We start from the raw sequence: 144,179 nt of genomic DNA, 5'->3' as shown, positions 1-144,179 counted from the left end.
GTCCGCTGACGAAGCTCATAAGGATCCGATCCGTCTCTCTGCTTCCCTGCGAGCATAAATGTAGTGTCTACAAGAAAGGACGTCAGTACGAACAATGTACATAGTATGTAAGGCATGAAGAATAGCGTAAGATAAAATAACCGTTTATACCTCATAATACCTCTTAAGACATTCATCATACTTAGTTAACCTTTTTCTAGAAGAAACATTTCATATATCCACATACATGCCTATGGAATATCGGTACCCGGCCATAACAAAGCTCAGTAATATTGCTACCCGGCCATAATAGGACTCGGTAATATCGATACCCGGTCATAATAGGACTCGATAATATAAAATAGCTATATACATATATAATATAAATAGCATGCATGAGAGCCTAAATAAGAGCTGCTACTTTAACCTCTGATGTGTCGTTATGGAATCATCATCATTGCTATATCTCACCTTGAAGGAACAAGTAACATAAGGTGAGATCAACAACAATGAATAAAATCAAGAAAATCATGAAATAAGCTCAATAATCTCATAATAGCATCAAATCCATAAGCTTTGGAATCTATAGAATGGGGTCATCATCATCATCATTATCATCATAGAAAACATCTATATTCGGCATCATAAGAACTCTAAGAATCATGAACTTCTAGCTTTTGGGAATAAGGACGTTATGGAAAGCATGTGTGGATTCATAAGAAAAGAATCATGCCTTTAGAAAGAAGGGGGACTGCCTTAACATACCATTTGGTCTCCTTAACTACTTAACGCTTATCCTCCCAAGCTCGTAAATCTACATTCAAGAGAATTCATACTATTGTTAGGCTTTGTTATATCCCGTATTTTGTACATTCGGATATTTTAAGATAATCACGATAAGTTAAGGGCAAGGCTATTTTCCGATTTTGTCTTAATGAACAAGTTGTTTATTAGTGGTATGGAAATATTGAGAAAGGCTAGGGGTAAAAAGGGAAAATTCAAAGAAGGTTCATGACAAGGGCCACAAGTGGCCGTGTGGCTTATATGTGGGTCCCACCCATGGCTTGGCCAATTAACGCAAGCCATAAGTGGGGGCATGTGTCCACCTTGCATTAGTAGGAGCTATATATATATAAGTGGGGAGATCAAAATGTCAGAAAAAGTGAAAAATAAGAAACATGATTGAGCAAAGCCTCCAAAAGAAACGACGGGCAAAGCACGAGACTATTTGGGTAAAAATTCAAAGGCAGGCATGTGAAAGGGATAGAGTATGGTAATATGGAACAAAAGAGGAATGTGTGGGGTTCGAAAACCGATAAGTGGGGCTAAAAGAATAGTGACCACGACAAGGAATGTGAAGTAAGAGAAAGAATGATTAAGCCTCGCAACGATACTAAAACAAAAAAAAAATTCAACTCTTGAATTTTTATTTTTTTTAAAAAAAGGGATAAATGTGTAACCGTATTGATGTAGTAGCTTCGGACATGGAGAAGCTTTCCTAAAAAGATGACTTAGAAATGAAACGGATTTGCGCGTTTAAAGTAATATTTCACGAACTTCAGAACCGATACTACAAATAACAAGAGGAGAAAGGTGCTCGAGGAGGAAGAAACCCAAGGAAGGCTAAGGATGAAAGTAGGAAAGGTGTACCAATGGGCTGGTTGAAGGAAAAGGAGAGTATATAGGAGGAAAGTAATTAAAAATCTCTAATCATGAGAGTAAGAAGGATACTTTATTAAGTTGGCGGCAGAAAACTAATTACTCATCAAGGAAAGAACAAGGATGATGAGTCGGTACGATTGATTAGAAAATTAATGATACGAGGCAAGATCTTCCGCAAAGACCGAGAGGCTCGATTATAAAGGAGATAGAATGAAGTGTAAGGAATGTGCATGGAAGACCACTCGGCCGAAGCATCATAAAGATAGATAAAGGTTCGATGAACGAAGGTAGAGAGAGTGTAAACAGTAAGAATTTTATGCTAAGATCAAAAGTAGTAGGACGCTCGAAACACATGGATGCACAGCTGCAACACAAATGCGTAGTTAAGAAGAATTACGAGTAAGTGAGATAAATGGGTGAAAGGATTAATAGTGGATGGAAAGATATGGGAATATTGACAAGAATGACGATATCGGCGCAAATGAAAGAAAAACTTATGGTAAGAAGTTTTCGATCTGTTATGTGCGGAGTCGGAAAGAAAGACGAGGAGTAAGGTATAATCGAAGACTTCATAAAAGGACATAGTGAATCTCGACGTCCCCATGAACTTGTGAGTTCAGGACACCGTTAGTCATAAAAGACAGAGGTATGGAAAGACGAAAAAGAAGGCATTGGAATTGGATACCCTTATAAGTATTCTAGTTAAATACGAGAGTGTAAGTAGCAAGAAGATAGACAAGTCAGACCATACGATGACGGAACCCCGGCCTTAAGAAGATAGTGAAGGGCGGTAGATAATTATCGAAGACGAGGGTACTCGAAGACTATTGGCGTATAAGGATCTCCTTAATGAGGGGGGGGGGGGGGGGAAGAACATATTATATTAGACTTAAAAGGAATCACGACATTTTCAAGATCCAGAGGAGGAAAATTTATTAGTTCGGGGCCAGAGTTCAAAACATATCGGCATATCAGGAGGATACCTGAAAGAAGTGAAAACGAATTGACAATAAGTTTACCATGAGGCAGATATTCCAAAGACCACATTTAGGACCCGATACTGGCACTACGAGTTTAGGGTGATGTCTTTTGGGTTGACCAACGCCCCAGCAGTGTTTATGGACCTGATGAACCGAGTATTCAAGTCGTTCCTAGATATGTTCATGATTGTATTTATTGATGACCTCCTGGTCTATACACGATCAGAAGAGGAGCATGCAGATCATCTGAGGGCGGTACTTGGGGTACTCCGGCACCAGAAATTGTATGCTAAATTCTCTAAATGTGAATTCTGGTTGACTTCAGTGGCATTTTTGGGGCATATCATTGGAGCTGTTGGCCTTCGGGTGGATACACAGAAAATCAAGGCCGTAATGACTTGGCCGAGACCGACGACACCTACTGAGGTACGTAGTTTTCTGGGATTGGCACGATATTATAGGAGATTTGTGAAGAAGTTTGCTTCGATTGCAGCGCCATTAACGAAGCTGACTCAGAAGGCAGCTAAGTTCCAGTGGACTGATGCTTGTGAATGAAGCTTCCAGTTGCTGAAAGAAAAGTTGACTACAACTCTTGTTCTGACTCTCCCTGAGTGACCAGACGGTTATGCCATTTATTGCGATGCTTCCGGTGTTAGGATAGGTTGTGTATTAATGCAGTATGGCAGGGTTATAGCCTACACCTCCCGGCAGCTCAAAAAGCACGAAAGAAATTATCCTACTCATGATCTGGAGCTAGCAGCGGTAATTCATGCTTTAAAAATACGGAGACTTTTTCTATATGGCGTCCATGTGGATATTTATATGGACCACAAGAGCCTTCAGTACATCTTTAAGCAGAAAGAGCTGAATTTGTGGCAAAGGAGGTGGTTAGACTTGCTGAAAGACTACGATGTCGATATTCTATATCACCCTGGAAAAGCCAACATAGTAGCAGATGCGCTCAACCGTAAGTCCATGGGCAGCCTGACGGACGTGCAGCCCGGAAGGAAAGAAAGGGTTCGTGAGATTTACCAGCTAGCTAGTCTTGGAGTTCGTTTGGCTAATTCTGGAAATCATTTCAAGAAGGATTAGGGACCCAGGTAAGTCTTAGTACCGCGTTCCACCCGCAGTCTGATGGACAGGCCGATCGTACTATTCAGACGCTAGAAGATATGCAGCGGGCCTGTGTTATTGACTTCAATGGTAGCTGAGATGATCATTTGCCACTTATTGAGTTTGCTTATAATAATAGTTACCATTCTAGCATCCAGATGGCGCCGTATGAGGCCCTGTATGGCAGGAAGTATAGCTCACCGATCGGTTGGTTCGATGTTGGAAAAACTAAGTTAATCGGCCCAGATATAATTCAGCAGGCAGTTGATAAACTCATTCAAGAATGGTTACAGGCAGCCAGAGTCGACAGAAATCATATGCCGATAATCGACGTCGACACTTAGAGTTCCAGGTTGGCGATTGGGTATTTCTGAAAGTGTAACCCATGAAGGGTATAATGAGATTCGGCAGGAAGGGAAAGCTCAGTCCGAGGTATATTGGACCTTATCAAATTGTCTGTAGGGTTGGCAAGGTTGCTTATGAATTAGAGTTACCATCTGATTTAGAAGCAGTGCATCCAGTCTTCCACGTGTCCATGTTTCGTAAATACATTGGGGACCCTTCCAGAGTGTTTCCCATAGATGATATCCAGGTGACAGAGGAGCTATCCTATGAGGAACAGCCTATAGCCATACTGGATCGTCAGGTGAGAAGATTATGCACCGAGATGTGGCTTCTGTTAAGGTATTGTGGGAAGCCGAGGAAGAGATGAAGAAGAAGTACCCCTATTTATTTCCTACGCCTATAGGTAATATAATTTCTAAAGCGGATATGTTGATTGATGAATGAACTGTATGTGATAGCTATAAAAGCGATCTCCCCGAAGTACTATAAGACCCCATAAGACTAGTTCAACATTCGAGGACGAATGTTCCAAAGGGGGGGAGAATGTTATATCCCGTATTTTGTACATTTGGATATTTCAAGATAATCGCAATAAGTTAAGGGCAAGGCTATTTTCCGGTTTTGTCTTAATGCACAAGTTGTTTATTAGTGGTATGGAAATATTGAGAAAGGCTAGGGGTAAAAAGGAAAAATTCAAAGAAGGTTCATGACAAGGGCCACAAGTGGCCGTGTGGCTTATGTGTGGGTCCCACCCATGGCTTGGCCAATTAACTCAAGCCATGAGTGGGGGAATGTGTCCACCTTGCATTAGTAGAAGCTATATATATATATATATATATATATATATATATATATATATATATATATATATAGATAAGTGATGACAAACAAGACATATTCATCTTCTTTCACAAATTCAAGAAACTTCAAGAAAAAAAGAAGAACCATATTCGGCCATGGCTAGCCGAATTTGATGCCTTGGAGTTGACAAACAAAATAATTTTCTTCTAGTATTCCAACCAATTGGAAGGCCCTTATTAACGTGGAGTAGTTGTTGGAGCAAGCAAAGCATTCATTTGTGCAACTCATAAACCCTAGCCAAGTTGAGAAGTTAAAGGGTAAAGGTAAGGTTTAATCTCCTTTTCTGTGTGTTAGGGATGATTTGTGAGTGTTGTAGTATGTAGAAATGGATGAAATTCATGAAATATGTGTGTGTGGGTTGTGGCCGTATAGGGGCTGCCTTGGTAAGATGTGATGAATTGATTTTATTTAATATTTTTGGTTGTTGTTGTTGTGGATTCCATGATGAAAATGAAGGTTTGATGGCTTAAAATGAAGTTGTAATAGTTGTGGGCTGTTGTAGGAGTTAATGTGAAGTTAGTATGGTTTCTTATATTTGCATGAATAATGTTGTTAACGTGTGGTTGTTGGTATAATTGATGAACTTGGAAGCGAGGAATGTGTTGTTGGTGTTCTTATTGAGTTTGGAAGATTGTGAGTCGGGTTGTTGTGATTAATTCGAATGTAAGTGAAGTGCCGTCGAATTATGTAGAAAGGGTTGCTAATGTTAGAATGCATTTTGAATTAATTGTTGAAGTTGTTAATCTGGTCGTGGGTATTGTTGTTGATGATTTGGTCGAGTTGAATTCTCGGGGTTTGTTGAATTTACAGGGGAAATGCTACCCGAATTTCTGTAGGTGAATTACTAGCTTAGAATCGGATTCCTAAATACTTATAGCTAATGTTTGCTATCTTCTGACGTTGTTGTAGATCTTGGGAAAGCCGAGACTTAAGTTAGGATTAGCTTAGGAAGCGGACAAGGTATGTAAGGCTTACCCTTTCTTTCTTTTGGCATGTCCTAGAGTTAAGTAAGATATGACACGCACCTTGGGGTAACTCTATTCTTTAGTTCCGAGCTTGTTACGATTCTTATTCACTTCTTGACACTAGCATACTTAGTATGGTCGAGCCTTTTGTATGATTGAATAGCGAGCAAAGCATAAATAGTCCCTATTCCTAAAAGGGTTCTATAAGGATTAATGTTCCTAACTTTCATAGACGGTCTCGGATTGCTTTGAAACGTTCGTAAATGTTTCTGTAGTGAATAATGTCCATAACTTTCTTACGCTAAATCAGATTGACTCGAAACGTGTTTATGATCCTTCAAGTGTCGATTAGTGTACTCATTTATTGAGTCCAAAGATTGATTTATATGCATATGGTTTCTCACTACTCTGCTCGTGCATCTGTCATTACTTCCTTCACTGAGTCCCGGGCCAGGACACGTTCTCGTGCTTACTCCACTGCATTGTTCACCGAGTCCCTCACTAGAGGGCTGTGACACGTTATATGTATATGTATATGATGATATGATGAGATGATGATATGATGATACGGGGATGGCGGCCGGGACGGCATATGATGACTCTATTCACCAAGTCCCTCACTAGAGGGTCGGGACACGTTATATATATATGATATATGATGTTGGCATGCATGACTTCATTCACCGAGTCCCTCACTAGAGGGCCGGGACACGTTATGTATATATATATGATATATGATGTTGATATGCATGAATTTCATTTCACAAGGAAAGTGTATTGATGTTTTTGAAAGTCATACTTGTTTCTGGTAAATCTCTATTCTAGTTATGATCCTCTTTATTGTATTTTATGCCTTACATACTCAGTACATTGCTCGTACTGACGTCCCTTCTTATGGATGATGCGTTTCATGCCACGCAGGTGTATACAGATGAGTGGAGGATATCTTAGTAGATGTTCCAGCTGGATTGGCGAGCTCCATTTCCTTCCGGAGTGTTGCCGAGTCAGAGTATCTACGTTATGGTATATTGATTTATGTTAGAGACTTTGCAGACAGAGTCACGTATATAGCATGTCAGTCTTGTAAGCGGCTCTGCAAGCCGACGTACCATTATGCATTATGTTACAAATCCCATATGATTACAGATTCTATTTGATTTGAGAACGACGAAAAGAATGGTTTTGACAGGTTTTCATTATGCATTATATTTCGTGATTTAAGAGTCCAGTGAGGTTATGAACGTAACGAGAACCAGCGGGTTCGCTCGGCTCTGCGTAAGGGGTCGGGTGCCCATCATACCCTATCAGGATTGGGGTGTGACAAGCTTATCGTTATATGCTTATCGTAAGCCTTCAAATTAAACCCCTTTTAGAATCTGACGAAATTCGGGCAGCATCTCCCCTGTTTATATCCCTAGCCTGAAATCACAATACCAACAACAAACAACAACACTAACATTAACAACATCATCATGAATACCAAAATACTCCATAAAACATCCCACAAGATGTTTATTTTATTTCTCCACCAACTAATAGCCTTTACGAAGCCTTAACAACTAAATCTCCATAATACAATTCATAATATCAAAAATAGAGAGTATCCTTACCTCAAACAAAGTTGGAATAGCTTGAAATCTTTTTATCCTCTATAGATTCCTTCGTCCTGCCAAGATTTGATGTTTAGAATAAGAGCTACAAAATCTTATACACTTCCCGAGCCTAAATCCCGAGATTACACTTGATTTGGGCTAAAATTTATGGGTGGAACTTAGGGGAATGTTCTAGAGGGTTTGGGATAGTTTTAGGGGTGTTTGGATGAAAACATAAGGGGTAAACCCCCTTTTATAGTGTTCTAGGGTCGGTTTGCACCGACCTAGAAGGTTCGCGCACGCTAGCTGGGCGCTTCTGCTCCACCGGCCTAACTTGTAACGTCCATAACTCTCTACTACGATGTCATATCGATGAGCGGTTTGTTTAGTTGGAAACTAGACTCAATGAACTTTATTTTAGGCTTTTACTTTACTTCAAAACTCTTCATATACTAAAAGATATACTTCTCTAAATTTGACCCAAAATTTCTGTCCAAATTTTTTCCAAATTTTCAACAAGCTTATTTTCTTCGATTTGCTTGATCCCAGAACCTTTAGACACTTGTTTAACACTTGTTAATAGTATTCCATAACCTTATAAGGGTTCCACGACCTCTTTGAGCTTACGTTAGTTTACTCACGATGCTAACGATGCGAAAATTTTTGAGGTGTAACATTCTCCCCCCCCCCCCCCCCCCCCAAAAAAAAACGTTCATCCTCGAATGTTAAACTCTCGGAGATCTTATGGAAGTTTCGGTAGAGCTTTCTCTGTAGCTGTAGTACTACCAACCTGAAAGTTATAATGTCTCAATCTAGATCTCCTTTAGTAGTGGAGAAAAATGCGGATACTTGGATCTCATATCTTTCTTAACTTCTCAAGTCATCTCTTCTACATTCCCATTTTTTCATTGTACCATTGCCAAGGCTACATCTCTTGTTTTTAATCCACAATGCTAGAACTTTGGCAATCTGAGAGGGTAGTAGGGACTCCTCATACGATAATTGTTCTGTACACTAAATATCATCAATTGGTACAACTATGGGGAGGGGGGGGGGGGGGATTTCTCGATTTTGAGGGTATATCTAGAAGGTCATACTTACCTTCCCTTATTACTTTTCGTAAATTTCTTCAGGATGAAATTCCAAATTTCAAACAATATGACAATCTCCCATTCTTATAGAGCTTCATATGAGCCATATGGATATTGGAATGATGACTAATACCATATGCAAATTCAATCCATACTAATTGGTCATCCTAATTTTCTTCAACGTTCTAATACACATGCCCATGACATATTCTTGGACATCGGAAAAGTGTGGTCTACTTACCCACTTATCTCAAGGTGGGAAAGAATACTGGATTAATCTATATTCTTTAGGTTTCTAAGTATATACTGATCCTCATATGCTGGTAGAGAACTGAACATCTTAATCGGGTAACCAAAGCTACTAGATAATCGAATAATTCCATGCTGACCATTTCCTAAATATTCTATGCCTGGAATTCTCATATCATCATCATACACATTTGTATCATCAAATAATCACGTTCCTCCAAATGGTTCATTTTCATTTTAGTCCTTCTCTATTGATAACTCCACTTCTTTCCATCGATAAGATGTTACTAGATTTTGGATCGATTATTTTCGCCTTTAAGGCTTCCCTGTACAATGCTTTCCTAACTGTTTTGTGACGCTGGAACTTTGTATCCACACAACTAGCTCACGGTGGCTATTTCACTTAAATTTTATCTTAGTCTACTATCTACTTCGAATAACATTATACTCAATCTTTCTCCGCTTCTTCATTTCTGAACTTCCTATTACACTCTTATCTTGAAATTCTGAATAATTTCCTCCTTGGTGTACTCCCTTTCAATCTTTACTTAGTCATGCACATGAATGACTGGTTATGCTTATAATCAAATCATCCTTTCATCTTATCAGCCCGCTAGTGTATATGCCTTTGAGGTAGTTTCCAATTCCTTTATTATCATATTTCCATCTTTTAACAAGGCCTACTTCTGATCCAATACTTGTTTGTCTCATCTTCCCCCCTTAGGGTGTTAGCCCAGTATTCTATATTTAACATCCCATTAGTTCTCCTTTTTCTTGCAAGTACGTACTTTCAGCGAATCTGCAACTAATCTTAGTTGTGACTATTCATCATCTGATTTTATCTAGTCAGTTGGACATATTTGTAACGAGTCACATATTCCTGTAGACGTACTGGTCCTATATGGGCATAATCTTTCCTCGAAAGGATCTTCATAGTTTCTTTACGTTTCTTCCAAAATCACCTTTCTCCTATTGCTCACTTTCCCATTTTATCATCGTGATGGTATCTAGTGCAAATATTTATTCTTATAATCTGCCCTGATTGTTAATATTCCTCCTTTTCTTCGCTACATAAACCCTCGGTCCTTAGACAAGCCTCTCTTAGACTAAAACTTCATCTTATTAATAACGGTCACATCTTATATCAACTTACGACTTCAAACTCATTCATCTACCTTCATACAAATAATTTTTTCAAAGCATCATTCACATCCTTCATTAGCTGTTCAGCCTTGTATTACTAACTCAATAACCTTGTGACAAGAGATCTTTTGAAAAACAATTCTTCTGTAACTTAGTCCCACCTTTGTCTTATATTCATATCTCCTTATACTCGTACCTCCGTACAACATCCCTACCGATATATTTTATATGATACAAAAGGCCCTTGTCGATATCTGGCTTAGTAACGTACATCGTTCTCTTATCTCTTCTACCCCTTTGTACTCTTAAATCATTAGCATATTTATACACAAGGGTCATATTTAAACATATACTTATCCCCTTCCACTTCTTACTTCGAGAAGAAGTTACAACTCCCATCTAATCATACTGACGTCTCATTAATGAAACACTTTGAAAGGTTTAATCGAGTCAAGTTTCACCCCAATCCGACCAGCAACATAAGGAGTAACATATGACAATGTAGAACCTGGATTAATCAATGCATACATTTCTTAAGAGAATACTGATAACATACCTGTGACAACATCAGGGGAAGACTTAAGAATCTGTCCCCTAGCTAGTTCGTAGGTATGATGCCGAGGACAACTCGAACTGGACGCTCCTCCTCGACCTCTATCACGGCCTGCTAGTGCTTCTAAGCTTTGCGCTAGAGGATGTACAAATGACGAAGAACTAGCTGGTGATCCTGTGGGTTGAATCCTACCTCTACCATGTATCCATGGACAGTCACGCCTGATATGGCCTGGCCGAGCATAGGCATAACAAACATCCAACCCTAAACGGCCTGGTCTAGAATGTGGCTTACCACACTGGGCGCATCATGGTGAAGGTGGTCTCATCTGACTAGAACTACTCCTGATCTGGGAACTGGAAGCTCTGGGACTCTGAACTAGACCAAAACGAGCGGGTCTACCAACCCTGGGTCCAAGAAATTTTAGAGGCGCACTAGTTGCTGAATAAGCTGAGCGTTTAAAGAACTGTTTCCTTGGGCCACCTCTGGACTCACTGTCAAACCATGAAGATCTGACCCTCTTTCTCTGACCCCTATCATCACGGCCCGCACCCTACCGCTAAGCCTGAGTGGTTACTAATCGGGTCAGCAAAAGGATGGCCTATCTTATCTCCTGGCCCGTGGCATCCAGTAGGGGAACTGGGGGTGCTAGAGCTGGAGCTGAGGCCCTTTCATGCTCCTCTGAGACGGGTGGAGTATGAGAGGACCAAGATGGAACCTTATTATGGGACTCACCCGCCTCTATGTCTGCCGGTAGTTCCCGCTCAGTCCTCTCTCCAGCCACTGTCTTGCCCTTCTGGTCCGCTGTTGCTTTTCTCTTTATAAGTATTGCTGAAATCATAGCACACGATTAGGAAAAAGGGAATCCTGATAACATAGCTCTATCACACGATCTAAGACGAGAAAGAAAGGTCAATCATTCCTAAATGCCCTGCAACCTCCTATTTATAAGTGTGGTGCGCTTCACACCCATTGACAAGACTCTACTGGACACGGCTTGTAGACACACCCTAGGACGAACTGCTCTGATACCACTTTTGTCATGACCCAACTAAAGGGCCATGACAAGCACCCGAAGCTAACCTACCGAGCACGTCTGAACAAACATTGCATATCTATTTCTAGGTGGACCACAAAGACAGCTCATGGGTATCCTAATCTGTAAGGGCCTATATCGCAAGATAACGACACATTTCTGTATAATCATCAACAATTAGGCCCATCATCACAAGCCGACAAGGCTGCCAAAATATTATACAACAATATGAACTAATAAGGTTAGGGGACATCTAGCTACATACATCTGTCTACGAGCCTCTATATAGAATACAGGAATCCATGAAGATGGGGCAGGACTCCGCCATGCCCAAGTATATATACAAAAGAGTAATACCAATAGACTGCGGCTCCGAAGAAAATAGAGCGCTCCTGAAACTCTGCTGATGAAGCTCCTAAGGATCATATCCGTCACTCTGCTTCCCTTCGGGCATAAATGCAGCATCCACAAGAAAGGACGTCAGTACGAACAATGTACTTAGTATGTAAGACATTAATAGTAATATGATGAAAGCATGAAGAATAGCGTAAGATAAAAGGACCGTTTATACCTCATAATACCTCTAAAGACATTCATCATGCTTACTTAACCTTTCTTTAGAAGAAACATTTCATACATCCACATACATACCTATACAATATGGGTACCCGGCCATAACAAAGATCGGTAATATCAGTACCCGGCCATATTAGGACTTGGTAATATCGGTACCCGGCTATAATAGGACTCGGTAATATAATATAGCTATATACATTTATAATATAAATAGCATGCATGAGAGCCTAAATAAGAGCTGCTCTTTATCGGAGTGACGTAAGATCGGTAACCTCCGATGTATCATTATGAAATTATCATCATCGCTATATCTCACATCGAAGGAACAAGTAACATAAGGTGAGATCAACAACAATGAATAAAATCAAGAAAATCATGAAATAAGCTCAATAATCTCATAATAGCATCAAATCCATAAGATTTGGAATCTCTAGAATGGGGTCATCATCGTCATCATTATCATCATAGAAAACATCTATCTTCGGCATCAGAAGAACTCTGAGAATCATGAACATCTAGCTTTTGGTAATAAGGATGTCACGACCTGGCTAGGGGGCTATGACGGGTACCCGGAGCTGACTACCGAGCACCGCTTATCCTGCTAGTCATGATACCCGACGGTATTAATCATGATCTCAAGGGAAACATATATATATATATATATATATATATACTCTAATGGCTACAAAAATGATATACAAATATACAACGATGGATTCATGAGATCATACTACCCACACATACATATCTACGAGCCTCTACTAGCGTACTAGACATAAGGACGTGACAGGACCTTGTCATGCCCTAATACATACACAAAACAATATCTCAAAATAGCACCTCCGGAGTAATGGAGTGCTCCTATAAACCTGCTGATAGCCCCTATGAATCTGGATCACCTTCCTGTCTACTTGTGGGCATGAACACAGCGTCCAAAGAAAGGGATGTCAGTACGAACATTGTACTGAGTATGTAAGGCATAAACAATAATGACTTATCAATGAAATAAGGAGATATCAAGTGAAGAACAACCTGTAATTGACTGTCACTTAAGACTAAAATAACGCATGCTAACTTACTTTATAAATATCATCATATCATGTATGCATATATGTATAAGCTGCCCGGACACATAGGTACAGTGTGATCGTCATTAGCCTACGTCCAGGCCTCTCGCATCCGGGGTAAACATCTCATGCCGCCCACTAGTGGTGTCTGCCCATGTCCTCTAGACATGGTGTATACGCTGCCCGCCTTAGCGGTGTCTCCCCGGCCATATAGGCGCAGTGTAATATCATCATCATGTACTCATCATAATGCATGCATGAAAACTCAAAGATAACTATAACTCTATCGGGGTGACGTAAGGTCGTGAACCCCCGATTCCATTATGGAGTTTCACAAGCATTCTGCCTCACCTTGAAGGAAGGAGCATATAAGGTGAGTGTAGCACAAAGAACAAAATCAAAGGATCATTAGCTTTATAGAAACATCATATCATAGGCATTAGAATCTCTATACTTAGACTCATCATCATCATTATCATATTCGTAACGTATCTCTCATCTTATCTCATATGAAGCTCTTTATCAATATTGACTCATAGTTTTCGAGATGTAAGAAAGTCATGAAGGGATAGGGAAAATCATGTCATAAGAATCATGCCTTAGAAAGAAGGGACTAGCCTCACATAACTTTTCATTTAGCTACTCTACCCCTTCAACGTTCCTCTCCAATATTCACGTTTCTTCCTTCAAGAGAGTTCGTACCAATATTAGATAATCGGTAACATAAGCATTATTGAACTAAAGCTAGAGAAAATTGGGCAGCATCTCTGTTGTTTATACAACTTTCTCCATATCATATATCAACTCCCAAACATCAATAATAACATTCATAATATCCTAAGCAATAATCTTCATTCACCTTACATTATCCAAGTCTCCCAATTTCACTTCAAATCATCTATAACCATGGTCATAGTACAAAATTACATTCATTCTTATATAATGTTTCTCCCATGTTCCTAAGATCATTTATAACATAATTATAATCACAACATATCAATTATCATGACGCATTCCAAGCTACTACTAAAAAATGTCACTATTCTTGTATTTGTAACCCATTTTCCATTCCCTTCCATAATCCAAGTTTTTCAACCTCTCAATACTTTAAACAACATGGAATTATCATAAAAATTACCTTTGATAGTATGATAATAATCTTTGGGTGGAGACACTTCACTTGAGCAAAACCCTAGTTCCACTTCCAAAGAGATTCCTTGTCTTGGATGAACCCTAGTGAGCTTCTTACACTTAATTCCCTTGGTTTGATGAAGTTGTTCCTTAATTTTTCTTGGTTTCTTGTAGATGAAGTATAGAGAGTGTTCTAGAGAGTTCTTGAGGTGTGGAGAAAAAATGAGAAAATGAAATATAAATTTGGGGTCCTCTTATTTAAAACATAAAATCTGTCTCCGACCAAGTTAAACGGACACACATACGGTCAGTATAATTTATATGGGCCGTGTGTGTGACCATATGTTTGCTCCAGTGAGGACTCCTATTCTGGGTAGCTTATACGGTCTAATATACGGCCAGTATATTTTATACGGCCCGTATAAAGGACCGTACAATCTACAATTTTTCGAAACTTGTTCTCGTCGACTCGTTTGATCTCCAATCCTTATGGAACCTTCTTAACACTTGTTTAACACTTCATGAACAATCTAAGGGGCATTATAACTCTTATTTAAGACATCGTTAGGTTCACGTTAACTCGGTGCTTTGCAAACCCCTCTTCCAAAACACAACATATGCTTCGCCTCTCTTAAGGGACTTTCTCCTCTTACTTCCAACATCTTTGGAATCTTAATTAGAATCGTTAAGTATCCTTCCTTACTTGTAGGAACGTCGTATACTTCTCACACCACGTTGGTCTATTTACTATGCAATGACATGAACTTTTTCGAGGTGTAACATTCCCCCCCCCCCCCCCCTTTAAAAACATTCATCCCCGAATGTTAAGTTCTCAGGGATTCTACGAAAATTTCGCCAGAGTTTCCCCTGTAATATAGCGCTATCACCCTGTCACAACAGCCCACAATAAACATGCCTCACAGGGCCACAATAAAATAGCAATATATTTATGGCCACACACGACCAAAATGCATAAAAAAAAAGCATACATACCTCATAATGTTGATGTTTCATCTTGAATCTCTTCCGGGGGTTGAAATAAGTGTGGGTACATGGATTTCATATTGTCTTCCGCTTCCCAAATCAATTCTTCTCGGTTGTTGTTTCTCCATAAAACCTTGACTGAAGCCACTTCTTTGTTTCTAAGCTTCCTTACTTGCCTATCTAATATGGCAATAGGTACCTCATCATAAGCTAACTTTTCCGTAACTTGCACATCCGCTACCGGCACAATTCTAGTAGGATATCCAATGCATTTGTGGAGCATTAATACATGGAAAACCAGATGGAGTGATTCAAGTTCTGAGGGTAAGTCCAATTCATAAGCTACTTGACCCACCTTACGGACACCTTGTAAGGTCCAATGTATTGAGGACTCCATTTCCCTTTCTTACCAAATCTCATCACGCCGTTCATTGGTGATACCTTCAGGAATACCTAATCATCCACTTGGAATTTTAAGTCTCATCGACGGTTGTCCGTATAAGATTTTTGGCGACTTTGGGTTGTCAATAATTGATCTCGGATAGGCTTGACCTTTTCCACTGCTTGTTGAATCAACTCACGGCCTATTAGCTGTACCTCTTCTACTTCGAACCACCCAATTGGGGATCTACACTTCCTTTCATATAATGCTTCATACGGGGCCATTTGAATACTGGAATGATAACTGTTGTTGTAAGCCCTCAATAAGAGGTAAGTGGTCATCCCAAGTACCACCAAAGTCTAACACACATGCCCGTAACATATCCTCCAAGGTCTGAATAGTGCGTTCGGCCTGCCCGTCAGTTTGTGGATGAAATGTTGTACTAAGCTTTACCTGAGTACCCAAACCTTCTTGGAAATATTTCCAGAACTTAGCTGTAAATTGGACTCCTCGATCTGTGATAATAGACATCGGGACACCAATAAGTCGTAAAATCTCTTTGAGATACAACCTTGCATAATCTTCTGCTGAATATGTGGTTCTGACTGGAAAAACAATGAGCTGATTTCGTAAGGTTGTCCACGATCACTCATATGGAATCATACTTGCTTCGGGAATGAGGTAACCCTAAAATAAAATCCATATTGATTACTTCCTATTTCCAAGTTGGAATCTCTATAGCTTGCAATAATCCCCATGGCTTTTGATGTTCAATCTTCACTTGTTGGTAATTTGGACATTGAGCTACAAATTCTGCTATGTCTTTCTTCATTCCATCCCACCAATACATTAACTTAAGATCGTGATATATCTTTGTGGCTCCTGGATGAATAGAATATCGAGAATAATGAGCTTCTTCTAGAATTTGATGACGTAATTTCGCAACATTCAGAACATATAGCCTGCCCCGATATCTAAGAACTCCATCCGTAGAGATTTCAAATGGAGACTTATCCTTCTCATAAAATGTATCTCTATAGTGACTTAACTGAGGATCTTCGAGGATCTTCATATTGGCACTCTTTCACTTCCATATCTAAGGATGAAACAGTCGGGTTACTAATATCAATTCCAGCACTGCCTGAGTTAATTAAATGAACTCCAAGGCTGGCTAACTGGCAGAGCTCACGAATTAATTCTTTCTTCTCCGGAGAGACCTCACAAAAACTACCTATTGATTTGCAGCTAAGTGCATCAGCCACTACATTCGCCTTCCTAGGATGGTATAAAATACTCTTATCATAATCTTCCAATAATTCCAATCGCCGTCTCTGTCGAAGATTCAACTCTTTCTGCTTGAAGATATATTGGAGACTCTTGTGGTCTGTATCGATATCAACATGTACACCGTACAAATAGTGTCTCCACATCTTTAAGGCATGAATAACCGCAGCCAATTCATGATCATGAGTGAGATAGTTCTTCTCATGTTTTCGCAACTGTCCTGAAGCATAGGCAATGACTCTACGGTGCTGCATTAGCACACATCCTAACCCAACACCAGAGGCATCACAATATACAACATAACCATTTGGCCATTCTGGGAGTGTCAAGACTAGGGCCGAATTTAATCTGTCCTTCAATTCTTGAAAACTGCTTTCACAAGCATCAGTCGATTGAAATTTAGCTGACTTCTACATTAGCTTCATTAATAGTGCCGAAATAGAGGAAAATCCTTCCATGAATCTTCTATAGGAACCTTCCAATCCCAGAAAACAACGGACTTCTATAGGCATTGTAGGCCTTGGCCAAGTCTTCACAGCTTCAATTTTCTGAGTATCAACTCGAATACCATCAGCTGAAATAACATAGCCCAGAAATGTCACAGAATTTAACCAAAACTCACATTTTGAAACTTAACATACAATTCTCGAATCCGAAGAATGCCAAGGACAATACGCAAGTGGTCTGCATGCTCAGATTCTGTCCGAGAATATACCAGAATACCGTCAATAAACACGATCACGAAAAGGTCTAAGAGAGGCCTGAACACATCATTCATCAAATTCATAAACACTTCCGGAGCATTATTCAACCCAAATGACATTACCCGGAATTCATAGTGACCATATCTCGTTCTGACAGTTATTTTAGGAATATCTTCTTTACTAACTCTCACTTAATGATAACCTGACCTTAGATCTATTTTGGAAAACCACTTGGCATCCTGTAATTGGTCAAACAAATCATCAATCCTCGGGAGAGGATATTTATTCTTTATCGTCACCTTGTTTAGTTGTCAATAATCAATGCACATCCGTAGGGAACCGTCTTTCTTTCTCACAAACAAGACTGGTGCTCCCCACTGTGATGAACTGGGCCTAATAAACTCCTTCTCAAGAAAATCTTTCAATTCTGCCTTTAGCTCTTTCAATTCTGCAGGACCCATGTCATGACCCGACTAGGGGCCGCGACGGGCACCCGGGGCCTAACCACCGAGCACCGCTTATTCTACTACTTATCATGCTCATTAAACGTTTCTTTATCAAATTCATATTCAAATTATAAGGAAATCATCTTTCATTTGAAAACATGAATACTTTTATATACATACGCCTCTCGACTATCAAAATGATAATATACACATATATATATGTACAACAGTGACCTTGTGAGACCATATAACCCATACTGCGTATGTACGAGCCTCTACTAGAGTGCTAGACTTAAGGATGGGACAAGACCCCGTCATGCCCAAAATATACATGTACACAAAAGAATAATCATAAGCACCTCCGAATAATGGAGTGCTCTCAAATCATCTGCTGGCTCCTATGAGTCTGGATCAGGATCACCTCTCTGTCTACCTGTGGGCAGGAACACAGCATCCAAAGAAAACGAACGTCAGTACGAACATTGTACTGAGTATGAGAGGCATAAACAATGAAAATACGTCAATGAGATAAAGGAAGCATCAATAAGGAGCAACTGTATATGACTGTCACTTATAAAAGAAATGACACATGCTGGCTTACTCATAACCATCATCATATCATGTATGCAATAATGTATAAGCTGCCCGTCCATATTGGATCGGTGTGATAATCAATAACATTAGCCTGCGTCCAGGCCTCCCGCGTCCGGGGTATAAGCTGCCCACTATAGTTGTGGGTATGTCTGCCCGTCCATATAGGTACGGTGTAATATCATCATCATATGCTCATTATAATATGCTCATCATAGTATGCTCATCATAGTATTCTTATCATAATATTCTTATCACAATATGCTCATCATAATACATGCATGAAGACTCCAGGACAACTATCTTTATCGGGGTGACGTAAGGTCGTGATCCCCCGATTTTATTATGAAGCATTCACACGCATTCTGCCTCACCTTGAAGGAAGTAGTATATAAGGTGATTGTTTACAATGCATAACATCATCTACTTTTTGGTACTCTGCCTTACCTTGAAGGGACAATACATGAGGTGAGTGTATACAATACGACATCATTAGCGTTATAGGAACGTCATATCATGAAATCTAGAGTCTTTAGACTCAAGCTTATCATCATTATCATTGGACTCCTAACATATCTCGTATCTCATATAGCTATTCATGATCATAGACTCTTGACTTTCCGGTATATATAGAAAATTCATGAAGAGAAAGGAGAATCATGCCATCGGATTCATGCCATAGAAAGAAAGGACTAGCCTCACATACCGTTGTCGCTTAACTATTTTATTGCTTGCTCGTTCTCCTTTAATGCACTCGTTCTACCTTCAAGAGAATTCGTATCGACATTAGCTAAACGGTTACAAGAACATGCTTGCTAAAGCTAGAGAAAATCTGACTGCATTTCCTTCGTTTATACAACTTTTCCCATATTCTATATCAACTCCCAAACATTCATAACAACGTTCACAATATCATAAACGACAAGCATCATTCATTTATATTATCCACATTTCACAATTTCACTTTAATTCATCTATAATCATGACCATAGTTCACTATCGTGTTTTTCACATATAATACTCATTCCATGTTCTACATGTCATTCATAACCTATTTACAATCTCAACATATCCATTTTCATCATTCATTCCAACTACTACTCAACAATGTCACTATTCATACTTTCATGACCCATTTCCTATATCTTTCTACAATCCAAGTGTCTCCACTTCTCCATACGTTAAGTAACATGCAAATACCATAAAAATTACGTTAGATAGTGTAGGAACAAGTCTTGAGTGGTATTAATGTTCTTGCACAAAACCCTAGTTCACCTCTCTTGTAATTTCTTGACTTGGATGAACTTTGATGTGTTTCTCACACTTAGTTTTGTGGATTTGATGAAGTTGATCTTAAATTTTCACTTGGATTCTTGTATTGGAAGAGTTTGGAAAGTTCTAGAGAGCTATTGGGTCGTGGAGACAGAAAATTGAATAAATTAAATGAACTTGGGTCATTATTTTATAAATGCAAAAGCTGTCCCGACGTCATTATACGGACAATTATACGGTCCGTATAATTGACCGTAAAACTGCTCCAGTGAGCGTCTCATTCTGTGTCACTTTGACGGCACATTATACGGGTCGTATAATTTTATACGGTCCGTATAATTTGACTGTGAAATTGACCCTTCAGCAACTTCATTCTGTGACAATCCTACGGTCCATTATACGGGCCGTATAACATTATACGGTCTGTATGATTGACCGTATAACCCATCCTTTCACTGATCTTTTTCTTGCCACTTTATTTGATCTCCAACCCATAGGGAACCTTCTTATCCCTTGTTTATCATTTAATTGACATTCTAAGGGACGTTATAACTCCTCTTCAAGGCACCATTTAGTTATCATTAACTCGGTACTCGTAATTTCTTTCCAATACACATCGTACGCCTTGCCTTCTCTCGATAAACTTTCTTCTCTTATCTCATGCCTTTGAAATCTTAATTAGGGTCGTCAAACGTCATTCCTTTCTTATTAAAATATCATATACTCATATTCTTTATTCGTCTATTCACTGTACGCAAATGGGGAATCATCCAAGGTGTAACAACCCATTCGATAAGGAGGAATGGAAATAGGCTTGGTGTTCGGTAACACATCAATGGCAAAATCAATCTCCATTTCCGGAGGAAGGCCTGGAAGTTCATCTGGAAATACATTCGAAAATTCATTCACTACCGGGACGGATTGAAAAATTGGCGGCTTTGCTTCGGTGTCCTGAACTCGGACTAAGTGATAAATATAGCCTTAAGCTATCATCTTCCGCCTTAATGTAGGAAATAAACCTACCTCTAGGAGACGCTGTATTACCTTTCCATTCAAGCACGGGTTCTCCCAAAAATTGGAATCGAGCAACTTTCATTCGACAATCAACATTGGCATAACAAGAGGCCAACCAATCCATACCCATAATAACATCAAAATCTAACATTTCCAGCTCAATTAAATAAACTTTAGTTTGACGTTCACATACCACAATTACACAATTTTTGTATACTTGTCTAGCTATCACTGGATCTCCAACCGGAGTAGATACCTCAAAAGGTTTAATTGGCTCGGGTTTCACCCCAACACAACCAGCAATATAGGAAGTAATATAAGATAATGTAGAACCTGGATCTATCAACGCATAAACTTCATGGGAGAATATAGTCAATATAACTGTAACCACCTCCGGGGAGGACTCAAGATCCTGTCGTCCAGCTAGAGCATAAATACGGAGCTGAGTGCCACCTGAACTGGACGCTCCCCCTCTGCCTCTACCTCGACCTGCTGGAATCTGGGGAGTCTGCCCTATCGGGCGCATAGAAGAAGAAACGGTCGCTGATCCTGTGGGCTGAACACTAACTCTACCACTCATCGATGGACAATCTCGCATCATATATCCAACCTGGCCACAGGCATAGCAAGCATCTGAACCTCGGCGACATTGACCAGAATGCAACTTACTGCACTGGCTACATCGCGGTACTAGTGGTCTCCGTTGGCTAAAATTACCCCCAAACTGAGAACCTATGACCCTCGAACTCTGACTTTGTCTTGAATGAACGGGGCAATCAAATCTCGTGCCTGCAAACTGAGGCGGTGCACTAGTCGCTGACTGGCCTGAATATCTGGAATATGACTGTCTCGATCCCTTTCTATAGTCACTACCGGCACCTATAGATCTAACCCTCTTACTCTGCCCCCTATCAATATCTGTCACGACCCGACTCAGGGCCGCGACGAGCACCCGGTGCTAACCCACCCGAGCACCCTCTTAGCTTACTCTTATACTTACATCTAGGTGAGCCACATAATTATACATGCATTTCCATTGATTCGTCAACTAGTCCCATATGGACAACCGCACATTTATATCATCATAGGCATTTATGCCACATCAATGTACATGGGCCAAAGTGGCCGACAAAATGATATACAAAACCTGGGACGACAAGGCCAAACACATCTACCCACACACCCATACGTCTACGAGCCTCTAAGAGTATAACATATCACATTAGCGGGACAGGACCCCGCTATGCCCATAATTATATACACAAAATAATGAGTACCCAAAAGATATGGCTCCGAAGGAGATGGAGCTCTCTATGAAATCTCCGAATAGGCAGCTAAGGATCAAATCTGTCTCCCTGCGCACCTGCGGGCATGACGCAGCGTCCACAAACAAAAGGACGTCAGTACGAAGAATGTACTGAATATGTAAAGCATGATCAACATCAATATAGAAGCATAACAGATATCATATGAAGATAGCATAGGAGGGGAGACAGTAATATCATCATCATGTCGCTTACTTGCATACATCGTCGTTCGTATCCCATAGTAATACTCGTACCATTCTTGTGCTCATATTCGTATACATGTCCTTATCCGTATTCCTATACATAGTCTTTTCACATTCATATTCATATTATATACATAGTCATTTCACATTCATAGCATTTACATAGCATACCCGACCTCATGGGATCGGTGTCTTTTACGTACTTGGCCAACCACGGCTCAAGGTCATACATACCTGGCCCTACCAAGGCATCAGGGTTATCCGTACCCTCTGCAGAGGTGTGCGCGCGTTTTGTAATCGTATACATACTTTATACATAGTCATATACATATATTCTTACCCGGCGTCATAAGCTCGGGGTCTTATTATAGCCCTTCATAGGCACACATACACATATATCGTAGCTCGTAAGCATCTCTAGTCTCATTTTACTCTCATCATCATTACTATCCTCATCATTATCGTTACATTTACATTATAGACTTACTCGTCATACGAGGAACGTAGTATAAGCATAGTACATATCAAGGGTCGTGAGCTTATGAGCTCGGAATGTCAACCAAGTGAAGACAATATACTCATATAGAGGAATTTAGGAATTTGGCCAAGAACCATGCCTTATGAAAGAAGGGTTAGCCTTACATACCTTATCGTCGGACTACTCTACACTTGCACGTACTCCTTCGATGCTCACATTTCTACCTTTATTAGGGTCATACTATCATTAGCACCGATAACTAGTACACATGGCTAAAGCTAGAGAAAATCGGACAGCATCTCCTTTATTTATGCAACATTTTTCCATATCGTAATTTAACTCCCAAACGTCAACAATACATACATAATGTCATATCAATGGCCATTAATCATCTACATTATCCACAATCATGATTCAATTCAAACTATTTCTCAAAACGTCACTATTCATCATTCATAACCCATTTTGCTATTCTCTTCTAATGACCAAGCATTTCAACTCTCAAATACCTTAAACAACATATAAATATCATGAATCTTACCTTAGAAGTTGTAGGAACAAGCCTTAGTCGATAATAATCCACTTTGATCAAAACCCTAGTTTTCCTCCATTTGGATTTCTTGACTTTGGATGATCTTTGATGGGTTCTTACTCTTGATTCACTTGTTTATGTTGTTAATCACTACAAACCCTTGAAAACTTATGAAATAGATGTAGAGAGATGTTTTAGAGAGAAGGGGTGTGGAAGGGAAATGAAATGAAATAACCTTGGTCCCATACATTTATTGAGCAAATCTGTCCCGACAAAAATATACGGACCAACATACGGTCCGTATAAATTGTACGGGCCGTATGTCTGGCCGTACTTTTGGTCCAGAAACTTTTGGCCATTCTGGGTTGATTATACGGTCCAGACATACGGACCGTATAAATTATACGGCCAGTATGTTTGGCCGTATAATCCCCAGTGATTCCGAACTTCGATTCGTCGATTCGTTTTGTCTCCAATCCCTATGGAACCTTCTTAACACTTGTTCAACACTTCATTAGTAATCTAAGGGAAGTTATCATATTTTTTCAAAACATCACTAAGTGCCCAATAAGTCGTCACTCGTATTTCCTTCCCGATACTTATCAAATACTTTGCCTTCTCTTGGCAATCCTCTTCCCCCATCTCTAACATCTTTAAAATCTTATCTAGAGTCGTCGAATGCCATCGCTTACCCATGAACATATTGTGTACTCGTACTCCTTACTAGTTCATTCACTTGCATACCAACGGAAGATTTTCCGAGGTGTAACAATATCGCGCTCACCCCTTTGCGGATGTTGCTGCTCTACTAAGTTCTGGGCATGGGCTTGAATACGGGAAATATCTATCCCCTCTTGCAATGAAGATTTCAAGCAATATCTATCCCCTCTTGCAATGAAGATTTCAAGCAATCTTTAAACAAATATATCCCTAAGCCTCTCACAAACCTATGCACTCTATCTCCCATATCGGCCACCATAGTCGGAGCATATCTAGCCAATGAGTTTGTCACGACCCAGCCCCGTGGGCCGCGACTGGCACCCTACCTGGGTGCCCAGACCGAATCACACATTCATTATAAGGTCCAAACTTATTTCCGAATTTTACGAAATCATATCAAACATAATTTATATGAAAATATGTCTTAAGCGGTCGCGCCAAATCAAAATACCATATCAAATACAAACGGAGCGGCGGAATAGGCATCGCCGGTCAAAAGTGTAAACATAAGCATAAGGGCCATTTGGGGCCATCATAGCAAACAGACCGCTTTAAGAACAGAATTGAAATCAAACCAACATACACAGGACCCTTACCCTACATATATGACTACAGGCCTCTACAAATTCAAAACAAAGACATATGGCGAGACAGGGCCCCGCCGTACCCCAATAGTCAAATGTACAGAATATATACAAAGCAAAAGGAGCCTGTACCAAAAGTGGACTCCGGATCAAAGAGGAGTACCCCGGAATAGCAAAGAGTGAAGCCTACTGTGGAGGATCACCAATGTCTGTACCTGCGGGCATAAAACGCAGCCCCAGAAGAAAGGGGGTCAGTACGAAATATGTACTGAGTATGTAAAGCACAGAATACAGAAATATGGATCAAAACTGAAAGCAAATCAGATAACAAAATGGAATACAAATCGGTATGTCAAAATCCGTATCAAAATCATATACGTATATATAATGCAACGAAATCATGCAAACGCTTAGGAACGTGGTCGCCACTCCGACGCTGGCGCCACACACAACATAACACCAGAAGGTTTCAAATCTCCGTACATCCCCGAACACAAACATAATCATAGGTGAGCGTATCGCATCACGAGCCATATCACAGCATAACTCCAAACGGAACCCGGCCCTATGGCGAAGCCTCGGGAACCGTAACACAGCATACGACCGAATTATTATAAGGCGCACGAATCATAACCGGCCCGGGAACCGGTGAACGAAGTCACAATAAGGCACGAGCGGAGTCGAGAGCAGACAAATGCAAATCATACTTCAAAATAGTCTTTCAAAACAGAGTAATCCCATAAGTCATTTCATAATACAAAATAATCGGATACTTAGTCGATATAAGGTTTCGTTTCACAAAACGTTTCCAAAGTAGTACGTATAGTTCAAAACGTAACTTAGCGTATCGTAATATTCAAAACATATCCCGTAGGAGGAAGTTCCGAAATCGAAAGTATCATTTCGAACTTTATTTCAAAGGACAGCCCAATAAGACAAATAGGGCGTCTCGGGGTTAGCGGGCCCACCTCGAGTCAAATTGAGGTGGCGAACACATTTTACGAATATTTATATGCCAAAGGTCATACATAATCATTTCTAAGTTACCCGACCACATTTCGATAGGTTTCGGACGAGTGGTGGCATTCTAGCCAAAATAGAGCCCTTAGGCTTCAATTGAATTGAATGAATAGTAAATTTTCTGTGGATCGGGTTTCGAGGAGCAGGAATGCTCCGGAAGTTCTCATATTCGCCTATCATACTAAGATATGCCAAATGAAGGAGTGGGAAACTTTACATACCTTACAGACGTCGTATGCTCTCCCAAAAGTCAAGTCCCGTTTCGCCCGAAATCTGCAAATGGTCAAAGTTACCAATTGAGATTCTTAGGCTTAAAAATGCCTTTAACTTCATTTTTTTGCCTACCGAAATTTCGGCAGCATTTCCCCTATAAATCTAACATCCCCGGGACTTAGCTCGGCTCAAAATACATCAATACAACAGCCCACACATCATCAAACAACACAAGTAATAATCAAACCACTTTAGCTTCAAAGTTCTACTTTGTTACCTAAGTTGGCAATTTTCATTCAAACTTCCAAAACTCCAACTCTATATCTACATAATTGGATTCATTTCCTCATTCAAACTTATACAATCACATCCCAAATACAATCCAAGCCATACACGAAATTGCCCCAAAATCCATTACTTTCCATAATTCTTCAAAACATCGAAAATTCACGACGAACATTCTAACTTGCGTCGTTTCATTCCGAATTCATTAATATCAACTATAACTCATATTTAAAGTATTTAGCACCCTAAATATACAATGATATACACAATTATACCAAAGGTATACACTTTCCGATAATGTCCGAAATCATTTTCCAACGCCAATTTAATTCATCAATCAATCATTTACGACATAAAGATCACAACAACACATTATACAAACTAAACAAGATCAATTCACACCACTTTCTTCTTCCTAGGCTCACAGCCAACATACAATATACACACACACCCACGACTTTCTATATACACCAAAGTTACGGGATTCTCGTCTATTCTCAATCCTTAACACATTCATATCAATTCTATAACATAAAAGTGTAAGAATTCTCACCTTTTCTTGAAACCCCGACTTGTCGCAAACGTAGTTCTTGTGCCAAACTAATTATACCCCGTTGAAGAGGGTCTTGAGCACTTCACAACTATGGGAAGAACAAGAATTTTTGATCAACAACAAAGCTTGGAAATTTTTCTTTCTCTTTTTTCTTAGCTTCGGCCGAACCCTCTTTTTTTGTGGTGTTCTTGAATTTGATTTTGATCTTGAAAATTCTAAGTGTTGCTCTAGTATATATCCATAATATTGATCATGTGCATAGCACATGATCATTAACAAAGGGGCTTGGGCCATGGATATGGCCGGCCACCCCAAATCCCTTGGGCCTAAATTTTGTGTCATATTTTCCTTGGCCCAATTCTTGAAAAGTCCCATTTTGTAATTCCCGAAACTAATTTCCGAAATTCCAAATTTACCCTCGGCCTTTCCCGATGTCTTAACATTAAAGATTCCATAACCAACATAGTCATTTTCACCAAAATCAAAATATTTCCTTATAATACATAAATCGTAATTATTTCTCGATTTCCAATTATACGAAAACACGGGACATAACAGAGTTAAGGTGAAGGCTATACTCCCGGGCACTCAAATTTTCTTGCTTCAAATTTAAGAATTTATCCGCTCTGGCCCGACGAACCTCGGGTGGCAAATAGTGACGGATGAAGGCATCTACAAATTCTTGCCAACCCGGGGGAGGTGCATTTTCCTTTCTTGAAGATACCCAATTGTTATACCATAAGACCGCTACATCCCGGAGTTTATAAGATGCCAACTCCACAAATTCAGTTTCAGAGGCATGGATAATTTTTAACGATCTCAACATCTCATCAACAAAACCTTGCGGGTCTTCATCCGGCTTTGACCCAAAAAACTCTAGAGGGTTTAAACTCATAAAATCCCGAGCACGAGTGCTAGTCGCCCTGTCACCTGAACTTGTGCTATGCCATTGTGCCTAAGCGGCAACTAACTGTGTCAGTAGATGAATAGCCTCGGTCAATTGTTGACCCGAAGCAGCCGGCGGAGGGACTGGAGGCATAGGAGCTGGAGTTGAAGCCCCCTCTTATTCTTCCAAAACAGGCGGAGTGGGGGAGGTATTAGATGGAGGCTCATTTTGTGATTCACCTTCTTCTACATTAGTTGACGGCTCCCTTTCTATTCGCCTTTCTATCGTAGCCTTGCGCTTCTGGGCGACTGTGGCCTTTCTCTTTACTGGCATAGCTGAAATCATAACACACCATTAGGGAGGAGAAAATCTTATAACATGGCTTTATCGCACGATCTCATAGGAAGAAGAATGGCCATTTTTACTAAATGCCTTGTAGCCTCCTGTTTATAGATGTGGCACGCAACACACCATAAACAAGGCACTACTAGACACGGATCGTAGACACTTCCTAGGACTGAACTGCTCGGATACCACTTTCGTGACGACCCGGCTAGGGGATATGACGGGTACTCGGAGCTGACTACCGAGCACCACTCATCCTGCTAGTCATCATAACCGACTTTATCATTCATGATCTCAAGGGCAACATATATATATATATATATATGAGCTCTCATGGCTACAAAAATGATATACAAATATACAACGATGGATTCATGTTACCATACTACCCACACATACGTATCTATGAGCCTCTACGAGAGTACTAGACATAAGGATGGGACAGGACCCCGGCATGCCCAAAAACGTACACAAAACAATATCTCAAAATAGCACCTCCGGAGTAATGGAGTGCTCCTGTAAACCTGCTGATAACTCCTATGAATCTGGATCACCTCCCTGTCGACCTAGGGGTATGAACACAGTGTCCAAAGAAAGGGATGTCAGTACGAACATTGTACTGAGTATGTAAGGCATAAACAATAATCACATATCAATGAAATAAGGAGATATCAAGTGAAGAAAAACCTGTAACTGACTGTCACTTAAGATTGAAATAATGCATGCTAACTTACTTTATAAACATCATCATATCATGTATGCATATATGTATAAGCTGCCCGACCATATAGGCACGGTGTGATCATCATTAGCCTATGTCTAGGCCTCCCACGTCTGGGGTAAACATCTCATGCCGTCCACTAGTGGTGTCTGCCCATGCCCTCTAGACATGGTGTATACGCTGCCTTCCTTAGCGGTGTCTGCCCGACCATATAGGCGCGGTGTAATACTTCATCATGTACTCATCATAGTGCATGCATAAAAACTCAAAGATAACTATAACTCTATCGGGGTGACGTAAGGTCATGAACCCTTGATTCCATTATAGAGTTTTGTAAGCATTCTGCCTCACCTTGAAGGAATGAGCATATAAGGTCAGTGTAGCACAATGAACAACATCAAAGGACCATAATAAGGATCATTATCTTTATAGAAACATCATATCATATGCCTTAGAATATTTAGACTTAGACTCATCATCATCATTATCATATTCGTAATGTATCTCTCATATGAAGCTCTTTATCAATATCGACTCATAGTTTTCGGGATGTAAGAAAGTCATGAAGGGATAGGGAAAATCAAGTCATAAGAATCATGCCTTAGAAAGAAGGGACTAGCCTCACATACCATTTCATTTAGCTACTCCACCCCTTGAACGTTCCTCTGCAATATTCACGTTTCTTCCTTCAAGAGAGTTCGTACCAATATTAGATAATCGATAACATAAGCATGCTTGAACTAAAGCTAGAGAAAATTGGGCATCATCTCCTTTGTTTATACAACTTTCTCCATCTCATATATCAACTCCCAAACATCAATAATAACATTCATAATATCCTAAGCAATAATCTTCATTCACCTTAGATTGTCCAAGTCTCCCAATTTCACTTCAAATCACCCATAACCATGGTCATAGTACAATATTACATTCATTCTTATATGATGTTTCTACCATGTTCCTAAGATCATTTATAACATAATTATAATCACAACATATCAATAATCATGACTCATTCCAAGCTACTACTCAAAAATGTCACTATTCTTGTATTTGTTAATCATTTTCCATTCCCTTCCATAATCCAAGTCTTTCTACCTCTTAATACTTTAAACAACAGGGAATGATCATAAAACTTACCTTTGATAGTATGAGAATGAGCTTTGGGTGGAGGCACTTCACTTGAGTAAAACCCTAGTTCCACTTCCAAAGAGATTTCTTGTCTTGGATGAACCATAGTGAGCTTCTTACACTTAATTCCCTTGGTTTGATGAAGTTGATCCTTAATTTCTCTTGGTTTCTTATAGATAAAGTGTAGAGAGTGTTCTAGAGACTTCGTGAGGTGTGGAGAGAAAATGAGAAAATGAAATATAAACTTGGGGTCCTCTTATTTAAAACATAAAATTTGTCCCGGCCAAGTTATACGGACACACATACGGTCCGTATATTTTATATGTGCCGTATGTGTGACTGTATGTTTGCTCCAGTGAGGACTCCAATTCTGGGCAGCTTATATGGTCTAATATACGGCCAGTATATTTTATACGGCCCGTGTAAAGGACCGTACAATCTACAATTTTCCGAAACTTGTTCTCGTCGACTCGTTTGATCTTCCATCCTTGTGGAACCTTCTTAACACTTGTTTAACACTTCATTAACAATCTAAGGGGTGTTATAAATATTTTTTAAGACATCATTAGGTTCACGTTAACTCGGTGCTTTGCAAACCCCTCTTTCAAAACACAACATATGTTTCGCCTCTCTTAAGGAACTTTCTCCTCTTACTTCCAACGTCTTTGGAATCTTAATTAGGATCGTTAAGTAGCCTTCCTTACTTGCAGGAACGTCATATACTTCTCACACCGTGTTGGTCTATTTACTATGCAACGACATGAAATTTTCTGAGGTGTAACAAAGGACGTTATTGAAAGCATGTGTGGATTCATAAGAAAAGAATCATGCCTTTAGAAAGAAAGGGGTCAGCCTTAACATACCTTTTGGTCTCCTTAACTAGTTAACGCTTATCCTCCCAAGCTCGTAAATCTAAATTACAGAGAATTAATATTATTGTTACGCTTATCGTCATATGCTTATCTTAAGCCTTCAAATTAAACCCCTTTTAGAATCTGTCGAAATTCGGGCAGCATCTCCCCTGTTTATATCCCTAACCCGAAATCACAATACCAACAACCAACAACCAACAACAACACTAACATCAACAACATCATCATCAATACCAAAATACTCTATAAAACATCCCACATGATGTTTATTTGATTTCTCCACCAACTACTAGCCTTTACGAAGCCTTAAACACTAAATGTCCATAATGTAATCCATAATATCAAAATAGAGAGTATCCTTACCTCAAACAAAGTTAGAAGAGCTTGAAATCTTATTTATCCTCAATAGATTCCTTCATCCCATCAAGATTTGATGTTTAGAATAAGAGCTACAAAATCTTATACACTTCCCGAGCCTAAATCCCGAGATTACACTTGATTTGGGCTAAAATTTATGGCTGGAACTTAGGGGAATGTTCTAGAGGGTTTGGGATAGTTTTAGGGGTGTTTGGATGAAAACATAAGGGGTAAACCCCCTTTTATAGTGTTCTAGGGTCGGTTTGCACCGACCTACCGGCCTAACTTGTAACATCCATAACTCTCTACTCCGATGTTATATCGATGAGTGGTTTGTTGAGTTGGAAACTAGACTCAATGAACTTCATTTTAGGATTTTACTTTACTTCAAAACTCTTCATATACTAAAAGATATACTTCTCTAAATTTGACCCAAAATTTCTGTCTAAAATTCTGCCAAATGTTTTTCAAATTTTCGATAAACTTAATTTCTTTGATTTGCTTGATCCCAGAACCTTTAGACCCTTGCTTAACACTTGTTAATAATATTACTTAACCATATAAGGGTTCCATGACCTCTCCGAGATTACGTTAGTTTACTTACGATGCAAACAACGCGAAATTTTTGTAGGTGTATCATGGACAAACTAGGTGGATGAAACATGTTTGTGAACTTGGCGGTGAAGACTTGGAGGTCAAGATTATAGGATTCCTTGCCATTATTAAAAAAGGTTCTTAATACTCCTACAAGGACAATGACGTTGATCCAAAAGGCAAGAATCCCAATTCAACACAAACCCTATTATATCGCATGGGCTTACTTGAAGAAGGTTTTGTATTTGCCGAGTTGTTATGCACTCAATGCTATATATACCCATGTCTTACCAAGAAGAAGGTTTGCGCACCCACAAAGATAGATTTCAGAATATTGAGCGATCAATGAAACTATCAAGATTATTAAGAATCTAGGCGTGCATCCTTACATGAAAAGGATTGAAGAAGCTGTAAAATAGAGTTTATGTTTTACAGTTCTTGAGTCTAGAAAACTTGTATTTGGTTGTTTATCGAGTAGTATCTTTATCTTCTTTATTAGAAGCATTACAGTTAGATACACAATGTTGTAAATTTAACTTCAAGTTAGAGGTCAACTTGAAGGTTGCTTTCTTGTCAGAGGTTGATTAGTAATATAGGGATTAGAGGTTAGTTCCTAGGTTGCAGAGATTGTAACTTGAATTTGCAGAGGCATACCGTTGTAGTGGAGTTTTGGGGAAACTCCTATAGAGGTGTAGGTCGTTATTTTTATCACCCTTGTGAGCTGGGTGGTTTTAAGTAAAATTAATGTGTTCTTTACTTACCTACTTTTTATATTCTACAAGACGCTAGCATAGAACAGGCAGAGTAACATATTCCATCCTATAGACGAAAATTTGATATTGCTTATGATAGGAAGTAGGTCATGAAAGCCAACAAGTGGTATCAGAGCAAGTTCTCCTCAAAGAGGCTAACACCTTAGGAGAAGATCATGATGAATGCTGCACCACCTACTGGACATAGAGAGGGACACTTACCTCAAAGGCCTCCATTGTTCAATGGACAATACTATCAATAGTGGAAGCGTCTCATGGAGGACCACTTATAGGCAGAAGATTGCGAGTTATGGGACAGGGTCATTGAGGGACCTAAATATCCTACAAATAAGGGAGATGATGGTATAGAGTTGAAGAAATAAAGAAAAGAGTATGATGAAAATAACTACAAGATGCTCGAAAAGAATGCAAAGGCCAAGAAGGCTCTAATCTGCGGGCTTGGACCAAATGAGTACAATAGAATCTCCAGATGCTCAATAGCCAAGAAAATCTGGGATGCCTTAAAGACTGCCCACGAAAGAACAAGTCAAGTAAGGAAATTTAGGAAGGCCATGCTCTCCACTGATTATGAAAATTTTAGGATGAAGCTAGGAGATACAATTATTGAGATGTTCACTCGATACACCTCAATTGTGAATGAGTTAACCTCACATGGAAAGGCCATATCCACTAAGGATTCAGTAGAAAATTTTTTGTGAACCTTGCCAAACTTATTTAAGATGAAAGTTACGACCATCAGGGAAGCAAAAGACATAGAGGAGATGTCTCTAGATGAACTAGTGGGAAATCTAAAGACTTATGAGATGGACATGGAGAATGCTAGAATAGAAAAAGCAAGCACAGAAAGGTCTTTAGCCTTCAAAGCCACATATATAGAGGATGAAAATGCCATGGCCCTGATTACAAGAAACTTTAGAAAGTTCCTAAAACAAGAAAATCAATAGAGAAAAGGCAACACTTCAGAGAGAACTAGAAGTTTTGATAAATCCCAGATAGGTGGATGTTTCAAGTGTGCAAAAACTAATCACATTATCAAAGATTGTCCACTATGGGAAGTTGAATGGAAAAGAGAGAGGGAACAAAAGGAGAACAAAGAGCAGGCCAGCAAGAACAAGGAAACCCTAAAACAGTGGTAGTTTCCTAGGGTTCTAATGATGACTCTGATGAAGAGGTTGACCAAACTACTCTCATGGCTACTGATCCTTCAGAATCGGACACAGAGGAGGACATCAACGTAATCACTTATGGGATGAAAGATAAGTTAGATCAAATCTCAAAAGAAGAACTGATAACCTTGATGAACACTCTAATTGATGAATATCAAGCGATGAACACAAAGAGAGTTGAGCTACAGAGCGTATTTACAAGCTTACCTGATCCGTTGTTGAAATGCGAAGCCTCCAAAGACATAACTTAAAGGAAGAATTCACTATTGAAAGAACAGGTTGCTCAACTTGGTTCATTAGTTCTAGCTCTTCTATCCAAAGTTCATAAGTTGACTATTAAACCAAGCGAATGTGGCTTAAGTAGTGAGCCACGTGAGGTTGAGTTTGAATTGCAAAGGGTAAAAAGGGAGCTACATCTGGAGAAGGAAAAATCCAGAGACCTCAGAGCTGCTTTGAAAAGAGCATCATCTTGAAAGGGAAAATCGTTGGACTCAATCTTCTCAACTGCTCTCAAGTCTCACCAGTCAAATGCATAATATAACTACTAGACTGGGATTTGATAGAACTACCAAATAATAATTATCAGGAGAAGTATTATTCACTCTATGTGGGAAGTTTGGACATTGCAAGATTGACTGTCCAGTGAACACAAGCTACAAGGAAAGATATATGAAGATTACAGCTAGAAACATCAAGCAGATCAAAAAGGTTGCAACACGTGCAGGAAACAAGTTCACATGGGCAATCCTGGAATGACAAAGAAAGATCTAATTCATCCCATTATTAAGGGAAAGGGACCCAAGCTTTTGTGGGTGATTAATCACTGACCCCTCACTGTCGTGAAGAAAAGTGTGACAGAGAGCAAGCTAAAAGGATATATGAAAAGTGCTTGCTCAAATCATAACAGGAGTTCTAAAATAACAATTTGTTCACTCTTAGCATAAGAAGAAAGAAAAAATGCAATAGAGATCTATTGTCATCCTTCCCTACTCAAGAGAGCAATCAGATAGGGGGGTTCTTGGGTGGATTGGGTAGATGAACTTGCTCTATCACTAAAAGGAACATACTGCACACAGATAGGTGGAACATCAAATGCAATCACTACAAGATCAAGCTCAGGGTACCACACTAGATAATGGAAGATCATCAAAATGGTAAGGTACTCATGTGACCTTGAAACAGGTTGAGGAAATTATTCCTCAAAATTAATGAAGACGGTCAACTGGAATAAGTGGTTCAACCTGATCCGATAGCGTGAAAAAATTATTTGATCTCTGCTGAATCGTTTAATAAAGAAGGAGATCAGTGGATTGCAACAGGTATGTCTCTTGAAAAGAGAATACACGAGTAGTTAGACATTTATATTGTGCTTGATGTTTCGGCGAAGATATAAGAGTCGAAAATGAAAGAATTGTGTTAGTATTGAGTGTTATACCCCGTATTTTTATACATCGAGTTATTCGCAAGAGAATCGACTCAAGTTAAAGACGGGATCATTTTCGGATACGAAATAGGAACCTTTAATTTTTAATTTTTAATTTTTAATTAGAACATAAATTGTTTATAAATTTTATTTAGCATAGAAATATTATTAGAGATTAGGGACTAATTAATTTTGATTATATTACTAAGTAAGAATTAGGGATTAATTAAAATTAATTAAGCCTAATTACTATAGTGGGCCCCACCCGAATTAAATTTTTTAAAACAATTCAAGAAGTGGATTAGTGAGTCACAAGGGAGGGGGCACGTGTCCTCCTATAAACTACCATATATATGTGAACAATAGTGAGCAAATTTACACTTGAATTCATTTTCAAGAAAAATTAACTTAAGAAAATCACAAAATCTCCATGGCTGCTCTCGGCCAGCCATGGTGTTGAAGGAAAAATTGCATTCTTGAATATTTTGATCAAGTTTCAAGTGCATTACAAGTTCAAGGAGGTGATAGCAACATTGGATATTAAGCTGGGGAAGAAGAAATTGTAAAATTGGAGCAAATGAGCGTAGAAATTCCTCTAAGAAAAATTAGGTAAAGTTTTCTTATTTTGTGGTGTAATTTTCTTAATAGTGTTGTAATGGAATTATTAAAATTGGATTGGACGAAATTGGAAGTAATAAAATGCATGAAATTGATGTTATATGAAATTGTGGGTTAAAGTGGATTTAGAAAGGTTGTTGGGTTGTTAGAATTGTTATGGGCTGAATTGTAAGAATTTTGTTTGTATATCTCTATTGTTGGTATTTCTATGATAACAGAAGAATAATAAAAAAAATCGGGTTAGGCGAATATATAGGGGAAATGCTGCTCGATTTTCGTTAAGTCCTTAACTAATGAAAAACCCTAATCGAGAAATTATAAGTTAAAGAACGAGTTCTATAAGCGATGGGCTACAGATTTACGAACTAGAAAGTATAGTTACTGACAATAGCGTTACTTTTATATTAAATAGGCTAAAGGGGCGACGAAGCGAACGGGTTTGCGATTAATCGTTAACAGGTATGTAAAGCTGTCCCTTCTTTCTTTTGGCATGTCTTAGATATAAGTGACGAATGACATGAGCTTTGGGGTAATTCCATTCATAAGTTTCGAGTTTGATTCATGATTCCTATTCACTTCTTGATGTTAGAACTCTTAAAATGATTGAGCTTCCCTCTTCAGTTTTCTATACGTTGGATAGTAATCGATATATATAAGCTCCTATTCTTAGAGACTCTATGATAGCTAATGTCCTTGACTTCTATAAGCTATTTCATATTATCTTGATACATGTCTATGATTCCTAAGGCTCTTTTGATATGATCTATAATGACATTCGAGGGATACTTGATATGATTGTCGCTATTGCTACTCCGGTGTTAATCTCTTCTTCTTATTCTGTTGAGTCTTGATAATGATTTAAATTGCATATGGTTTCTCACTACTCTGCTCGTGCATGCCTCAATATGTCTATCACCGAGTCCCGGGCCGGGTATGTTATCGTGCACAGTCTCACTGCATTGTTCACCGAGTCCCTCACTAGAAGGCCGGAATATGATATATATTTACATATGATGGTGTTATGCTGTGTTATGGCGTTATGATGTGTTTATGGAGTAATGTTGTGTTATGGCGTTATGTTGTGTTTATGGAGTTATACTGTGTTATGGCGTTATGATGTGTTTATGGAGTTATGCTGTGTTATGGAGCCAAAGACGGGGTGGCGACCATGTTCACCGAGTCCCATAATGGGCCGGGTATGATATATGATATTGACATTCATGATTTATGTTTCAAAAGGGCAAGTGTTTTGGTATTCTGGACATTGTACTTGTTTTCTGTACTCCTTATTTTAGTTATGATCCTTCTTACTGTATTTCATCCTTTATATACTTTGTACATATTCCGTACTGACCCCCTTTCTTCGGGGGGCTACGTTTCATGCCCGCAGGTACAGACGCTCGATTCGGTGATCCCCCAGCTTAGGATTTCCATCCAGCTGTCTTGGAGAGCTCTGTTGTTCCGGAGCCTAGATTTTGGTACAGACCTTCCGATGTATATATATATATATATATATATGTTTGTCCAGGGGTACGACAGAGCCCTGTCCCATCATATTTCACTGTTGATACTGTTAGAGGTCTGTAGACATATGTGTGGGTTGTATATAGATGTTGTTCGGCTGTGTTAGCATGACTTGCATTTTGGGACGTTCCCATTCGTAGTGGCAGCCTTATCGGCTTGCGTATATATATATATTTTGGGATGTTATATGTAGTGGCAGCCTTGTCGGCTTGCGTATGTATAGTTGGGACGTTCCCATACGTTATGACAGCCTTGTCGGCTTGTGTACTATGTTATCTTTTGATGGTTGTGACTCCTCAGGAGACTGATTGCCTTGATATATGTATGTGATGTCCTGAGATAATTTTATGTTTTCGCAAGCTTCCAGATTATGTTTAGTTTCAATTTGATTATGCCTAACAGATATGTATACGAGTGCCTAGCTTGGGCACTAGTCACGGCCTACGGGGTTGGGTCGTGACAAAAGTGGTATCCGAGCAGTTCATCCTCGGAGTGTCTACAGATCGTGTCTAGTAGAGTCTTGTTTATCGGTGTGTTGTGCACCATATCTATAAACAGGAAGCTACAGGACATTTAGGATATTTTCTTTCCTTCTTATCTTAAAAAGTGCGATAGAGAGTCTAGGAAAGATTGTTTCTGACCTCTTTTCCTATAGGTAGGTGCAGAATTGCGAAAGATGAAGAGGCCAGCTTCAGATAGTGGGGGTGCTAAGAAGGCCCCTAGGGTAAATTCAGGACCCCAGGCTCCAGGACCGAGCAGGAGGAGCCTCAGTTATTCTATCGAGACTGACCCATCGGAGGACCCAGCGACAATTCCTCCAGAGTTGTTGATATCTAGGGATGCGGTCCTCGAGGCCGTACCAGTTGATCCTATGGCAAGACACCACGTTAGATCGGCTACCCCGGGAAGCGTTACAGATTACTCCAGCCCCCTATCCTGGTCGTCGGTAAACCAGGAGTTGCCTGGTTATCTACATTCCCCAGACTCCGATGAGGAAGATGATGAAGGCCAGACGAGTAGATGGCGGGCGGATGATGACAAGGAGCACACTTCGCCTTATAGATCACCAGATCGGACTAGAGACAGATCGACTACAGGTATATGAGACCTTATTGAAATTTCCTATGTATGTGCATTTGCTATAGATTGTTACCTAATTGTGGCGAGCGAAAATCAAAGAGGTCGACAACCAAGTATTTACGAGTAACAGTGACCAAGGTGTTCCCATCACCGTGGGAATTTTAAAATCTAAGATGGAAAATAGTTGTACGTACTGGTGAAAGTTGGATATCAAGGTTACATAATGAGAATTTGTGTATACGGAATGGCAAACTGGCCATCATTACGGTGAGTTATGGTAAGGAAATGTGTTGAAAGTATATATATATTGTAGACAAGTGCAGTTAGAAAGTGTGCACAGAAGAAGCTAAAGGAATCAGTGACTGTAAGCAGAATATATATTAGACATAGTATGAATGCTGCAAGTATGTGTGAAACCTGCAGTTAAGGATTGAAAGGGAAAATAAACAGGAAAGTGTGACAGGTACAGTTTGAGTGGGATACACGAGGTAAGTTCGTCATTTTCATCCTGTGACTGATATGGAAAGCCCTGTGTGGCTACGATACCATATAATATATATGTGTATGTTTGCCCTGTGAGGCATTGTTGGTATTTCCTGCGTGCAGGTTTCGAGATAACAATAAATACAGAGGAAACTCTACCAAAATTTTCTTAGAAATAAAAAGAAAATGACATATAAGTTCGTAATATTTTTGAAAGGTCGTGTCAACAGTAACGATAAGATTTGACTAAGTCGTAAGTACATCTGACCTCGAGAAATAAAGTTAAATGTTAAATTGATAATAATAGTAAATATGAGGTCGACATTGATATGGTAAATTTATCATGTTGAAGTAAGGCTTTAAGAGATATCCTCCATGTCAACCGTAAGGGGCATCATTCCTATTTGGAAAATTTGATTTCGAAGAAGCAAATATGAGCAGCAAAGTTTGGAATTCATTTGAACGGACCAGATACTTTCCAGCCGCATTTTACCTCAGAAAAAGCTCGTGTTGAAAAACAAAAACGTCTAGCATTTAAGTTTCACTTTTATTCGAAGAGTATGAAGCATACAGTAAGTAATTTATGAACTAAATGGTTCGCTCATGACCCAAGAACAACTCTAGAGGTAAACTGTGTAAATCAAGCATTAGGAGCCCCGTGATGCTAGTCAGATTCTAGTTCCCCTTCTTATGGTGGTTTGGAGGATTGTTATAAGAATGAGTAAAGCCCGGTGAGGAAGTGACTAAAAGATATGACGTGATCTATGTGACTAAGGTATAAAGGCAAATATGAAATGGAAAGGCAGGGTTTAGAACGAATAAGAAAGACCTACAAGTCCTATAGGAAAAGTTCAGAATAGAGATCAAGTGGTAACGAAAGTGAAAGCGAGCACAGGAAGAGAAGGAGTTAATAGAAGAAAGAAGATAAGAAGAAAGCGAGTGGGATTATAGTGTAGCGATGTGTTATGACGTGTATAGCCGAGAAAATGAGCAATATAAGAAACAGAATTGTGAAAGACCGAACTAAGGGAAGATGAACAACGAGACAGAATGAATGCCAGAAATGACTGGTATGATAAGAACAAATAGAGATGAACAGAATATGTTTTGAAAATAAGAAAGGGGTTATGTAGAAGTAATGTTTTCCGAAGGATACAGGAGTAGCATGAGATTCCTCGTGCACAAAATAAAAGATGGACATAGACTGGAGAAATGAAAGGAATACTAAAGGAAGCACCCAAGACAGACGTAATTAATTGAGTACGAGTATAAAATAAAAGGGAAAAATATAGCTACGAACTTAAAGGTGTAATGCGAAGACAAGGTGATAAGACAAGACCACTATTAAGACGAACTCGATATGATTTTAAGTAAGTTAGAAGTCAGTGTTAGGTACACAACAAAAGTAAAGAGCATAAGGCATAAAGGAGTGTTGCATATATATAACTTTACCTCGGAAATAGTGAAATCCGTAAAGGACAAGGACTGTAGGCCGGAGGAACAAATAATGCAAGGTAAATTTATTACAGGAGACAGACGATACAGGTTGGGATATAAATAATTTTATAAGAGAGCCTTGGATACTTATCATCAGAATATAAATGCTACCTAATTGAGAATTTGGAATGACTACAAGTACTAGTTAATTATGGATTGAAGTAAGTGGAATGTGGCCTTGGGTGAACTGCTACATTGATTACATTACTCAAGTACAAATTATCAAATAAGATTTTGTACTATACATCGAAAGGTTCTCGTCGCTTCCTGACTTTGATTAAGGTTTCGTACGTGGATAATCAAGTTATAAGTTATAGAGAAAGACGTGAGTATGGTACAGTATACCAAGTGAATATAAAAAAGGATCGAGTGAATTTGAGATTAGAGATAGGGACATAGAGCGGAATATAAACGGATACTGGTATAGGTACACCCTTAAGGGGGGAAGCGGACAAAAAGAAATGCAAGTATAAGATGGGAACAATTGAGACTACAATATATTTGATATGGATACTTAAATTTCAGGTGAGATCTCTTGCCGAAACAAGTTAATAAGATCTGAAAGCCAACAATCAATGGATAGAATTCAGAATGGTATTTGAGACAGTGCTGGGAATTATTGGTAAAGATTTGGGAGAATACGACATTAGAAAGTGGATGCTTATAAAAAGGAAGAATACGACAAGAAAATGATAACGAGTAACTTAAGAGATATTATAAAGGGTAGCAATGAAATACTGGATTAGAGGTTAAGACGTTGGCAATAGGGTTACTTGCTAATGATACTGTAACTTATAAGTAGCAAAGGAGAAAGGATAGGAAATCTCCTATAGTAGGATATGAGAAAATCAAATGGTGAATAAAGGAATGGAAAGGAGCATGACAAGATAGACCGCAACTGAACTTTAGTACAATAAGATATGTAGAGCAGAATAAGCTAGGAGAAGGAAAGACTATGACTAAGATTGGATGCACTTTGTACGAATTGTACAAGAATAGTTATGCAACCTACGAATATTTGTATGCTAAGGATGAGACCAAGTAATTACTTGATAAGAAGGGTAAGAATTCAGTAACAACAATGCAGTTGCAATATTTTGGGTACACCAAAGAAAGGTGTAAGATGGTTTGAGGCAAAACTACAGAGGTATAATAAGTACTGAGGGCAAAAGCCATAGTTGAGCCTTGATATCAATTGAAAGAGATAAGAGAAGAATATAGGGTCTGCATAAAGACTAGCGTGGCGACGCAAAGGTATTTTCTGGGCTGATTTGAGCACCTACACATACCTGTGTAAAGATTCCAATAAGATGCGTGATAGGAGGATTAAGAGCAAATTTGAGTAAAGGGGCAATAGAAGAGTTTGAGTCAAAAATAGAGAAACGACACGAGGTAATATGCCTAAAGTATTGCCAGTTAGGGTAAAGGAAATTACGAAATGATTTAACCGAGACAATCAGAACAGGCGGGTTACTGGTTACTGGATGACAGTGAAGTTATAATATGAGGGAACCCTAGCGCTATTTGATAGACAACCCTATAGAGCGAGATCAAGAATTAAAATCAAGTGATAGTTAAAAACCTTTAAAGGAAAGTCAGAAAGTGACAAGTGATGCTGAGGATTCTAGAATACGGACTGTAACAGTGGAGTAAAGCAAGGATATTGGAGTACAAAAATGTTACCCTCTGGGAAATTTCGTTTTACTCGTAGAACCTGCAAAGGGGCTACAGGTTACCAGGGGCATGCAATACTCCAGGGATATTAAAGTCTAATGAATCGATGGAGGATGCCTGCGCGTTATAAAAATCTTATTTAAAGATTGAGAGGTAAGATAAAGGAAACGATATCTTAAGGGAGTAACTATAGAAAAAGAAGGAGTCAAGTTAGGACTAAGCGCACAAGCGAGAGACTAAGATTTCAGCGGAAGAGCCCGCAATACAACTGACAACCGACTGCGAAGTAAAGAGGAGAGTAAAGGCGATAACGTGGAATAATTACCTTGAGAAGCAACAGAAAGAGGAAATATTACAGGAATGACTATGTAGAGATCTGGAATGCGTTATAGTGAATTATAGTGAATCGACAAATGGAAGAGGTATGTAAAGGGCATAATTAAATAAGAGAACACTTGAGAAAGTATTGGGAGTTCAGGACCAGTTTAACATTCGAGGAAGAATGTTCTAAAGGGGGGAAGGATGTTATACCCCGTATTTTTATACGTCGAGTTATTCGCAAGAGAATCGAATCAAGTTAAAGACGGGATCATTTTCGGATACGAAATAGGAACCTTTAATTTTTAAGTTTTAATTAGAACATAAATTGTTTATAAATTTTATTTATCATAGAAATATTATTAGAGATTAGGGACTAATTAATTGTGATTATATTACTAAGTAATAATTAGGGATTAATTAAAATTAATTAATCCTAATTACTATAGTGGGACCCACCCAAATCAAATTTTAAAAAAAATCAAGAAGTTGATTAGTGAGTCACAAGGGAGGGGGCACGTGTCCTCCTATAAACTACCATATATATATGAATAATAGTGAGCAAATTTACACTTTGAATTCATTTTCAAGAAAAATTAACTTAAGAAAATCACAAAATCTCCACGGCTGCTCTCGGCCAGCCATGGTGTTGAAGGAAAAATTGCATTCTTGAATATTTTGATCAAGTTTCAAGTGCATTACAAGTTCAACGAGGTGATAGAAACATTGAATATTAAGTTGGGGAAGAAGAAATTGTAAAATTGGAGCAATTGAGCGTAGAAATTCCTCTGAGAAAAAGTAGGTAATTTTTTCTTATTTTGTGGCGTAATTGTGTTAATAGTGTTGTAATGGAATTATTAAAATTGGATTGGACGAAATTGGATGTAAGAAAATGCATGAAATTGATGTTATATGAAATTGTGGGTTAAAATGGATTCAGAAAGGTTGTTGGGTTGTTAGAATTGTTATGGGCTGAATTGTAAGAATTTAGTATGTATATCTCTATTGTTGGTATTTCTGTGATAACAGAAGAATAATAAAAAATTCTGGTTAGGCGAATATATAGGGGAAATGCTGCCCGATTTTCGTTAAGTCCTTAACTAATGAAAAACCCTAATCGAGAAATTATAAGTTAAAGAACGAGTTCTATAAGAGATGGGCTACAGATTTACGAACTAGAAAGTATATTTACTGACAATAGCGTTACTTTTATATTAAATAGGCTAAAGGGGTGACGAAGCGAACGGGTTTGCGATTAATCATTAACAGGTATGTAAAGCTGTCCCTTCTTTCTTTTGGCATGTCTTAGATATAAGTGACGAATTACATGAGCTTTGGGGTAATTCCATTCATAAGTTTCGAGTGTGATTCATGATTCCTATTCACTTCTTGATGTTAGAACTCTTAAAATGATTGAGCTTCCCTCTTCAGTTTTCTATACGTTGGATAGTAATCGATATATATATATAAGCTCCTATTCTTAGAGACTCTATGATAGCTAATGTCCTTGACTTCTATAAGCTATTTCATATTATCTTGATACATGTCTATGATTCCTAAGGCTCTTTTGATATGATCTATAATGACATTCGAGGGATACTTGATATGATTGTCGCTATTGCTACTCCGGTGTAAATCTCTTCTTCTTATTCTGTTGAGTCTTGATAATGATTTAAATTGCATATGGTTTCTCACTACTCTGCTCGTGCATGCCTCAATATGTCTTTCACCGAGTCCCGGGCCGAGTATGTTATCGTGCATAGTCTCACTGCATTGTTCACCGAGTCCCTCACTAGAGGGCCGGAATATGATATATATATACATATGATGGTGTTATGCTGTGTTATGGTGTTATGATGTGTTTATGGAGTTATGCTGTGTTATGGCGTTATGTTGTGTTTATGGAGTTATGCTGTGTTATGGCGTTATGATGTGTTTATGGAGTTATGCTGTGTTATGGCGCCAAAGACGGGGTGGCGACCATGTTCACCGAGTCCCATAATGGGCCGGGTATGATATATGATATTGACATGCATGATTTATGTTTCAAAAGGGCAAGTGTTTTGGTATTCTGGATATTGTACTTGTTTTCTTTACTCCTTATTACATTTATGATCCTTCTTACTGTATTTCATGCTTTATATACTCAGTACATATTCCGTACTGACCCCCTTTCTTCGGAGGGCTGCGTTTCATGCCCGCAGGTACAGACGCTAGATTCGGTGATCCCCCAGCTTAGGATTTACATCCAGCTGTCTTGGAGAGCTCCGTTGTTCCGGAGCCTAGATTTTTGTACAGACCTTCCGATGTATATATATATATATGTTTTCCTAGGGGTATGACGGGGCCCTGTCCCATCATATTTCACTGTTGATATTGTTAGAGGTCTGTAGACATATGTGTGGCTTGTATATAGATGTTGTTCGGCTGTGTTAGCATGACTTGCATTTTGGGACGTTCCTATTCGTAGTGGCAGCCTTGTCGGCTTGCGTATATATATATATATATATATATATATATTGGGATGTTGTGTGTAGTGGCAGCATTGTCGTCTTGCGTATGTATAGTTGGGACGTTCCCATACGTTATGATAGCCTTGTCGGCTTGTGTACTATGTTATCTTTTGATGGTTGTGACTCCTCAGGAGACAGGTTGCCTTGATATATGTATGTGATGTCCTGAGATAATGTTATGTTTTCGCAAGCTTCCAGATTATGTTTAGTTTCAATTTGATTATGTCTAATAGATATGTATACGAGTGCCCAGCTCGAGAACTAGTCACGGCCTACGGGGTTGGGTCGTGACATTAAGGATGCTTAAAGTTGCACATATAATTCCTTAAAATTAGATAGAAAGTTTGACTCAGATTGTGTGGTTTATTAAGTAATTAAAATAACTTAGTCATGTATATTTAATTGTTTGTGCTATGCTATAACAGTTTCGTGATCTCTTAAAGGTATACATAGTATGTGTTACACCCAGTACTTTTGTACGTTAAGCATCTTCATGAAGAGCGGAATTCTCTTCGAGTTTATATAAGATTAGACGTGTTCATCTTAAGTATACGAGGTTTAAGTTCATGTTTGGCATGTGTTGGAAGGATTAGAGGATAAACGAATCAATGAGAATATGCATCGTCGAAATTTTATTTTTGAAGTGGACTATACGGACCATATATTAGATTATACGGAACATACTTTGGAATACAGTCCCTACTTATCTAAACAGAGAGGGCAATTTTGCATTGGATATATATGGCCCATAAATACAGACCGTATATATATGGCCAGTAACTTAGACCGTGTATATATATATATATATATATATATATATATATGGCCAGTATATTTTGGCCGTATATTATGTTGGTGGAAACTCATTTTTTTATATATATATTTTGTACACTCCTCATTTTATCTCATTTTCCTCATTTCCCCTGACCTCTAACACTTACAAAAACTCTCTCCAACATATCTAATCAATCCCTATGTGAAATCAAGGAATAAAAGAGAAGATCAAGTGCGTAAAGCTTCCAAAGTGTTGTTGAAGCTTGTTTCTCCTCTTTGTAGTAGCTTTGGAGGATACTTCAAGGTGAAGTAATATTGGAATTGAAGTGTACTTAAATTCTAGAGGTAAGATTCAATCTTATTTCCATGTTTATGAGTTTATATGATGGCTATACTAGGTTTGGAGGGGAAGGAGATCAACGGAAGGTTCAAATATGAACTTGAGTTTATGTCGAGTTGTAATCTGCTATGAGCCATGTTGTTTATGTGTTTTTGAGAAAAAGTCTTGTCGTATGGATAATAGTTGATATTGAGATTGTGTTGAGGTGTTTATGCTTGGTGTATTTGGAAGGAGGATTTGTATATGTCGTGTACGCGAAGCGAATATCAGGCTATTTTATTGTATATCTCTAAATGTTGTGGATATGAGGTTAAAGAGGATCATATCAGGTTGTTGTGTTGATTGTTGATTGTTGGCTGTTGGATATGTTGTGATGATTAAGAAATAGGGGAAATGCGGCCTGTTTTATTTTAGAATCTATTTATCGTTTGATATACAAGTACAATCTAAGGTTTAAAATGCTTTCCTTTGTTAGAGGACTGGAGTACTAATTTGACGGATTTTTTTGGGGATTGGGTTGATGACTTGAGGTATGGTAAGGCTAACTTTCCTTCTTTTAGCATGATCCATATGAACGAAACGTAGACGTAACGCTACTCCATAATGATTCCATTCTTAGCAGCTAGAGATGTGCTGTGTTGATTCATGTTTTAGCAATATTGCTCTTAGCAAGTCCTTCTGAAGATCCAGTGTGCTTAATAGAGCCATATGTAGATTAAAATTCTATCTCATAACGATTTTCGTAGGTGTAACGACCTTACATCACTCTGATAGATTCACGATGTACCCTTATCATATTCATGCAAAATATATATATATATATATATACACACATACACACACACAAAATGACCCAAAGGCATTAGAGTCACGTATACTTATATTAATTATATCTATTTGGATTATGGGGAAGGTTATGACATTATATATGCACTACCACCTGATCAGCTGGTCATATGATGATGATGATTATGCCCACAGAGGCCGATATGATACGATGGGATGTAAACAGAGGCTGGAAAGGCGTTATATACGCATAGATACCATACTTATGCATATCATTGGCCCTCAGAAGCAGTTCAGATATACAGGTTGCTTTCATATTATTCGATGTACTTTCATGTCTTCTTTATGTTACTTTCATGCCTTACATACTCAATACTTTATTCGTACTGATGCGCCTTTCTCTTGGGGGACATTGTGTTTCATGCCTGCAGGTTCAGGTAGACAGGATGACGATCCGCCTCAGAAGGCTATCGTTCAGCTGATATTGGAGCACTCCACTTGTCCCAGAGTGGCTGCCATATTTTGGTACATTATATTTTTATTGTACATATGGGTATAGCGGGGCCCTGTCTCGGCCTTATCTTATCATGCATTCTAGTAAAGCCTTATAGATAGTTGTGGTACACTTAGACATTTTATGCCCCCTTCGTCTCATATTTGTTTTGTAGTTGTCACGATGGCCTTGTAGGCTTGTACAATTTTGTCCAGCATGGTTATATACGTTTGTCCTTTTAGGCTCATCCCTTTTCAGTATAGTTCTTTTATGATCAAGCAAGTTTCCATTTGATGAACCTCGTGCTGCACCCATGTGTACGATTACGATATGAAAGCATGTTTTAGTGGCGCTTGACACGTAGGGCCTGAGTTCCCGTCCTGGCCCATCGTTTTGGGTCGTGAAAAACTTGGTATCTGAGTGGTTCTGTTCTAGGGTTGTCTATAAGCCATGTTTAACAGAGTCTTTTTTATGGTGTGTTGTGCACCACACTTATAAATAGGAGGTTGTAGGGCATTTAGGATGGTTGTGTTTCTTTGTTATCTTAGATCATTCGTTAGAGTCGTATCATCAGGATCCCTTTTCTAATAACATGTTCTGATTTCAACGATGCCTGTGACGAAGAGAGCTTCATTTGGCCAAAGAGGCAAGGTCGTGCTAGATGATGGTACCACTCGGGTGCCAGCAGTGGATTTGGGCCATGATGAGTCCCAAAGTAAGGCCTGATCTCAGTCTTCTCAGAATCCTTCTGTTCCAGAGGAGCTCAGAGAGGCTGCAGCTACAACACCCCAAGTTCCTCCACATGATACACCCAGCTAGAAGATACGAGATGTCATTCGGTTATTGACTCAGTTAGTGGATGCTCAAGCCTAAAGTCAGGGTACGGGTACTGGTTATGCTGACAGGGCTGTCAATCCAACGGTTCGAGACTTCATCAATTTGGACCCTTCAGTATTTACAGGATCAAAACCAGATGAGGACACGCATAATAATATAGATCTAATGTAGAGGACATTGAGGGTAATGCATGCTTCTGACACAAAGTTAGTAGAGTTATCTTCTTGCCCTTTGCGGGATATTTCCGTCCAGTGGTAGGAGACTTGGGAGTTGTTCAGAGGGACTAATACACCTCCAGCGGCATGGCAGGAGTTCACTGAGGCCTTTTTTCGACACTATTTGCCAGCGGATACCCGACGGGCTCAAGTTGATATATTTCTTTATCTACACCAGGGGAATATGAGTGTTCGGGAGTATAGTCTTTGTTTTAATTCACTAGCCAGATATGCTCCCACGATTGTAGCTGAGATAGAAGATCGGGTACACCGGTTTGTGATTAGATTTGGGCCACATTTGGTTAATGATTCCATGACGGCCGCACTTCAGGAGGGTATGGATATCTCTCATATTCAGGCATATGCTCAGGGCCTAGAGGAGCGGAAGCAGCAGCAGCGGGCTAATCGAGAGTGTGATAGAGGCTAAAGCAAGAGAGCTAGATCTGATGGTTCCTTTGGTGAGTTTCAGGGTTGTCATAGACATCCGTTTCCTAGGCGTCCAGATTACTCCGGGTATAGTGCGCCTTCACTATTTCCAGTATCGAGGTTTGATCAGCCCACTTATTCTGGGTCAGGCTAGAGTTCTAGGGCTTCCGGTTCTCAGTTCAGGGGAATATGAGTGTGGTAAGTTGCACGCCGGATAGTGTCGTTTGGTTTCAGATGTGTGTTATACCTGCGGTTATCCAAACCATATTATGCGATATTTTCTATCGAGAGGTGGTGGAGGTGTAGTTTAGCCGACAGGATTTGAAGCTGGTTCTTCGTCATCGATATATTATCCTGGGAAGGGTTCTCAGACATCAACTGGACATGGTACAGGAAAAGGTGGAGCGTCTAGCTCGAGTGGTCAATAGAACCGCATCTATGCATTGGTTGGTCGGCAGGATCTTGAGTCATCACCCGATGTTGTTACAGGTATATTATCAGTCTTCTCCCATGACGTGTATGCATTGATAGACCTAGATTCTACTTTATCATACATCACAGCTTTTATTGTTAGTATGTTTGGGATAAAACATAAGATGATTAGTCCTTTTGCGGTGTGTCTACACCTACTGGGGACCCGGTGATAGCTAGATGAGTATACAGGAATTGTGCAGTTATAATCTATAATCGTCATACTGTAGCTGACTTGATAAGTTGGATATGGTAGACTTTAGTGTTATTATGGGTATAGAGTGGTTGGCTTCTTGTTATGCTAATGTTGATTCCAGAACAAAGATAGTTCGGTTTCAGTTTCTTGGAGAGTAAGTCCTAGAATGGAAAGTTAATATAGCTTCGCCGAGAGGTAGGTTTATTTCCTATCTCAAGAAAAGGAAGTTGATCGCAAAGGAATGTATTTATCACATTGTTTGAGTCCACAATGCAAAAGCAAAACCACCTACCCCTCAGTCTGTTCCAGTGGTTAATGAATTCACAGATGTAGTTCCAAACGAACTCCCAGGCATTCTGCCTGAACGGGATATTGACTTTGCTATTGATGTAGTACCAGATACCCAGCAGACATCCATTCCTCTTTATAGGATGGCCCCTACTGAGTTGACGAAATTGAAAGAGCAGTTAAAAGATTTGCCCGAGAAGGGCTTTATTAGGCCTAGTTCGTCGCCATGGGGAGCACCAGTGTTATTCGTAAGGAAGAAAGATGGCTCGTTGCGGATGTGTATAGATTATAGATAGGTGAATAAGGTGATGATGAAGAACAAGTATCCACTCCCGATGATTGATGATTTATTTTATCAGTTCCAGGGTGCCAGATGCTTTTAAAAGATAGACTTGAGTTCAGGTTATCATCAGGTCAGGGTCAGAGAGAAAGATATTCCAAAGACAGCATTCAGGACCAAATAGTCACTTCGAGCTTCTTGTGATGTCTTTTGGGTTACCTAATGTGCCAGCAGTATTTATGAATTTGATGAACAACGTATTTTGACCATTCTTAGATTAGTTCTTGATTGTGTTTATCGATGATATTCTACTCTACTTTCAATCAGAGGCTGAGCATGCGGATCATTTGTGTGTTGTACTTAGAACTCTTCAGGACCAGAAGCTATACTCAATGTTCTCTAAATGTGAGTTCTAATTGAATTTCGTGGCATTCCTCGGACATATTGTAACAGATGAAGGCATCAAGGTTGACATTTGTACGGCGTCCACGTTGATGTTTACACAGATCATAAGAAAGAGTTGAATTTACGTCAGAGGTGATGGTTGGAGCTATTAAAGGATTACGATATTGATATTCTATACCATCAGAGGAAGGCAAATATAGTAGCCACTGCCCTTAATCGCAGATCTATGGGTAGTTTTTCATACTTGCGAACAGAGAGGAGTTAGCTCATGAGCTTCATTAGTTAGCCAGCCTAGGAGTTCAATTATTAGACTTGAGTGATACAAGAGTTACAATTTAGGATACAGGACATCATCCTTAGTAGTTGTGGTAAACGAACACCAGTATGAGGATCTTTCTTTTATTCAGTACAAGGAAACAGCCCCAAAAAAAAAAAGACCTTCGATTTTTTCGGAGATAGAGTTATGAGGTATCGAGGCAGATTATGCGTTTCGGATGTTGCAGGGTTACGTTAGTAGATTATGGCAGAAGCTCATTATTCCCGCTACTCTATTCATCCAGGGTCGACGAAGATATACCATGATATGAGAGAGATTTACATGTTAAATGGTATGAAGAAGGATATAGCAGAGTTTGTGGCCCAATGCCCTAATTGTCAGTAGGTAAAGATTGAGCATCAGAAGCCTAGTGGGTTGTTGCAGAATATAGAGATTCCAACTTAGGAATGGGAGGCGATTAATATGGATTTCATTATAGGCTTACCTAGTTCGATGTGCAGGTTTGTTTCGATATAGGTGATTGTTGATAAACTTACAACGTCAGCACATTTTCTACCTGTCAAGATTACTTATTTCGCTGAGGATTACACGAAGTTATATTAAGGAGATAGTATGACTTCATGGTGTTTCGGTATCTATTATTTCAGACATAGGTGCACAGTTTACAGCTAACTTCAGGAGATCTTTCCAAAAGGAATTGGGAACACAGGTGAATCTTAGTACAACATTTCATCCTCAGGCAGACGGGCAGGCTAAGCATACTATTCAGATGCTTGAGGATATGCTACAAGCATATGTGATAGACTTTGAAGGTAGCAGGGATGATCATTTATATCTTATTGAGTTCATGTATAATAATAGCTACCATTCCAATATCCAGATGGCCCCGTATGAGGCCCTATATGGGCGGAAGTGCAGATCTCCTATCGGATGGTTCGACGTCAGAGAATCAAGGCTGATAGGGCTTGAATTGGTCCAACAGGTGGTGGAGAAGGTTAAGCTCATTTAGGAAAGGTTACTAGCAGCTCAGAGTCGCTATAAATCTTATGAAGATAATGGACGACGAGACTTGGAGTTCCAGGTAGATGACTGGGTGTTCTTGAAGGTGTCAACAATAAAGGGCGTCATGAGGTTTGGAAAAAAGGGCAAGTGTTACATCCCATTCTTTTGTACGTTGCATTTGTCATAAGTTAATCAACACAAGTTCAAGGACAAGATTATTTTTTTTTGGTTATAAGTATTTATGCTATGTTTAACAACTGATAAGTAAGTGTCGTGAAATTTAGAGATTAAGCGGATCGGAGAGTATAAGTTTCATTGATGTAATACCCCGGGCTTTCGGGCTATGGTTTAAACTGCTCAACGTATATAAGTAGACCCAAGCCCTGGAGAAATTCTATCATATTCAAGTATGCGAATAAAAAGGTCGGCATATAAAAACATAAAGTTTCGAAATGATTTAAGACATAAAAGTGTGACGATGGTGGTTGGGAATAATATTTGGTGTGTATATAAAGAGGCTATGGACTAAAGTTATACCACATGATTATGATTATGAGTATATAAAGGGTGTTAAAAATGATTACTACTTAAGTGGATTGAGATCATGGAATTAATTATGTGGCTAATTGGTTAACACTGGATTTTTAGTGGGAGATCAGATACTAATTAGTGGATAATTGTTGGTCTGGACATCAATCCACATGTAGCAGCAAAGAATGACTAAGTATCATAAGTTAAAGGTGGCCTCTTGGGAGTTTTAAGTGCTTTATTAGGTGAAATCATGTTAGGGGGCCCACATTCCATTATGTGGAGTCCAAGTTCCTTATCTAACTAAAGTAGTTATATTATTTTAAAAAGGAGTAGGATGCTTTAGCAGCAATACATACTTATGAACGGTGTATTCCATTTTGGGTAGGAAATTTATTCTTAAATTCACATAAGGTCTTGGATGGAGGTAAATGGAGATAGCAACGTGACTTTCTTATGTGTAGCGTAGCACCCATGATTTATTTGCTTAAGCAACAAAGTCACTCCTCCATTTGTAAGGCGATAAATTGTATTCCTTCTCAACAAAAAGGTACTAAGTTCTACAATTTAGGCAAAGGTGAAAAACGATATAAAGGTTATGCCCACGTTGATTTCCTCCGGATGATAGCAAATCAGAGATTTCTTCGAAGTAAAGTAAGATGGAAAAAAGAGTACTTCTTAGCACATAAGGTAAGAATCCTCCTCTCCTAGGTATATTTAAATTCATCCAGGTCATAGCTAAATTGTGGGATGAGAACTATGGAATTAATGGCGGAAAATCATATAAGTTGTTGTTGTTATTGTTATATGGACTGATTTTACGTGTATTCTTGAGTTGTTGTGGATGGAATTCTTGGAACATAGCTTGAGTATGTTATTGTTGATGTTGTGGTTCTTGGTGTTGAGTTGAGGAAGTGATAAAAATAGGGGAGATATTGCCCGATTCTTTATAGAAACGAGTTACCATTTGATATGCACCGTATACTAGTGTTCTCTAAGTTGATGGGCATATTATTATTGTCATAGGTTGAAGTGCAAAATTGAGGCGATTCGTTATTCATCACATATTGATGACAAGAGGTATGTTAAGATTGTCCATTTCTTTCATTTTGGTATGATCTTTATGATACGAACGAAAGAAATAAACGATCAAGTTCCAAAGAATTCTATTCCTAAATGCTTTAGAGATACTCGTACCTTTAGCTTCGTATGTACATTCAGGCATAGTTCATGTCTATAGTTCCAGAGTTCAAAGTGGTATTTCACGAGTCTTTCATGCATCTATATATATGTATAGCTATTTTTTCACAACAAGCCGCGCTATAGTCGGCCAGTACAACACGTAGATGTGCACACCACAGCAGTGGGTACGTTAAGATGTTACCCCGGACGCGGGATGATATGATTTATGGATTGGCTGCACGTTCCGCAGCACTAACATTTATGGATCGGGTTGTGCATTCCACAATACTAAAAGTTATATTATGATATATGTCTATGATTTTTGAAAGAAAGCATGCATATTATACGCCCTCAGAGGCACTTTCAGTTATACTGAGTTATACAGACACTTCTAGATATACCGTCACACAGATACGTTCAGATATATAGACTAACTCTTATGTCTCAGATTCCTTTTATCATTCTTAGGTATATGCTGTTTTCATGCCTTACATGCTCGGTACATTATTCATACCGACTCCTCTATTGTTTAGGGGTCCACGTTTCATACCCGCAGGTTATGAGATACAGGGTGGTGATCTATATATTAGCATGTCAGCTCAGCGGATGAGGCTAATGCACTCCATTTGTTCCGGAGATGCCAGGAGTCAGCATGGTCTGATGTATATATATGTCTATGTATGCACATGTGTATGGGTATGGCGGGGCCCTATCCTGGCCACGTTGTGTTATCTTTTCCAGTAGAGGCTTGTAAACAGTTATGTATTGTCAGATGATGTCCTGACGTATGGTCTGATGTATATATATTTCTATCGTCTTATGAAGTATGTTCACCACATTCATACAGATGAGTCTTTCAGATTAGTTGATAAACCCATGTTTCTTATGAGTTCATCGAGGGTCATATGATGGCCCTATCGGCCCACCTATGTTTCTGTTGACGTTACAGATGTATGTCAGGAGGTACTTGGCTAGTACGGTTAGGTGCCCGTCATGGACCTCTAGTTTGGGTCGTGACAAAAGTGGTATCAGAGCAGTTTTGTCCTAGGGTTGTCTGTAAGTCGTGTCTAGTAGGGTCTTGTTTATGGGTGTGTTGCGTGCCACACTTATGAACAGGAGGCTGCAAGACATTTAGGATAGTTACCTTTTTTTCTATTCTAGATCGTGCGATTGAGCTAAGTTATAGGATATAATATTTCCAATCCTAACCCTGATTGTTTTGTAGTTGTGAGATGGCTTCTATTGAGAAGGAGGTTTATGCTCCAGGGCTACCAAAGTCAGTCATTCTTATGATACAGACCTATCAGAGAATGTTCCCTCTATCAAGACAGATCCATTGGAAGTTATGTCCTCCATAGATACAGATCTATCTGAGATCCAGGGGGAACCCGCTGGACAGGTAAGGGATAGACAAGTATTGGGAAATAATCATTTGTGTAATCCCATAGTGACGGTATCTGCAGAACGAGGGTCAAACGAGAATAGTGTTTAGTCTGGGAGAGTCAGTATCATTGGTACAATTGTAGAAGGTGTGGGTGCCCCAGAACAGCCTACGGAAGAACCACCAGAAGAAGAACTTCCCCAGCTACCGTTGAACCGATTTGTACCGGATCAGAGTTTTCGAGTAGGGCGAAGGTAAGGGTTTCTGCTGTGGAACTTCAAAATATGAGTAATTATATAGGGAAGTAAAGTTTATGGTTAGGCACTTTTGGAATGCTATAGGTAAGTCAGGTAATGTGAGTATTAATTGTAGTTGTAAATACAGATTTACTTATAAAGTGTTAAAGACCAGAAAAGTAAGAGGAATATATGATTTGCGAGTATGTAAACCTCTTTGAAGGGAGTCGATTGATGAAGAGATTTAGAAGGGAAAGATAGAATTTTAGGAAGGATTTTCAGACACGAATTATGAGACGAGCTTTATTATTTTATATTCATTTGTAGTAATCAGCCCTGTGTGGTTGAGTTATATATCATATGTGTTTCTATATGTGGCTTTCTAAGGCATGAGATGTGTTTTCTGGGTTGTTTACTTGTTTAGGATTATTATAATTATAGAGGAAACTCTACCAAAATTTCCCAAGTACTTAAGAGAAATTGTGGAAAGTTTTAGGTGGGGTTATTATGAAAAGAAAGAAAGGGTACAACAGTGAAGTAATTAGAGGTGAAATTGATAGTCAGTTATGGGACAGGTTTAACAGATAAACATTAGATCAGAAATGGGAATAATGAGATATTATGACAAATGAGAGAGGATAGGATATAAGAATATGAAGGAAAGTGTGTGCTTGGGGTAGAAAGAATGTTTATGTATCAAAAGAGAACTAAAGAGATAAGCACCCCAAACGACGTTCACAAATCGGAAAAGGTTAACCAACCCTTATATGTCTTCGAAAGATTAAGCTATGGGAGGAGCTTGATGTGTACACGTATATGTATACGCATGTAATACCATTATAGATTGGCAAGTTAGACCTCACTCGATGATTAAAGCGGGAAAACATTTAAGTCACTATGTGCTATTCACCTTAGCAATGCCTCGAAATAATAGATGGAAAGGAATATGTTTACTAAAGCTCCCTGCTTGGTAATTTGTTGAACTTACGACTATAGCTACATTCTGTGTCATAGCTCAGGTTATCTATCCTGAAGTTTACGAGAATGGTAATACAATAAGAGTTTATCATTAGTGATATGAAGGGAAGTGAGAGATACAAAAAGGAAGAGAACAAAGATGAGATAAGATTGAGTAGCAAAATAAAAAGACGAAAAGTGACGAATGTCCAGTATGTGTGATGTGTATGATTAGAAAAAGAAGAGCATGTTAATGGTACAGGAGAAATGGTAGAAGTGAGGTGAATAAAAAAAAACGTCCCCTAGTAGTAGTAACCCAATGAGCAAAGTACGAGAGAGAATCATATTTTGTGAATATCCCAGTACTAGGCGAGAATGTTAATGAATTTTATGAGATGATTGAGGGTTCGGATTGTATCATAAGTAATGTGTGATTAATTAGATTATGACGAGAAATATGGGATTATTTGATGAGTAAAATATCTTATGCACAAAGAAGAAAAGTGACTCTACGCCTATACTATACAACATCTCCACAATGGATTCCAAAAGGACCACATATTACCATGTTACTAATACATTGGAGTAGCAGAGAAGAATGCGCCTATGACAGTGTGAGTTGATCGAAGGAGATTATGGAATAATTAATTTTAAGTTTTAAGTCACAGTTTTACTAAAGGAAAATCAAAGGCATTCTTGATAATGCTTAGGGTTATTGCACTACTAACGAAATTACTTGAGCAAAAGAATGAGAAACGAGACAAGAAAACGAAGAAGGTATGATCTTTAATGACTAGTGGAATAATATTATGTTCGTATACGGACGGTAACAAATAGAATCACATCCCCAGTAAGCCATGCGGCAATGTCCCAAGAAAATATTGTTGAAAAACGGCAGGGCAAGGAAACATGCATTAGTCATGAGTTATGTTGATGAAAATGACTAATGCGTAAGGCAATCTATGGGTCTTAATGAAATCGTGGAAAGAAATATTATGATAGAGACATCTACCCTATGGGTTAATGGTTGTAGAAATCAGACGACGATAAAGGAACTAACCTTATATAGTATGAGGCAATGTGACAGACGGAGACGTAAGGACGAAATGTGTAATGACCCGTTTGGCCGTTATAGTTCTTTTGGAATTTTTGCCCATTCTCGAGCAATTATTAGCTCGCTTTTGACCCAAGGGGACCGCTGATATGCTTCCCGGGGTGCCTAAACCGAATTCGGACAACTTTGGTGAAATTATAGGCTTAAAGTGAAAAATGGTTGACCCAAAGTTGACTTTTGGGCAAACAGACCTTTTTAGGAATTCCGTCGATTTTGAGAGGTCCGACTGGTTGTTTAGAACCTGTTTGGGTATTTGGTTCAGTTCACAATGCATTCGGATGCATTTCGGGACTTAGGATAGGAAATTGGAATTAAGGCATTGGGTTGACTCGGTTAACGAGGCCACCGTTTGAAATTTTGAGACCACGAGCACATTCGCAGACTAATTTTGTGTGGGTCTGTGTGTTCTGTTTGTGAGCAGATGGCCTCAGGAATAATCCGGGATTTCAATTAAAGACTTAGAAAATACGGGAATTTCTGGTGTCTGCTACTCGCAAAGGCGGCACCAAAGCCGCCCCAGCGGTACCGCTGTGGCGGTCTCATGACCGCTGTGGCAGCCATGTGTAATGTTGGCCCTACCCCTATGGCGCCATCCTAGATGCTGTAGCAGCGCCGCCGCAGCGGCATCTCTACCGTTGTAGCGGTGACGGGCAGTCAATTTTCATTAAATGTGTCTTAAATAAGTCATAGACCCTCATTATTTCTCATCTCGATATTTGAGCTTGGAGAAATTTTTCTTGTAGATAATTTGAAGAAATTCTTGGAGGTAAAACTTTCCTAATCCTTCGCCCTTCCTTAAATCACAATCATCTTGGACTTCCCCTTTCCCTTTAACAATCCCTTAGAGATGGAATTTGAGAGAGGGTTTTTGAAGAATCATTTCCCTAGATTATTAATGATAAATTGATGATTGTTATGCTAAAACTTGAAGAATCTAAGCTTATTAATCATGTATCTTCCACTTTTAACATTGAATTTTGGATTTGGAGATTTAGGGTTTATACCCAATTTGGGGATTTTTACTTGAAATCAGATTTAGGCCAATTCTTGAGTTAAATCAACAATTAGTGGTTGGGTTATGATCCCCTACTACTTAATTTGGTATTTTGCCCGCGAATTTTTTGTTTTCACCTTTTGGACCCGTTTCCCCCAATTTTTAGGGTTAAAATGGACCTAGTATATATCATAGCAATATTAGTATCATTTTTCATGATTTCTAAAAGCGAATTCGATTATGCTTAGACTACTTTGGTTCCGAGCTTCAGAGGAAGGGCTAGGCAAAAGAGTGACTTGTTGGTGTTACGGTTCGGCAGTCCAGGTAGGTTATGGCTTACCTTTAGTGAGATATTGTATAGTGAATCACATATTTAGATTACAATGTTGGAGACAGCATGTGAACCTTGGAGAATGAAGTTGGGATGGATATTGCCTTAGGTTGGGCCCTGATATGTGTTGGGACTAGCCACCCCGTTATGTGAGCTTGATTGTTCCATTTTGATGGTTTATGCCATGTGTAGTTGGTAGATATCGAGTTCTGTCTTGTCGTCTTGATTTGGATAGAATTGACATACTCGTGGTTGGTATTTGTACTTGGATATATTATTGGCATACCCACTGTTAGTACTTGACTTATTGATATATGTTGGCATACACACTATTGGTGTTATGATGTGATACTTGTTGGCGTGCCCAGTTGTGGTACTTGTGATATTGAACTTGATTGATTTACATATGCATTGCACGTATTCTCTCATATTCATGCATGGCCGATACCCAGTGATGATCCGGTATCGTTGGTTGAACGAAACTGATATTTGATAAACTCTTTTTCCTAAGTGATTGTAAAAAAGGCCGATGTCCGAAGATCCATTCCGGAATCGGTGATTATATGAAACTGATATTTTGATGAACTCTTTTACTTGAGTGATTGTGAGAAAGTCGATGTCCGAGGTTCAATTCCGGAATCGTTGATATGTGTGAAACTGCTATTTGACAGACTCTTTTATTTGAGTGACTGTGAGATGGCTGATGTCCGATGAGCTATTCCGACATCGTTGTTGCATGGCCGATTCCGATGTTATTCCGGAATCGTTGTTAGTGCATGGGCTCCGCGGGTCCCGTGTGTCTGTTAGGCAAAGATCCGGGACGGGTGGCCCTTAGACTTCACGAGTCACGCTAAGTTGTGCGATCGAGGCGTCGATATTTTCATCTAGAGTACATGTGTACACCTCATTTGCATGGAATAGCATCACATTCATATCATTATTGCACTGCATTGCATCATGACGTGATTGAGATGCTGATGATTTGATCCTGATGATTGGGCTGTGACGATTGAATTATGGTGATCGAAATGTGATGATTTGATTGGATCGGATATACTCAGACTTGACATATTCTGGTTTAGATGCTTTACATGGGTGACGACGGATACTCGGTTGTCAAATTCACAGAAGCAATCTTCCATTGACTTGAGATCAAAGGAGATTGCTTCTGTGAAGGTGCAATGGAAGCACTGCCCTGTGGAAGAGGCTCTTGGGAGACTGAGTCTGATATGCGTAGCTGATATCCCCAGTTGTTCACTGATTCAGGTATTTCCCTACTTCCTTCTTTTCTTCGCTCGAGGATGAAGAACAGTTCAATTGGTATCTGATGTAACGACCCGTTTGGTCATTATAGCTCTTTCGGTGTTTTCGCCCGTTACCGAGCATTGATTAGCTCGCTTTTGACTTGAGGGGACCGCTGATATGCTTCCCGAGGTGCCTAGACCGAATTCAGGCAACTTTGGTGAAAATATAGGCTTAAAAGGAAAAATGGTTGACCCAAAGTTGACTTTTGGGCAAACGGACCTTTTCTAGAATTCTGTCTATTCTGAGAGGTCCGGATGGTTGTTTAGAACCTGTATGGGTATTTGGTTAGGTTCCCAATGCATTCGGATGCATTTCGGGACTTAGGATGGGAAATTGAAATTAAGGCATCGGGGGTTGACTCGGTCAATGAGGCCTCCGTTTGAAATTTCGAGACCACGAGCGCGTTCAAAGCATAATTTTGTGTGGTTCTATGTGTTTGGTTTGTGAGCAGATGGCCTCGGGAATAACCCGGAATTTCGATTAAAGACTTAGAAAATTCGGTAATTTCTGGTGTCTGGTGCCAGCAAAGGCGGCACTAGAGCCGCCCCAACGGTACTGCTGTGGCGGTGTCGTGACTGCTGAGGCGGCCATATGTAATGTTGGCCCTACCGCTGTGGCGGCATCTCTACCGCCGTGGCAGTGATGGGCAGTCAATTTTCGTTAAATGTGTCTTATTTAAGTCCTAGACATTCACAGACTGAAATCCATACGCCTGGTGAGAGCTTTGAGATGTGAATAATAGAGGAAAGTCAAGTATCAAGGATTTTCTAGTTGATTAACTTGGTTTGGTTGTTATTTCTTCATGTTTTGATCTTTTTTATTTTTTCCTTTCTTTTTGATTTTGTACAGACTCTTTTGTTTTGAATAAAATGCCACCTTTGAAGGTTTTCATTAAAAAAAAAAAGTCCTAGACCCTCATTATTTCTCATATCGATATTTAAGCTTGGAGAAACTGTTCTTGGAGATAATTTGAAGAAATTCTTGGAGGTAAAACTTTCCTAATGCTTTGCCCTTCCTTAAATCACAATCATCTTAGATTTTTCCCTTCCCTCTAACAATCCCTTAGAGATGGAATTTGAGAGAGGGTTATTGAAGAGCATTTCCCTAGATTATTAATGATAAATTGATGATGGTTATGCTAAAACTTGAGGAATCTAAGCTTATTAATCACGTATCATCCACTTTTAACATTGAATTTTGGATTTGGAGACTTAGGGCTCGTTTGGTTGGGAAAAAACTTATCCCGGGATAACTAATCCCGGAATTAGTTATTCCACCCTCAAGGTGGAATAAAATAAGGCTACAATTCCGGGATAACTAATCCCAGGATTAGTTATCTCGAATTTTTATTCCAACCAAACATGGGATAAGGAGGCACTAAAATTTTATCCCCGGACTATTTTTGCTTATCCTTCACACCGAACGACCCCTTAGGGTTTATACCCAGTTTGGGGGTTTTACTTGAAATCAGATTTAGGCCAATTTTTGACTTAAATTAACAATTAGTGGTTGGGTTATGATCACCTAGTACTTAATTTGGTATTTTGCCTGCAAATTTCCCGTTTTGCCCTTGTGGGCCCGTTTCCCTCAATTTTTAGGGTTAAAATGGACCTAGTATATATCATAGCAATATTAGTATCATTTTTCATGATTTCTAAAAGAGAATTCGATTATTCTTAGACTACTTTGGTTCCGAGCTTCAGATGAAGGGCTAGGCAAAAGAGTGACTTGTTGGTGTTGCGATTCGGCAGTCCAGGTAGGTTATGGCTTACCTTTAGTGAGATATTGTATAGTGAATCACATATTTAGATTATAATGTTGGAGACAACATGTGAACCTTCGAGAATGAAGTTGGGATGGATATTGCCTTAGGTTGGGCCCTGATGTGTGTTGGGACTAGCCACCCCGTTATGTGTGCTTGATTGTTCCATTTTGATGGTTAATGCCATCTGTAGTTGGTAGATATAGAGTTCTGTCTTATCGTCTTGATTTGGATAGAGTTGACATAACCGCGATTGGTATTTGTACTTGGATATATTGTGTGCGTACCCACTGATGGTGATTGACTTATTGATATATTTTGGCATACCCACTGTTGGTATTGTGATGTGATACTTGTTGGCGTACCCCGTTATGGTACTTGTGATATTGAACTTGATCGATTTACATATGAATTGCACATATTCTCTCATATTCATGCATGGCCGATACCCGGTGATGATCCGGTATCGTTGATTGAGCGAAACTAATATTTGGTAAACTCTTTTTTCTTAGTGATTGTAAAAAGACCGGTGTCCTAAGATCCATTCCGGAATTGTTGATTATATGAAACAAATATTTTAATGAACTCTTTTACTTGAGTGATTGTGAGAAGGCCGATGTCCGAGGTTCAATTTCGGAATCGTTGATATGTGTGAAACTGCTGTTTGACAGGATTTTTTATTTGAGTGACTGTGAGATGGCCGATGTCCGATGAGCTATTCTGGCATCGTTGTTGCATGGCCGATTCTGATGTTATTCCGAAATCGTTGTTAATGCATAGACTTCGCAAGTCATGCTAGGTTGTGCTACCGAGGCATCGATATTGTCGTCCGGATTACATGTGTACACCTCATTTGCATGGCATAGCATCACATTCATATCATTATTGCACTGCATTGCATCATGACTTGATTGAGATGCTGATGATTGGATCCTGATTATTAAATTGTGATGATTGAATTATGGTGATCGAAATGTGATGATTTTATTGGATCGGATATACTCAGACTTGACATATTCGGGTTTAGATGCTTTACATAGGTGACGACGGATACTCGGTTGTGATACTTTGTGTTATACCTGGTTAGTTTATATGCTTATCTGCTTTATTTTCTGAATTGTGTTAACTATGCTTAGTCGGCCGATGATGCCTACCAGTACTGTTGTTTGTACTGACCTGCACTTGCTACATTCTTTTATGAATGCAGAGTACCAGGTCGGATCTACTTCTCTGACCCGTGGCTGATCGACCCTTTAGATTCGATTCAAGTTTCCAGGGTGAGCATGTCATCCGCTGACCCTGAAGACTCTCCTATTTTCATGTCTTACTTTAATTCACAGACATAGCCATTATGTATTAGTACTTCCATATTGTATTATTCTCCCTAGATTCTCTTGTATTATTCAGACTAGACCCTGGGGTTATTTACTGTCTTCCGTATTTTTACTACTATCTATCTATATATATATATCGTGAGACTTGCATCTTTATTGATTTCCGCTACTTAACTTTCTTCAATTTATGTACTAGTTCATTGTTGGGATAAGGGTTCGATTACCGAGCTGGAAAGGTAAGTGCCCGCACGGCCTAAGCAAAATGGGTCATGACAAAATGATAAAGGTATAGGTCGTAGGATAAAAGAGGGGCGGGAAGTCCCTAGATGGTAGTTTGTAAAATAAGGTAGATTACGGAACAGAGTTGAATGATGGGCATATGATAGAAGAGTTGTATTAACCTCAACATGATGATAGATGTGGTAGAGGGAAGATTACCTATATAAGTGTTAACTCGGGATGTGGTGCGAGTACTTACCTCAGAGGAGTGCTCTCAAGAGATTCATTACGAGACATTATTAACATAGGATTTGAAACCCCTTTAAGATGACAGATCATGTGAGTATTATGGCTTTTGTTCAAGCATAAGATAAGTGAGAATAGGCACCCGAAGAGGATTCTGAGGATAAGAAGAAGTTCCCTAACTATTACATACCTTCGAAACGCTAAATGATGAAATGATATTGATACTTAACAAAAGATTTACATGGTTAATTTAGTATGCAGGTACAGAGGCGATAACTATAAGATTATGGGAAGAAGTAATTGATGAGGATAAAAGGTATCTAGAGTAAGTAAGCGTGGAAAACGACCGACGAGTTCATGTGTCAAGAAGAATTATACCAGGATGGTGATTCACTTTTACTTCTTGAAAGAATACTTAAGAGATGGAAAGTTGCTGACTAACGAAAGTAGTTAATATACTATAGACTTCGACAGACTCAGAGTAGCGATGGATTTCGACTAACGGCTCACGAGAAATGCGTGTTACTAAATAAATTATATGAAGAGTGTAAAAGAGATATATTGCGTAGGCACCAAAAAAGGAAGGAAGTGGATAATGAATGAGTAACTCAGGAGAATCGGGGATCGTGAGAATGGAATTAGGCCGAGAAGGGGAAGTTATCCATGTTACGCTAGTTGACTACTAAGGAGTCTGATTGTTGACATTAGAATATGACATGTGTTATCATTTAGAAATACGGTACTATCATTTGTAAAAGTGGGGGCGGCTTGGTACTTTTCATCCCCAGACCGATGGGCAGGCTAAGCGCACTATTCAGATGCTCCTGGATATGCTATGGGCATGTGTATTAGGCTTCAGAGGTAGCTGAGATGATCATTTTCCTCTTATTGAGTTCGCGTACAATAACATCTACCATTCTAGCATTCAGATTACCACATATGAAGCCTTATATGGGCGGAAGTGTAGATCTCCTATCGGATGGTTCGAGGTTGGAATATCAAAGTTGATAGGGTATATCTATGGCCTTAATAAAATGTTAAACTTAGACGAGTATGATTTTGGAATGTATAAATTATGTAACGAAAATGAGTTATGAGGCCCTGTTGGTTATATTAAGCAGAATAAACAGAATCAATGGTGAGACGATTGGTTAAGTCTGTGAGTAAATCGGTAGAGAAATGAAGATGGGTATGTAAGTAAGGAAATGGTACGAATAAGAAAGATATTTTAGTTATAGATGTATTGAACATAGTCCTAACGAAAGTTCGCTGGTAAGGAAGGAGATCATATCTAGATTTAGATTCTATAGATTTCATGGTTGTTATTAATTGTTATAGCCTCGTGTGGCTTTGTATTGTTTGGTTGGTTGTGTACAGGTTGAGCTTTAGTTAAGTTTACAGAGGAGACTCTGACAAAATTTTAGCAAGTCTCTAAGAGTTAACATTCGAGGACAAATGTTTCTAAAGGGGGGAAGAATGTTACATCCCGTTCTTTTGTACGTTGGATTTATTGTAAGTTAATCGACATAAGTTTAACGACAAGAATATTTTTTTTGGTTATAAGTATTTATGCTACATTTAACAAGTGATAAGTAAGTGTCGTGAAGGTTAGACGTTAAGCAAATTGGAGAGTATAAGTTTCATCGATGTAATACCCCGGGCTTTCGGGCTATGGTTTGAACCACTCAACATATATAAGTAGACCCAAGCCCTGGAGAATTTCTGTCATATTCAAGTATGCGAATAAAGAGGTCAGTGTATAAAAATATAAAGTTCGGAATTGATTTAAGACTTAAAAGTGTGATGATGGTGGTTGGGAATAATATTTTGTGTGTATATAAAGAGGTTATGGACTAGAGTTATACTACATGATTATGATTATGAGTATATAAAGGGTGTTAAAAATGATTACTACTTAAGTGGATTGAGATCAAGGAATTAATTATGTTGCTAATTGGTTAACACTAGATTTTTAGTGGGAGATCAGAAGAGTAATTAGTGGATAATTGTTGGTCTGGACATAAATCCACGTGTAGCTGCAAAGAATGACTAAGTATCATAAGTTATAAGTAGCCTCTTCGGAGTTTTAAGTGCTTTATTAGGTGAAATCATGTTAGGGGGCCCACATTCCATTATGTGGAGTCCAAGTTCCTTATCTAACTATAGTTATAATATTTTAAAAAGGAGTAGGATGCATCAGCAGCAATACATACTTATGAACGGTGTATTCCATTTTGGGTAGGAAATTTATTCTTAAATTGACATAAGGTCTTGGATGGACGCAAATGGAGATAGCAACATGACTCTCTTGTGTGTAGCGTAGCACCCATGATTTATTTGTTCAAGCAGAAACGTCCCTTCTCCATTTGTAAGGAGATAAATTGTATTCCTTCTCAACCAAAAGGTACTAAGTTCTACAATTGAGGCATACGTGAAAAACGATATAAAGGTTATGCCCATGTTGATTTCCTCCAGATGTTAGCAAATCGGAGATTTCTTCGAAGTAAAGTAAGGTGGAAATAAGAGTAGTTCTTGGCACATAAGGTAAGAATCCTCCTCTCTTAGGTATATCTAGGTCATAGCTAAATTGTGGGATGAGAACTATGGAATTAATGGCGGAAATCGTATAAGTTGCTGCTGTTGTTGTTGTATGGACTGATTTGGAGTGTATTCTTGAGTTGTTGTGGATGGAATTCTTGGAACATATCTTGTGTATGTTATTTTTGATGTTGTGGTTCTTGGTGTTGAGTTGAGGAAGTGATAAAAATAGGGGAGATGTTGCTCGATTCTTTATAGAAACGAGTTACCATTTGATATACATCGTATACAAGTGTTCTCCAAGTTGATGGGCGTATTATCATTGTCATAGGTTGAAGTGCTAAATTGAGGTTATTTGTTATTCAGCACTATTAACGACAAGAGGTATGTTAAGGCTATCCCTTTCTTCCATTTTGGCATGATCTTTAAGATACGAACGAAAGAAATAAACGATTAAGTTCCAAAGAATTCTATTCCTAAACGCTTTAGAGATACTCATACATTTGGCTTCGTATGTATATTCAGTCATAGTTCATGTCTATAGTTCCAGAGTTCAGAGTGGTATTTCACGAGTCTTTCATGCATTTATATAAATGTATAGCTATTTTATCACACCGAGCCGCGCTATGGTCGGCCAGGTACGACACGTAGATGTGTACACCACTGCAGTGGGTATGTTATGATGTTACCCAGACGCGGGATGACATGATATATGGATCGAACTACACGTTCCGCAGCACTAACATTTATGGATCAGGCTGTACGTTCCTGTCACGACCCAACCCCGTAGGCCGTGACTAGTGCCCGAGTTCGACACTCATATCACCTGTTAACTATAATCTTTTATAACCAGCATATTATGAACTTATTTGTATAAAAAAAAAAGCAGGACGTTATTCTAAAGTTGTCGTATATATGCGTATCAAAGCCACCTGTCTCCTGAGGAGTTACAACTTTCAACAGTTTATATCGCACATAAGCCGGCAAGGCTGTCATATATAGGGGAACGTCCCAGTAATACATAAGCCGACAAGGCTACCATTTTACACAGCATCCCAAACATATATATATACGCAAGCCGACAAGGCTGCCACTACGAATGGGTACGCCCCAAACATAAGTCATGTCCACACAACGAAACAGCAACTATATACAAACCCACACATATGTCCACAGACCTCTAAGAGTAATGACAGTATCATATGACGGGACAGGGCCCCGTCGTACCCCGAATAAACACATATATATACAACAAAGGGGAGTTATACCACAATCTAGGCTCCGAAACAAAGGAGCACTCCAAAACAGCTGAATAGATATCCTAGGCTGGCGGATCTCCGAAACGAGCGTCTGTACCTGCGGGCATGAACGCACTCCCCCGAAGAAAAGGGGGTCAGTACGGAATATGTACTGGGCATGTAAAGCATGAAATATAGTAATAGACTCATACTGAGACAAGGTGTGTAGGACCCAATGCAACAAGCAGAATTTCATAAAACTTGCCTTTGAACATATTTCTTCTGTATCGTTCTCATATCAATATCAATATAGAGTTTTGTAACCAAGGCTAAATAATTATTTTGTATATAACATATATAACATGTCCCGGCCCTTTAGTGAGGGACTCGGTAATTATAATCATAGCATCATAACATAAACATATACGTGTCCCGACCCTCTAGTGAGGGACTCGGTAATAAGGAATAGATGCCCTCCTGGCCGCCATCTCCATATCATCATGTCATCATATCATCATATCATCATATCATCATATATATATATAACGTGTCCCGGCCCTCTAGTGAGGGTTCGGTGAGTAATATAGTAAATATGCGCACGAAAATGTATCCTGGCTCGGGACTCAGTGAAGGATATAGTGGTAAGCACGAGCAGAATAATAAGCAATCACATACATGCAAATCATCTTTTGAGACTCAATAGATAAGTAACTGACCAGCTCTAAAGTGTCAGGATAATAATCATATTCAGTTCTTTTTAAATCTCATTACAAGTTATAGCAAGGAACGTTTCAGATTTCATGTACATGTATCAATTTGACATGGTGTAACTTTTGATAGTCAAGTATGCCTCTAATTATGCAATTCTTTAAGAGTAGGAACTTCTATACATCATTCATTAGTCAATCATATAGTAGGCTCGTGACCATAACATTACGGAATGAATAGAATCATAAGTCATGCTTGGAACTAGAGAGTAGAATTTACCCCAAGGTTCATATCATTTCTTACTTACGTCTAGGACATGCCAAAAGAAAGAAGGAATAGGCTTTACATACCCTTTAGCGTTTAGTCGTATTATAACTTGTCCCTGCTGCCCAATAGTACTTATGCTATATCAAGATATCAAGAGCTACAATTAGTCTACGAGGGAATTCAATATGTATTTTAACGTTAACAATCCCTTTCCAACATTTAGACGACGTTTCGTTCGCATTCAAACCAACTAGTACTACAAGCTAATATTGTTAGTCATTCTTTCATGTATCAATCCGAACTTGTTTAAACATGACTTAAGGGAACTTTGGACAGTCCGTACATCATTTAAAACAGGCCCTTATCCATGGCCAAACAGCACACACAACATTACCATTTTCGCTTTGCAATTTTCCAATTTCAACTACAATGACAACAACACGTTTACAACATTACTTATACGATTATTGGAACTGTTTTAGCATCATATTAACTCTTACAACAGCCCACAAACCATTTCAATTTCAACTTGAATCATTAAACTTCACTTTCACTATACGTTCATAACAATAATCAACATTCAACATACACTAATTTACTCCTAACATTAAAACAGTCCACGGTTTGGGACTGTTTTCCTACTTCAACATAATTCATTTCTTTTGCACCTCAACTCACATATTCATAAGGCATACAATGCACCACAATGTCCATAACAACAACAATTAAAGCATGACACAAAACAATCCATAACTTCTCCTAAAGCAGTCCCCTACACGGCTTCAACACAACTACAACAACTTCATGATTTTCATCCATTTATCCATACTACAACACATTCAATCCATTCCCAATACATGTACAAGAAGATTAAGCATCATTTCACCTAAGTTTATAGCACACGGCCCACTTCAACTTTAAGAAAAACAGTCCAATACCAACATGCACAATCATAAACATTCAATTCACCACAAAACATATGAAAGATGATCAACTCTTACCTTGTCACTCAATCCTTCAATCGGCTAGCCCTTCAAATTCACTTCTTGAATTTCAACACTTATTCTTGTTATTCCAATGAATGCTACACGTTATTGTACACCTTCAAAGGGGTTAAATTGCTTGAGAAACTGAATTTTGATCAACTTGGAGAACTCAAATCTGTCTGTAAGCTTATAGGAGCATGAATGGCATGTTTATGGTTTCTTCTTCACTTGAAACATAATGGTGAAGGTGTAGAACACTTTAGGGGTTTAATGGCAAGAAAGAACATAGAAGGCTGGCCGTTTTTTGTGGTGGAGCTGCCATGGCCGTGGCTCTCTTTCTCTATTTGGTGAAGATGAGAGCTTCTCTCTCTTGTTCAATTTGTGGAATTGGGAAAATGAGTTGTGGCATGCAACTTTGGTCAACAAAGCAGGCCATTTAAGTCTTAATCCCTACTCAGCCCAACTTGCATCGTCCATATCTCCTTATCCCGATATCATTTTGACGAGTGGTTTGTTGCGTTGCAAACTAGACTTGATGAACTTAATTTTAGGCTTTTGAAACACCTTAAAACTCCTCATATACAAGGAGATATGCCTCCAACAATATGGGCTAAAAATCTGGTCCGAGATTTTATTGAAGTTGTTCCGATTCATTTCGTTTAACTTCTAATCCTCTTCCAACCTCATGTAACCTCTTATACATACATATACACACTCATATACATCAATAACAATCCATATACGCGTCTTGAAGGGTCCGGAGAATCACAATAACCTTAAACATAACTAGAGAACTCACAAAGCTTCGACGAAACTCCAATTGCAAAAGTATATTCCTATCTTTTGTCCATCTTCTAAATCATTACTAATAATCTCAAATACTTTAAAAGGTCACTCACCATACCTCATATACATACTCATAACGCGATTTCAAATCCTTTAGGTTACCATACCACCTCGGGATACTTAAGGCAACCATATATATATAACGATATTCTTACTAACTCGATTAACTTTCCTTGAACTTTCTTAACTCATTATTTCTTGTCTTAATTAAAATAGCACGGAATCTTACGGGGTGTAACAGTTCCACAGCACTAACAGTTATATTATGATATATGTATATGATTTTTAAAAGAAAGCATGCATATTATATGCCCTCAGAGGCACTTTCAGTTATACAGAGACTTCCAGATATACAGTCACACAAATACATTCAGATATACAGATTAACTCTCATGTCTCAGATTCCTTTCATCATTATTAGGTATATGTTGTTTTTAGTAGGTATATGTTGTTTTTATGCCTTACATACTCAGTAAATTATTCGTACTGACTCCCATATTGTTTGGGGGACCGCGTTTCATGCCTGCAGGTTCTGAGATACAGGTTGGTGATCCATCTATTAGGATGTCAGCTCACCGGATGAGGTTAATGCACTCAATTTGTTCCGGAGATGCCAGATTCAGCATGGTCTGATGTAGATATATATATATATATATATATGCACATGTGTATGGGTATGGCGGGGCCCTGTCCCAGCCGTGTTGTGTTATGTTTTCTAGTAGAGGCTTGTAGAAAGTTATGTATTGTCAGATGATGTCCAGATATGTGGTTTCACATGTTGTCACAGGTGGTTATGATAGCCTTATCGGCTTATGCAGTATGTTTAGAATATTCATACAGATGAGTCTTTCAGATTAGTTGATGCACGCATGTTCCTTATGAGTTCATTGAGGATCACATGATGGCCCTATCGGCCCACCTATGTTTATGTTGACGTGTCAGATACATGTCGGGTGGTACTTGGCTTGTATGGACAGGTGCTCGTCATGGCCCTCTGGTTTGGGTCGTGACGGCAAGCTTAGCCCTGGATACATTGTCCCTTACAGGATTATGCGTAGAGTAGGCCGAGTAGCCTATGAGCTAGACCTACCTGCAGATTTGGAGTCTGTATATTCGATTTTCCATGTATCCATGCTCCGCAAGTGCATCGGAGATCCATCCAGGATTGTACTTGTAGATGATGTCTAGGTTACAAAGCAGTTATCATAAGAGGAAGTCCCTATTGCTATACTAGACCACCAGGTTCGTAGGTTGTGAACAAAAGATGTAGCTTCCGCAAAAGTACTCTAGAGGAATAAGAATGTAGAAGAGATAACATTAGAAGTCGAGAAAGATATGTAGTCTGGATATCATCATTTGTTTCGGATCCCATAGCTGGCTCAGGCTATGATAGCATCATCTTCAAGTATGTATTATATTGTCAGTTACTTTTGTTGGTCGTGTGAAGCCATAGTTGTTATTGATTGTTATTGTCTTGTGTGGCATTGCACTATGTTGTTGGGTTGTGTGGTAGGTTGATGGTAGTATGATTACTGAGGAGACTCGGTGTCATGACCTAATTTACGGCTCGTGCGGGCACCTACATTATTCACGCCTAGTAGGCGAACCCTTACCAACCAACTCATTATTAGAACCCGTTTTCAATGTAACACCTGGTAGAAGAGACATTAAGTAAGAAAACATAAATGACACACTTTACAATTTTAAATGTTACAACTTCCTGGAACTTAGCCTAGACATGTACAAGAGCTTCTACAATACAGAGGAGTAAATTCAAAATAAAATGACTCAACTTTTGCCTTGGAATAAGATACACAGAACATGTAGGGAGATGTATGCCACTTCAGCAATCGAAACTTTCAAGCCATAACCTGAAACACATCTACACCCCGATAAAGATGTAGAAAGAGTAGTATCAGTACACCACATGTACCGGTAAGCATCATAGGAGGACTAAGATTAAGTTACGCAATACGGTGTAGAATCAATCAAAATAAACAGATAAGTACAAACGTAACATCTTTTTAAATCCTACCTATACTTAAATATTTTTGACATAAACATGCTCATATCCCTTTACCATGTCAACGCAACAACAGGAAGTAAGGACTAACAAACAATAAACATTTACATTCAAGACGGACTCCTAGACCAGCTAACACGCAACAATTAATAAAGAGCAGACATCAACCTCCACACCAACCAATACTAAGTGGGACCACTAATCCTTACGTTTTCCCGCCATAATATAACAGACTCGTAAATTGACAGATAGACAAAACAGCACAACAGCCCACATCAGATATTAGTCAATAATCACTTATCAAATGCAAGTAAAACTAAGTAAAAGCAATACAACCAACGACAATATCTCAACCGTACTTCCAAACCTGAACCATGCTAAATGGAATCACTCCGACACACCTTTTCTCATTAGTCAATGGAGCCATTAAGTTACACGTAAAAACAACCGCCCATAACAAAAATAACATCATCAAATAGGAACAACCATCAACCAATCACAGGGATATAAGTCCAGCCTCCAACCAGACACAAGAATGATATAAGTCCAATGCAATGCAATGCAATAATAATAGTAGCACGTCCGTGTACACACATGATAACTGGTAATATTTTCCCAATTAGCCATGACCTGCAGGGGACCTATGGTGTCCATGTGCCACTTGCTTCGGAACTGACCTCGGATCACGAGCCCATAACTAGGCCATATCCTTAACCCCAGTCAAATATGCCTTTATATATATATATATATATATATATATATATATATATATATATATATATATATATATATATATATATATATATATATATATATATATAATCACAATATGAATCTCAATGTATTTCCAATTCGACAGTCAATATGGAACATGATCAGTCAATAATATCAATGCCAATGAACACAAACCTCATGCTTCAATTCAATAAACTCAAGGAATCAATTCGACCACAACAAGAAATACAACATGAAGTCACTTACGTTCTAAGTACGAACAACTCTAGCATATTATATAGCACGACTCTATATTAGCCATCTCTTTAGTAAAACAACTCCCATTCTTCAATTAAATCAACCCCAAGAGGATATACACATTCTACCACCTCTCCTTGAATATAACAACTACACACTTGATTTGACTACAACTATTAATGGTGACAAGCCCACATAATTCTACCATTAAAACTAATCTAACTAGTATTCAACCGAACGTCATGCCCGAAGACCTAATCATTCTTTCTCCCATCAATTCTACATATATATAGGACTCACTAATCAAAATCTAACTAAAGTAAGCCATAACCTCCCTCGATGCCGAGAAGCTATCACGAACGTCCATGGGATTTCCATCTTCCTCTCAGGGGATGGCCTAGAATAAGGTTTTGTGGAAAAATGGGACCAAATCCCAAAATAAAGTGTTTAAGATGGGTCTAGTTCGCGTAGACTGCTGCAGCAATCTACTTGTCCATTGGGGCAGGCTAGCTATGGCGGTTCCTCGACCGCTGAGGCGAAGCGGTCTACCCGACCCCACAACTTTAAACTCTTACCGACTAGACTATAGTTAAAATCACATGTCAAACTTCCCCGCGGAATAGTCATACAACAAACCAACCTGGTTCTCGTACACGGGCTACGGAAAGTCTAATAATCACCAGGCGGGTTGTTACACTCTGCAAAAAAGTTTGCTGACTTCTAAAGGTTTAACATTTGAGGACAAATGTTTCTAAGGGGGGAGAGGATGTTGCATCCCATATTTTTGTACATTAAGCATCTTTATGAGTTGTTTGTGATAGATTTGGAGATTGTAATTATCTTCTCGGGTACATTTAGACGTGTTCATCTTGAGTGTACGAGGGTTTAATTTAATGTTTGACACGTGTTGGAAGGATTAGAGGATAAATGAATCGAAGAGAATATGTTTCGTCGAAATTATGTTTTAGAAGTGGAATATACGGACTGTATAATAGATATACTGACCGTACTTTGGAATACGGTCCGTACTTATCTAGACAGAGAGGGCAATTTTGCATTGGATATATACGGACCAGAAATATGGACCATATATATATATATACAGCCAGTATCTTTTGACCGTATGTGTGTATATATATATATACATACAACTAGTATATTTTGGCCTTGTATTATGTCGGTGGAAACTCATTTTTTTTATATATTTCGTACACTCCTCATTTTATCAAAAAACAAAATCATTTTTCTCATTTCCCATGACCTCTAACACTTCTAGAAACTCTCTCCAACATATCTAATCAGTCCCTAAGTGAAATCAAAGAATAAACGAGAAGATCAAGTGCCTAATGTTCCCAAAGTGTTGTTGAAGCTTGTTTCTCCTCTTTGTAGTCGGAATTGAAGTGTTCTTGATTCATGAGGTAAGATTTCATCTTATTTACATATTTATGAGTTTATGTGATAGTTATACTAGGTTGGAGGGGAAGGAGTTGGAGGGAAGGTTTAAATATGAACTTGAGTTTATGTCGAGTTGTAATCTACTGTGAGCCATGTTCTTAATGTGTTTTTTACTAAAGTCTTGTCGTATGGATAGTATTTGATGTTGAGATTTTGGTAAGGTTGTGTTATGCTTGGTGTATTTGGAAGGAGGAGTTGTATAGGTGTTGCATGTGAAGCGTATATCGGGTTGTTCTATTGTATATCTCTAAATGTTGTCGATATGAGTTTAAAAAGGATAATATGAGGTTGTTGTGTTGATTGTTGGTTGTTGGATGTGTTGTGATGATTAAGAAATAGGAGAAATGCGGCCTAATTTTTTTTAGAATCGATTTATCGTTTGATATACAAGTACCATCTAAGCTTTAAATTGCTTTCTTTGTTATAGGATTGGAGTACTACTTCGACGGATTCGTTATGGGATTATGTTGACGACTTGATGTATGTTAAGGCTAACTTTCCTTCTTTTGGCATGATTCATATGAATGAAACGTAGACGTAACGCCACTCCACAATTATTCCATTCTTATCAGCTAGACATGTTTTGTGTTGATTCATGTTCCAGTAATATTGTTCTTAGCAAGTTCTTCTTCAGATCCAGTATGTTTAATAGAGTCATATGTAGATGAAAATTCTATCTCATAATGATGTTCGCAGGTGTAAGGACCTTACGACACTCTAAAACATTCAGGATGGATGTACTCTTATCATATTCAAGCATTATATATATATATATATATATATATATATATATATATATATATATATATATATATATATATATATATAGCCTATAGGCGTTATATACGCGTATCCTTATATTATATCTATATCGGTTATGGGGAAGTTTATTGCGTTATATACGCAATACCACTTGATCAGTTGGTCATATGATGATGATTATGCCCACAGAGGCCAATATGATACAATAGGATGCCTATAGAGGCTTGACAGGTGCAATATACGAATATATATATATTTATAAGCAGGCATTATATACATATATATAGAATACTTATGCATATAATTGGCCCTTAGAGGCAGTTAAGATATATAGGTTGCATTCCTTTTATCTGATGTACTTTCATGTTTTCTTTATGTTACATTCTTGCCTTACTCAGTACTTTGTTTGTACTGATGCCCCTTTTGCTTGGGGGATGTTTCTTTCGTGCCCAAAGGTTCAAGTAGACAGGATGACAATCCGCCTCAGTAAGTTGCCGTTCTGATGATATTGGAGCACTCCAGTTGTCTCGGAGTTGCTGTCATGTTTTGGTACATTATATTTTTGTTGTACATATGGGTATGACGGGGCCTGTCCCGACTTTATCATCTCATGCACTTTAGTAGAGGCTTGTAAACAGTTGTGGTACTGTTAGACGTTGTATGTCCCCCTCAACCCAAATTTTGTTGTATAGTTGTCTACGATGGCCCTGTCGGCTCATACAGTTTTGTCCAGCATGGTTATATACATATCTCCTTTCAGGATCGTCCCTTTTCAATATAGTTCTCTTATGATCCAGTAGGTTTCCATCTGATAAATCTAGTGGTCCACCCTTGTGTACGATTACGATATGAAAGCATGTTTTAGTAATGCTCGGCAAGTAGGGCCCAGGTGCCCGGTAACTCACCGGTTTGGGTCGTGACATTATGACTATCACAGATGTTGACCATAAATCAATATTGGCACAGGGTCAGCCATTGATATTTCAGGTATGTATACTTTCCTTAGCAATCAATTATACATACAAATCATGGAAAGAATTGAACAACCTAGTTGTACTGCCCTAGTCAAATCGTAAGCCTTCATTAAGTGTATTGAGAAGAGTGAATCATGATGACCATCTTGAAAATACACCACAATCAAATCTCCCTATTCCTAAAAAGACTTTTCAACTTCCCTTTCACGCCACTTTATCTCTCCTCCTCTAGCTACTTAAACTAACCACCAGCTCTCCAAATCTCACTCACAACACCCTCTTTTCTCTATTATTCAAATGTTTATACCAATTGGAAAGGCGAATAGAAGAAGAAAATAGGATGGAGCATATAGTAAGGGGGACAGTTCTAAATACCCTAAAACAGGGGCAAGTAAAAGGGAAATCAGTGAAGCAATAACTTTTCACGAAAGAGAGTTTCTTGACACTTCAAGCTCATCTCAAACCCCTGCCTTAGATTTATTAGAAACTATGTTCGATGAAGGCTTAAGGGGACATGAAGATGTAACGACCCATTTGGTCGTTATAGCCTATCCAACAATTTTGCCCATTTCCAAGCTTTTAGGCCACAGCGTCACCCCCTGTCAACTGTGCCTTATATATAAACATCACATCATAGGCCACAGCGTCACCCCCTGTCAACTGTGCCTTATATATAAACATCACATCATAGGCCACAGCGTCACCCCCTGTCAACTGTGCCTTATATATATAAACATCAAATCATAGGCCACAGCGTCACCCCTGTCAACTGTGCCTTATATATGTACATGAAGAATGAGAATGAGTGCAGTGCATAACCAAAACGAAATAATAGAACTTGGTAATGAGTACACACATATTATACTCATAGCATGCATGGGAGTTCAAATAAAAGCTACTACTTTAGCGGAGTGACGTAAGGTGTTATATCCCGCATTTTTTACATTCGGATAATTCAAGATAATTGCGGGAAGTTAAGAGCAAGGCTATATTTTTTATCTTGTTTAACACACAAGTTGTTTATGAAAATTATTGATGTGGAAATATTAAGAAAGGCTAGGGGTAAAAAGGGAAATTCACGAGGTGGTTCATGGTAATATTGAGGAAGGCTAAGGGTAAATTCGGAATTAGGAAAATAATTTTCATGAATTCCAAAACAAAAAAAAATGGTCTTGAAGCAAAAGGGGCCAAGTGGGCCGTCCAACAGGGTGTGGGCCTTGGCCCACATGGATGCAAAATAAATAGCTAAAATAAGACTAATTGGATCATATTATTCATCTTTTCCACACTTAGAAATTTCAAGAAGCTTGGAGAAGACAAAAGGGAGCCATTCGGCCATGACCCTAGCCGAACAAGACCATACAAAAAAATTGATCAAAAATTATTTTCTTCTAGCTAAACAACCAATTGGAAGGTCCCTAGCAAAGTGAAGTAGTCATTGGAGCAAGTAAAACATCTATTCTTGCAAGTTACAAATCCTAGCCAAGTGAGAAGTTAAGGGAAAAAGGTAAGGTTTAATCCTCTTTTCATGTGTTATGGATGGTTTGTACATGTTGTAGTATGTAGAAATGGATGGAATTTATAAAAATATGGATGTGGAGTTGTGGCCGTGCATGTCTAGATGTTATGTAGAAGTGACGAATTAATTTTACTTAGTATTTTGGTTGTTGTTGTCATGAATTCTATGATAAAAAAATGAGAGTTTAATGGTTCAAGTTAAAGTTGAAATTGTTGTGGGCTGTTTTAGAAGCCAATGCGATTTGAATATAGTCTCTTGTATTTGTGGAAAATAATGTTGTTAGTGTGTGAATTGTTGGTGTAGTTCATGAATTTGAAAGAAGGAAATGTGTTGTCATTGCTCTTGTTGCATTATGGAGGTTTCGGGTGGAGTGACATATTGGTTAGACTATCTTGAATGTTATGCGGATTGTTTGAAGTGTTCTTGAATATTGTTTGAATGGTTTCGGATTAGTACTTGAATATGTGAGCAATTATGAATTGAACATAAATGAAACACCGTCAAAGTTTGTAGAAAGAAGTTGCTAACGTTGGAATGCGTTTTGAATCGATTGTTGATATTGTTAGAATGACTGTTGGTATTATTGTTGGTAATTTGGCCGAGTTGAATTCTCGGATTTGTTGTTGATGATTTGGCCGAGTTGGATTCTCGGGGTTAGTTGTATTTACAGGGGAAATGCTGCCGAAATTTCTGTAAATAAAGTGTTGGTTTAGAATTGGACTCTTAAGTGTTTATGGCTGTCACGACCCAACCCCGTAGGCCGCGACTCGTGTCCGAGCAGGACACCTTACGTACCCAGTAACCCCGAACCAACATATAAATTAGATACATAAATATATAAAGCCAAACGGAGTCACAAGCTATCGTACATAAGCAGATGTAGCGCACAGAAGCCGATAAGGCCATCACAGAATACGTATTTCCCAGAACATATACAAAACCCACATATGTGTCTACAGACCTCTACAAACAATACTAACAGAAACATAAGACGGGACAGGTCCCCGTCATACCCCTAAATAAACATATACATATGTGATAGAAAAGTCTATACCAAAATATGGCTCCGGACAAAGGAGCACTCCAAAACAGCAGAGCAGATATCCTAAGCGGGCGGATCTCTGAAGTGGGTATCTGTACCTGCGCGGCATGAAAACGCAGCCCCCGAAGAAAGGGGGTCAGTACGAAATATGTACTGAGTATGTAAAGCATGAAGTACAGTAAACAAAATCATAACCGGAACAGAAAGTACAGAAAATGAGTGCAAAGTCCAGAATATCAAAATTCATACTTACAAAAGATAAATAGTGTATGCAGAAACATATATCAAATTCGGCCCCAATACGGGACTCGGTGAACAGAACGTGGCGCCACCCCATCACTGGCGCCACAACATATCATACTTCAGAGTAGGGAATAGCTCCGTAACATATCATAACATATCAGATGGCCATATCATATCATATCATATCATATCATATCATATCACCAACATCAGAACATAGATGTACATGGCACATCATACTCCGGACCCATGTACATGTCATACCTGCCCCCTCACATCGAGGCACGGCGAACAATGCAGTGGAATACGCTTGATAACAAATCCTGGCCCGGGCTCAGTGAAGGAAGCATTGAGGCATCCACGAGTGGAGTAGTGAGAAACTTTTGCATCATAAAATATTTACAAAGACTCGACAGAATAATCCGAATGACAGGTCATTTAAGAAAGAAATCAGACGATAGTCATAGCACGTACCTTTCGGATGTCGCGGGGGATTATATCGAATTAAAGCTTTTGGGATTGTTTGAACATATCAAAATATAACATTTACAGAATCTCGATAGCATAACTCAGATGGCAAATCATATAAAAGAGATTGAACGGTAATCATAGCGTATGCCTTTCGGATGTCACGATGGTTTATATCAAAATAAGCTTTCTGAAATCGTTTTCATGTTTCAAAATGCATTATGGAAGTCAATGAAATAATTCAAACAAACGTCATATGGTAGTTAGGAGAGTAGCCAAGAGTTTCCTTTGAATTCTACTTCAGAAAAAGTCAAACGTAACAAACCAGAAAAATCCGGGAGTAGTGGGCCCACCTCGGGTAAAACGAGGTGGCGGACACAAAGTATGTATAATAAAATTTATGGAGTCTCTTATGAGGGTTTTAAGGTAATCGGATTTTATTTACACAAGTTCTAGGTATTTAAACAACTTTCCTAACCATTTGCAACATAATTAGTTCAATTCCACTGAATGGAAAAGGGGCAAATTTAGACGCGAATTCCGAAGAGTAGAGTAGTCCCCGAGGTCCAACTTCAAACCTAATACATCTAGGACATGCCAAGAGAAGGAAAGGGTGAGCTTTACATACCTTTTCCGCTTCTTACGCTCCTCCAATTTCAAGTCCCGAATGCCCCAAAATCTACAATTGGTCACAAATACCAAACATTGATTATAAGCCTTTAAGAATTCAATCTTAACTCAACACTTGTCTACAAAAATTTGGGCAGCATCTCCCCTGTTTATATGCCTAGCCCAGAATTAAAATTCAGCAACCAACACATCAACAACAATACCAAATATATTAACATCATTTCCAACACCAACATATGCCGTAAAACAGCCCGCACATTATTTTCCAAATTTTCCAACCAACCAATTCGCGATATAATTATTTAATAATTTTATTTCCGTAAAGAAGTCGAAATTGACACTAACAACATCCTCCGCATTCTACAAGTTAAATACATTTTTTTTTTCATCCAAAATTTTCTTCAAACCCCATTCCACAATTCAACCATACCAACAAATGAATTTATCACGCTATTTTCTTTGTTCTAATCCGTTAAAACTCTAAATAAACTTGTTAACAATGAAAAGGAACCTTATTCATACCTTAAGTGCACAGCCACCACGTCCACCCTCTTCTCTTTAGTTGATTTTTAGCTCAAATCGAAGGCAACGCGACGTAGAACACTTTTCTCTTCATGGGCTTCGGGATTCGGGGCTCCGATTTTGGTCAAAAATTGATTTTCTCTCTAGGCTCTCCTCTCTCTTTTTCTCTAGAGTTTTCTAGGTTCTCTTGGTCTGAAAATGAGGGAGAGAAACCAAAAAATTTAGTTAAAAAGCATGGGTAATGGGCCTGACCCGAATTGGATTCGGGTTGGGCCGGATTTACTGTTCAACTCGACCCTCCTGCCTTAAAACGTTCATATCTCCTTATCCCGATGTCACCTGTAGGCCCACGACCTACCGTTGGAAAGATAATTCAATTATATACAACCTTTATTTCTGGGAGTTTTACCAAATTCCAAACCTATAATGCCGTTTTTTCCCCTCCAAGTTAGGTCATCCAAAAACGTTTTCTTAAATCGTCCTTTTGGAGGGCTTACACTCATTTTTGGCTTATGGGTCCTTCTTAGGACTTGCTCAAATTCACATGTACTACCCATATATCTCTTCATATGTCTTTTATAAGGTCCCGATGTGTGGGCCCCACCTTAACTTACTGTAACGAGGGTTTTTTGTTGAATAACTTATGAACCAATTCACACCATATTGTCTCCAAATGTCGTATGTGTATATATTCTTAGACTTAGATCACCCAATCTTCATCCTTAATCCTTGTTTGACTTAACTCCTTTTCGAGCTCTTACTACGCCGTCTATGATTTTGTAGCGCGAAATTTTTCCGGGGTGTAACAATGGCTAATGTTTGGTATATACTAATATTGTTGTAGATCTTGCGAAGCCAAAGACTTAAGTTCGGATTAGCTTAGGAAGTGGGCAAGGTATGTAAGGCTTACCCTTTCTTTCTTTTGGCATGATCCTTATGAAACAAGTAGTTGATGTATATGTATGATTTCAAAGAGATTCCTATTCTTAGAGCCACTAGGATGGCTAATGTTCTTGATTTCCATAAGCTACTTCATATGGTTTTGATACGTATCTATGATTTCCGAAGCTCTATTTGATATGTTTTCCGAGTTTGTCTATGATTCTTATTCACTTCCGACATGAGTATGCTCGATATAGTTGAGCTTAGTGTATGGTTGAATAATGAGTAAAGCATAAAGAGTTCATGTCTCCAAAAGAGTTCTATAAGTACTAAAGTCTCTAACTTTTGTATACAGTCTGGGATTGTTTTGAAAATGTTCGTAGAGGTTCTATGGTAAAAATGTCCATAACTTTCTCATACTAAACCGGATTGACTTGAAACGTGTTTATGATCCTCGAGTGTTGATTTGTGTTCCTACTGTTATAGCCCGTATTTTGTACGTCGGGGACATTCCGGGTTAATCATGAAAAGTTAAGGTCAAGACTACTCCGGGGTAAGAGGTTAAGAATTATGATCTTCGATTTTTGTTTTAAGGCATAAGTTGCTTATGATTTTGTGGCATGGAACATTATGAAATATTTTAAGTTCGTTGCGACGGGTCATGGGCAAGACTCTAAATTTTCGGTTTTGTTAATCTTGTGAATGCACAAGTTGCATACTTATCTTTTCATTGGTACGGAGTGTTAAGGGTAAATTTGGAATAAGGAAAATTTGGGGTTAAAAGTGAATTTTGGAAAGTTGAGCATTTCATGAAAATTAAGGGCTATGAGTTGGAAAAATTATTTCATGAATTAGTCAAAAATGGCTAAGTGGCCGTGGGCCCCACCTAAAGTTGGCCAATAATTTCAAGCCATGGAATGGTACATGTGTTCATTTTACATTTGAAGGGGGCTAAGTATATATAATTAGAGGGTGGATGACAAGCAACAATTAGTCATCTTTTCCACCCTAGAAGTTTCAAGAAAAGTGAAGAAAAAATAAGAAGGAGGGGACGGCCAAAGAGGGCTGGCCGAACTGCCCTAGGGAGTTGATCATGGAAAAATTATTTTTCTTCTAGTTTTCCACTAATTGGAAGGCCCTCTACGACGTGGAATAGTTGTTGGAGCAAATCAATCGTTTGTTGTGGTCTTGAATAACTCTAGCCGTGGGAAAACATGGATGGAAGAAGGTAAGGTTCAATTCTTACTTTTATATGTTATACATGGTTTGTGTATGTTATGGTATGTGTAGAAATGAATGGAACTCATAAAATATTGGAGTTGATGTTTGGCCGTGTATGTTGGATTTGGCTATGCGTGTTGTGTTGTGTAGTAAGTGAAGAACTAAGCTTAATTAGTGTAATTTGGTTGTTGTGTTGTGGATTATGTGATGTAAATGAGAGTTTAATGATCCAAGTTAGTGTCGTAATGGTTGTGGGCTGTTTTGGAAGCCAATTTGAATCAAATATAGTTTCTTGTAATTATGATAATAATGTTGTTAAAGTATGGTTTGTGGGTGTAGTTTGTGATTTTTGAAGAAAGAAATGGGTTGTGATGGTTCCTATGGAAGTTGGAAGATTTCGGGTCCTATGGTGCATTGTTTGGATTGTTTGAATGTTTTGTGGTTTGTCCGAAGCGTTTTTGAATCTTGTTTAAATGGTTTGGATTAGCACTTGAATGTATGAATATGTAAGTTGGTTTGATCGTATGCGGTTGATTTGAATGAAAATGGAATATTGTCGAATTATATAGAAAAGAGTTACTAATGTTAGAATGTGTTTTGAACCTCTAATTGATGTTGTTGGAATGATTGTTGGTATTGTTGGGTTGTTGTTGTTGATATTTTGGGCCGAGATGATTCTCGGGGACGTTGAATTTACAGGGGAAATGCTGCCGAAATTTCGGTAGACAATATGAATTTAAGCTTGAAACTTACATTTGGCAACTATGACCAATTGTAGATTTTGGACGAAACGGGGATTGAGTTCGGACGAGCGTAAGGCGCAAGTGAGGTATGTTAAGCTCACCCTTTCCTTCTTTTGTCATGTCCTATGTATACTAGGTCAAGACTTGAGCCTCGGGAATAATTCTGTCCATCGAAACCCGGGTTTGATTTTGAATACTATTCGTTCAATGTAATTGAACTATAATTCTTATGTTTTGTTGGAAAGGTGTCTAAACATCCATAACTTCCACAAGCGTATTCGGATTGCTTTGAAACTTTCTTGGATGACTCCATAGAGTCCAATGCTTGTAATTTATATCCGCCACCTCGACTTGACCCGAGGTGGGCCCACAAGTTCCGAAACTTCCTTCGTTTGTCTCACTTGAGCTATCCTTGTATGATATGAAAGTAAGACTTTCGTCTATGAATCTAAGACTCCGTTTGATTCGTTCCATAAGTCATTGGAAAGCTCCTTAATGTGAATATCCTAATAATACATTCGATTCTTTTACCGGGTTTTGATTTATGTGCACCTAATTTCTTACTACTCCGCTCATATATATGCTATGATCCCTTTCACCGAGTTCCGGGCCGGTATGTATCGTGCGTATGGTTCGCCGAGTACCTTGTCTAGGAGTCGGGTTCCATGTATGTAATTTTTGAACTATGATGTATCTGGCTCTAGGGTACCGTGGTATATGTCCGTCCCCAGTTACTGTGTATATGGATTATGATGTGACTGGTTCCCGGGTTCACGTGTTATATGTCCGGTTCCCGAGATACCATGTACATGTTATGGAATCTTCTGGAGTATGGTGTGTTATGGCGCCAGAGACGGGAGTGCGACCATGTTCCTGTGCCCTTTGCATGACTTTGATATGTATCATTTGTGATTGAAAAGTAAGTGTTCTGATGTTCTGGATAAGCTACTTACCTTCTGTATTTTTCTGATATACGATTTTGGCATACATGAATCTAATCACCGAGTCCCTCACCGAGGGCCGGGGCATGTTGTATGTATGTGTAATGCCTGATTCTGACATATGTGATTTATGTTTGGAAAGTAATAAATTTGGTTATTGACCGCTGGATTCTTGACCGCGGTGTGTGCGACATTGACCGCTAGATTCTTGACCGCGGTATGCCGCACTATGTGATGTTGACCGCTGGACCCCTGACCGCGGTATCTGCGACATTGACCGCTGGACCCCTGACCGCGGTATGTCGGGTTTGGGATGCTAACCGCTGGACACTTGGTCGCGGTATGTGTGATAGTGACCGCGGGACTCTTGGCCGCGATAATTGTGTGTTGATTTTCTGTGTGTATGAGACGAAAATGTTCCTCAAAGGAAAGCAAAGTCTTTTGGCATTTTGATTGCAGTATTTGTCTTCCGGAACCTTTTATGTATGATTTGTACGTCAGATGCAACACTTTGGTATTCTGGCTATTGTGCTCACTTTCTGTACATTTTACTTCGGTTATGACTTCGTTTTCTGTACTTCATGCTTTGCATACTCAGTACATATTTCGTACTGACCCCCTTTCTTCGGGGGCTGCGTTTCATGCCGCGCAGGTACTCCCAGGTGAGTTGAAGACAGTATAGAAGATGTTCCAGGGCAGATGGCAAGCTCCATTTGTTCCCGGAGTGCTGCCGCGTCAGAGTTGGTATGTTATGCTTTCTGGATTACGTTAGAGACTTTGCAGACAGCGTCGTGGGTATTGGTTGTCAGTCTGTAAGCGGCTCTGTCAGCCGAAATGTCGGTCTGTGTTATGTACTGAATTTTGTATGATTATAGATTTGTTATGCTTGGAAGCTATGTGGAAGAATATTTCTGGAAAAAAAAATTACGATGTATTTCATCTCATTTGATTTGAAAAGTTTGACGTGATTTTATGTACAACAAGAGTCTGAGGGTTCGCTCGGCCCTAGGTAAGGGTCGGGTGCCCATCACACCCTAGCGGAATTAGGGTGTGACAAAGTGGTATCAGAGCAGGTCTGTCCTAGGGGTTGTCTGCAATGTCGTGTCCGGTAGAGTCCTGTTTATGGTGTGTAACGCGCCACATTTATAAACAGGAGGCTACCGGGTATCTAGGGAGGTTACTCTTCTTTCACATCTGAGATCGTGCTATAGAGCCAAGTCATAGGGAACGGGATTCCTCATCCTGATTTTTGGTTGCAGCAGAAGAATGACATCGATAGAAGGAAGTAATTGATGATGTTAGGAAATACAAAGCACGCAGGTAGGCGCGGATATGAAAGATATGTGTCAGGTAAGATATTGAAATACGATTGAAATACGAGTTGAAGGTTAAAAGAGAAAATGAACAAGAAAGTGAGTGAGTAGATGGTAAGGAAAGAGATGTGAAGCGAACAAAAGAACGATTAAGCCTTGTGATGGCATAGACACAAAGCGAGGGGAAGATCTATGGTAAGAAGTTTTTGATATGACAAGAGCGAGGAATTAAGTATGATCTAAGATGAAGATACTCCAAGATTGTGACGTATAAGGAACCCCTTAAAATGGGGGGGAGAGCATAGTATGTAAGACTCAAAAGGGAATCGCGACAATTGGTAATCTGGAAATCTTTGAAAGAAAGAAAGAACGCAACGCCCGTGGATGAAGAAAGAGGGACCCTCCCGAAGTGTTACGAGACCCCATAAGGTCAGTGGAACATTCGAGGACGAATGTCCTAAAGGGGGGGAGGATGTTATAGCCCTTATTTTGTACGTCGGGGACATTCCGGGTTAATCATGAAAAGTTAAGGTCAAGACTACTCCGGGGTAAGAGGTTAAGAATTATGATCTTCGATTTTTATTTTAAGGCATAAGTTGCTTATGATTTTGTGGCATGGAACATTATGAAATATTTTAAGTTCGTTGTGACGGGTCATGGGCAAGACTCTAAATTTTCGGTTTTGTTAATCTTGTGAATGCACAAGTTGCATACTTATCTTTTCATTGGTACGGAGTGTTAAGGGTAAATTTGGAATAAGGAAAATTTGGGGTTAAAAGTGAATTTTGGAAAGTTGAGCATTTCATGAAAATTAAGGGCTATGAGTTGGAAAAATTATTTCATGAATTAGTCAAAAATGGCTAAGTGGCCGTGGGCCCCACCTAAAGTTGGCCAATAATTTCAAGCCATGGAATGGTACATGTGTTCATTTTACATTTGAAGGGGGCTAAGTATATATAATTAGAGGGTGGATGACAAGCAACAATTAGTCATCTTTTCCACCCTAGAAGTTTCAAGAAAAGTGAAGAAACAAGAAGAAGGAGGGGACGGCCAAAGAGGGCTGGCCGAACTGCCCTAGGGAGTTGATCATGGAAAAATTATTTTTCTTCTAGTTTTCCACTAATTGGAAGGCCCTCTACGACGTGGAATAGTTGTTGGAGCAAATCAATCGTTTGTTGTGGTCTTGAATAACTCTAGCCGTGGGAAAACATGGATGGAAGAAGGTAAGGTTCAATTCTTACTTTTATATGTTATACATGGTTTGTGTATGTTATGGTATGTGTAGAAATGAATGGAACTCATAAAATATTAGAGTTGATGTTTGGCCGTGTATGTTGGATTTGGCTATGCGTGTTGTGTTGTGTAGTAAGTGAAGAACTAAGCTTAATTAGTGTAATTTGGTTGTTGTGTTGTGGATTATGTGATGGAAATGAGAGTTTAATGATCCAAGTTAGTGTCGTAATTGTTGTGGGCTGTTTTGGAAGCCAATTTGAATCAAATATAGTTTCTTGTAATTATGATAATAATGTTATTAAAGTATGGTTTGTGGGTGTAGTTTGTGATTTTTGAAGAAAGAAATGGGTTGTGATGGTTCCTATGGAAGTTGGAAGATTTCGGGTCCTATGGTGCATTGTTTGGATTGTTTGAATGTTTTGTGGTTTGTCCGAAGCGTTTTTGAATCTTGTTTAAATGGTTTGGATTATCACTTGAATGTATGAATATGGAAGTTGGTTTGATCATATGCGGTTGATTTGAATGAAAATGGAATATTGTCGAATTATATAGAAAAGAGTTACTAATGTTAGAATGTGTTTTGAACCTCTTATTGATGTTGTTGGAATGGTTGTTGGTATTGTTGGGTTGTTGTTGTTGATATTTTGGGCCGAGATGATTCTCGGGGACGTTGAATTTACAGGGGAAATGCTGCCGAAATTTCGGTAGACAATATGAATTTAAGCTTGAAATTTACATTTGGCAACTATGACCAATTGTAGATTTTGGACGAAACGGGGATTGAGTTCGGACGAGCGTAAGGCGCAAGTGAGGTATGTAAAGCTCACCCTTTCCTTCATTTGGCATGTCCTATGTATACTAGGTCAAGACTTGAGCCTCGGGAATAATTCTGTCCATCGAAACCCGAGTTTGATTTTGAATACTATTCGTTCAATGTAATTGAACTATAATTCTTATGTTTTGTTGGAAAGGTGTCTAAACATCCATAACTTCCACAAGCGTATTCGGATTGCTTTGAAACTTTCTTGGATGACTCCATAGAGTCCAATGCTTGTAATTTATATCCGTCACCTCGACTTGACCCGAGGTGGGCCCACAAGTTCCGAAACTTCCTTCGTTTGTCTCACTTGAGCTATCCTTGTATGATATGAAAGTAAGACTTTCGTCTATGAATCTAAGACTCCGTTTGATTCGTTCCATAAGTCATTGGAATGCTCCTTAATGTGAATATCCTAATAATACATTCGATTCTTTTACCGGGTTTTGATTTATGTGCACCTAATTTCTTACTACTCCGCTCGTATATATATGCTATGATCCCTTTTACCGAGTTCCGGGCCGGTATGTATCGTGCGTATGGTTCGCCGAGTACCTTGTCTAGGAGTCGAGTTCCATGTATGTAATTTTTGAACTATGATGTATCTGGCTCTGGGGTACTGTGGTATATGTCCGTCCCCAGTTACTGTGTATATCGATTATGATGTGACTGGTTCCCGAGTTCTCGTGTTATATGTCCGGTTCCCGAGATACCGTGTACATGTTATGGAATCTTCTGGAGTATGGTGTGTTATGGCGCCAGAGACGGGAGTGACGACCATGTTCCTGTGCCCTTTGCATGACTTTGATATGTATCCTTTGTGATTGAAAAGTAAGTGTTCTGATGTTCTGGATAAGCTACTTACCTTCTGTATTTTTCTGATATACGATTTTGGTATACATGAATCTAATCACCGAGTCCCTTACCGAGGGCCGGGGCACGTTGTATGTATGTGTAATGCCTGATTCTTACATATGTGATTTATGTTCGGAAAGTAATAAATTTGGTTATTGACCGCTGGATTCTTGACCGCGGTGTGTGCGACATTGACCGCTGGATTCTTGACCGCGGTATGCCGCACTATGTGATGTTGACCGCTGGAACCCTGACCGCGGTATCTGCGACATTGACCGCTGGACCCCTGACCGCGGTATGTCGGGTTTGGGATGCTAACCGCTGAACACTTGGTCGCGGTATGTGTGATAGTGACCGCGGGACTCTTGGCCGCGGTAATTGTGTGTTGATTTTTTGTGTGTATGAGACGGAAATGTTCCTCAAAGGAAAGCAAAGTATTTTGGCATTTTGATTGCAGTATTTGTCTTCCGGAACCATTTATGTATGATTTGTACGTCAGATGCAACACTTTGGTATTCTGGCTATTGTGCTCACTTTCTGTACATTTTACTTCGGTTATGACTTCGTTTTCTGTACTTCATGCTTTGCATACTCAGTACATGTTTCGTACTGACCCCCTTTCTTCGGGGGCTGCGTTTCATGCAGCGCAGGTACTCCCAGGTGAGTTGAAGACAGTATAGAAGATGTTCCAGTGCAGATGGCAAGCTCCATTTGTTCCCGGAGTACTGCCGCGTCAGAGTTGGTATGTTATGCTTTCTGGATTACGTTAGAGACTTTGCAGACAGCGTCGTGGGTATTGGTTGTCAGTCTGTAAGCGGCTCCGTCAGCCGAAATGTCGGTCTGTGTTATGTACTGAATTTTGTATGATTATAGATTTGTTATGCTTGGAAGCTATGTGGAAGAATATTTCTGGAAAAAAAAATTACGATGTATTTCATCTCATTTGATTTGAAAAGTTTGACGTGATTTTATGTACAACAAGAGTCTGAGGGTTCGCTCGGCCCTAGGTAAGGGTCGGGTGCCCATCACACCCTAGCGGAATTAGGGTGTGACACCTACCTATCGAGTCTTGATTTATGTGCATATAGTTTCTCACTACTCTGCTCGTGGATGCCTCAATATGTCCTTTACTGAGCCCGGGCCAGGATACGTTCTCGTGCGTACTCCACTACATTGTTCACCGAGTCCCTCTCACTTGCGGGCCGGGACACGTTATATGTATATGTATATGATGATATGATGACTTCATTCACCGAGACCCGCAATAGAGGGCCGGGACACGTTATGCATGCATGATATATGATGTTGACATGAGTGATTCTATCCACCGAGTCCCTCACTAGAGGGCCGGGATACGTTATATGTATACATGATATATGATGTTGGCATGCATGACCTTATTCACCGAGTCCCTCACTAGAGGGCCGGGACACGTTATATATATATATATGTGTGTGTGTGTGTGTGTGTGTATGATTCACGATTTGAAATGCATGACTTCATTTCATAAGGAAAACGTATTGGTGATTTTAACAGTCATACTGGTTCTGGTGAGTTTCTATTCTGGCTATGATCCCCTGTACTGTACTTCATGCCTTACATACTCAGTACATATTCCATACTGACCCCCTCTTCTTCGGGGGCTGCGTTTCATTCCCGCAGATACAGACGTATACGTGAGTGACCCGACAGCTTACGCCATCCATTCTGCTGCTTTGGAGTGCTCCCTTGTTCTGGAGCCTACATTTTGGTACAGACTCTTCCGTTGTATATATGTATGTATATATTCAGGGGTACGGCGGGGCCCTGTCCCGTCATATGATTCTGTTGTCTTTGTTAGAGGGATGTAGACATATATGTGGGTCATGGGTCGTTATTGTCAGACATGTCTGTGTGATTTGGTGTCTTAAGTGGTCCCCTTTGCCGTGACAGCCTTAACGGCTTGTATGTATGTATACGTATGTATATGTTTTGGACGATATGTTTTACGACAGCCTTGGTGGCTTCTGTATGATATGTTTTTATATGTGTCCGCTTAAGATGACATATGATCTTTGTATCTGTATAAGTCAGTGTACGCCGAATCTGGATTTGCCATCTGTATGCCGATTCTGGTAAGTGAGTATGTCTGGGTGTCCAGCTCGGGCACTAGTTACGGCCCACGGGGTTTGGTCGTGACAAAAGTGGTATCAGAGCAGTTCGTCCTTGGAATGTCTACAGGCCGTGTCTAGTAGAGTCTTGTTGATCTGTGTGTGGTGCACCACATCTATAAATAGGAAGCTACAGGACATTTAGGGTGTTACCTTTTCTTTCGATCTTAGATTGTGCGATAGAGCTGTATTATTAGGATGGTTCCTTTCTGACGAAATGTTATGTTTTCAACGATGCCTCCGAGAAAAGCGAAAGCTGCCCAGAAGGGCAAGTCAGCAGCAGTTGGAGAGACTAGCCAGGCCCAGAGAGTTACCAGGGCCCGTGCCTAGACTATTCCCGAGTTTATGCCCCAGTCAGCGGGCTCTGCTACGCTACCATTATCAGAGGAGCCTAGAGCAGCAACCGCTACCGCTATGGATCAGGGGGCGGCTCCACCATTAGCTCCAGAGGCTCCAGCGCCCGAGCCTCCAGTTCCTCAGCCAGGGACGGAGGATAGGGCGATGAGAGATGCCGTACAGTTGCGGACGAGATTAGTAGCAGGACAGGCTCGCAGACGCGAGCTAGGGGGTGATGATGTGGATAGATATGACAGCTTGAGAGTTCGTGAATTTTTGAGTTGTAATCCCCCAGAGTTCCACGGGTCAAATCCGGAGGAGGATCCCCAAGACTTTATTCGACAGATGCAGCGTACACTGAGGTTAGTCAGAGCTTCTGAGACTGAGTCCGGTGAGCTGGCTTCGTATCGGTTGCGCGATGTAGCTATTAATTGGTATGAGTCCTGGGAGCTATCTAGAAGCGAGGATGCTCCTCCAGGGGTGTGGGATGAGTTTACGGAGGCCTTCCTTGGCCACTTTCTGCTTCCCGAGGCGTGGCGAGCTAGGGTGGACAGATTTCTACAGTTGCGACAGAGGGGCAGAAGCGTTCGGGAGTACAGTTTAGAGTTCGACTCGTTGGTTAGATATGCACCCACAATTGTAGCCGATATGACTGACAGGATACACCGATATGTGATGGGGTTGGATGATTACCTGATTGATAGCTGTATGGCGGTGGCATCCCAGCCTAGGATGGATATTGCTCGGGTGCAGGCATATGCTCAGGGGATGGAGGATAGACGTAGAGGGCGTCATCCCGACAGAGATTATGACCGAGGCCAGCCCAAGAGGGCTAGATCAGCTGGTTATTCTGGGGAGTTTCGAGGCGGGCAGCCTCAACAGCATACTAGACATCCTTCTCAGCCAGCACGGAGTGCACCCCCACAGTCTACTTGTAAGAGACTTGATAATACAGGATATTCAAGAGCTGGTCAAAGCTCCAGGGCCTCGGGTTCGCAGTCGAGCAGAGGGTTCAGGCAGACGAGGCCAACTATGGCTCAGTGTCCTCGATGCGACAGGCGCCACCCGGGGAAATGTCGTCTCGCCACCGGTGCCTATTTTTCTTGTGGCCGTCAGGGCCATGTTATGAGGGAGTTCCCGTTTAGGGGTGGTCCAGGTGGTTCAGCCCAGCCCACCGGGTCTGTTGCTGGTTCATCTTCCCCTTCTGTAGCCATGCGCCCTACGGGGCAGGGTATGCCGACACCAGCAGGCCACGGTAGAGGTCGTGGCGGAGCTCCCGGTTCTAGCGGTCCTTCGAACCGCATATATGCTTTGGCCAGCCGGCAGGATCAGGAGGCGTCACCAAATGTAGTTACAGGTATACTACTTATCTTCTTCCGAAATGTATATGCATTGATAGATATATTTTCCCCCCTGGTGGCTAGTAGAATTGGGATAAAACCCGAATTGATAGAACCGTTTGAGGTAGCTATACATACAGATGAAAGGTGAATATTGAGGATTTAGAAGGCTAACACGGTAATTGTATAGTCAGAAAAGTAAAAAGGACTCTCTTTAGATCGGAGTGAGAAACGTTACGAGAACCTTTTGAAAATTGTTAAGACCCCGACTTGCCCTAGATTACGTGATAAAGGTCGTGTAGGGAAGTGGATGCAATTATACCAGCATTAACGCACCGAAATGCATTAAAGTTTCGAGGTTAAGCGTGCTAGGGTGAGAGAAATTTTAAGATGGGTGACCCCTTGGGAAGAGTACTAAAAGTTCCATAAATGTAGATATAGGAGACGAATGTGAAATTAGGGTAACCTAAAGGAAATTAGAGTATATGGAGGGACTAGAAACCTTAAATAGGTCGCGTAGGCTAAGGCAGACTAGACCGGTGAAGAGAAAGAAAGCGCAACACAGCTCTGGAATCAAAGTAAGTTTGAATAGCGTTTGGAAATATTTTGTAAGCGAAATGGTAGTAAATATATATGTATGCATATGACATCCCATTTATGATTGTATCGATCGATAGGTGAATCCCAGTGTTGCGATGTAGGGAAGACACTAATTGAACGAAATTTAAGAAACAAAGCGGAAGATATAGTACAGATATTATAAGGTAAACTCATACTGGTTCCATCACTGGTTAAAGCCTCTAAAGGAAACGACAGGCAAAGCATGAGACTATTTGAGTGGAAATTCGGAGGACAGATCTGTAAAGAATTAGAATGTGATAGTATGGGACAAAAAGGGGAATAGACCTAAGAAAGGTTAACGGTGAAAATAGGACGAGCATATGGGAGTACGAAGGATACTTTAATAAGTTGGTGATAGGAAATCGATTACTTATCAAAGGAAGGACCAAGATAATGAGTTGACGCAGTTGACTAGAAAACCCATGGTATGGAATGAGGATTCATGCGAAGACCAAGAGGTTCGATTATAAAGAAAACAGAATGAACAAAATAAGGAACGGGCGTGAAGGAAAGGAAAACTTGGCCGAATCCTTTATTATAGAAGGATATAATTACAAAAGAATAAATGCGTAGCCATATCGATATGGTTGCTTCGAACATAGAGAAGCCTTCCTGGAGAGTGACTTAAGAATGGAACCGATTCGCGCGTATAAAAGAATACCTTGCGAACTTCAGAACCGATGCTACAAACAACAAGAGAAGAAAGCTACTCCCTAAGAAAGATTAAGGATACTGATGGCTTGATCGAAGGAAAAAGGAGAGTATTTAGGAAGAGAGTAACTGCAAACGGTTACGCACCAAAAGGTTAATAACACTGTTAGGCATAAAAGACAGGGGTATGTCAAAATGGAAAAAGTAAGCGTCGGAAATGGATGCCCTCAAAAGTATTCCGATTAAATACGAGAACGTAGTTAGCAAGGAGATAGACATGACAGACTCCGCGATGAAGGAAATTTCACTTGTAAGAAGATCGCAGAAGGCGAGGGTTACTTAAAAAGGGCATAGGCATATATATATATATATATATATATATATATATATATATATATATATATATACCCTCTTAATAAGGGGGGGGGGGGGGGAGAGCATACTAGACCTAAAATGAGCTATGACGATTCAAGCTCCAGAAAAGGAGATTTATTAGCGCGGGGCCAGAGTTCGGGGTATGTTGGCATATCGTGAAGGTTACGAAGGGACGTAGAAATGAATTGACAATAAGTGTACCATGAGGTGGATATAGGAAAAAAAATATGGAAGACACCTGGAAAGGTCAACAAATATAAAAGGACAGCCCGAAACGGCACCATATGAGGCTCTGCATGGCAGGAACTGCAAGTCACCACTCGGTTGGTTCGATATTCACGGAACTAAGTTAATCGGCTCAGATATGATTCAGCAGGCAATCGATAGAGTGAAACCCATACGGGAACGGTATGTGATAGAAAAGAGATCTCCTCGAAGTGTTATGAGACCCCACAAGGCCAGTTTAACATTCGAGGACAAATGTTCTAAAGGGGGGGAGGATGTTATATCCCGCATTTTGTACATTTGGATAATTCAAGATAATTGCGGGAAGTTAAGAGCAAGGCTATATTTTTTATCTTGTTTAACACACAAGTTGTTTATGAAAATTATTGATGCGGAAATATTAAGAAAGGCTAGGGGTAAAAAGGGAAATTCACGAGGTGGTTCATGGTAATATTGAGGAAGGCTAAGGGAAAATTTGGAATTAGGAAAATAATTTTCATGAATTCCAAAACAAAACAAAAAAATGGTCTTTAAGCAAAAGGGGCCAAGTGGGCCGTCCAATAGGGTGTGGGCCTTGGCCCACATGGATTCAAAATAAATAGCTAAAAGAAGACTAATTGGATCACATTATTCATCTTTTCCACACTTAGAAATTTCAAGAAGCTTGGAGAAGACAAAAGGGAGCCATTCGGCCATGACCCTAGCCGAACAAGACCATACAAAAAAATTGATCAAAAATTATTTTCTTCTAGCTAAACAACCAATTGGAAGGTCCCTAGCAAAGTGAAGTAGTCATTGGAGCAAGTAAAACATCTATTCTTGCAAGCTACAAATCCTAGCCAAGTGAGAAGTTAAGGAAAAAAGGTAAGGTTAAATCCTCTTTTCATGTGTTATGGATGGTTTGTACATGTTGTAGTATGTAGAAATGGATGGAATTTATGAAAATATGGATGTAGTGTTGTGGCCGTGCATGTCTAGATGTTGTGTAGAAGTGACGAATTAATTTTACTTAGTATTTTGGTTGTTGTTGTCATGAATTCTATGATAAAAAAAATGAGAGTTTAATGGTTCAAGTTGAAGTTGAAATTGTTGTGGGCTGTTTTAGAAGCCAATGCGATTTGAATATAGTCTCTTGTATTTATGGAAAATAATGTTGTTAGTGTGTGAATTGTTGGTGTAGTTCATGAATTTGAAAGAAGGAAATGTGTTGTCATTGCTCTTGTTGCATTATGGAGGTTTCAGGTGGATTGACATATTGGTTAGACTATCTTGAATGTTATGCGGATTGTTTGAAGTGTTCTTGAATATTGTTTGAATGGTTTCGGATTAGTACTTGAATATGTGAGCAATTATGAATTGAACATAAATTGAACGTCGTCGAAGTTTGTAGAAAGAAGTTGCTAACGTTGGAATGTGTTTTGAATCGATTGTTGATATTGTTAGAATGACTGTTGGTATTGTTGTTGGTAATTTGGCCGAGTTGAATTCTCGGATTTGTTGTTGATGATTTGGCCGAGTTGGATTCTCGGGGATAGTTGTATTTACAGGGGAAATGCTGCCGAAATTTCTATAAATAAAGTGTTGGTTTAGAATTGGACTCCTAAGTGTTTATGGCTAATGTTTGGTATATACTAATATTGTTGTAGATCTTGTGTTATATCCCGTGTTTTCACACGTTTGGAAAAATTCGATAAATAATGGATTCTTGAGATACGAGGTCAAATTTGATATTTTGTTGAACGTAGGAGTTATGCATGAAAGAATAGAGTCATGAAAATGTGGGACAAGGTTAAGGGTAATTTTGAAATTTTGGAAATTAGTTTCGGAAATTATAAAATACGATCCATAAGTTATTGGGCTCAAAAATTGAATTGTAAGTGAGGCCCAAAAAGGGGTGTATGGCCGGCCACATTAGGCCATGATCCAAGCCCAATTTTAGTTGGTCATGTGCTTGGTCATGTGACCGAGCACTTCAACTACATATACCATAGAAGACTTAAGAAATTAGAGATAAGAACAACAAAGAAAATAGAAGGAGAGAAAGAAGACCATTTCGGGTTTGAGGTGCAAAAATAGCCACCATAAATATTGTTCTAAAAATTCAATTCTTGTTGTTTTCCTACTAAGTCAAGGTTCCTTTGCATCTTGGTATAGTTGGTTTGGAGTGGGAAGCATTAGATTCCTCAAAGTGAACACAAGTTCAAGTGAAGAAGACTTGAAGAAAAGGTAAGAATTTCTACCTTTTTATTGTGTTATGAAGTTTTGATTGTGTTGTAGTATATAGAAATGTGTTGATTGTATGGAAAAATGGAAGTTTGCAATGTGGGTTTGGTATATGGCTTGTAGCCGTGTGTATATATATGTTGTATAGCCAAGTTGTGTTGAATTTATGTTATATTCTAGTTGTAATTGTGATGAAATGCATATGGGAATTGAAAGTTGGATGAATTTAGTTGATATGGAAAAATAAGCATATGGCCGTGTGGTATATTTGGCTTGGGAATGAAATGGATTAAGTTTGTTTAGTGTATTGGAGTGTTGTTGTAATGCTTGGCATGGAAATGAAGTTAGAATGATATAAGTTTGTATTGAATTGGAATGTAAACACTTATGTCGTTTTAGTATGATTTTCGGACATTAAGGAAATGAAGTTGTTTGGTTGTGAATTAAGATGATCATTGATGAATTTAGAAGTTGGAAACTTGTTATGAAGTTGTATGCCAAAGATTTGGTGTTTTGCATAAGTTATGATTTTGGCGGAAAGTTGTATATTATGTATATCGAGTGTATATCTTAAGGAAAATGATATGAAATGTCTCTAAATCTATATTGTGATGATCTTGAGTGATAATGGATGTGAAATCATGATGTTAGTTCGAAAGTTTGGGTTGAATTGAAGATTATGTCAACTTGTGAGAAAAATGACTAGTTGAAGGATATTTGTGTTTTTAATGTTTATTGTTGATATTGATGTTGTCGTTTGGGTTGTTGTTGATGAATTGTAGCCGAGTTGAATTCTCGGGGTGCAACATGTATAGGGGAAGTGCTGCCGAAATTTCGGTAGCCAAATATGCATTAAGTTGGAACTTTGGTATTCATAGCTTACAATTGGTAAACTTGACCAATTGCAGTTTTTTGACGAAACGGGAAGTGAGTTTGGAAAGGCTTAAGGAGCGTGAAAGGTATGTAAAGCAAACCCAATTCTTCCCTTGGCATGCCCCTAGTGTGTTAGGGTCGGATCCGGGCCTCGAAGGACCTCTTGGCCCTCGGAATCCGCAAGACAAAATTTCAGTTTTTCCTTCAGTAGAATTGAACCATTTTGATACGCTTTTTCTGAAATTATGCAATTTTGCTCTAAATGATTCAGAAAGTCATAGAATGTCTGTATAACCTTTTTAGGTGATACTATATGCTTAGAGGGCACAATTTGAGCCCGCCGTCTTGTTTGTCCCAAGGCGGGCCCGCTATTTACAGTTTTGCCCCTAATATGCTAAAGCTTCCTTTTTAAGCGATTTTTGAAAGAAATGTTTTAATTACCCTACTAATCGCTTAACGAATATTATTTTAAATATTCTGTTAAATATTATAAATTATTTTGACACTCGGAATGACGTCGGGAAAGTTATACTTCTGTAATTTATTATGATATCCGAAATACATTTATTATGATTCCGTCCGACTCCATTTGATTTGTTTGTCTTTGCTACGCTTCATCGAGTCTTTGAAAACCCTTATGATATTTTTAAATTGCATTAGTCTCTCACTACTCCATTCGTGGATGTCCCAATGTTTCCCACACTGAGCCCGGGCCAGGATATGTTGTCAAGCGTAATTCTCTGCATTGTTCGCCGCGTCCCGATGTGAGGGGGCAGGTATACGCGTACATGGGTCTGTGGAGTATGATGTGCCATGTCCGCCTATTCTGATCTGATCTGTTATGGCCATTTTGATATGACATTATATGATACGGGGCCACGCCCCTTTTTCTGATTCCTCTGTATAGTGGCACCAGCGTCGGGAGGGTGACCACATTCTGTCTGCCGAGTCCCGTGGCAGGGACCGGATATGATATGATATGACATATGTTTCTGTTCGCATTCTGTCTGTTTTGGAAATATGCATTTGACACTCTGGATTCTGTACTCATTTTCTGTAACCATTATGATTTGACTTCTGTGATTCCGCTTTACATATTCAGTACATATTTCGTACTGACCCCCTTTCTTCGGGGGCTGCGTTTTCATGCCGCGCAGGTACAGACGACAGGTTTGCTGATCCACACGTTTAGGATCCCATTTCTGCTATTTTGGGGCGCTCCCTTCTTCAAAGCCCATCTTTTGGTACAGTCTGTCACTGCTATCTGGATATGTACTTTGTTCTGGGTATGACGGGGCCCTGTCCCGTCTTATGATTATGATATGTTCTGTAGAGGTCTGTGGATACATCTGTGTGGGTTCTGTACATATGTTTGGGATGTTTTGTTTTATGATAGCCTTATCGGCTTCTGTGTGCCAAGTCTGCTCTTCTGCTAAATTCTGTAGCATCCACTAATGTTATTACTATATTATTATTCTGATAATATGCTAATTTGGGTATCGGGTACGTATAGGTGCCCAGCTAGGGCACTGGTCGCGGCCCACGGGGTTGGGTCGTGACAAAAGTGGTATCAGAGCAGTTCGTCCTCGGAATGTCCACAGACCGTGTCTAGTAGAGTCTTGTTTATCGGTGTGTTTTGCACCACGCCTATAAACAGGAGGCTACAGGGCATTTAGGATACTACCCTTCTTTCTGTCTTAGATCGTGCGATAGAGCTGTGTTATCAGGATGACCCCTCCCTAACGAGTGGCTATGTTTGCAGATATGCCTCTAAAAAAGGCAACAGCGGCCCAAAAGGCCAAGTCAGCAGCCTTGGGAGAGACTAGCCGGGTCCAGAGGACTACCAGGGCCCAGGCACATATTGCTCAGGAGACTTCTCCCCAGACAGAGGGTTCTTCTACACCGCCACTCGTGGAGGATATTGGGGCAGCCGTAGCTGCAGATCGGGGGGCGGCTCCACCGCCAGCTCCTGCAGTTCCAGTACCTGAGCCTCCAGCTCCACGGCCAGGCACTGAGGATCAGTCTATGAGGGAGGCAGTCCAGTTGCTGACCAGACTTGTGGTAGGGCAGGTTCAGGGGCATGGACTGGGAGGTGACCGGGCAGTCAGGTGTGATAGTTCGAGAGCCCGTGAGTTTTTGACTTGTAGTCCTCCAGAGTTCTTCGGGACAAAGCCCGAGGAGGATCCTGAGGAGTTTATCAGGAAGATGCGACGCACTCTAGATTTGATTAATGCTTCCGAGACAGAGTCAGTCGCGTTAGCTTCGTACCGGTTATATGATGTGGCGGCAAACTGGTACGAGTCATGGGGGCTATCCAGGGGGGACGACGCTCCTCCAGCAGTTTGGGCAGATTTTTCTCAGGCATTTCTTGGACATTTTCTGCCCCCAGAGTTACGACGAGCCAGAGCTGATAGGTTCTTATTATTGAGGCAGAGGGGTCGCAGTGTCCGGGACTATAGTTTGGAGTTTGATTCCTTGGCCCGATATGCACCTTCTGTGGTGGCTACTATGGCGGACCGGATGCACAGATATATTGTGGGGCTGGACCGGTATTTTGTTGATAGCTGTTTAGTATTGGCTGCTCAGACCGGTATGGACATTGCCCGTATTCAGGCCCACGCCCAGGGCATGGAGGATCGGGGCAGAGGGGGACACCAGCCTGACAGGGGCCAGGATCGGAGACAGCCCAAGAGGGCCAGGTCATCTGGTGATTTTCGGGGCAGACAGCCCCAACAGCCGCAACAGCCTAGCAGATTTTCATCTCAGCCGGCGCAGAGCGCACCTCCCCAGTCTACAGGTCGCAGATTTGATAGCCCAGGGTATTCAGGAGCAGGCCATAGCTCCAGGGCTTCAGGTTCGCGGACAGATAGGGGTTCTGGTCAGATGAGGCCACCCAGGGTTCAGTGTTCTCTTTGTGGCAGATATCATCCGGGAGAGTGCTACAGAGCCACCGGTGCATGCTTTTCTTGTGGTCGTCAGGGCCATTCTGTGAGAGATTGCCCGTATAAGGGTAGTTCGGGTGGTGCAGCGCAGCCTACCGGATCAGTCGCTGGGTCTTCATCGTCGTCAGTGGCTATGCGCCCTACGGGGCAGGGTTTTCCAGCACCAGCAGGTCGCGGCAGAGGCCGTGGTGGAGCTTCTGGTATTAGCGGTCCTTCGAACTGCATTTATGCTTTGGCCAGCCGCCAGGATCAGGAGGCATCTCCTAATGTCGTCACAGGTACTTTATTGGTCTTCTCTCGATCTGTGTATGCACTAATTGATCCAGGTTCGACTTTATCATATATTTCACCCCTTGTTGCCGGTAAAATTGGTATTATGTCTGAACCTATAGAGCCATTTGAGGTAGCCACACCGATAGGGGATTTTGTTGTAGCGAAACAGGTTTATAAAGACTGTTCTGTGATTGTTTGTGATCGTGACACTAAGGCAGATCTGGTAGAGTTAGATATGACTGAATTTGATGTTATTATGGGTATGGATTGGCTAGCTTCCTGTTACGCTAATGTTGACTGCCAGAATAAGGTAGTTCGCTTCCAGTTTCCCGGGGAGCCAGTTATAAATTGGGCTGGTAATACAGCATCGCCGAAAGGTAAGTTTATTTCATACCTTAAGGCAAAGAAAATGATCAGAAAGGGTTATATCTATCATCTGGTTCGGGTGCAAGACTTGGACGCCGAGACGCCGACACTTCAGTCAGTCCCCGTGATTAATGAGTTTCCAGATGTTTTCCCCGACGAGCTTCCAGGTCTTCCTCCAGAGCGGGAGATAGACTTCTCTATTGACTTACTCCCAGACACTCAGCCTATCTCTATTCCTCCGTATAGAATGGCGCCTGCAGAGTTAAAGGAGTTGAAGGAGCAGCTGAAAGATTTGTTGGATAAGGGCTTCATCAGACCCAGTACTTCGCCTTGGGGAGCCTCGGTATTATTTGTGCGTAAGAAGGACGGGTCGCTGCGTATGTGTATTGATTATCGGCAGCTGAATAAGGTAACTATAAAGAATAAATACCCCCTCCCCAGGATTGATGATTGGTTTGATCAGCTGCAGGGCGCTAAGTGTTTTTCGAAGATAGATCTTCGATCCGGTTATCACCAGGTACGAGTACGAGGGGCGATATCCCTAAGACAGCTTTCCGGACCCGATATGGGCATTATAAGTTCAGGGTTATGTCTTTTGGGCTTACTAATGCCCCTGCAGTATTCGTGGATTTGATGAACCAGGTATTCAGGCCATTCTTGGATATGTTCGTAATTGTATTCATTGATGATATCCTGGTTTATTCTCGGTCTGAGGCGGAGCACGCAGATCATCTGAGATCGGTATTATATGCGAAATTTTCTAAGTGTGAATTCTGGCTGTCTTCAGTGGCTTTCTTGGGGCATGTTATTGCAGCTGATGGTGTCCGGGTGGACACACAGAAGATTGAGGCCGTGAAGAATTGGCCTAGACCTACGACGCCCACAGAGGTACGCAGTTTCCTGGGGCTAGCAGGTTATTACAGGAGGTTTGTGGAGAAGTTTGCTTCGATTTCATCGCCTTTGACAAGGCTGACTCAGAAGGGAGCTAAGTTCCAGTGGTCTGACGCTTGTGAACGGAGCTTCCAGTTGCTGAAGGAGAAGCTGACTACAGCCCCAGTTCTGACTCTTCCAGAGGGACCGGACGGGTATGTTATTTATTGTGACACTTCTGGCATGGGGTTAGGCTGTGTATTGATGCAGCACGGCAGAGTTATAGCGTATGCTTCCCGGCAGCTAAAAAAGCATGAGAAGAATTATCCTACCCACGATCTGGAGCTCGCAGCGGTGATTCATGCTCTGAAGATATGGAGACACTATTTATATGGCGTTCATGTGGATATCTATACTGATCATAAGAGTCTCCAGTATATTTTCAGACAGAGAGAGCTTAATTTGCAGCAGCGGAGGTGGCTGGAGCTTCTGAAAGATTATGATGTAGATATTTTGTATCATCCGGGCAAGGCTAATGTTGTTGCAGACGCGCTCAGTCGGAAGTCTATGGGCAGTTTGGCCGATTTACAGCCAGACAGGAGAGAGATAGCCCGTGATGTTCAGCAGTTGGCTAGTCTCGGGGTTCGTCTGGCCGATTCTGGAGATACCCAGATTTCTGTTCGAGGGGTTTCTGAGTCATCCATCAGGGATGATATTAAGCGGCATCAGTTCGAGGATCCTGTCTTAGCTCGGTACAGGGACACAGCCTATGATAAGGAGAGGACTCCGTTCGAGTTTTCACCGGACGGCACTATGTTATATAGAGGCAGGTTGTGTGTACCTGATATTGCAGGCCTTTGGCAGCAGGTCATGAGCGAGGCACATTATGCTCGCTATTCGGTCCATCCTGGGTCTACGAAGATGTACCATGATCTTCGATGCTTATACTGGTGGGACGGTATGAAGCGGGATATTGCAGAGTTCGTCGCCCAGTGTCCTAATTGTCAGCAGGTCAAGATTGAGCATCAGAAGCCGGGTGGACTGTTGCAGGAAATGGAAATCCCGACTTGGAAGTGGGAGGTTATTAATATGGACTTCATTACAGGTTTGCCTCGCACTCTACGGAAGTATGATTCCATCTGGGTCGTTGTGGATAGGCTGACGAAATCAGCCCACTTTCTTCCCGTCAGGACTACTTATTCCGCCGAGGATTATGCCAGGCTCTATATTAGAGAGATTGTGAAGCTTCACGGAGTTCCTCTATCTATTATTTCTGACAGAGGCACCCAGTTTACGGCGCATTTCTGGAGGTCTTTTCAGGAGGGTCTAGGGACTCAGGTGAGTCTGAGCACAGCCTTTCATCCTCAGAGCGACGGACAGGCCGAGCGCACTATACAGACGCTGGAGGATATGTTGCGGGCATGCATTATTGATTTCAGAGGCAGCTGGGATGATCACCTGCCGTTGATTGAGTTTGCATATAATAACAGTTACCATTCCAGCATCCAGATGGCTCCGTACGAGGCTTTATATGGCAGGAAGTGCAGATCGCCGATCGGCTGGTTTGATATTGGCGAGACAGAGTTGATTGGCCCAGATATGGTCCAGCAGGCCGTGGACAAGGTGAAACTTATTCGAGAGCGACTGTTGGCAGCCCAGAGTCGACATAAGTCATACGCGGATAAACGGCGTCGACCTTTGGAGTTTCAGGTAGGCGATTGGGTATTTCTGAAGGTATCGCCTATGAAAGGCGTGATGCGGTTCGGCAGAAAGGGTAAGCTCAGTCCGCGTTATATTGGGCCTTATCAGATTGTTCGGAAGGTTGGAAATGTCGCCTATGAGTTAGATTGGCCATCTGATTTGGAAGCGGTACATCCGGTGTTCCATGTCTCTATGCTCCGCAGATGCATTGGTGACCCTTCCAGAATTTTCCCTGCGGATGATATTCAGGTGTCGGAGCAACTATCGTACGAGGAGCAGCCCGTATCTATTTTGGATAGTCAGGTAAGGAGGCTCCGGAATAAATATGTAGCCTCTGTTAAGGTACTGTGGCGGAACGAGAATAGGGAGGAAATGACATGGGAGGCCGAAGAGGAAATGAAGAAGAAATATCGTCATCTGTTCCCTATGCCCACAGGTAACCTTAAATTCCTGCTTAATTTCATTTCAATATCAATCGTATGTCACATGTGTCGTTTATAAGCATGAACTCCCCCAAAGTATTTTCCATCCCTATAAGATTAATTTTACATTCGAGGACGAATGTTCTAAAGGGGGGGAGGATGTTATATCCCGTGTTTTCACACGTTTGGAAAAATTCGATAAATAATGGATTCTTGAGATACGAGGTCAAATTTGATATTTTGTTGAACGTAGGAGTTATGCATGAAAGAATAGAGTCATGAAAATGTGGGACAAGGAGAAGGGTAATTTTGGAATTTTGGAAATTAGTTTCGGGAATTATAAAATACGATCCATAAGTTATTGGGCTCAAAAATTGAATTGTAAGTGAGGCCCAAAAAGGGGTGTATGGCCGGCCACATTAGGCCATGATCCAAGCCCAATTTTAGTTGGTCATGTGCTTGGTCATGTGACCGAGCACTTCAACTACATATACCATAGAAGACTTAAGAAATTAGAGATAAGAACAACAAAGAAAATAGAAGGAGAGAAAGAAGACCATTTCGGGTTTGAGGTGCAAAAATAGCCACCATAAATATTGTTCTAAAAATTCAATTCTTGTTGTTTTCCTACTAAGTCAAGGTTCCTTTGCATCTTGGTATAGTTGGTTTGGAGTGGGAAGCATTAGATTCCTCAAAGTGAACACAAGTTCAAGTGAAGAAGACTTGAAGAAAAGGTAAGAATTTCTACCTTTTTATTGTGTTATGAAGTTTTGATTGTGTTGTAGTATATAGAAATGTGTTGATTGTATGGAAAAATGGAAGTTTGCAATGTGGGTTTGGTATATGGCTTGTAGCCGTGTGTATATATATGTTGTATAGCCAAGTTGTGTTGAATTTATGTTATATTCTAGTTGTAATTGTGATGAAATGCATATGGGAATTGAAAGTTGGATGAATTTAGTTGATATGGAAAAATAAGCATATGGCCGTGTGGTATATTTGGCTTGGGAATGAAATGGATTAAGTTTGTTTAGTGTATTGGAGTGTTGTTGTAATGCTTGGCATGGAAATAAAGTTAGAATGATATAAGTTTGTATTGAATTGGAATGTAAACACTTATGTCGTTTTAGTATGATTTTCCGACATTAAGGAAATGAAGTTGTTTGGTTGTGAATTAAGATGATCATTGATGAATTTGGAAGTTGGAAACTTGTTATGAAGTTGTATGCCAAAGATTTGGTGTTTTGCATAAGTTATGATTTTGGCGGAAAGTTGTATATTATGTATATCGAGTGTATATCTTAAGGAAAATGATATGAAATGTCTCTAAATCTATATTGTGATGATCTTGAGTGATAATGGATGTGAAATCATGATGTTAGTTCGAAAGTTTGGGTTGAATTGAAGATTATGTCAACTTGTGAGAAAAATGACTAGTTGAAGGATATTTGTGTTTTTAATGTTTATTGTTGATATTGATGTTGTCGTTTGGGTTGTTGTTGATGAATTATAGCCGAGTTGAATTCTCGGGGTGCAACATGTATAGGGGAAGTGCTGCCGAAATTTCGGTAGCCAAATATGCATTAAGTTGGAACTTTGGTATTCATAGCTTACAATTGGTAAACTTGACCAATTGCTGTTTTTTGACGAAACGGGAAGTGAGTTTGGAAAGGCTTAAGGAGCGTGAAAGGTATGTAAAGCAAACCCAATTCTTCCCTTGGCATGCCCCTAGTGTGTTAGGGTCAGATCCGGGCCTCGAAGGACCTCTTGGCCCTCGGAATCCGCAAGACAAAATTTCAGTTTTTCCTTCAGTAGAATTGAACCATTTTGATACGCTTTTTCTGAAATTATGCAATTTTTCTCTAAATGATTCAGAAAGTCATAGAATGTCTGTATAACCTTTTTAGGTGATACTATATGCTTAGAGGGCACAATTTGAGCCCGCCGTCTTGTTTGTCCCAAGGCGGGCCCGCTATTTACGGTTTTGCCCCTAATATGCTAAAGCTTCCTTTTTAAGCGATTTTTGAAAGAAATGTTTTAATTACCCTACTAATCGCTTAACGAATATTATTTTAAATATTCTGTTAAATATTATAAATTATTTTGACACTCGGAATGACGTCGGGAAAGTTATACTTCTGTAATTTATTATGATATCCGAAATACATTTATTATGATTTCGTCCGACTCCATTTGATTTGTTTGTCTTTGCTACGCTTCATCGAGTCTTTGAAAACACTTATGATATTTTTAAATTGCATTAGTCTCTCACTACTCCATTCGTGGATGTCCCAATGTTTCCCACACTGAGCCCGGGCCAGGATATGTTGTCAAGCGTAATTCTCTGCATTGTTCGCCGCGTCCCGATGTGAGGGGGCAGGTATACGCGTACATGGGTCTGTGGAGTATGATGTGCCATGTCCGCCTATTCTGATCTGATCTGTTATGGCCATTTTGATATGACATTATATGATACGGGGCCACACCCCTTTTTCTGATTCCTCTGTATAGTGGCACCAGCGTCGGGAGGGTGACCACATTCTGTCTGCCGAGTCCCGTGGCAGGGACCGGATATGATATGATATGACATATGTTTCTGTTCGCATTCTGTCTGTTTTGGAAATATGCATTTGACACTCTGGATTCTGTACTCATTTTCTGTAACCATTATGATTTGACTTCTGTGATTCCGCTTTACATATTCAGTACATATTTCGTACTGACCCCCTTTCTTCGGGGGCTGCGTTTTCATGCCGCGCAGGTACAGACGACAGGTTTGCTGATCCACACGTTTAGGATCCCATTTCTGCTATTTTGGGGCGCTCCCTTCTTCAGAGCCCATCTTTTGGTACAGTCTGTCACTGCTATCTGGATATGTACTTTGTTCTGGGTATGACGGGGCCCTGTCCCGTCTTATGATTATGATATGTTCTGTAGAGGTCTGTGGATACATCTGTGTGGGTTCTGTACATATGTTTGGGATGTTTTGTTTTATGATAGCCTTATCGGCTTCTGTGTGCCAAGTCTGCTCTTCTGCTAAATTCTGTAGCATCCACTAATGTTATTACTATATTATTATTCTGATAATATGCTAATTTGGGTATCGGGTACGTATAGGTGCCCAGCTAGGGCACTGGTCGCGGCCCACGGGGTTGGGTCGTGACATCTTGCGAAGCCAAAGACTTAAGTTCGGATTAGCTTAGGAAGCGAGCAAGGTATGTAAGGCTTACCCTTTCTTTCTTTTGGCATGATCCTTATGAAACAAGTAGATGATGTATATGTATGATTTCAAAGAGATTCCTATTCTTAGAGCCACTAGGATGGCTAATTTTCTTGATTTCCATAAGCTACTTCATATGGTTTTGATACATATCTATGATTTCCGAAGCTCTATTTGATATGTTTTCCGAGTTTGTCTATGATTCTTATTCACTTCCGACATGAGTATGCTCGATATAGCTGAGCTTAGTGTATGGTTCAATAATGAGTAAAGCATAAAAAGTTCATGTATCCAAAAGAATTCTATAAGTACTAAAGTCTCTAACTTTTGTATACAGTCTGGGATTGTTTTGGAAATGTTCGTAGAGGTTCTGTTGTAAAAATGTCCATAACTTTCTCATACAAAACCGAATTGACTTGAAACGTGTTTATGATCCTCGAGTGTCGATTTGCGTTCCTACCTATCGAGTATTGATTTATGTGCATATAGTTTCTCACTACTCTGCTCGTGGATGCCTCAATATGTCCTTCACTGAGCTTGGGTCAGGATACGTTCTCGTGCGTACTCCACTGCATTGTTCACCGAGTCCCTCTCACTTGCGGGGCGGTACACGTTATATGTATATGTATATGATGATATGATGATACGGGGGCCAGGATGGCGTATGATGACTTCATTCACCGAGACCCGCAATAGGGGGCCGGGACACGTTATGCATGCATGATATATGATGTTGACATGCCTGATTCTATCCACCGAGTCCCTCACTAGAGGGCCGGGACACGTTATGTATATATGATATATGATGTTGACATGCATGATTCTATCCACCGAGTCCCTCACTAGAGGGCCAGGACACGTTATACATGATATATGATGTTGACATGCATGACCTTATTCACCGAGTCCCTAACTAGAGGGTCGGGACATGTTATATATATATATATATATATATATATATATATATATGTGTGTTTGTGTGTGTGTGTGTGTGTGTGTGTGTGTGTGTGTGATTCATGATTTGAAATGCACGACTTCATTTCATAAGGAAAACGTATTGATGATTTTAACAGTCATACTGGTTCTGGTGAGTTTCAATTCTGGCTATGATCCCCTGTACTGTACTTCATGCCTTACATACTCGGTACATATTCCGTACTGACCCCCTCTTCTTCGGGGGCTGCGTTTCATGCCCGCAGGTACAGACGTATACGTGAGTGACCCGACAGCTTAGGCCATCCATTCTACTGCTTTGGAGTGCTCCCTTGTTCTGGAGCCTACATTTTGGTACAGACTCTTCCGTTGTATATATGTATGTATATATTCAGGGGTACGGTGGGGCACTGTCCCGTCATATGATTCTGTTGTCTTTGTTAGAGGCCTGTAGACATATATGTGGGTCATGGGTCGTTATTGTCAGACATGTCTGTGTGATTTGATGTCTTAAGCGGTCCCCTTTGCCGTGACAGCCTTAACGGCTTGTATGTATGTATACGTATGTATATGTTTTGGATGATATGTTTTACGACAGCCTTGGTGGCTTCTGTAGGATATGTTTGTTATATGTGACCGCTTAAGATGACATCTGATCTTTGTATCTGTATAAGTCAGTGTACGCCGAATCTGGATTTGCCATCTGTATGCCGATTCTGGTAAGTGAGTATGTCTGGGTGTCCAGCTCGGGCACTAGTTACGACCCACGGGGTTGGGTCATGACATAAGGTCGGTAACCTCCGATTATATTATGGAATAGTCATCATCGCTCTATCGCACCTTGAAGGAACAATTATTATAAGGTGAGACCAACAACAATGAATAAAATCAAGAAAATCATGAAATAAATGCAATAATCTCCTGAAACCATTGATCTCATAACTTGAGACTTTTAACCATAAAATCATCATCATCATAATCATCATAAAAAATATTCTCATCTTTGACATCATCATTATCATCGTAACAACATGTTCATCGTTGTTATCATAAGAGCTCACAGAATCATAAATATTTGGTTTGGAAAATACGGGCATTTTGGAAAATATTTATGGATTATCGGGAAAGGAATCATGCCTTGGAGTCATAAACTTCTATCTTTTGAAAACAAAGAATTTATGGAAGCATTTATGAAATCGTACCATAGGGATCATGCCATTGAAAGAAAGGGACGAGCTTTAACATACCTGTTCAGCCTCCAACTACCTACGCTTATCCGTTCGAGCCCGCAAGTCTACATATAAGACCATTCATACAATGATTAGGCCCATTGTTATATACTTATCCTAAGCCTTCAAATAAATCTTTCTAGAGTCTACCAAAATTTCGGCAGCACCTCTCTGTTTATATGCCTAGCCCAAAATTACAATTCAGCAACCAATCAACAACAACAACAATACCAACATCAACAACACTATTATCCATACCAATATATTCCATAAACATCCCACACAATGTTTTTCAACATACAACAACAATATACACTTCCTTTCTTCCCAATCAAGGAGCATAATCTCATCAACACACCAACAACATTAGATACCATCTCTATACATGTAAATCAGCCCAGCCACACGGCCACAACATGCTCAAAATAGTCCATAAACACAACAACTACAACATGACACTTTATGACCTTTCCTCCATAACTATTTTCACTTTTAAGGCTTGCTAAACCTTCAAATCAACTCAACATAAGTGATAGGATAAATAAAATGCCTTATATTTGAATAAATGCAGCCACACCAATTTTCTTCAATACCAAACTTACCACAACATCAAGTGGAAGCAAGAACAATCACCTTTCATGGACTAGTTTGGTGTAATCTTGTTAAATTCTTGATTTAATGGGCTATAAATGTTTGGGGGTTGTGTTGAGAAGTTTATAGGACTATTGAGAATGTAAAAATTCTAAAAAAATAGAGTTAATGGGGGTATTTATACCCCTCATAGGTCGGTTCCACCGACCTTCTCAAGTGGGACCTGCGGAAGCCATTTGGCAGCTTGGAGTCTTTATCATAAAATGGCCATAATTCTTGATCCCGATATCGTATGAGGACGAAAGACCTATGGTTGGAAAGCCCTTTAAATTATCTATAACTTTAATTGTTGGTGTGTTTCCAAATTCCAAACTTATAATAGCATTTTGGCCGCTCCTAGTCAGATAATCCGAAAACGTATCCTTAAATCATCCTTTTGGAGGTCTTATGTCCATACTTGGCTTAAGGGTCCTTATTAAGATTTGCTCAACTTCCCATGTACTACTCATATCACTTTTCATATATCCTTTATAAAACCCCAACATGTGGGTCCCACCTTAACTTACGGTTACGAGGGCTATTTATCAAGTAACGTGTTAACTGATTTACGCCACACGGTCTCCAAATTTCGTATATATATTCTTATACTCAGATCATATAATCTTCACCCCCGGTCTGAGTGGACGTTGGGGCGGTGGCGCCGGGTTGGTCCCGATTCGCCGTAATGGTATCAGACCTGTTATTTTCATTAAGTGTGTATTAAAAGCCCTTAGTCTATCATTTATTACCATTACAAAAATGGAGCTCTTGTGAACTGTTCTAGAAGTTTCTTGGGGAAAATTCTTGGTGGTAAGTCCTGCCAATCTCTTTACTAATTCCTTATTCCTAATCATCTTAGAATCTATCTTTCCTTGTTAGTTCCTTCGTAATGGAAGATAAAAAGTGGATTTAATGGATATTGTACTTACGCTTTTAAATGATGAAATTTGTTAGGTTTATGCTAGATTATGATGAAATTAAGGTTGTTAATCATATATCTTCCATTATTATTATTGAATCCTTGAATCTAAGAGTTAGGATTTATACCCAAAATTGGGGGGGGGGGGGGGGGGGGTTGTCTTGGATTTCAAAATTGGATGAATCCTTGATTTTATTTAGAAATTAGTTGTTGGGTTTTAATTACCTAGTGTTTAATTAGATATTTTACCCCCGAATTTTTGATTTTGACCTTATGGTCCCCGTTTCCCCAAATTCTAGGATTGGTTTTAACCTAATTTGAGTGATAGCAATATAGGTATCGATCTTCATGATTGCTAATCTAGATTTCAAATATGCCTAGACTTTCTTGATCTTGAGGCTCAGCGGAAGGGCAAGGCTAAGGAGTGATTGTTGGTGTATCGCTGTTTAGCCATCCAGGTAGGTTATGGCTTACCCTTGGTGAGAATTCGTGCAGCGAAGCATATATTAGATAATATTGTCGGAGACAGCATGTAAACCTTCGAGTATGACGTTGGGTTAGATATTGTCTTAGGATGGGCCCTATTGTATGATTGGGGTTAGCCACCCCGTTGTGTTGTGACTTGATTGTTCTATTGTTGTTAGCTTGATGCCATCTATTGATAGTAGATATTGGGGACTGTTGTTTCCATCGTGTTTTTGATATTGTAGTACCTTACTTGTTGATGTTGATACGAGAATATAGTTCTATATGACTTGTGTAGTCTTTCAGGATATTGTTGGCGTACCCATGTTTGGTACTTGTGATATTGATTGATTATTAATGTTGACACATACATTGCACGCATTCTCATCCTTCATGATATATTGTTCATACATTTTTTATACTTGATGAAACACCGAGATGAACTGGGATCGATTTGGATGAGAGTGATGTAAGAGTCCGATATCCGATGTTTGTCCCAAAATCATGGATTGAGTGAGTGCATGGACTCCGCGGGTCCCCCCAGGGTGGTGCTGATGAAAATCCTCTGTGGGCAAAGATCTGGAGTCTCGTCTGTCTGTTGGGCAAGGATCTGGGACGAGTAGCACCTAGACTTCGCGAGTCACCATGGGTTGTGCTACCAAGACATGGAGGTATTCCGTCCAGAGTACATATGCATACAACATTGCATGGCATTGCATTTGCATTCATACATTATTGCATTGCATCATGGCTTATATTGTGATTATCTAGTGTTTTACTTGTGATGTTGGTTTCGGATTGGACATATTGAGACTTGGCACATTTGGGTTTAGATGCTCCACCTAGGCGATGACGTGTACTTGGTTCCGATTATGTTGACTTATACTTCCTATATTACTTTATTGTCTGGATTACGTCAGCTATACTTAGTCAGCCTATGATACCTACCAGTAATGTGGTTTGTACTGACCTGTACTTGCTGCATTCTTTTATGAGTGCAGAGTTCTACGTTTGGGTCTTTTTCTGTCTCCCATGGCTGATAGTCGCTATCAGGACTGCTTCGAGTCGATAGGGTGAGCATGAGATATCCGTTGTCGTGAAGACTCCTCCTTATTTATGTCTTACTTTTCCATTCTGAGACATATACAGATTTGACGTATTATTATATTTTTAGACTTGTATATTTTGAATTCTAGATGCTCTTATATGGCTTAGACCGGACCCTGGGTGTATTTCCTTATTTTCGTACTTTTTCTATTTTATTATCGTAAGACTTACGTGATTAGTCTCTTCACTTAATTAATTTACTTATTTATGCCCTTGTTATCGTTGGCATGAGGGTTCGCTTATGAATGGAAAAGGTAAGTGCCCACACGACTTAGCCAAATTGGATCGTGAAAAGTTGATATCAGAGACCTTGTTACCCGGTCTGTAATACAAGAGCGTGTTTAGTAGTCTCGTGGATCGATATGATGAGCCCCGTATTTATCTGCGAGAGGCTATAGGACATTTAAGAAATATCACTTTGTTACATTATTTCATGCTACTTTATTCTAATTGGTATATGGAACAAACAAATTGGTATCTGACTCTTATCTCTTCTCTCACAAATGGTGAGGACTCGAGCTACTATAGCCCAGGGATGCAGCACCAGAGGTCGAGCGACAGCCCTAGGACGTGGCAGAGCTAGAGGCCATGGGGCTGCCTGTCACGACCCAACCCCGTAGGCAGTGACTAGTGCCCGAACACACTCATCCAATCCAAATAACATACAGATAGCGTATACGGGCATAAATATCACACGTTGCCTCAAATTATATCAAACTGTCTCAGACACATTTCAACACAACCATATATATATATATCAGAAGCCGACAAGGCTATCAAATGGCGCAACGGCCCAAAACATATACAAGTGCACGCCGACAAGGCTGCCATGGCGAGTGGGATCATACAAACACATCAGTACAGAAGTAGGCACAAACCCACATATACGTCTACAGACCTCTAAACAGACCAACCGAAACATATGGCGGGACAGGGCCCCGCCGTACCCCTGAACAAATATGTACATATGCAAAGAACGAATATATACCAAAATGCAGGCTCCGGAATGATAGGAGCACTCCAAACAACAGAAGAGGGTGTCCTAAACTGGTGGATCACCACACTGTGCGTCTGTACCTGCGGGCATGAAACGCAGCCCCCCCGAAGAAAGGGGGGTCAGTACAAAATATGTACTGAGTATGCAAAGCAGAAGATACAGGAAACAAATCTGAGGCATAAATGAAATAGAAGTACAGAAAATAAGTGCAAGTCCAAAATATCAAAATGTTTACTCTCAAAATATAAGTCATGCATAGGGCACAGAAAATATGGTCGCCCGCCCGTCGATGGCGCCATAACACAGCATAACACCAGAAGGTTTCACATCTCCGTGTCCCCGTCACACATCATAACACAACATAACGCCATACACAGCATAACGCCCAATATAAGTGGAACCCGACTCTCTAGTGAGTGGCTCGGTGAACCATAAACACAGCATAACACCGGAGTATATCAAAGTGCGCACGACAACAAAACCGGCCCGGGACTCGGCGAAAGATATAACAGAACGCACGAGCAGAGTCGTGAGTAACCATATGCATAAAATCATTATCATGGACTCAAATATAAGTAAAATGACCATACTTGAGAATCAAAATAATAGTCATACCAAATTCTTTCAAAAGTCTTCTGAATTACATAAAGGAAAGTCGCGGGACCCACGGACGGGTATCGACCCGAGCCGGGCCCGCCTATGGAGAACATACTCATCATACGCCATGCAAACTCTTATGAAAATATCGGAGCAATCCGAGCCTTTATGTGAAAGATACGGCGTCCATAGTTACGGAATACTTTAAAACAAAACTTTTTGTGCAACATTTGGAAATCAATTGTTTCGAAGACATAAGGGTTCATATTTCATCACATCAACCATACGAATGTCAAGAAATATATATAAGAGTCATAACGTACTCGGATTGCGAATTTAGAATTTCCTCGAGGCTCATGACATAATCTATTTATAACTAAGGCATGCCAAAAGAAGGAAGGTTTGAGCTTTACATACCTCGTACGCACTCCAAGCTAGCCCAACTCAAGCTAATCCCAACCTACGCCTCGGGCTCCCCAAGGTCTACAAATACGTCAACGAATATCAAACATTAGACATAGGCACTTAGGCGATTTATCCCAAACTAACACTCAATTCTACAGAAATTTGGGCAGCATTTCCGCTGTAAATAGGCCAACCCCGAGAATTTAACTCGGCCAAATCAACAATCACAACAACAATAACCAACCTAACAACCCCAATGACCAATCCAAAAGGCAATATAACGTTAATAACTCTCTTTTACATCATTCAACAACATTCATAATATTCAATTCAACGGCTTACATTCAAGCCACATTACCGCTCATACATTCAATTACCAACCCGAACCCATACCAACAATATTCAAGGACATTTTAAACAATTTACACAATATTTCCAACAATCCAACAATTGCTCCAATTTTCCCGAAAAACAATCCCAAACCCGAGAACACAACCATAACCCATTCTTGTCATGAAATATGACCTACATTCGGCCACACTACACATATACATATATTGATGATTTTTATTCTTTTCTCCACACTACCCAACTAAATATGCTACATAGAATCAATTCATCAACCCAATCACAACACACACATCTACACAACCATACACACCATACACGGCTCACCTCCAACTTACTATATTTTACAAATTTCATCCATATTAACATACTACAACATGCATAAAACATTCACAACGCATAAAACAAGATCAAATCTTACCTTTCTTCTCCAAGTCCACAAATAGGCTAGGGTTTGCGATCTACTAGACGGATGGCTTGATCGCTCCAACAACACTTCCACGCTACTTAGGGACCTCCAATTAGTGGATTTACTCCAAAGAAATATTTTTGGAATGGATAAAATTGGACTTGGTTTTTTCTTGGTTTGGCCGAGAGGTTGGAGTTGTTGTTCTTCAACTTCTTGATTTTTTTTCTAAGTGTGGAATGTTAGAAGATGACTTAAAAGTCATCTTTTAAGCTCCTAGGTGAAGCCTCCATGTTTCCATGGCCCACACATGAGTTGGACCACTTAAAATTGGCCACAAAATGTGTGGGACCAATTTCAAAGCCACACGGCCAAAGGGCCTTTTTTAGCATGATTTTTAACTTCCAAATATATGACTTTTGGTCCCAACTTTTCCTAAGTGTTCCATGCCCACAATTTCATGTACAACTTATGTCTCAAAATAAAATCGAAGGTCAAAAGTCCCGGCTTCAAGTCCCGGAATGGTCTTGGCCAAACTTATCATAGTTAATCCGGATTGTCCCAATGTATAAAATACGGGACATAACATCTTCCCCCCCTTTTGAACATTCGCCCTCGAATGTTGGACTAATTCTACGGGTCTTACTAAAAATTCGGGGGAGTTCCTTTTATAGCAATCACATACAAGTCATTCAGAAATCAACATAGTCAGATAAAGGATTTGGATTACCTGTAGGTACCGGAAATAGGTGAGGATACTTTTTCTTCATCTGCTCCTCAGCTTCCCAGGTCATTTCTTCTGGGTTATTATTCCACCACAACACTTTACCAGAAGCCACATCTTTATTCCGTAATTTTCTTACCTGACGATCCAATATGGCTATAGGCTGCTCTTCATAAGATTGCTCCTCTGTGAGCTGTATATCACCTGTAGGAAAGGTTCCAGAAGGGTCACCAATACATTTACGAAGCATAGAAACATGGAATACCGGGTGCACCGCTCCCAAATTAGCTGGCAGATCCAATTCATAGGCCACTTTTCCTATTTTACGAATAATCTGATAAGGCCCAATATATCTCGGACTGAGCTTTCCTTTCTTGCCAAATCTCATAACACCTTTCATAGGTGACACTTTCAGGAACATCCAATCGCCAATCTGGAACTCTAACGGTCGACGTCGTTTATCAGCGTAAGATTTCTGTTGACTCTGGGCCGCTAATAGTCGCTCTCGAATCAGTTTCACTTTATCGACTGCCTGCTGGACCACATCTGGACCGATTAATTGAATTTCACCCACGTCAAACCAACCGATCGGAGATCTGCATTTCCTGCCATACAAAGCCTCATATGGTGCCATCTGAATACTGGAGTGGTAACTATTGTTATAAGCAAATTCAACAAGCGGAAAATGATCATCCCAGCTACCCCTGAAATCCATAACACAGGCACGCAACATATCTTCCAGCGTCTGAATAGTGCGCTCGGCCTGTCCGTCGGACTGAGGATGAAATGCTGTACTCAGACTCACCTAGGTCCCCAATCCCTCCTGAAATGATCTCCAGAAATTAGCTGTAAACTGGGCACCTCTGTCGGAGATAACAGACACTGGAACTCCGTGAAGTCTCACAATCTCCTTAATATATAGCCTGGCATAATCTTCTGCTGAGTATGTAGTCCGAACTGGAAGAAAATGGGTTGATTTTGTCAGCCGATCAACGATAACCCATATGGAGTCGTACCTCCGTGGAGTGCGAGGCAAGCCTACAATAAAATCCATGTTAATTATCTCCCACTTCCACGTCGGAAACTCCATCTCCTGCAATAATCCACCGGGCTTCTGATGCTCAATCTTTACCTGCTGACAATTTGGGCACTGGGCAACGAACTCTGCTATATCCTTTTTCATACCGTCCCACCAATACAGGCATCTAAGATCATGATACATCTTCGTCGACCCTGGATGAACAGAATATCTGGCATAATGTGCCTCGCCCATAATCTGTCGCCGTAGCCCCGCAACGTCAGGTACACATAATCTGCCCCTGTATAACAATACTCCATCGGATGTAATCTCAAACGGGGTCTTCTCCTTTTCACGGGCTGCGTCTCTGTACTATATCAGAACAGGATCCTCATACTGACGCAACTTTATCTCACCCAGAATAGAGGATTCGGCCATTCCTCGAACAGAAATCCCAGCATCTCCAGAAGCGGCCAAGCGGACTCCAAGACTAGCCAGCTGATGGATATCGCGAACCATTTCTTTCTTTTTTAAAGGCGTGTCCGCTAAACTGCCCATGGACTTACGGCTGAGTGCATCTGCTACGACATTAGCTTTCCCTGGATGGTATAGAATATCAACATCATAATCTTTCAGCAACTCTAACCACCGCCTCTGCCGCAAGTTCAGCTCCTTTTGCTTGAAGATGTACTGGAGGCTCTTATGATCTGTATAAATATCAACGTGAACCCCATATAAATAATGTCTCCACATCTTAAAAGCATGAATCACCGCGGCTAGCTCCAAATCGTGAGTGAGATAATTTCTCTCGTGCTTTTTGAGCTGCCGGGAAGCATAAGCTATAACCCTACCTTGCTGCATCAATACACACCCCAAACCCATATCAGAGGCATCACAATAAATAACATACCCATCTGGACCTTCAGGAAGAGTCAGGACTGGAGCTGTAGTCAACTTCTCTTTCAGCTACTGGAAGCTACGCTCGCAAGCATCAGACCACTGAAACTTAGCTCCCTTCTGAGTCAGCCCTATCAAAGGCGCTGAAATTGAAGCAAATCCCTCTACAAATCTCCGGTAATAACCGGCCAACCCCAGGAAGCTACGCACCTCCATAGGCGTCGTAGGTCTAGGCCAACTCTTTACGGCCTCGATCTTCTGGGTATCCACCCGGATACCATCCGCTCCAATAATATGCCCCAGGAATGCCACTGAAGACAGCCAGAATTCACATTTAGAAAATTTAGCATATAAATTCTGGTGCCGGAGTGTGCCAAGTACCGTCCTCAAATGATATGCATGCTCTGCTTCTGATCGTGAAAAATGTCATCAATAAATACAATCACGAACATATCAAGAAACGGTCGGAATACCCAATTCATCAAATCCATGAATACTGCTGGAGCATTAGTCAGCCCAAAAGACATCACTCTTAATTCATAATGCCCGTAACGGGTCCTGAATGCTGTCTTAGGAATATCAGCCTCTCGTACCCGCACCTGATGATAGCTTGACCGCAGGTCTATCTTCGAAAAACACCTGGCACTCTGCAACTGATCAAACAAATCATCAATCCTGGGGAGGGGGTATTTATTCTTGATGGTTACCTTATTCAGCTGTCTGTAATCAATACACATCCGCAGCGAGCCGTCTTTCTTTCTCACAAATAATACCGGAGCTCCCCAGGGAGATGTACTGGGCCGAATAAAGCCCTTCTCTAATAAATATCTCAGCTGCTCCTTTAATTCCTTCAATTCAGCAGGTGCCATTCTGTACGGAGGAATAGATATAGGCTGAGTATCTGGCAACAGATCAATAGCAAACTCTATCTCCTGCTCGGGGGGAAGACCTGGAAGCTCGTCTGGGAATACATCTAGGAATTCATTAACCACTGGGACTGACTGAAGAGTCGGTGCCTCTGCCTCTAAATCATGTACACGGACCAGATGATAAATATAGCCCTTTCTGATCATTTTTCTTGCCTTGAGGTATGAATTAAACTTACCCCTCGGCGATGCTGTATTACCTGCCCACTCTACAACTGGTTCACCTGGAAACTGGAAACAGACTACCTTCTTTTGACAATCAACATTAGCATAACAAGAAGCTAGTCAATCCATACCCATAATAACATCGAACTCAATCATATCAAGCTCTACCAAATCTGCCTTAGTGCAGCGGCCACAAATAACCACCGAACAACCTCGATAAATCTGTCTGGCTATAACAGAATCCCCTACTGGTGTAGCTACCTCAAAAGGCTCTATCGGCTCAGATTCTATCCCAATTTTATTAGCAACAAGTGGAGCGATATACGATAAAGTAGAACCAGGATCAATCAGTGCGTATACAGATCGGGAGAAAACCAGTAAGGTACCTGTAACAACATTTGGCGAAGCCTCCTGATCCTGACGGGTAGCCAATGCATATATGCGATTCGATAGACCGCTAGAACCTGAAACACTGCCACGGCCTCGACCGCGGCCCGCCGGTGCCGGCAAACCTCGCCCCACAGGGCGCATAGCTGAGGGACTGGAAGATGAACCCGCGGCTGATCCCGTCGGCTGAACTGTACTACTAGAACCACTCGCCATCAGACAATCACTCATAACATGGCCCTAACGGCCGCAAGAAAAGTAGGCTCCGGTAGCTCGATAGCACTCCCCTGGGTGCGATCTCTCGCAATAAGAACAACAGGGCCTGGGTGGTCTGGACTGGCTGGGACCCCTGGCTATCTGCAAACCTGATGCCCTGGAACTCTGACCGGCCCCAGATGGTCCTGTACTGTCAAATCGTCTACCGGTGGACTGTGTACCCCAGCCTGACGGAGGAGGATATCTACCTGACTGCTGCGACTGGTGCTGCCCGTCTCGAAAGTCTCCAGAATATCCCGCGGATCTGGCCCTCTTGGGTGGCCTCCTGTCACGATCTCTGCCCGACCGGTCCTCTCTGTGCCGGTCCTCCATACCCTGCGCGTAGGCCTGTAACCGGGCGATGTCCATATCAGTCTGCGATGCCATCGCCATGCAGCTATCAACTAAGTATCGATCCAGCCCTATCACGTACCGGTGCATCCGGTCAACCATGTCAGCCACTATAGCATGTGTATATCGAGCCAAAGAATCAAACTCTAAATTATGCTCACGAACACTCCGACGTCTCTGCTGCAGCTGTAAAAATCTATCAACCCGCGCCCGTCGTAACTCCGAGGGCAAAAAGTGGCGGAGAAAAGCGGCCACAAACTCATCCCAAGTAGGTGGGGGAGCACCCTCACCTCTGGACAGCTCCCAGGACTCATACCAATTAGCCGCAATATCTCGTAATCTGTGCGAGGCTAACTCAACGGACTCGGTCTCTGAAGCCCTGACCAGTCCCAATGGCGCCTCATCCCCTGAATGAAGTCGTGGGGGTCCTCCTCGGGCTTAGACCCGAAAAACTCTGGGGGACTACATGTCAGAAAATCACGAACCCTCAGGCTATCACGCCTATCCTCATCATCATCACCTCTCAGCCCGCGTCTGCGAGTCTGTCCCGCTACCAAAGTCGTCAGTAACTGTACGGCCTCCCTCAACGTCCTATCCTCCGCCCCTGGCTGAGGATCCAGAGGCTCGGGCGCTGGATCGTCTGGAACTAATGATGGATCTGCTCCAGGCTCCTCCGGTGGTGTAGCAGAACCCTCCGACAGGGGCACAACATCGGGAAAATCCTGAGCACGAGCCCGGGTAACTCTCTGCACCTGACTAGTCTCTCCTACCACCGTCTTGCCCTTCTGGGCAATCGTTGCCTTCTTTGGAGGAATCACTGAAAAACACAACAACCGGTCAGAAAAAGAGTCATCCTAATAGCACAGCTCTATCGCACGATCTACGATTCAAAGAAAAGTAACACCCTAAATGTCCTGTAGCCTCCTGTTTGTAGATGTGGTGCACAACACACCGATAAACAAGACTCTACGAGACACGGCCTGTAGACATTCCGAGGACAAACCGCTCTGATACCACTTCTGTCACGACCCAACCCCGTAGGCCGTGACTAGTGCCCGAATTGGGCACCCGAACACACTCATCCAATCCGAATCACATACAGATAGCGTATACGGGCATAAATATCACACGTTGCCTCAAATTACAAACTGTCTCAGACACATTTCAACACAACCATATATATATATATATATCAGAAGCCGACAAGGCTATCAAATGGCGCAACGGCCCAAAACATATACAAGTGCACGCCGACAAGGCTGCCATGGCGAGTGGGATCATACAAACACATCAGTACAGAAGTAGGCACAAACCCAAATATACGTCTACAGACCTCTAAACAGACCAACCGAAACATATGGCGGGACAGGGCCCCGCCGTACCCCTGAACAAATATGTACATATGCAAAGAACGAATATATACCAAAATGCAGGCTCCAGAATGATAGGAGCACTCCAAACAGCAGAAGAGGGTGTCCTAAACTGGTGGATCACCAAACTGTGCGTCTGTACCTGCGGGCATGAAACGCAGCCCCCCCCCCCCCCCCCCGAAGAAAGGGGGGTCAGTACGAAATATGTACTGAGTATGCAAAGCAGAAGATACAGGAAACAAATCCGAGGCAAAAATTAAATAGAAGTACAGAAAATAAGTGCAAGTCCAAAATATCAAAATGTTTACTCTCAAAATATAAGTCATGCATAGGGCACAGAAAATATGGTCGCCCGCCCGTCGATGGCGCCATAGCACAGCATAACACCAGAAGGTTTCACATCTCCGTGTCCCCGTCACATATCATAACACAACATAACGCCATACACAGCATAACGCCCAATATAAGTGGAACCCGACTCTCTAGTGAGTGGCTCGGTGAACCATAAACACAACATAACACCGGAGTATATCAAAGTGCGCACGATAACAGAACCGGCCCGGGACTCGGCGAAAGATATAACAGAACGCACGAGCAGAGTCGTGAGTAACCATATGCATAAAATCATTATCATGGACTCAAATATAAGTAAAATGACCATACTTGAGAATCAAAATAATAGTCATACCAAATTCTTTCAAAAGTCTTCCGAATTACATAAAGGAAAGTCGCGGGACCCACGGACGGGTATCGACCCGAGCCGGGCCCACCTATGGAGAACATACTCATCATACGTCATGCAAACTCTTACGAAAATATCAGAGCAATCCGAGCCTTTATGTGAAAGATACGGCGTCCATAGTTACGGAATTCTTTAAAACAAAACTTTTTGTGCAACATTTGGAAATCAATTGTTTCGAAGACATAAGGGTTCATATTTCATCACATCAACCATACGAATGCCAAGAAATATATATAAGAGTCATAACGTACTCGAATTGCGAATTTAGAATTTCCTCGAGGCTCATGACATAATCTATTTATAACTAAGGCATGCCAAAAGAAGGAAGGTTTGAGCTTTACATACCTCGCGCGCACTCCAAGCTAGCTCAACTCAAGCTAATCCCAACCTACGCCTCGGGCTCCCAAAGGTCTACAAATACGTCAACGAATATCAAACATTAGACATAGGCACTTAGGCGATTTATCCCAAACTAACACTCAATTCTACAGAAATTTGGGCAGCATTTCCCCTGTAAATAGGCCAACCCCGAGAATTTAACTCGGCCAAATCAACAATCACAACAACAATAACCAACCTAACAACCCCAATGACCAGTCCAAAAGGCAATATAACGTTAATAACTCTCTTTTACATCATTCAACAACATTCATAATATTCAATTCGACGGCTTACATTCAAGCCACATTACCGCTCATACATTCAATTACCAACCCGAACCCATACCAACAATATTCAAGGACATTTTAAACAATTTACACAATATTTCCAACAATCCAACAATTGCTCCAATTTTCCCGAAAAACAATCCCAAACCCGAGAACACAACCATAACCCATTCTTGTCATGAAATATGACCTACATTCGGCCACACTACACATATACATATATTGATGATTTTTATTCTTTTCTCCACACTACCCAACTAAATATGCTACATAGAATCAATTCATCAACCCAATCACAACACACACATCTACACGACCATACACGGCTCACCTCCAACTTACTATATTTCACAAATTTCATCCATATTAACATACTACAACATGCATAAAACATTCACAACGCATAAAATAAGATCAAATCTTACCTTTCTTCTCCAACTCCAAAAATAGGCTAGGGTTTGCGATCTACTAGACGGATGGCTTGATCGCTCCAACAACACTTCCACGCTACTTAGGGACCTCCAATTAGTGGATTTACTCCAAAGAACTATTTTTGGAATGGCTAAAATTGGACTTGGGTTTTTCTTGGTTTGGCCGAGAGGTTGGAGTTGTTGTTCTTCAACTTCTTGATTTTTTTTCTAAGTGTGGAATGTTAGAAGATGACTTAAAAGTCATCTTTTAAGCTCCTAGGTGAAGCCTCCATGTGTTCATGGCCCACATATGAGTTGGACCACTTAAAATTGGCCACAAAATGTGTGGGACCAATTTCAAAGCCACACAGCCAAAGGGCCTTTTTTAGCATGATTTTTAACTTTCAAATATATGACTTTTGGTCCCAACTTCTCCTAAGTGTTCCATGCCCACAATTTCATGTACAACTTATGTCTCAAAATAAAATCGAAGGTCAAAAGTCCCGGCTTCAAGTCCCAGAATGGTCTTGGCCCAACTTATCATAGTTAATCCGGATTGTCCCAATGTATAAAATACGGGACATAACACTGCCCCAGCAAGGGGCAGGGCTCCTACGGTAAGACAGCGGCACGAGAGATCTCCGTCTCCAGAGCCTGAGTATCAATAGGATCGAGACTAGGCCGCAGAGGATGGTGTGGCCCCAGCACGGACACAACCCGAGGTTACTTCTGATCAGGCTATGTGGGATACTATGGCCAAAGTCTTACTTCACCTAGATGCTCAACAGGCTGCCACTGGTGTTACTACTCTTGACGGAGGTTCACAGACCAGAGTTGGGGCACAGACCCCTGAGTAGAGAACTACTGGGATAGCACACCCTTCTGTAGCTATGACTCCCCGTATTGATGCGGTACCCGCTCCTGGTGTCGATCTTAGGCCCATAGAGGGAGCTATTATGACCATGTCTGATTAGGATCTTGTTGGGAGGTTCAGAAAGTTAGAGCCGCTGAGATTTTCGGGTACTTCTTCTGAGGACTCTTATGAGTTGCTGCATAGGATGGGGATCGTGGAGACCCATAGAGTTGACTATGTGTCCTACTAGTTTTGCGGCGACACGAAGACTTAGTGGAGCTATTTTTTGGCTTGCAGACCTGAGGGTCCCCTTCCCCTGACTTGGACTCAGTTCTACCGGGCCTTTCTTGAGAAGTATGTGCCTCGGTCATTTAGAGAGGCGCGTAGGGAGGTGTTTCTACATCTACAACAGAGGGGTATGACCGTGGAGGCCTATGTGACTCGTTATCTATATCTGTCCCGTTATTCCACCCCCTTGACCCCTACTGAGCCTGACAGGATTAGGCATTTTGTTAGTTGGTTAGTCGATCCTTTTGAAATTCCTTGCCTTTAGATGGAGGCCCTGGGGGCTTCCTTCCAGTCCATCATCGAGCCTTCTTCTTTTGTTGAGGCCGCTAAGGCCCGTTCATTTTGAGGTAGTAGTGACAAGAAACCGCGTCAGACTAGGAGTTATGATAGTTCTAGTTCGAGGGGCGTCGGTCAGCCTTCTAGGCCGTATCAGCCATATTTCGACCGTCCTATGCACTCAGCTTTGCAGCTTTCCTCCAGTGAGCCACCCAGTCAAAGAGCTCCCGAGAGTTCATTTTCTCGATCGGTAGATAGGGTTGTTTCATTCGGGTCCTCAACTTCAATTTATCAGCCTTCATCCCCTCTGATCTATTTTTTTGTGTGGAGAGGTTGGGTATATTGCAAGGGGATGTTCCCAACCCAGACGGGATTATCAGCCATCGAGGACTCTGACATCGTCTGGTGGTCGAGGTGGTGCTTCTCAGAGAGGCGGTGCTCAGTCAGGCCGCGGTGGTTCTCAGAGTTCTTGAGGTGGATCCCAGGAAGTTAGAGGTGGGTCCCAGAGTGCGAGAGGGGGATCTCAGGCTGGACTTGGTGGGGCCCATTGTTAGTCATTTCCGCTTAGGCCCAAGGGAGAGGCCTCAAATGTTGTTATTGCAGGTACCATTTATGCCTATCATAGAGCAGCATCTGTATTATTTTATCCTGGATCCACTTATATATATGTGTCTGCATATCATCCTGTTGGTTGGGATTTGCCTTGTGATAGCATAGATATACATGTTCATGTGTCTACTCCGGTTGGAGATTATGTGATTGTTGATCGAGTTTACCGATCCTGTTTGGTTACTTTTATAGGGTATGACACTTGGGTAGATTTGATGATTCTCGATATGGTGGAATTTGATATTATATTAGGGATGTCCTGGCTTTCTCTTTATCCTGCGATATTAGACTGTTATGCCAAGACAGTTACCTTAGCCATGTTGGGCATTCCTAGGCTTGAGTGGAGGGGTACTCCTGGTCCCGCTTCGAAGAAGATCATTTCCTTCCTTCAGGCGAAGAAGTTAGTCAATAAGGAGTGTTTAGCTTATCTGGCTCATGTGCAAGACACGACTGTTGCATCTCCACCCGTTGTGTCATTCCTATTGTGAGCAAGTTCATGGAGGTATTCTCGTCTGATCTGCCAGGCATGCCACCCGATCGTGACATTGATTTCTATATTGTCTTGGATCCGGGCACTCGCCCTATTTCTATTCCACCATATCAGATGGCACCTGCCGAGTTGAGAAAGATTAAGGAGCAGTTACAGGATTTATTGAGCAAGGGGCTCATTAGGCCGAGTGCCGCCCCTTGGGGTGCTCCTGTGTTATTTGTGAAGAAGAAAGTGGGACCATGAGGATGTGCATTGATTATCGCCAGCTGAGCAAGGTTACAATTCAAAACAAGTGTCCTATGCCTAGTATTGATGATTTATTTGACCAGCTTCAGGGTGCCTCAATATTTTAGAAGATTTACTTGTGTTCAGGCTACCACCAGTTGAGGATCAGGGCTAAGGATATTCCAAAGACAGCCTTTCGGACGAGATATGGCCACTATGAGTTTCTAGTGATGTCCTTTGGGATTACCAATGCCCTGGCTGCATTTATGACTTTGATGAATGGCATCTTTAGACCATTCCTTGATTCCTTCGTGATTGTGTTTATTGATGATATCTTGGTGTATTCCAAGAGTAGAAAGGAGTATGAGAGCCATCTTTGTACTGTTCTTTGGTTGTTGAAGAAGCATAACCTGTTTGCTAAGTTTTCTAAGTGCGAGTTCTAGTTGGAGTCTGTGGCATTCTTGGGCCACGTTGTGTCTAAGGATGGGATTATGGTTGACCCACAGAAGATTGAGGTTGTGAGGGGTTGGGCGAGGCCCACTACTGTTACTGAGGTTCGTAGTTTTGTGGGTTTGCCCAGTTGTTACCGTCGCTTTATGAAGGGTTTTGCTACTATTGCTTCATCGTTGACCAGATTGACTCAGAAGGATGTTCCTTCTAGTGGTCAGATGATTGTGAGGAGAGCTTTCAAAAGCTCAAACTTCTTTTGACTTCAGCCCCTATCTTAGCATTACCCGTGGAGAGTAAGGATTTCGTGGTCTGCTGTGATGCATCCCGTATGGGTTTGGGTGTTGTGTTGATGCATGAGGGTAGATTCATGAGAAGAATTACCCTACCCATGACTTGGAGTTGTGGCTGTGGTCTTCGCTTTGAAGATTTGGAGGCACTATTCGTACGGTGTCCATTGTGAGGTTTCGGATTGGATAAATTGAGACTTGGCACATTTTGGTTTAGATGCTCTACCTAGGTAATGACGTGTACTTGGTTCTGATTATGTTGACTTATACTTATTGATTTATCTGCCTATCATGCTTTATTGTATAGATTATGTTAGTTGTACTTAGTCGACATATGATACCTACCAGTACTGTGGTTTGTACTGACATGCACTTGCTGCATTCTTTTATGAGTGCAGAGTTCCAGGTTGGCTCTTCTTCCGTCTCCCATGGTTGATAATCGCTATCAGGACTGCTTTGAGTCGACAGTGTAAGCACGAGATGTCCACTGCCTTGAAGACTCCTCCTTAATTATGTCTTACTTTTCCATTCTGAGACATATACAGATTTGATGTATTATTATATTTCCATACTTGTATATTTCGAATTCTAGATGCTCTTGTATGGCTTAGACCAGACCTTGGGTGTATTTCCTTATTTCCACACTTTTTCTATTTTATTATCGTAAGACTTACGTGATTATTCTCTTTCGCTTAATTGATTTACTCATTTATGCCTTTGTTATCGTTGGGATGAGGGTTCGCTTACCGAGGTGGGAAAGGTAAGTGCCCGCACAGCTTATCCAAATTGGGTCGTGACAAAAGATATAAGGAAGGAGGAAACAAAGAAGGATCCTCAACTATCGGAGAAAGAAGAGCAATCTGGATCTTGGTCCTCATGGGCAAACCGATAGAAAAAGATGGTCGGTCTTCTTGGGGGGGAAAGGTGGATGAAGATGGCGGTTCTCCCTAAGGAAGGGGTAGATTCAGATGGTGATTAGGGTATATATATATTTCCCTCATAGCAAAATTCCTCCACACCTCCTAGATGGGATTTAATAGAAATTAGCCTAGAGTAGAACATCCACATTGGTCACATTCACTAGAAAAATGACCAAGTTCTCTCTAATTCAATCCATGTAATAGTCGTAGTATCTCAGTCTCAAGTCTAGTCCAAATGATCTGTTATGTATGATTGTAACCAAGGGACTGGAAGTGTACTAGTAAAAGTTAATGGAATTCTGTGATTCAAATTTATGCCTCAATTCTATGATTCAAGTGTTTTTTTTTTATTTAAATTGAGCAACTGATTCTGTTATATTGTGCATATGTGATAACCCCAGTTGCCTTGACATTAATATTGAAAAAATGCTTAATTGCTTTTGAGATTAACTTTTTAATGATGCCAAAAGGGGGAAGATTAATTTACTGTGTGCATATGCTTTTTGACTCAATTGCAAACCTGGTTTGCTATAAGTGTAATGTTCAAATACTAGGCTATGAGATGATTGTAATAGGTTACACAGTTGCTTAAAAGACAGGTGACTGTCATCATAAAAAGGGGGAATTTGTTGGCATAAAGCCATGTGTGAAGTTTTGATGATTGACAAAGTGAACCTACAATGAAAAGAAATCAGGTCTAGATACATGTGATAATTGACAAGGTAATTGAACAAAGCTAAACAGTTGGTTGAGATGAAGCGGATGATCCAGACAATGTAAAAGGCCTGAAATAGCAAGCAGCACAGGATGGTTAGAATAGGTCCATAGACATGTTCCATTGCAAAGAAGCTACAAAAAAGAGCATACATGAACCTAGATACACATGTGCCAATGCAAAGACAAGTGCAATGATCATATTAGAGAGAGAATGAACCATCCACATACATGGTCTATTACGAAGATTGATGCAGAATAGAGAGAAGAAGTAAAGTGATGACTCAGTGATAGAGTAGTTCATTGACGAATAGAACAAGCATAAAAATATATTCTATCAAAAAGACTCATCATGTGTTGTTGATGAATGAAGCAGGAGAGAAGAGATCATGAGGAGAAAAGGTGAAGATGACTCATAAGTATTTTGTTACCAAGTCTATAAACATGATCAGAGCAAGAACATGATCAGAGTCACAGAGCTAGACAAGGTAGAAGACATGATTTATTCTAGCAATGAATGAATCTAAATGAAGAGAATAAAGACATAGAGCAAAGAGCAAGATGCTATGAAACAGACATGCCGACATGTTTCATCATCCATCACAAAAGCAGGCTCAAAATAGAGTTAGAGGAATGAACGAGAAGGGGATGATGAAACAGGTTCGTGAACATGATCCATCTCAGGCAGTGCAGAGATTTTGAGGCGGATGAACCAGGTGGATGAAACAAGTTCTGGACATGTTCCAGTACAAGTCTTACAACAACCAGGATTTGCAGTTTTATGGCAAAGAGTTAGCGGTCAAGATTATAGGATTCCTTGCCATAATTAAACAAGGTTCTTCAGACTCCTACAAGAACAATGAAGTCGATCCAAAAGGCAAGAATCCTAATTCAACACAAACCCTATTATATCTAATGGGCCTACTCGAATAAAGTTTTTTGTTTGTCGACTTTTTTACACTCAATGCTATATATATCCGAGTATAACCAAGAAGAAGGTTTGCACACCCATAAAGAGAGATTTCGGAATATTGAGCGATCAACGAAGATATTAAGAATATTCAGAATCTAGGCGTGCGTCCCTAGTACGAGAAGAAGATTAAAGAAGCTGTAGAATAGAGTTTATGTTTTACAGTTCTTAAGTCTAGAAAACTTGTATTATGTTGTTTATCAAGTTGTATCTTTATCCGTGTTACACCTCATACTTTTGTATGTAGAATTTCGTCGCGAGTTAGTCGTCGTTGACTTGGAGAGCGAGACAATCTTTAAAGTCATATGGGATTAGACATGTCTATCTTGAGTGTCTGGAAGTTTAAGAGCATGCTCAGTAGGTATCGACAGGTTTCGGGATCAAGTGAATCGAAGAAATTAGGTTAGTCGAAACTTTGGGAAAATTAGACAAGATCTGGACAGGATTTTGGTCCTATCTAAATTCAAGTTCATAGAGTCTTATTTCTAATGCATCAGGCTGTACACAAATCCGAGAAGTACCCGTACATTTTGGGTGCACTTTGTGGTGGTTCCAACTTTAAGTTTATCTTTATAATTCATTTGGCTTCATTTCTGATTCATTCTTCATCCAATACAGACCAAAGTGGAGTGAAACCCAATAGAATCAACTAAGTTTATACACCAAAGTGGAGTGAAACCCAAGAGAATCAACTAATTAAAGTGCTAGGAATCTCACCAGTGCTAATAGAGTTCAAGTACTCTCTTGTAATGAAGTTGAAAGCTTTCCTCCTTGTGAAGTAATCTAGATTTGGACCTGTTCTTGTGTAATGAAGGTAAGATTCTATCCCTCCTTATGTTCTTGAGGTTGTATGATCATTATGCAGCATGTTGGAAGTTGAAATTGTGAAGGGAAAACCTAAAGTTGTGATAGAACTTGTATTGGACCTAGGAGTTGTTTTGAATCATATTATTGTTGTGTTGTTAAGTTAATTCCCGTGTATATGTGTTACATCTCGGAAATTTCAGATTTGCTTCATTGTGAGTAAACTAATGCGAGCTTAAGGTGAACATGAGGTCCCTATGAGATTAAGGAGAGTATTAGATAGATTAAAGTGTATACCATAAGATTTTGAGGTCGTATGAATATGTGAAACTAAGTTCGTTGAAGGAAGTGAAATGTAAGTCATGTTTGGTAAGGTTTTTGCAAATAATTGGGCTAATATTTAATTAGTAATGTCTTGAGGAGGAGTTATAGGGCCTCTTAGATGATTAATGAAGTGTTTTACAAGTGTTAATAAGGTTCCATAAGGATTGGAGGTTGAACAAATCGACGAGATAAGTTTTCGGAAAGATGTGGGTTGTACGACCACTTATACGAACTGTATAAGTTATACAGCCCATATAAATGGTCCGTATAACCATGGAAGAGAAGGGTGTTTCCATGGTGGGATTATACGGTCCATTTATACGGACCGTATAAATGGCCGTATAACTTGGTCGGGCAGCTTTGTTCTTTTGATATAAATAGATGACCCTTGTTTTATTTTCTCATTTCCCACTTCTCCCAATCTCTTAAAAGCTCTAGACCCTTCTCTCAAGCATATTCCACTCAAACCCAAGGGACACCAAGATCAAATAGCAAGAATCAAAGTATTTGTTATATCCCGTATTTTCGTACGATGAATTATTCATAAGTTGAGGTGGGGTCCACATGTCGAGATTTTTTTTTAGAACATTTGACAAGTTATATGAATAATATATGAGAAGGTAAACACAACCCAAGAAGGATCCTTGAGCCAAATCAAAGTGAAAGCCCTCCAAAATAATATTTTTAAGATACGCAGTGTGGGTCAGATGGTCTCACAAGATGTTATTATTATGTATATATTATTTTGATGACCGAGAGGCAAATGTATATAAGTATTTATGTTTCTATATAAAATATGATTTTCCTACAATTCGTGTATAAAATTGGTAAAAGGGCATTAAATGAGTAAGATGAGTATTAGAATGAGTGGTGCTCGGTGGCTAGCCCCGGGTACCCGTCACGGCCCCTAGCTGGGTCGTGACAAAAGTGGTATCAGAGCAGTTCAGTCCTAGGAAGTGTCTACGAGCCGTGTCTAGTAGAGTCTTGTTTATGGTGTGTTGCGCGCCACATCTATAAACAGGAGGCTACAAGGCATTTAGGATGGTTACTCTTCTTTCATCTCTAAGATCGTGCGATAGAGCTAAGCCGTAGAAAATGGGATTCCTTATACTAACCCCTGATTGCAGTAAAAGAATGGCAATGATAGAAGAAAGTGATTCATGACAATGAAAGCTACGGAGGTAAGCCCCTTCGTTGAGGTTATGTATCAAAATTTGTATATACAGAATGGAAAACTAGTTATCAACAAGGTAAGTTACTGTAAGTATAGTAAGAAAAAAAAATGGATTGAATATATATATGTATTGTTGATAAGTTCAGTTATAAGGTGCCCACAGAAGAAGCTAAAGGAATCAGTAACGGTAAGCAGAATATATGTTAGATATGGTATGAATGTTGCAGGTATGATTGAAATACAGCCAAAGATTAAAAGGAAAAAAAAAAGTATAACAGATACAGTTTGAGTTGGACATACGAGGTAAGTTCATTATTTCCATACAGTTGTTGATATTGGGAGCCCTGTGTGGCTATGATATGCTATATATATATATATATATATATATATATATATATATATATATATATTGGCCTTGTGAGGCATTGTTGGTATTTGCTGCGTGCAGGTTTTGGGATAGTAAGAAATACGGAGGAAACTCTGCCGAATTTTTCCTAGAATCCAAAGGAGATAAGATATAAGCTTGTAATATGTCCTAACAAGAAAAGATGATGTGCAAAAGAGTAATGGCAGAATGAGATTAAGCTAGGAGTATCGTTAATGACTACAAGAGTTGAGTTAGATACTATTGAATTGATAGTAATGGCAGTTATAAGAGTGATATTGATACGGTAAAGAGAAATGAAAGAGTGAACAAAGGAGATTAGTAGCACTAAAACATGACATGGAGGAAAAAGTGTAACTCTAATAGAGTACGATACTGGAGTAGCGATTGGATGTATAAGCATGAGTAAAATACGATAAGTTTATTAGCAAAATAAAATAACAGCATCACGGAGATAGAGATACGAATATGAAGGGCTATAATGAATGTGAACACATTGCTGAAACGACTTATGTGGTAAGTGAAATAGGGATATATGAAGTAAAGATTTGAAGGTGAGACGACGGATTTGAGAATGGTACAAGTAGAACCCTAAAAGGGGGGAAGCGAGTAAAGATAATATAAGTATAGAGATTGAAATGATGGACTCCGAGATGTGACAGATATAGACTCTAAAACAAAGAGTGAGAGTTGTGCAGAAATAAGTCTAATGATGGGTAAATGAGTACGATTACGAACACGAATATGAATACGAATGTGGATACTTGTATATGTATATAAATGTATGTACACGAATCATGCAAGAATGATTGTGTAACTTGCAAGTATTTATGCGTCGCCGATGAAACCAAGTGGGTACTCAAAAATAGGAGTAAGAAGTAAGCAAGAATAGTGTGGTCATGGTACTCCGAGTCAGTTAAAGGAAAATATATGGCGAAATTTCGTAGAAGACCGAATCGTTTAACATTCGAGGACGAATGTTCCAAAGGAGGGAAGGATGTTATATCCCGTATTTTCGTACGATGAATTATTCATAAGTTGAGGTGGGGTCCACATGTCGAGATTTTTTTTAGAACATTTGACAAGTTATATGAATAATATATGAGAAGGTAAACACAACCCAAGAAGGATCCTTGAGCCAAATCAAAGTGAAAGCCCTCCAAAATAATATTTTTAAGATACGCAGTGTGGGTCAGATGGTCTCACAAGATGTTATTATTATGTATATATTATTTTGATGACCGAGAGGCAAATGTATATAAGTATTTATGTTTCTATATAAAATATGATTTTCCTACAATTCGTGTATAAAATTGGTAAAAGGGCATTAAATGAGTAAGATGAGTATTAGAATGAGTGGTGCTCGGTGGCTAGCCCCGGGTACCCGTCACGGCCCCTAGCTGGGTCGTGACAGTATTCATGTGTTGAGAGGCTCACTAGGGTTGGTAGACTTCAAGAATTCCTTTGGTATTGAAGCTAGGGTTTTCATACAAGTTGGTAACTTGATCCAAAGCTCATTCCTATGAGATAAAAGGTTAGTTTTCATGTTTACTTCATGTTTTTAAGTATGCCTTGTTGTTGAATAACTTGGGTGAGGGAAGAAAGTAGAAAATGAAGTTCAAATATAGATTTAATGACTTTTTGAGTAGTGTACTAACTTGAGTCATGATTCTTCATATGCTATGGATATAATCTTGTTATGAAAGGTATTAATAATTACAAGGAAGTGTTGTATGAAATTGTGCAAAGGGTTGGTATAGAGTTGTTGATATAAGTTGAATATGAGAATGAATTTTTAGACTTAATGGAATGTGACTACTTGATTATTATATTATGGATGTTATTGTAGCTGTTTGGGAGTTGTTTTGCGATAGGGTGGAAGTCGATGAATTAGGGGAAATGCTGCCCAATTTTTGTTAGCTCATGAATTATTCTAGTTTGAATTTAAGAGTGTCCTTAAGACTTAACCTTGGTATGAATCCTTTTTAATGTAGATTTCTCAAGCTTTGGCAGTAAACGTTAAGTAGTTAAGAAGACAAAAGAGGTATGCAAGGCTAACCCTTCTTTCCTTAAGGCATGATCCCATTGTTGTATACCTTCACGTGAATTCCATAATGTCTTCCAAGATGACTTCGTTCCTAGAATCACTAAAGCTCATGATTCTTGATATTCTCACGATACCATTGGTCTCATCCTATGATAGTTAATCCTCTAAAGAAGGGTGTACTGAAAGTGATGATGATGATGATGATGTTGACGATACGTATGTACTCCTATGAATATATATATATATATATATATATATATATATATATATATATGTATGTATGCACTCCTATGTATGTATATGTATATATATATATATATATGTATATCAAAGTATGACTATTAAGAACACCGAGCTTACATGGTCGGGTATGATATCTATCGCGCGCACTACTACAGTTGGGTACGGATAACACTGAGCCTTGGTAGGGTCAGGTATGTATAACACCGAGCCTTATCATGGACGGGTACGTGAGACACCGAAACTCTATGGTCGGGTATGATACTACTATATATGTATAAATGTATGTAATGGAAGGTCCCTATTAGAAAAAGGGTAAGTGAATGTGATGAACACCGTTAGAGGTATTAATGGCTCTATCATTCCATGAAACTTCCATCTTATGTTATTTTTTATGCTTCTATTTATGCTATTGATTATACCTTATATACTCAGTACATTGTTCGTACTGACATCCTTTTCCTTGTGGACGCTGCGTCATGCCCGCAGGTGGACAGGGAGATAGATTTGATCCTTAGGCTTCTTATTTAGAGACTGCTTAGAGGAGCTCCACTTGATTCGGAGCTGCAGCTATTGGTACTATTCTTTTGTGTATATATGGGCATGGCGGGGTCCTATCCCGTCTATACGATTTTACATACTCTTTCTCGAGGCTCGTAGACAATTGTGTACAGTTAGATGTCTTTTAGCCTTGTCGGCTCATACTTTGTATACCTCGTCGGCTTGTATGTATGTACATTGGCATGTTTGTTGATGTTGATATAAAAGTGCCTTAGCCCAATGGAAATGGCATTATTGATGCGTAGAGATTGTGTTACACCTCGAAAAATTTCCCGTTGATGCACAGTGAATGGGCTAACGAAGAGCACGAAGTGTATGGTATTTCAATAAGTAAATAATGGCATTTGATGACCCTAATTAAGATTTCAAAGACATCCGATGTTAGACAAGAAAGTTACCCAGAGAAGGCAAGGCATACGATAGGTACCGGACGAGAATTATGAGTAACAAGTTGATGACGGCTTAATGATGTTTGGGGAAGAGTTATAACGTCCCTTGGATTGTTAATGAAGTGTTAAACAAGTGTTGAGAAGATCCCATAACGATTGGAGATCAAATGAAGAAGCGAGAACAAGTTCAGTGGACTGATGGGTTATACGACTCATTATACGGGCCGTATAATGTTATACGGACCGTATAATCGACTGCAGAACCATCACAGTGAAGATCGCTCACTAGTGGGATTATACGGTCAGTTATACGGACCGTATAAATTTATACGGCCCATATAATGGACCGTACAATGGTCACAGAGACGAGTGAATGAAAGGTCCATTTCGCGGTCACTTATACGGACCGTATAAGTTTATACGGACCGTATAAGTGTTCGTATAATGTCCCGACAGATCAAATTTTTTGGGTTATTAAAAAGGGGACCAAGTTCATTATTTCATTTCCACATTTCACTCCTTCTCTCTAAAACTCTCTAGAACATCTCTCCCACACAAATCAAGAGATATTAGTGATCATCTACATCAAGCTAAGTGAATCAAGTATAAGAAACCCATTAAAGTTCATCCAAAGCAAGAAATCCAAGTAGAGGTGAAACTAGGGTTTTTCTGAAGTGTAGTGTTTGTACCCAAGGTTCATTCCTACACCATCTAAGGTAAGTTTTATGACATTTCCTTGTTGTTTAAGGTACTTGAAAGTTGAAACACTTGGATTATATAAGGAAGTGGGAAATGGGTCATGAAGGTGGGAATAGTGTCACTTTTGAGTAAATGTTTGGATTGAGTTATGACTCTTGATACATTATGATTATAATCATGTTATAAATGACATTGAGAACGTGGAATAGACTTTGTATATGAATGAACGAAATTGTGTGATATGACCATGAATATGGATGAGTTGGGGTGAAATGAGAAGTAAGGATAATGTAGGTGAATAAAGGCTATTGTGATGATATTGTGAATATTATTATTGATGTTTGGGAGTTGATATATGATATGGAGGAAGTCGTATAAATAAAAGAGATGTTGTCCAATTTTCCCTAGCTTTAGTCATGAATGCTAAGCTATCAATTCTCTAATGTTAGTATGCACTCTAATGAAGGTAGAAACGTGAGCATTGAAGAAGCACGTGCAAGTGATAGAATAGTCGAACGGAAAGGTATGTAAGGCTAACCCTTTCTTTCATAAGGCATGGTTCTTTGGCCAATCATCTAAATCTTCTATAAGTCTATGACGTATTTCAATGATTCTATCTTCAAAGGCTACTAAGCTTATGACTCTCGTCATGTGTTACGATTGTACTAAGTTCCTCATACGACAAGTAATCCTATAAGGATAGATGTAATGAACGACAATGATAGTGATAACGATAATGATAACGATAATGGTAGCAACGATGATAACGATGACGATAATTATAATGATGATAGTAATAAGATGCCTATGAACTATTATGTATGTGTATCTATGTATGACTATTATGGAACCCCGAGCTTATGAGGCCGGGTAGAATATGTATCTATTTACGTAACGCGCGCGCACCTCTGCAGATGGTACGGATAACCCTGAAGCCTTGGTAAGGCCAGGTAGATGTAACCCTGAAGCCTTGGTAGGGCCAGGTATGTGTAACCTTGAGCCTTGGTTGGCCAAGTATGTATGAAACACCGATCCTTCATGGTCGGGTATGCTATGCGAATGCTATGTATATGATGTGATTATGTTTATGATAGATATGAGTATGAATACGAATATGAATGAGACTATGTATATGAATACGGTGATGAACGCAATGTAAATGGGTACGGATATGAGTACGGGCACGGATATGGATGTATGTACACAAATACGCATTAGAAATGGAATGTTCCTATGAAAAGCAAGTAAGTGCTTATGTCGATGATATTACTATCTCCCACCCTATGCTATTTCTTATATTGTATATTATGCTTCTATGTTGATATTGATCATGCTTTACATACTCAGTACATTCTTTGTACTGACGTCCTTTTGTTTGTGGACGCTGCGTCATGCCCGCAGGTGTACAGGGAGACAGACTTAATCCATAGCTACATTCTCAGGGACTACATAGCGGAGCTCCATTTCATTCGGAGCTATAGCTTTTGGTATTGATTCTTTTTTGTACATAATTATGGGCATAGCGGGGTCCTGTCCCGCCTATATGTTATGACATACTCTCCTTAGAGGCTCGTAGACATGTGTATGTGGTTAGATGTGTTTTGCCTTGTCGGCCTATATTTTGTATATCATTTTGTTAGCCTTGTCGGCTTATATACATGGATATGGCATAAATGCCAATGATGATATAAAGGTATTTGTTGTCCAATGGGACTAGTATGATTGATGGATGGGAATGTATGATTTAATATGTGGCTCACCTAGATGTAAGTGTAAGTGTAGATAAGGGGTGCCCGGGTGGGATAGCACCAGGTGCCTATCGCGGCCCCTAGTCGGGTCGTGACAGATTGTTAGCACCCCATGTGGCCCACCAAGATGTAATTGTGAAAGTATGATGAGAGGTGCCCGGTGGGTTAGCTCCAGGTGCCCTTCATGGCCCTCCGGTTGGGTTGTGACAATATGGATTGTGCTTGATATTATGGATGGGTTGTTGAGGTTGTTACGGTTCACTTTTACGCAAGCATAAAAGCTACTAAGAGGTTATGGATTCTATTCAGATTTTATATTTTTTAGAGTCGCCCCCTAATTTTATAAAGGAATTAGGAAAACCGACTTAAAGGGTTTATTCAAATAAAAGAAAAGTCCAATAAAACCAGAGTTCGAGGTAAGGGTTCTGGTGATCCCCTAGGGAAGGTTTTAAGCACCCCAGTATTAATGATTCGTAGAATACGGTTGACCTACGAGCTTTAATGTGTGATTAATTGTGATTATTTGCTAAAATATTTTCTTTCTTACAAAATTGTCATGCTAATATCATAACTCCATCTCTTTGGTAAAATAATTTTAAGGAAAAAAGTTGGTTTCTTTTTTTGGAAAATGTTATAAGGGGGTTGAAATCACTTCATTTTCGGACCAAAACACACTTAAGATTCTCTCTTAAGTAGAGTTCCCACTAGTTTGGTGCAATGTCATGATTTTCATCCTTATGAGTATATATATATATATATATGAAAAAGAAATGAGGTATATCCCCCTTTTAAAATATTAAATAAGTTTAATTTATAAGTATAAATAAAGAGAAAAAGAATTTACTTATTTATTCATTTTAGCCCATTTTAGGTCGACCAATATTCTACTCCAAAGCCATCTTATTCTCAAACTATGGTCCAACTATATTTCTTCTTGTTTGTTTCAACTTAAAGTGGGCTTGGCCCAAAGAAGTTTGGAAAATTCTTAAGTCATTTAAATTTCTAGAAACCCATTTCAAGGACATTTACTTTAAAATCATATATTTTGTTGTCCTCTTAAGTTAAGGAAAGTTGAATTTTTTCCCAAAGGTGTTCACTGTTCCCAATTCCAGAAATTTCAAAAAGAGTTAAATTTTTCCAAGAAAAGATAATGTACTCCACTGTTTCCATTTTTGTTATCCCATAAAAGGGAAAAAATTATTTCACAATCATTTTTGAAAGAAAGAGTAATCGTTAACTTTTGTTGGGTCCTAGTTTTGAAATGTTAACCGGGTTCCTATCTGTTCTAAACGATATACGCATCGTTTGCTTAATTCGACTAAGTTCCAACCATGGGTTTCCATATCCATACAAACATTCTACACATGCAATACAAATATATAAAAAATGACCAAAATGAGCTGGTGGGTTTACCCATCCCACCAACCTAAACTTTAACATGTTTACCCCGAATTTAGGTAATCAATTGAATTTGTAAGTGAGGTATAGGATATGTGGATGAACTTTAATCTATTTTGGGTTTATAGGAAATAATTATAGACTTCTGTGTTATAGCATGTGTATGTGAACATATGCGTTAGTGATTCGAATCAAGATACAAATGTTTATGATTAAGCCAACTATATTGGAAGAATAAACATAAAATGCCACTGATCCGGACCAAAAGAGAGAGAGCTTCAATATATAATTTCTATTACAATGTTCTTGATCTTGAAAAAGCTAACCCTTAAAAGTAGGGAAATGCCTCTTATTTATAGTTTTGCCTTATGGGCCTTGCATACAACATAATGCCTTTTTCAGAATAAAGTAAACCCTAAAAGGATAAGGTTGGGCCGTACGGTCTGACACACGTACGGTCGTCGATACAATGTGAAAGAACGATGTTGACGCATGGAGATTTTATAACTGATTAACCGGACTAACGGCCACGATCAACTCGGTCATGCTAAAATCGGACCAACGGCCACGATCAACTCCGTCATGCTGAAACCGGACTGGCTGTGATGCGTAGTTTGCTCCGATGATACCAGACCAAACAGATTCGCTTCACTTTTCTCAGGTCAACCGCAACTAGTGCAATATCACCAGTTCTAAGAGAAAACTTGGTGATCATGCATGTCTCTTCTTATCTCCGGTCCTTGGTCTCACAGGTCTTGCTTATATCCGACTTTTACCGTATACAGATAGTCCCCACACTTCCCGGACCGTAGTTTTACCGGAGTAACGGGAAGTGGATGAATCAACAAACCGGTGGTGCCATAAGCCCGTTCTGATCTTTAAATTTTTGGCGAGAGCAGTTGTGTCACGTCCCTCAGCCGTCAGTCACGTGTCTCACCCCGAGTGGTCGACTTTGGCAATGGTCGTAACACACGTCTCATTAATTATGGGACATGTGTCACCCTCCAGTTGGCTGGCTTCTATAACCGTTCAGTAACCCCATGCCTATATAAGGCTTTTAACCCTCTCATTTTACCACTTTCACTTCTACTTCTTACTTCTCCACCTCTGATCATCTTCCTCTTCCATTTTCTTACTTGTTTTTTATTGCCAAAACAGACCAACTTTGTCAACTTCTCCATTGTTGTTCTTTGATCGAAAGTGTTGTTGCGTTTCTCCTCTCACTTTGCTATTTTGAAAATCTCTCAACTGCCTCTTCACTCTTATTATTTTTTGTAACTTGTTCCTTCTCCCTCATTCGAGTTCACCAAACCTCCTTTTTTTATTATCTAATTCAAATGTCTTCCAACACCGAAACCACCTCCCAGGATGTTCCCTCGGTTTCCTCTCAAGGGGCCGAGCCAACTTCACAACCCAGGGGCAAGACCGTCGTTGAGCCCACTGCTTTGGACATATTACCGTCCAAACCCAATTATAACAAATAGTTTGAAGTTGAGAAACCTTCTCCGGTTGCGGATAGAGGGTTCGATGTAATGCGATACCCATCGTCCATTACCGAGGACAAACTTGACCAAGTCCGGGCTGACTGCGGATGCGATAACCGTCCGGTGCAAGTGTTTACACCCTGGCCCGACGAATCGATCACCGATTATAGGGAGGGATTCCTGTACGTTTATACCTATCCCATTACACTCAAGTTCGACCCCCAATCGACCCGATTATATTGGATATGTGTCGGACATATAATGTGACACTGGCCCAAATTGGCCCGATAGTCTGGAGGACTGTGGCCTGCCTCCGGTTGTTGGCCAACGACGTAAAAAGGGAGTTTACCATGGCTCACTTCATCCGTTTATATTCTCTGAGGTTGTTCCGAGGGGGTGAGATCAAGCTCTCCAAGCGAAGCCGAAATCCAATATTTTCGAAGATGGATGAAGACAGGGACCGAGGTTGGCTAGAGCACTACGTTCGGGTGAGGACTGCAGATATTATTTGAGCCGACTATATGCCCTTTCTGGAGAGGTGGAATGATAATCGTAAGTTCCTCAGTTCTTTCTTCAATAATTACCTATGAACGCTTTGTTAAACACTTGCCCCCTCGTATTAAAACGGTTTCTCCCCTTCTTTATATCAGCCGTGGAATAGATACATCCGGCTGTCCGGAACATGAATGAATGGGTTGGAGCTCTCCTCGATCATCACACCCATGGAGAATCCTGTCGCGTAGCCGATGGATCACCCAAAACCACAGTAATATTCTGCTTGATTTGGAACACATTATATCCTGATCTTTTTCTTTTCCCTTTTATAACATCTTCGGTATTCAGGTTTACCCAAGGGCTCGGTAGACCCAAGACCGGAGCCAGCAGCCAAACCCGCTACGCCGGCACCCGAATTTGATTCAACGGGTACATCCCGTATTATTGCTGCTGCCAACAAAGGGAGGAGAAACCCCTCGAGCAAAGGTTAGAAACCGAAAAAGAGGGCAAGAAGCATCGTTCGGACTCTAAGAGACGAAACAGAGCCCGATTTACTTGTTCGGAGGGTCAGTGTCACTCTCTTCGTTGACTCTATACCGGAGGAGGATACAACCATTCCGCTGTTTCCTTCAGCAGGTGAAGAACCGTCAGGTCCGGCATTGCACACAGGTGGGGAAGAAGTTCTATACCCAACTCCTCTAAGGTCAATTGAATATGTTGACATTTCATGTGATGCTTCATCCGAGGAGACCCCCTGCAAAGGACCAGAAGATCTGGGCATGCGCCAACTACCGAGGCCGAACAGAGGGCTGAGTTGGTCCCCGAGACCGAGGTTCCATTGGATACCGGTTCAACACCTGCCGGGGACCCAACTACAACACCCGAGGCACCCGCTCCTACCGAGGCTGCCGGAGCTGTTCCGGCTTCTCCTACTCTTGCTCCGAGGTCGGACAACCTTGATGATATGTTCTTGGATACCCCTCCTGTAACCGGGCAACCTGCCGGTTTCAGATATCTCCCTATCCCTCGAGTCACGAGGGCAGCCAGTCGGTCCACCGAGACTGGTTCGAGAGATAGCCTGGTGCGTATCTTCCCGGCCACGAGTGTGGAACCTAGAAGGACCAGATCGGTCATGGTCACTGTCCCTGAGGATTGCAGCTTTTTGTCTCGTCCGGTGGGAGTAGCAAGCTATCTGAGGCCCCTCTTCTTGGACTCAGATAAGCAGAAGATGACCGGAGTTCCTTGGCAGAGTCTCATTAACGAGGGCATGCACGTGGGCAATCGAGTTAGCTTATTAGCCTATCCTTGCATAATTCAATGTGAATTTTAGCTTCTCGTTTATCCAAGTTTAACTTCTCGTTTCTTTTATAGAGTGTGGTGCTCGTCAATAAAGCCTCCATCCGTGCTCAGCAAGAAGTTGACGACCTTTAGGGACAGATGGATGCCCAGGGTCGAGAAACGGAGAAGTTTCAGCACCTTTTGCAAGTGAAGGAGGATGAATTGAACCGAGTTGTTGCCCTTTCCAACGTTCAACCCGAGCTTGAAGCAACGAAGGCCGAAAACCTTCGGTTAAAGGATGAATTGGCCGGTACGGTCGAGAAGAATCAACTTCTGGAAGTAGACAAGGTCGGCCTTAGCCAAGATAATGCTCGTTTTTCTTCGAGGCTTGGTGAACTCGAAACTATTATCTCTCAACTCCGGGGGGAGCTTGACTTGGTCAAGACTGATGCCGTGAACATGGCCGAGAGGCATCGGCTGCTTGAATCCGAGAGTGCTAAGTATAAGGAGAGGATGAGGGTATTCGAGCAAAAATCTGAGGATAGGGCCCGGATATGCGACGAGCTGAAAACCGAACTCTAGGAGACAGCCGAGGATAATGACCTTCTCAGAGTCGAGCTCGAATCGGCCACTCAAATCTAAGGAGTCCTTGATGAAGAGAGAGATGAATTAGTGGCCAAGCTGGCCCAGGCTGAGGCCGATTTGGCAGAATCCCTTAGGAGTGTGGAGGCTGCCGAAGCTCATACCATGATTGCGGTGGAGTATGAACGGTGGAAGTCCCGCAGGGCCACCCTTGAGCAAGCCGAACATGGTTTTGCGGATCTCCTGGCCCTGATACTTGAAGCCAGAAAGACCGGGGAGGAAGCCAAGAGAGCTCTTAATACCGAATCGGAGGATTCCGAGCAGACAGTATCCGAGCGTTCTAGTTCCAGCTGTACCGGATAGATCAGAGCCTGTGCTTAGCCATTATTTTGCCTTTGCCTTTTTGGCTTTTTTTTTATTTCGTAGGAATTTCGGGTGTAAAAGACCTCCATATATGAAATGTTTATTTTCCGTTCTGATTCTCTTTATTTTTTTGCTTGAATGCTTGTTATGACTTTTGTCCGAATTGTCGGTCCGTTTTAAGGACAAGTAGGGACTCGGAGTCATTTTTTTGGACTGTGCCTGAATATTGGCTTTTCTCTTCGTCCGGTACGTTTTGTCCGGGAATTTGATCGAGTGGTTTGCCCGTGGGACTTATTTATGCTTTATGAATTCAGACGTCTCCGAATCACGTTAGGCATTTTTAGGGCCGATATTTTTTTGTCCTTACCAATTTTTAATACAGCAGTCCCCATTTGGGGTGTTTATAAGATTTTGGCTCGGTTCAATGTGACCTTGTTGCCTTTGTCGAATTTTGACTATAATCCCCGGTATAGGGTATTTAGTTAAAAATGATGCTGAATTTCGGTGGTAATCACCAAGGTAGGCCATTTTAACAAGAAGACACATCCGCAATGAATTTTTAATGATCTTAATATTGCAAGTATTTGCATGTACATGATATGAAGACTTCGTCCGTTTCTTTCTGTTTTTGCCGTAGCAAGTACTAAGTGGACACGATTCGTTCTGATCGCTTGGTCCTTACATGGAAACCTAATACAGAAGGTCCGGCTTTAGGCGAAGATGGGAAATACAAAAATCTAGAGGATTTTTCCGGGGTAGCATCTATTAGCGTTCACTTGCTTTGTTGAGCTCCTCCGTTTTCGACTAACCGGGGTAAACCTCGATGTGGGTATAGTAGTCCTTTAGTGCTTATCCGAATTGCAAGATCAGGTAAGCACTATCAAGTAGTCACGACTCAACCCCGTAGGCTGTGACTAGTACCCAATGTCACGACCCAACCCCGTAGGCCGTGACTAGTGCCCGAGTTGGACACTCATATTATCTGTTAACTGTAGTCATTTGCAATTAGCATGTCATGATCTCATTTGTACATAAAACGGGTAGGACATTATTTTAAAGCTGTCAAGTTTTGTATGTCTTAGACACCTGTCTTCTGAAGAGTTGCACTATTTAAACAACAAC

Source organism: Lycium barbarum, chromosome 4 (assembly GCF_019175385.1).
Source record: "Lycium barbarum isolate Lr01 chromosome 4, ASM1917538v2, whole genome shotgun sequence".
Taxonomy (NCBI): Eukaryota; Viridiplantae; Streptophyta; class Magnoliopsida; order Solanales; family Solanaceae; genus Lycium; species Lycium barbarum.
The sequence above is the reverse complement of the archived record's forward strand: the minus strand, read 5'-3'. Positions refer to the sequence as shown.